The sequence below is a fragment of the Mesoplodon mirus genome (genome assembly GCF_964341445.2).
Source record: "Mesoplodon mirus genome assembly, chromosome: 14".
Lineage (NCBI taxonomy): Eukaryota > Metazoa > Chordata > Mammalia > Artiodactyla > Ziphiidae > Mesoplodon > Mesoplodon mirus.
The window spans coordinates 11,128,659-11,272,837 of record NC_138990.1 but is presented as its reverse complement, the minus strand read 5'-3'; the positions used below and the strand labels follow the sequence as shown (position 1 = coordinate 11,272,837).

The following is a 144,179-nucleotide window of genomic DNA, read 5'->3' as shown; positions in this document are numbered from 1 at the left end:
CCAGAAATCCACTCCTAGTTTATATATACTCAAGATAACTGAAAGCAGGTCCGCACAAAAAACCTAAGCACAAATGTTCATAGCAGCATTATTCGTAACAACTAAAACACTGAAACAATCCAAATGTGCATTAACTGATAAATGCATAGACAAAATGTGGTATATCTGTACAATAAAATAGTATTCAGCCATAAGAAGGAATAAGGTACTGATACACGCTACAACATAGATGAGCCTTGAAAACATTACACTAAGTGAAAGAAGGCCACATATTGGATGATTCTTTTTATATAAAATGTCCAGAAGAGGAAAATCTATAGAGACAAAATAGATTAGTGGCTGCCTAAAGCTGGGAGGGATGAGGGGAAATGGGGAATGACTGCTAAAGGAATAGGACTTCCTTTTAGGGTGCTGAAAATGTTCTAAAACTGATTATGGTGATGGCTGCCCACATCTGTGTACACTAAAAACTATTAAGTTGTATACTTTAAGTGGGTGAATTGTATGATATGTGAATCATAGAGCAATGAAGCTGTTACAAAAAAATGAAGGAAAGATGGGGCTTCCCTGGTGGCGCAGTGGTTGGGAGTCCGCCTGCCAATGCAGGGACACGGGTTCGTGCTCCGGTCCGGGAAGATCCCACATGCCGCGGAGCGGCTGGGCCCGTGAGCCATGGCTGCTGAGCCTGCGCGTCCGGAGCCTGTGCTCCACAATGGGAGAGGCCACAACAGTGAGAGGCCCGCATACCGCAAAAAAAAAAAAAAAAAAAGAAGGAAAGTGTAGGAGAAGGTTACTGTGCCCTGACACTGTTCCCGTGCCAAACGCTGCCCCCAGGCAGGTACTGACACATGCTTGCCACCACTTGCAGAAGAGAAAATGGAGGTTCTGAGAAGTTGAAATGACCCATCCAAAGCCTGCTAAGTGGCAGACAAAGGATGTGAACTAGGTTTATCTAAGTCTAGAGCACATGCTGAGTCCCCTGACTCAGTCTCCTAGAACCAGCGCCCTCAAACTGCGTCCCCTGGAAAGGGACTGAGGGGGTCAGAGCAGCAGCCTCCGTCTACCCTAATAGCATGTCTGTTTGCATGGAACAAGCAAGGAATTCCTCACCCTGAAAGATGGAAAGCCCAGAAAGGCAACGTAGTTTGGGGGAAGGTTCCTACTGCCATGAATGGTTGATCTCTGATGAGTAGGTAAAAGGAGTTAAGGACAACCGCACCACCCAACATCACTCTTAATTTTGTGAAGCACATTCACAGTCTTATTTCACGTGATCTTCAGTAAACATCATGATATCCTTGTACGACAGAGGAGCAACGGAGACTCAAGCTCAAGAGGTCCAGGGGCTTAAGGTCAAGCAGCTAGTTCCTGACGGAGCAGGGCTAGATCGGAGTCTCCTCTGCAAACATTGTTTTTGTGTCCAGGGGCTTAAGGTCAAGCAGCTAGTTCCTGACGGAGCAGGGCTAGATCGGAGTTCCCTCTGCAAACATTGCTTTTGTGCCAGGCACTGTGGCAGATACTGGGACATGTGCAGCTGGCATCACTCCCTGGAGGGTGATGCACATGGGCGGCCATGGATGGGAAGAAGGCTGGGCCATCCTTGTCCAACAGCCAGCTTGCTGTTCTTTCCACCCCTGTGTTAGCTGAAGTCAGGAAGACTCCTGACCGCTAAGATACTTTCATGGTCTCACCTAAGCTGTCCTGGATGCCCATCAGAAGCAATGCCATGAACAGAACCATCAGAAAAGAAGTTACGCCAATCAGGAGGCAGCCTTGCATGCTGGTGAGGATTCAGGCTCTGGAGTCAGCCTGCCTGGGCTGCCATCCTGGCTCTGGGACTGACTGCTGTGTGACCAGGGGCAGGCTGAGCAACTTCTCTGTGCCTCAGCTTCCTCGTTATAACATGGAAATCATAGTACCGTTCCCCTCATAGGCGCATGTGAGGATTTAAGGAGTTAATACAAGGGAAGCATTTAGAGCAGTGCCCGATGCATAGTCAGTGCTTTATAAATGTTAAGGATTATTATAGGAAATGATTTTAATGCCACGTAGCTCTATAGCTCTTGACCCTCACAAAGTTCACATACACGCAAAGAATCTTATTTGTGCCCTGTGGTCGTCCTGAGAGATATGATAAGTGTTCCAATCTCCCTTTGATAGCTGAGGAGCTGAGTCTAAGGGACAAGACGTTTAGCTAGTAAAGGACAGGACTGGGCCCAGAAGCCTAAGTCCAGGTCTCTTTCCACATCACACGGTCTCCAGGGAAAACACGCTGTGCCAGGCGAGCCCTTATCTTCAGAGCAGGCAGCTGGCTGGAGCTGGGAGGGAAGTCCACGTTCCTGGCACAGGGCACTGCCAGCCGGGCCAGCGGCTGAACCTTGACCTAGTCTCCCCACGCTCTGCTGAGCAAACACATCAGATCAGGCAGCCGGAGCACCTCGGGATTAACCCATCCTCCTCCCCCTGCGGCAAGCGGCCAGGATGTCCCCCCAGGGAGTTGGGGGAAGTTTTCTGGAAGCTTCTTGTGTGTCGTTTCCCATCACTTAGGACCCAACCTTTCTCCTCAACCAAAGTGCAGCTGGGAGGACGGGGACCACAGGCATTTTTCTGGAAAGCCCATTTCCGCCCAGGGGTCTCCTTACCTGTGAGGTTACCGGCAGCCCCCGATGGTACAACCACCTCCACGGGGGTCGGTGTGTGCAAGTCTAAGGCTGGTGCACACCGGAAATAAGCGAAGAAGTGGTGGGCCATTTGCACGAGGACCCGGGACCAGTTGATTGAATTCAGACTCATCAGATTGTGCTCCTTGACGAAGGCCACGTCGGCAAACACGGCCTTGATGGGCTCGTCCAGCTCATCGCTGTTCCCCTCCACTGTCAGAGGAGAGAGGAGAGGGAGTTATCATAAGAACTCCCCGGGGGCCAGCATGTGCCCATAAGGTCAGCATGTGCTCCTAGGCTGAGCCCATCCTGCTGGGACCTTCACTCAAACCATGTCTCATATCCTTGGGGTCACATTTCCAATGTTTCTACCATCATCTAAAACTAGATAGAAAATGTCAGCTTTCTGGGATATTGGGGGAAGAATTCCTCTTTGTATTCCATGCCCACTTCCCCAGTCTCTGGGGGTGGTTTATCGGATCGTGAGACGGTGAGAGGCTGAGCTTTACTTCACGGTCCTCCATCAGGGGCTGGAGGGAAAGACTCGCTCTTCCCACGTGGGTTCCCAGGCCAAGCTGCACTCCTCAGCCCAGCCCAACCAGCCATCAAGCCAATATTGTTCTCTTATCTGAAACCTGGGTCTGTTTCTGCACTGGGTCCAGACTTGGAGGACAGTGGGGGAAGATCATCAGGGGAAATGCCAGAGTAGGCACGGAGGTTATTTCTTTATTTTTTAAAATAAATTTGTTTATTTATTTATTTATTGATGGCGGAGTTGGGTCTTTGTGGCTGCGCGCGGGCTTTCTCTAGTTGTGGAGAGCAGACTCTTCATTGTGGTGCACGGGCTTCTCATCGCAGCGGCTTCTCTTGCTGCGGAGCACGGGCTCTAGGCGCTCGGGCTTGTGGCACGCGGGCTCAGTAGTTGTGGCTCGCGGGCTCTAGAGCACAGTGTCAGTAGTTGTGGTGCACGGGCTTAGTTGCTCCATGGCATGTGGGATCTTCCAGGACCAGGGCTCGAAGCCACGTCCCCTGCACTGGCAGGCGGATTCTTAACCACTGCGCCACCAGGGAAGCCCGGCACTGAGGTTACTATTCATTCCACCCTTCGTCGTGTAGCAGTCATGAAGCTGCAGGACTGACTCCAGGTCCATGTACAGGGGGGTATTTGCCGGGGTGCCAGGAAAAGATTCCCTGTGTTTAAGAGAGAGCCACAGGAAGAGAGACCTGGTTACCTTCAGGAACCACCATATGCCACAAGAGGAATGAGGCTGAATGGAAGATGGAGCAGAGAACCTGGCTCCCTGACGGCAGTGAACCAGCCAGTCGGGAGCCTATCCCACCTCTAGACTTCCTCTAGACATGAGCTCAAAAATATCCCTGTTCAAGCCAGTCTCAGTTAGATTTTCTGTTACTTCCAACCAAAAACATCCCAAGTAATATATAACTAGTGTTTGCTGATTATCCTGTGCTTAAGAAGAACGAAGTATACAATGTATATGGAAATTCATGACTCTAGAAAATATCTGTGTCCAACACACAACAATCCAGGTGGCCCATCTCTACCCCGAGCTCACCAGCCCAATGGAAAACACATGCCCACCGTTAGCTCCCGAACTAACACACGTCCTCATGGAAACCAAATCAGAAGATTCCAGAAAGGAAAGGAAGAACTTGAACAGTCCTGTTTTGGAAACAAAAACTAATTCCTTTAAAGGTTCCTGCCTTATTTTCTTGAAGCGCAGAACATGTATGAAACAGAAATGCCCTTTGGCTCTCAGGCAATAGCACATTTATGACATACTGTATTCATCACCATCCACGTGTCTGCCACTATTTTTCTTTTCTTTCTTTCTTCTTTTTAAAATTTTTTGGCCATGCCACACAGCATGCAGGATCTTAGTTCCACAACCAGGGTCGAACCCACGCCACCTGTGCTGGAAGCACGGAGTCTTAACCACTGGACCACCAGGGAAGTCCCTGCCACTATTTTTCAAATGTGCACCATTCTCCACCCCGTGGTCAGGAAAGGTGCTTCTATACATGCCCTTAGGTCAAAGCCTTCCGATATCTGTGTACAAGGAGAGAAGGGCGTAGGTGCAGAACAGAGGTACAAAAAGCTGTTCTCTGCTTTGATTCTAGGTAAAGACAGTCCTAGATTCATAAATAGCAATTCTGGTGCTTAGGGTGTAACAGGGACACTCAGGAACCTGAATCTTGTACATTAAAATCTTGCCATGACTGCAGAAAAATGCAGCCAGATATGGGTAATTCATTACTAAGGCTCAGGTGTAAGATTTTTGCCAACACCCGCCTTAGCTAAACCATAAACTTTTCAGTGGAATGCGTATGTGCTTGCTAAAGAAAAGAGTAGAAGGGACTTTTTGTTTGCCCTTGAACAAATGGACAAAGAATATTCATGCTACTCCCATGGGTAAGGTTCGTTCTCACTGTTCTTTTGGTCCTTGACAAAATTGGTGTTATATAAAAACATCATCTACGGGATTATAACAGGAGGCCAGGCCAGTTATAGAAGGAAGGTTTTCTGTCACCACATTTGGTGTCCTGCCAGGTGAGTGACCAAACCAAGCCAGGCCACCTGGACAGCTTGCCCAAGGCCACAGTGCACAAAACCTCACCAAGACCCCTATTGCTCATATTCCAACCCCTTCCTTGGGGCTACCTGGGGTGTAGTAGGGTGTCAGAGGTAGAAATTAGAAATAAAAAGTATGGCTCCACTCAAACTCATCCTGCCTTCCTACACTCTTGAAATCCGTAATGATTAAATGCACTCAGAACAGATGGCCAGACATTAAGGAGATGGCTTTTTGCCTCTCTGTAAACACAAAACGTTACGATTCATGATGTGGCTCAGGAAGGGGGGTCGCTAGCGATGGGTCCCACTGAGTAGCTTCTTATCTTAAATACTTAAACCTGCTAACCAAGTGCATAGCTTAGTTGATTCAACGCTGCAAGGGAGGGCATGAGCTGCCAACATGCAATGGCACATTGTCTTAAAAATAATTATTAAACGTGTTTTTGCCATCTGGACTTCAGTGCCCTGGGACAGAACCCAAGTCACTTGGCTCAGGCTATGACTCTGGGGAGCTGCCTGTAGATATGGCACCAGCAGGGTGGACGTGCAGGGAAGTGGCCTTCTTTGGGGTATGGTTTTCAACCTGCACTTCCTCGGTTGTCCTGTCAGTATTGGTTTATGCACCTGTCACGTCCAGTAGTTTCTGAGACTGTGTAGCCACGAGCTTGCTCAGAGCTAAGGCAAGGCATACACCAACCTCTAAATATGACTGATGAAGGAAGGGAAGGAGGCAGAAAGGGGAGGAGGAAGGATGGTCAGCTAGTCAATTGGCTAGTTTTGTTCCAGCCCATCTCCCAAAACAGACCACTCGAGGCAAAGCCATGCTGGCCCCGGAGCCTCTGTTCCAGCACCCACCTCCAAACACGTGGACATTCTCTCTCAGCACGGTCGTCATCTGGAGCTCCTGAATCTTTGTGCAGCGACCTTTGGGCAGCAGAACGATGAGGTCCACGTTCTCTGCCCCCCGAACACTCTCGATGGCTGCACTCCCTGTGTCCCCAGAAGTTCCTGGATGGGGAGAAGGAGGAGCCCTCCTCTTTAGGACGAGGGAGATGGAAAAGGGAAGAAATGGCCCCTAAAGCACTGTCGCCAAGTGAGGCAATATCCTGGAGGGTAGGAGCCCAGTACTTCATCTGGGGTCCTTGAACCTCCAAGGCATCCACAGATAGAAATCAGGGCATCTGTGAGCGTGGCGCCATATCTTCTGTGTATTTTATGTATGTAAAATATTTTTCTAAGAAGGTTCCACAGCCTCCACCAGACTGTCAAAAGGGTCTGTGGCACAAGAAAAGTTTAAGAACCCTGCTCTATAAATTAGGAGGTTGGGATTACCATATACACATTATTATACATAAAATAGATAACCAACAAGGACCTACTGTATAGCACAGGGAACTGTACTCAGTATTTTGTAATAACCTATAAGGGAAAAGAATCTGAAAAACAATAGATAGATAGATAAATAGATAGATAGATAGATAGATAGATAGATAGATAGATAGTTAATGTATAACTGAATCACTGTGCTGTACACACACGTACACACACACACACACACAGAGTACTGTAAATCAACCATACTTCAATTTAAGAAAAAGAACCCTGCTCTAGAAGAACCAGTAACACACTCCCCAAGAGACATCAGTGGAGGGCATCCTGGGGGTGGACACTGGCAAGCTGGGGCACTATAGGGCTCCAGGGCGCACGGCCATGATGCACACCTACAACCACGGTGATGTGCTTTTTCCTCTTCTCCAGGAAGTACTGAAGGAACTGTGCTGCGCAGCACAGGGGCAGGTCCTTAAACGCATAGGTGACCCCATGCCACAGCTCCAGCACGTTCAGCCCATTCCTCAGTCTGGATAGATGGACCACCTCTTTGTGTCGGAATCTGCTGAAGGCTCGGTCGATCAGATCTGCGAGGGGAGAGAGGGGAGGTTGGACAGTGATTAAAGGCCATTCTCTTGTCCCTCAAGTTCACTCTCAGTCTCTTTACACTTTTACACTGGAAGTTTCTGTCTCTTGTTACCAGATAAAAAGACCAGAAGTTTTTATCATAAAGGATACTGGGTATGAATATAATTGTTTAATCCTAGGGAAAATGTCTGAAAAGGCATGAACTAAACTGTTCATGGATTCCTCATAGTGATGGCCCCAGAGACCAGAATTGGAGCTGTAAGACTTTCATTTTTTACTTTATACATTTCTTCATTATTTGGATTTCTTGTGTGCATGTATTCCAATGAGATTCAATTAAACAATTGCATAAGAAGCAAATCAAATGTCTCATCTTGGGCTTCTCTGGTGGCTCAGTGGTTGGGAGTCCGCCTGCCGATGCAGGGGACATAGGTTTGTGCCCCGGTCCAGGAAGATCCTACACGCCGCGGATCGGCTAGGCCCGTGAGCCATGGCCGCTGAGCCTGCGCGTCTGGAACCTGTGCTCCACAACAGGAGAGGCCACAACAGTGAGAGGCCCACATACCGCAAAAAAAATTAAAAAATAAAAAAATGTCTCATCTCTTCTAATTTTCCTTCCTAAAGACAGAGACTTATTTGTCTGTTTTTGCATTACTTAATCTCACACCTGTGATGCCAGAACCTTGAGATGGTTTACTTAGAATCCTACCTAAGGCTAAGGTCATCTAGAGTAGTGTTTCTCAAGCTTTAATTAGCGAACTAATCACCTAGGATCTTAAAATGCAGGTTTGGGATCGGTAGGTCAGAGAAGTCTGAGAATTCTGATATGTACCCAGGCAACACCGTCAATGCTGGTCATCGAGCTACATTTTGGGTCCTCTTCTTCTCAGCCCCAAACTCTCACCATTACATCTGGTCCACGGACCAGGAGCACCAGTATCATCTGGACATTTGATAGGAATGTAGAATTCTCAGGCCCACCCTAGACCTACTGAATCAGAATCTGCATTTTAAAGGTATTCCCACAGAGAATCTGTAGGCACATAACAGTCTGAAATGAGCTGGTCCAGAACACTCTCAAAGTCCCTTCTGGAATTACCATTAAAGGAGATAAAACAGCAATCTGAGGGTCTGGGTGTTTCATACGCAGGAAGGAAATACCCCACATTCAAGCATCTCAGGACGATAGCGAAATCCCTTGAAAGGGTTTTTAAAAAATAAGCAAAAAAAAAATCTCCGCAGATCACTTTGACGTTCATCTCACTGGAGGTGGGAGCTGGAATGAATTAACCCTTTGGGGATATTTCCAATTCTGGGATTCCAGAGTCTGGAAAAAACTCCAAAGTTTCGGAAATATGGCTAGGGACCTCCTAGGGGTTAAATGATGGATGTGCAACTCCATGGTGGGCTGAGCTGGCAGAAGAGTGAGATGGGAGCGTAGAAAGGCAGGGTCTGCTCACCATTTAAGTCATCCCTTGGAATGAGCTCGGGGCCAATGAAGAGGCTACACAGCTCCTTCACCAGGCTGGGGTAGGAGACCACACTCCACTGACGCAGGGTCTCTCTGTCCAGCTGAGGCAGCTCCTCGGGCATGTAGAGACCCCCATCCGGAGCATAGCCAGAGAAAAGGGCCCCTTCAAAGTCAACCCGTGGGGCCATCCCCCGAGTACTGATGTACCACATGATCCTGGAGGCCTGCAGAGGGAACAGTCCCAGAGACACTTGATCTCCAAGCTCAGTACCTCATGGGACGATGCTGAAGTACACCCAGTCCCTTCGGCTAGCTCCTGGGCCATCATCCAGACTGGGAGGCTGGAGCTCTGTGAAATCTCAGGCCAGCTTCACCTGAGACTGCACAAATCCTGACCTCTCCAATCAAAATGAGGTAATTCTACTGACCTACTACCATGGGAGAGGGGGTACTGGAGCATTCTGGGAAAGGAGAACATTTGGTCCTTACTGATGAGGAAGAAGTCCTTGGGGTGGGGAAAAGGAATAACAACAATAAGGCAAGTGCCATTTTGATACCCTCTCGATAAGGAGAGGATGACACACTTGATTATACTCTCTTTTGAGAGATGTATCTACTTCTGCTAAAAAAATAATCATCAGGGCTTCCCTGGTGGCACCGTGGTTGAGAGTCCGCCTGACAATGCAGGCGACGCGGGTTCGGGCCCCGGTCCGGGAAGATCCCACATGCTGCGGAGTGGCTGGGCCTGTGAGCCATGGCCACTGAGCCTGCGCGTCCGGAGCCTGTGCTCCGCAACGGGAGAGGCCACAACAGTGAGAGGCCCGCGTACCGCAAAAATCATCATCATCATCATCATCATCACCTTCAATGGATTTTTAGCAATGCTGCCTGTAACCTAATGGTTCTCCACTCTGGTAGTCTGTTGCAATCAGCTTGGGAATGTTTAAAAAAATACCCCTACCTGGGACTCTACCTGGATCAATTAAGCTGAAATCTCTACATGAGGCTCCTCGGGTGGGTCTCATATGCAGCAAGGAGGATGCATAGGGTGGCCAACCCATCCCAGTTTGCCCGGGACTTTCCTAGTTTTAAAACTGAAAGTCCCAAGTCCCAGGAAACCCCTCAGTCCCAGGAAAACTAGTACGATTAGTCATCCCAGGTGACAACCAGTGTCCTACCTCTCAGCCTGATCCTAAAATAGTCAGAAGTGCTGATAGATGCTACTCTTGCTACCATCTGGCCCAGCTAACTGGTCCTGTCTGGATACAGAACTCTGATTAGCATGGAAGGGGATAGGGTCCAAGGGCACCCCAGGCCTAACTCTGGTCACACTTCACATCAGTTAGGTTCCCAGGAGCCAAGCACCATGTCAAGCAGCTAGGCTTGAGCTCTGAACACCTTCCTCTGGATCATGGCTGTGAATTCAGATTATAAATCCCCACAACACCTCTGGGGATGAATTTGACTAGACAAGCTCTCAGTACCAGCTTGGACTTATTTCTGTGCCTGGGCCAGCGGGGAACCCCTGCCCTCTGGGGACAAAGCCACCTGAAGCCTTCCACCTATGAGAAAGGGAATGAGCCAGCATGGACCTGGAGGAATTCTGGTTCCCTAGACTGTGACTCTGACACATATGAGTCCAGAGCAAGTCCTACCTGGGCTGCCCTGTGCCACTCCCAAGCCTACAAACACGAATGCATCCAACTTTGAGAAGCAGAGACCAGTGGAATTGTCCAAATCATGAATCTTTTGAAAGTGAAAGTGGACATTATTAATAATTATGCTGGGACAATGGGGATAAGCCAGAACCGTCTCAGGCAAACTGGGACATATCACCTTGTATAGGGGTGCACGGCACAGAAATGAAATCAGGCAACTCCAAAAGCCAACTGCAGGGAGTCAGCAAAGAAGGCCCAGTGTCTCACAAACCAGAACAGTGTGGGAGGGCACAGGGCTAGCAGTGCCTTCAAGCAAAAGAGTAATTTCTGTAACTCTGTGGCAAGGGTTAAAGCCAATGCCTACTACCCAAGACCCCGGAGTAACGGGAGGGCGATCGTGCCTGGCCACTTCCCGGGGTCAGATTAAAAGAAAGAAGACAACTGGGCTGCCAAAGAAGCTGTGGCAAGCATGAAGGCAGTCAGAGCTACAGAGAAGGCGAAAGAAAATATCTGCGGAATGCACGTTCCTGGGGCGCTGGTCTCTGTTCCCGGCTCCACCTGGCCCAGGAACAAAGGAGAGGGCCTGAGGCCGGGCTCTGCACGTGTCAATGGGAAGAAGTGGACTGATAAGCACAGGAAGGGCCGCCGCCGCTGTTCTATCCAAAGACCCCAAGGGGCAGCCTTCTGAGGCCAGCACGGCAAAGCTACATGCGCTATACACCACTGGGTTCAGTGTAAGGTAAACTGGAGAGAGAAGCCCAGATGTAGAAGCCGCTGCCACAGGACCGTGGAGAAGCTGACGAAAAACACCAGGCACTCTGGTTGGACTGCTGTATGGGGGCTCCAAGCATCCGACGGGGACTGAACTAAGTGACCTCTGGCGCATGATTTTATAATTTGCCCCTGTGACTCCGCTGGGCCCTATTCCAGAGTGGAGACAGGTCAGAAAAATTCTGACCAATAATCTGGATGAAAAGCAAGGGAAACAAGAGAGCGCCGCAAGACAAGGAAACATTTCAAGAAGGGCTCCTCCGGGAGGCGAAGAGATTTCTGAGCAGGGGTGAGGCCATGGGGAAGATTTAAACCCCTGCGGCCGAACCCCTGGCAGTCGATCGCTGACCTCAGACTGCGGCCCCTGGGGTGGAGGCCCCGGCAGGCCCACGGCAGGCGCCGGCCTCTCCAAGGTCACTGGGCACCGGTCCTCCGGCTGACCTGGTCTTGGGCCAAGACGGTTTTGATAAGGTCTTAGGGATAAGGCTCCACTCCCAGCCTCTGAAAACCTCGCAGACTTCTCAGTGTCGGGGCTCTCCGAGAATTGCAGAATTCCTGCCAAAGGTGCAAAGCATCGGGAACCCTCAACCCTGCCAGGTTCCTCTAAGTCGCAGCGCCCGAACTAGAGATTGAAGAAAGGGGTTAGGGAGGCCGATCCAGCCACGCTGAAATGCGGGTTGAGCGAAAGTTCCAGAGCTCAAAAGTCTCGCTACCGATTACCCCGGAGAGGGCGCCGCGATCGCCGGAAGAGAACCCGGAGAGGGGGCCCGGGGCCGGCGCGCGCCTGCTGGAGGTTCGGCCGCTGGGGCGCCCGCTCGCGTGAGGGCGGAACCCCAATCCCCGCCCCGGAATCGGCTGGTTGGGCGGGAGAGTGGGAGGGCTGCGGGGTCCGGGCCGGGCGCGTTTACCTGGTGCCAGGCTCTGGGAGTGGCGGGGCGCGGCCCGGGAGGCGGATCGGGCGCGGCGGGAGTGCCCAGTTCCGGACGTGCGCGCGGGACGCGGGGGCAGCGGCCGAGCTTCCGGTCGGAGGATGAGCCGGGCCACCTGGCAGGGAGGCTAAGGGCGGAAGAAAGCGGCGTGGGAAGAGGTGGAGGAGGGAGCGACAGGGAATGATAACGAGAGGGAAACCATTTATTCCTCACTTAGTATGCTTTTCTGACACTTTGCTAAGCGCTTTATTCACAGTCTCTTAAATCTTCCTTGCAGCCCCGGAAGCACCACATCGTCGCACGTTTCAGGGTAGAGAACTGAGCGCAAGATGCAAAGAAGAAAGACCCTTATCGTCTCTGGGCTTCATGCTTCCCACCTACGAAGACTGGAAGGCTGACAAACTGTTTCTCAAACTAGGGCTAGTGAGTCAGGAATTCAGAATCCACAGGGATACATGACATCGTTTTGAAGGAAAACACTTTTTATTAAGCACAGATATATTCTAGGGTAAAACGCCTCCCCAATTTATTTTAAAGAAAAAAAGCAAGGCGTGAAAAAATGTCTTCCAGATATAGCCAAATGCCCTTGGAGTCACGTCCCTGCTCCTGGGACCTGACCCACTTAGATGGCAAAATTTGTGGAACTGGATGTGACAGATGCCGGATAAGGTTTAGACTTGCCTCTAGGCCGGGCTTGGTCATTGTAGGTGGTCCCACTGGGCGTCATGGGGATGGAGGGAATGGCCGCCCTCTGGTGTTGCTGTTACTTCTGCTATCTTCCTTCTATTTATGACATTCTCCTAAACCTGTGGTCTCTGCTTACTCAAGTTACCTGCCCTCCAAACTTTGGCCCACACATGGTGTCCACATCCATAGAAGTCCACGCACCTGCGGTTGACTGACTCCAGTCTGAGTGGGTCTCAAATTCCTGAAAGAGAAAGTCTGATTGGTCACTGCTCAGCTTATAGATTGTTGTAATGGAATTCACACAGCGGCCAGAGGGGCCATTCCCAGAGAGGAATATAGGTCAGGCAGGGACCTGAAAAGAGTTTCCATCCCCTGCATTAAGTGTACTTAATAACTCAAAGGCCAGGGAAACTGAGACCCATGGTAAAAATGCCATAAGATGCCGCAGAGTTTCTTACAATGCTCATAACGAACCAAGCATCTTCTATTGCTGGACGCTTCTTATATGTATGGTTATTTTTTTTGGCCACACCGGGGCATGTGGGATCTTAGTTCCCCGACCAGCGATCAAACCCACCTCCCCAGCACTGGAAGGGTGGAGTCTTAACCACTGGACCACCAGGGAAGTCCCTGTATGGTTCTTATATGTATTAGTTATGCACCCTTTTCTATCGTACTAAATAACTTCCTCCATTTCTGAATTTATTTGGATTAGCAGTAATTGCGCCTAATTAATAAGAATGAGAGATGCCTTTTAATGTTCTGATAACTGGTTTTACTCAATAACTTTTGAGAAACTTGTAGAATACATTTGAGAAGAGTACAAACAGTTCTGCAGTTAATGTTACTTTGTGTTGCTCTTTTTTAATTTTCTTCATAGCATTTATTGCTCTCAGACTCATGTGCTTGTTGGCTGTTTTTCTCTCCTCTCTATTCTAATGGAAGCTCTATGAGAGCATGGACCTTATTTGTTGTATCCACCACTCTCTCCCCTAGAACAGTTACTGGCCACACTCAGTACATGCTTATTGAATGAATGAATAAAATGCATAGAAAACAAAATTGACTTGTTTAAAATATCAGCCACCTGGATGTCACTGGTAACTCATTTAGCAAAGGCCAGCCTACAGAAGTTGATTGGATACTAGTGTGAAATTCCATCACACTAGTGGTGGCTGTGTTAAACATCCCTGGAAAACAATGGTCAGCAAGAAAGTTTCAAGCTTCAGCATGAGAACGCACTTTTGCAGTTGCATACATTGAGAATTAGACAATCCGCATAGACTGAAGTGATCTTAAATGCAGAAGGGAATCTGCAGGCTGTCTAACTTTCTTATTCCTCTAGGTGAGCCAAGCAACCATTTCCCATGGCCCAAACCCGAATGTAGACCCTATTCTAAGAACCTTTTGATGGTGTTAGTTCAGTGGTTCTCACACTCCAAGGTATATAAACATCATTTAGGCCTATGCTTCTCAAACTTTAATATACCAAAGCTTCACCTGAGGATTTTGTTAAATATGGATTTTAATTCAGGAGATCCGGGGTGGGGCGTGAGATTCTGCATTTTTAACATGTTTCAAGGCGAGACCAATATTGTTGGTCTGAGAACCCCACTTTGAGTAGCAAGGACCTAAGAAGTTTGTTTTAAATTCAGATTCCTGGGTGCCATCTCTAAGATTCTGATTCAGAAAGTCAGTGGCAGGGACCCAGGAATCTTTATTTTTAACAAGTGCCCCAGGTGACTCTGATTCAAGTGATCTGTTGGCATATTTAGAGAAATTTTGCATTTGACCGTTGTAATTAAAAAAAACCTCAAGAAGAACAAGGAGGGCTTCCCTGGTGGCGCAGTGGTTAAGAATCTGCCTGCCAGTGCAGGGGACTCGGGTTCGATCCCTGGTCCGGGAAGATCCCACATGCCCACGGAGCAACTAAGCCTGCACGCCCCAACTACTGAGCATGTGCTCTAGAGCCTGCGAGCCACAACTACTGAGCCCAAGTGCTGCAGCTACTGAAGCCTGTGTGCCTAGAGCCCATGCTCCTCAAGAGAAGCCACTGCAATGAGAAGCCCGCACACCACAACGAAGAGTAGCTAGCCCCCGCTCGCCACAACTAGAGAAAAGCCCGCGCGCAGCAATGAAGACCCAACACAGCCAAAAATAAATAAATAAATAAATAAATAAAAGAACAATGAGCTAACAAGCTGCCTTGAATAAAGGCAAAAATGGCAGCTAGGGAAATAGGAAAAGGGTTTGGGGGGATAGAGAGGAAGCTTTTTATGGGGACTCTCTCACGGGTGGTAAGGAAGATTTACTCAGTGTAATGCTCACAATACAGTGCTTCCAAATGGCCTTTGCTTGGACACCTAAAAATGTGCAACACAGAAGTTCATGAAGGGGTTAGTGAAATCATGAGCTCTTAGTATAGAGCATGACATCCTTCATGACAATGAGCCTGGATTCATACTTCAGGAAATAATTGGAGCAACAGCTCCTTTTTAGAGGCAATTAGAAATATAAGAGCGTTAACATTTAACTTCATCCCCTATACTCTCCTCCTCGCTCTGTCTGCTCGGGCCACAGTGGTGCCCACCTCTTCCTCCATGTGACAAACATGGCACCACTTCAGGTCTTTGCAACTGCTTTGTCCTCTGCCCAGAATGCTCTTCCTCTTGGCACAGTCAGGCTTTTGCTCCAAGATCTCCTAACGTGAAAGGGCTTCCATAACCACTCGGTCTAAAACGGTGCGTAGTTATCCTTCTACGCTGCTTTACCCTTCTCCATAAACTTATCACCACCAGATACCCTAGAGGGTCACTGGTTTCTCCTCACCATAATGGAAGCTCCCAGGAAAATAGGGAATAGTTCCGTGCCATTCTCTGATTTATCCCCAGTGCTCAGACAGTGCCTGACATATAGTAAATGCCCCATAAAGTATTTGCTTAAGGAGGAAGGAAGACATTACTACAGCCATGGAGATGCTTTTCCGTCTCTCTACCCTGACACCTTCCCTTCCTCCTGGTCCCAAGGTTCTTACCAGCACCCTGACCGGGAATGAGAACAATCAGTTAACTCTTTTTAATAACTAATGCTGCTCTGAGTGTGGTTACTCTATTTTGTCTTTCTCAACAAATTATAGAAAGACAAAAGAGTAAGGCCAACATATAATAATTTATTACTTCAGGTGAGTTACAAAGCGACAAGTGACCATCAAGCTGACACAGGTATTGTACACAGCATGTGGATGACACAGGTCAGGGTCACAGAGAACAAGCCTGAGACAACATGGGACATGAGTCAGGCAGGACAGTCATAGATCAAGCCGAGGCTGGGAGGAGATGTTGACTGTCTAGGACAGGGGTCAGCAAACTATAGCCCATGGGCTAAATCTGGCCCACTGCCTGTTCTTCTGGATACAGTTTTACTGGAACCCAGCTGTGCCCATTCATCTGAGTACCGCCTATGGCTGCTTTTGCACTAAGACAATGGAGTGGAGAAGCTGCACCATAGACCCTATGGCCCATGTCAACTGAAAAAAAAAGGCACAGAAGTTGAGAACTGTGTTTTATTCAGTGGACTGGCTGAAGACTTAAGCCCGGGAGGCAGCCTCTCAGATAGCTCTGAGGGACTGCTCTGAAGAGGTAAGGGAGAAGCCTGGATATATAGGAGTTTTTGCAACAAAGACCAGGTAGTCGGAACATTAAGAGATTACTATTAATTAAAGGAAACCAGATATCTCAAGTTAATGAATTGAGCACTTTTCTATGTATGGGAAGATGTAAGAGTCTGGGCTCATTGAAATAATTCCCTCTATGTGCACCGCAGCTGTCCAGGGCCAGTATCTTGCTTTTCTCCATCCTGAGTCCCCTCAGGGTATACAGTCGGTGGAGGCTGCAGTGGCCAATGGCTTGATGGCCCCAACATCTTTTGTTTACTGATACAACAGGTGACATTTTTCCCCCACACCCGCAAAGCCTAATATGTTTACTATCTGGCCCTTTACAGAAAACCCATGTCCACCCTGGTCTAGCAGCTTCTTCCTAAGTAGAATGACAGGCAGAGAGTGAAGGTGGGAAGTATTTGTCTGAATACCCTGTGGGAGACTCGGAACTTGTTGACCATCTATCTCACAACAGGACTCCACAAGCAGAGTCAGGAAAACACCTGCCAAGGGAAGGAGGGAAAGCACCAGGGCCAGGAAACAATGCGAGTCACACAGGGGCACAGAGGGAAGGGAAACAGTTTAAAACACAGGAAACATTTAAAAAAACCTATGACACTCAGCTGAGCTACCTGAAAGGATGGAGCAGGAATGCTGGAGGTGTATCCCAAGCTGTAGGAGGGGAGGGGAGAACAGTCCGTTTCCCCTGGTGCAGAAATGGAGCAAGTTAGCCAGGGCTTGGGGACGGAGGCACACTAGGTCCCTGGGGGCAGACCTTAGAGACATCACAGCATCTTCAGGAATCAGATACGATTCTATAAATCACTCCTGCATCTGTCAGTCATTGGACACGGCTACCCCGGGGGGAGGTATGACCTTGGACGAGGCTGATACAATCACCGTCTACAATTGTACCGTCAGCTGATACGATCTCCAAAGAAGGCTGTGGGCTGAAGGTCTTCTCCCAGCCGTTCCCAGCCGCTGGGGAAGAAGCTTTTTCTTCCTGAAGGAGGATGTGAGCAGAACATCACAGTATCCTCCGCATTTAGAAAAAGATTTAAGAGGAGTGGAGCTCTCATTCTCTGGAGCTGACGTTATTAAAGTGATGAACACGTACTCTGCCATTCACTCATTTTTATTCCATAAGATATATATATATATATATGATGTATGATTAAAGATATTTTATATATAGTGGACACCTAAAAAAGTACCAGGCTCTGGGCCAGGCTCCAGGCTCTGCCCTTCAGGATCCCATAGTCTGCAGAGCAGAGGGACAGGGACAGACAGAAAGACACACACAGCCCAACCGAGAAGTGCTGCAGGGGAAGCAAGCACAGGCCTGGCTCAGCACACACAGTTGGGGCTCAGGAGATGCAGCTACGGCTTCACAGAGGAGGAGGCCCCTGGTCTAGCCTGGGCGAGTCGGGTTTACAGCTTTAGGTGGAACAGAAGTGGGTTTCTTTCTACCCATTCACGCCATGCAGAAAGTTGAGTAATACAGAGCGTGTGGCTCCCTTCTCTCGCGCCCGGTACTGCCAACCTGAGTTCCAACTCTCTGGTTCCTGATTCCAGCATAAACCAGGGTGTTTACATTCCTTGCCACTAGATGGCAGTATTCGGTCAAGAGGACTGGCTACCGTGGCTTATTGCTGTCAGCCCCAGTTCCAATTTTGGTTGATGCGGGGAAGGGGGGCACGGGGAGGGGTCCTGCGAATGGCAATAGGGTTTTCCATTTTTTTTTACTTTAATTCATAAAATTGTATATGACATATATATCCATGCGCCTAAAGGATTGAAAAATCAAGCAAACACTAGAATATTGGTGTCCATGGTAGACTGGAAATTACTGCCTGATGTTTTCCTAGAAAATTGGCAAAACTAGAATTTTGCCATGAGAATTATTTTTTCTTACTGTGTCCCCCCTACCTCCTGGCCAGGTACCTGGTGTACAGATTGGTGATGTTATACTTAAATTCTTTTCATGATCCCCAGCTGGGACCACCTTCTATCACTTTTGAGTGTCCCACCCACTCTCCACCCAGTGAGGAGAGGTTGGACTTTCTGTGGCAGGTGATATGGGGTACGTCTGGGGCATTCCCTGACAGCAAGACGACAGAGGTGTGCCCAGCTGCACACCTGAAAACCACCAAATAAGCCTCATGATCCTAATCTTCCATGATAATGAGTCATTGATAATATCTAAAGCTAAAAAAGGAATGAGAGGGGGACCTTCAAGGTGGCGGAGGAGTGAGACGTGGAGATCACCTTCCTCCCCACAAATACATCAAAAATACATCTACATGTGGAACAACTCCTACAGAACACCTACTGAATGCTGGCAGAAGACCTCAGACTTCCCAAAAGGCAAGAAATTCCCCGTGTACATGGCTGTGTGGCTGACAGGGTGCCGGTGCTCCAGCTGGGTGTCAGGACTGAGCCTCTGAGCTGGGAGAGCCAAGTTCAGGACATTGATCCATTGGAGACCTACCGGCCCCACGTAGAATCTATCGGCAAGAGCTCTCCCAGAGATCTCCATCTCAGTGCTAAGACCCAGCTCCACTCAACAACCAGCAAGCTCCAGTGCTGGACACCCCATGCCAAACAACTAGTAAGACAGGAACACAACCCCTCTCATTAGCAGAGAGGCTGCCTAAAATCATAATAAGGTCACAGACACCCCAAAACACACCACTGGACATGGTCCTGCCCACCAGAAAGACAAGATCTAGTCTCATCCACCAAAACACAGGCACCAGTCCCCTCCACCAGGAAGCCTACACAACCCACTGAACCAACATTAGCCACTGGGGGCAGACACCAAAAACAACGGGAACTACGAACCTGCAGCCTGCAAAAAGGAGACCCCAAACACAAAATGAGAAGACAAAGAAATACACAGCAGATGAAGGAGCAAGATAAAAAACCCTCAGACCAAATAAATATAGAGGAGATAGGCAGTCTACCTGAAAAAGAATTCAGAGTAATGATAGTAAAGATGATCCAAAATCTTGAAATAGCATGGAGAAAATAAAAGAAACATTTAACAAGGAACTAGAAGAACTAAAGAGCAAACAAACAATGATGAACAACACAATAAATGATATTTAAAATTCTCTAGAAGGAATCAATAGCAGGATACCTGAGACAGAAGAATGGATAAGTGACCTGGAAGATAAGATAGTGGAAATAACTACTGCAGAGCAGAATAAAGAAAAAACAATGAAAAGAATTGAGGACAGCATCAGAGATCTCTGGAACAACATTAAACACACCAACATTCTAATTATAGGGGTCCCAGAAGAAGAAGAGAAAAAGAAAGGGACTGAGAAAATATTTGAAGAGACTATAGTTGAAAACTTCCCTAATATGGGAAAGGAAATAGTCAATCAAGTCCAGGAAGCACAGAGAGTCCCATACAGGATAAATCCAAGGAGAAACATGCCGAGACACATATTAATCAAACTATCAAAAATTAAAATCAAAGAAAAAATATTAAAAGCAGCAAGGGAAAAGCAACAAATAACATACAAGGGAATCCCCATAAGGTTAAGAGCTTTCAGCAGAAACTCTGCAAGCCAGAAGGGAGTGGCAGGACATATTTAAAGTGATGAAAGGGGAAAACTTACAACCAAGATTACTCTACCCAGCAAGGATCTCATTCAGATTCGACAGAGAAATTAAAACCTTTACAGATAAGCAAAAGCTAAGAGAATTCAGCACCACCAAACCAGCTTTACAACAAACACTAAAGGAACTTCTCTAGGAAGGAAACACAAGAGAAGAGGAAGACCTACAATAACAAAGCCAAAACAATTAAGAAAATGGTAATAGGAACATACATATTGATAATTACCTTAAATGTAAATGGATTAAATGCTCCCACCAAAAGACATAAACTGGCTTAATGGATACAAACACAAGACCTATACATATGCCGTCTACAAGAGACCCACTTCAGACCTAGGGACACATACAGACTGAAAGTGAGGGGATGGAAAAATATGTTCCATGCAAACAGAAATCAAAAGAAAGCTGGAGTAGCAATTCTCATATCAGACAAAATAGACTTAAAATAAAGACTATTACAAGAGACAAAGAAGGACACTACATAATGATCAAGGAATCAATCCAAGAAGAATATATAACAATTGTAAATATTTATGCACCCAACATAGGAGCACCTCAATACATAAGGCAAATGCTAACAGCCATAAAAGGGGAAATCAACAGTAACACAGTCATAATAGGGGACTTTAACACCCCACTTTCACCAGTGGACAGATCATCCAAAATGAAAATAAATAAGGAAACACAAGCTTTAAATGATACATTAAACAAGGTGGACTTAATTGATATTTATAGGACATTCCATCCAAAACCAACAGAATACACTTTCTTCTCAAGTGCTCATGGAACACTCTCCAGGATACATCATATCTTGGGTCACAAATCAAGTCTTGGTAAATTTAAGAAAATTGAAATTGTATCAAGTATCTTTTCCGACCACAATGCTATGAGACTAGATATCAATTACAGGACAAAGTCTATAAAAAATACAAACAAACGGAGGCTAAACAATACACTACGAAATAACCAAGAGATCACTGAAAATATCAAAGAGGAGATAAAAAAATACCTAGAGACAATTGACAATGAAAACAAAATGACCCAAAACCTATAGGATGCAGCAAAAGCAGTTCTAAGAGGGAAGTTTATAGCAATACAATCCCACCAAACAAGAAAAATCTCACATAAACAACCTAAACTTACACCTAATGCAATTAAAGAAAGAAGAACAAAAAAAACCCCAAAGTTGGCAGAAGGAAAGAAATCATAAAGATCAGATAAGAAATAAATGAAAAAGAAATGAAGGAAATGATAGCAAAAATCAATAAAACTAGAATCTGGTTCTTTGAGAAGATAAACAAAATTGATAAACCCTTAGCCAGACTCATCAAGAAAAAAGGGAGAAGACTCAAATCAATAGAATTAGAAACAAAAAAGGAGAAGTAACAACTGACACTGCAGAAATACAAAGAATCATGAGAGATTATTACAAGCAACTACGCCAATAAAATGGACAACCTGGAAGAAATGGACAAATTCTTAGAAAAGCACAACCTTCTGAGACTGAACCACGAAGAAATAGAAAATATAAACAGACCAATCACAAGCACCGAAATTGAAACTGTGATTAAAAATCTTCCAACAAACAAAAGCCAAGGACCAGATGGCTTCACAGGCGAATTCTATCAAACATTTAGGGAAGAGGTAACACCTATCCTTCTCAAACTCTTCCAAAATATAGCAGAGGGAGGAACACTCCCAAACTCATTCTACGAGGCCACCATCACCCTGATACCAAAACCAGACAACGATGTCACAAAAAAAGAAAACAACAGGCCAGTATCTCTGATGAACATAGATGCAAAAATCCTCAACAGAATACTAGCAGACAGAATCCAACAGCACATTAAAAGGATCATACACCATGATCAAGTGGGATTTATCCAGGAATGCAAGGATTCTTCAGTACATGCAAATCAATCAATGTGATAAACCACATTAACAAATTGAAGGAGAAAAACCATATGATCACCTCAGTAGATGCAAAAAAAGTTTTCGACAGAATTCATCACCCATTTATGTTAAAAATCCTCCAGAAAGTAGGCATAGAGGGAACTTACCTCAACATAATAAAGGCCATATATGACAAACCCACAGCCAACATCGCCCTCAGTGGTGAAAAACTGAAACCATTTCCACTAAGATCAGGAACAAGACAAGGTTTCCCACTCTCACCACTATTATTCAACATAGTTTTGGAAGTTTTAGCCACAGCAATCAGAGAAGAAAAAGAAATAAAAGGAATCCAAATCAGAAAAGAAGAGGTAAAGCTGTCACTGTTTGCAGATGACATGATACTATACATAAAGAATCATAAAGATGCTACCAGAAAACTACTAGAGTTAATCAGTGAATTTGGTGAAGTAGCAGGATACAAAATTAATGCACAGAAATCTCCTGCATTCCTATACACTAATGATGAAAAATCTGAAAGAGAAATTAAGGAAACACTTCCATTTACCATTGCAACAAAAAGAATAAAATACCTACGAATAAACCTGCCTAAGGAGACAAAAAACCTGTATGCAGAAAACTATAAGACACTGATGAAAGAAATTCAAGATGATACAAACAGATGGAGAGATATACCATGTTCTTGGATTGGAAGAATCAACACTGTGAAAATGACTATACTACCCAAAGTGATCTACAGATTCAGTGCAATCCCTATCAAACTGCCAATGGCGTTTTTCACAGAACTAGAACAAAAAATTGCAAAATTTGTATGGAAACACAAAAGACCTCGAATAGCCAAAGCAATCTTTTTTTTGTGTGTGGTACTCAGGCCTCTCACTGTTGTGGCCCCTCCCGTTGCAGAGCACAGGCTCTGGACACACAGGCTCAGCGGCCATGGCTCACAGGCCCAGCCGCTCCGCGGCATGTGGGATCTTCCCGGACCGAGGCACGAACCCGTGTCCCCTGCATTGGCAGGCGGACTCTCAACCACTGCGCCACCAGGGAAGGCCAGCCAAAGCAATCTTGAGAAAGAAAAACAGAGCTGGAGGAATCAGGCTCCTGGACTTCAGATTGTACTACAAAACTACAATAATCAAGACATTATGGTACTGGCACAAAAACAGAAACATAGATCAATGGAACAGGATAGAAAACCCAGAGATAAACCCATGCACATATGGTCACCTTATCTTTGATGAAGGAGGCAAGAATATATAATGGAGAAAAGACAGCCTCTTCAGTAAGTGGTGCTGGGAAAACTGGACAGCTATATGTAAAAGAATGAAATTAGAACACTCCCTAACACCATACACAAAAAATAAACTCAAAATGGATTAAAGACCTAAATGTAAGGCCAGACACTATCAAACTCTTAGAGGAAAACATAGGCAGAACACTCTATGACATAAATCACAGAAAGATCCTTTTTGACCCACCATCTAGAGAAATGGAAATAAAAACAAAAATAAACAAATGGGACCTAATGAAACAAAATCTTTTGCACTCACTCTTTCTTCGGGTCCTCAGTCTTTTTTCTTTTAAAATTGAAATATGGAGCTAAACATACTATGAGATGTTAGAAAATTCAACTAATTAGATGAAGCTCATCCACATTATGAGGAGGCTCTCCCTTGCTCAAAGTCCACTGATTTTAATGTTAATCTCCTCTAAAAATACCTTCATAGCAACATATAGACTGGTATTGTACCAAATATCAGGGTACTGTGGCCTAGCCAAGTCGACCCACAAAATTAATAGTCACAACCACTTTGGAACAACAATTTGGCAGTTTCTCACAAAGCTAAAAATACACCTACATATATGATCTAAACATTCCACTCCTAGATATCCTTCCAAAATAAATGAAAGCCTATGTCTACACAAAGACTTGAACAGAAATGTTCATGGTAGTTTTCTTGTCACACTCAAAACCTGGAAATGACCTGTCACTGATGAATAAATAAACTAGATTATATCCATACATGAAATACTACTCAGCAATAGCAGTAATAAACCATTGAAAACATGGATGAATCACAAGATAATTATTCTAAGTGAAATGTCAGACAAAAAAAAGAGTATATATGATATGATTTCATTTATATAAAATTTTAGAAATCTCAAACTAATCCATCGTGACAGATAGGAGATCAGAGGTTACTCAGGGATAAGGGCACTTAGGCGGTAAGGTGTGGGAGGGAAGAATTATAGTGGGGCATAAGGACACTTTAGACTGTGATGAATAGGTTTACTACCTTGATTGTGGTGATGGTTTTAGGGGCTCATACATACATCAAACTTACCAAATAGTACATTTAAAACTGTTAAAATAATCTCCTAGTATAAAATAGTTCAGCAAGGTTGATTTCCATCAACCTAATTAATTAATTAAAATAATAAATTCTCTCTATCAGGAGTAATCAATGAGGAAATATGATAGCACCTATAATATCAGCAAAACCTATAAAATATCTAGGAATTAACTTTGTAAAACACATGACACCTATGTGGGGAAATTTTTGAACCCTATTGAAAGAATGTAAGAGGATGTGCACTTGGGAATTCCCTGGTGGTCCAGTGGTTAGGACTCGGTGCTTTCACTGCCAGGGCCTGGGTTCAATCCCTGGTCAAGGAACTAAGATCCCACAAGCCACACAGTGCAGCCAAAAAAAAAAAAAAGACGTGTGCTTGATGAGATGACTTGATGTTATAAAGATGACACTTCTCTCTAGATTGATATAGACATAGATACAAAAAGTACATGATTTATCATACAGGCCCAGAACTGCAAGTAGGAGAAAACACAACACCATCTGAACAAGGTTGGAGCTTTGTTAGCAAGGAAGTGGGTGGAGATGGATGTTAGGAATCCACCCAAAGTGTCTGCTGCATCGATAAGCATGGCAGGGCTTCCCTGGTGGCGCAGTGGTTGAGAGTCCGCCTGCCAATGCAGGGTACACGGGTTCGTGCCCCGGTCTGGGAGAATCCCACATGCCGCAGAGCGGCTGGGCCCGTGAGCCATGGCCGCTGAGCCTGCGTGTCCGGAGCCTGTGCTCCGCAACGGGAGAGGCCGCAGCAGTGAGAGGCCCGCGTACCGCAAAAAAAAAAAAAAAAAAAAAGTTTTGCTGAAACCCATTGGGGAGCTCGGGCATTTTGAGCATTGGCTGTTCCAGACTCGTTGTATGACACCCTGAAACAAACACTGCACTTGTCTTCACCGCAACCCGGTGTCAGTAGATTAGCTTTACTGCACACAGCACGTGGACCCAAGTTTTGGTTCAGTAACAATTTCTTACGCTCACTGAAGAGATTGAGAGCGGAGAGTGGAGGCCAGGACCCTCCCCAAGACTCACGGAAGATGACTGGCAGCCATAAACCGTACGTGACAGTTTGAGTCTGTGAATGGTTCGAAGTACACTGTGAGGCAGTCTTATTACACCCACTTGAGTGCCAGGGGGGTCTCCGGATGCCAGGATCAAGGCCAAGGTGTGTGATTGCTGATAGACTTGAATGGAGAGAATAGTAGGCAACTCAAGGGTCAAGAAGGGGTCTTTCCAAAGGGGATGGAGAAGGTGGGAAAGGGAGCCCCTTGGAGAGATCCCAGCGTGCTCTGGGGATCCAGCAACCGTATTCCACCTCATCCACAGAGCCTTGCCCAGTAGTGCCATGGGTTATGCTTTACTAATGAAGTACAGAAGTTTGTTGACAATTTCCTTTTTTCTCCTCTCTCTCACTCTCTCTTGTGTAACATGGATTCAAACTTCTTTCCCTGTTATGTGACACCCATCACTTTCTCCTGATGCGCACTCCGGAGGGTGGGGAAAAGGGGTGGCTTAGCTAGAAACAGGGCAGGGTGGTGTGGGCCACTTGTGGGCAGACTCAGAAAACAAGGTTGAAAACCACTTGCCACCTTAGAGGCTCAGTGCTGGGGAGCAGGGCAGGGGCCTGGCACTCAGCACAGCACCAAGAGCTCCAGCCCAGTGAGGCTCAGTGGCTGAGAAGCGACGGTGACTGGGGTGCACCCAGACTCTGAGAGCAAAGAAGCCCACTCCCTCCCCAGGCAGCTCCTGCCTGGGCTCAGCCTGGGCCTGAGTGAGCTAATAGGAAAGGCCAGGGGTCTCTGATGCTGCAGCAGAGGGCTTCTGAGACAGAATTACAACCTCATTCATTCATTCTATAAAGAGTTATTTAGCACCTGCAATGTGCAAGACATTGATTTCTCTGCTTCTCTGGTCTAGTAACCAAACTTACTAGTAATGAACTAAAAGAGCAATTTCCAAATTCTGAGTACAAATACTTCATTAAAATACAAACCTCGCTTTGCATGTAGGATGAAAACGTGAAGGGAGTCTTTCCTGGCATAGTGGAGACAGTTTGAGGATTGCTCTCAGAAGGTCTGCTTTCTCTGCTGTGTGGTCTCAGACAAGATGCTTTCCCTCTCTGAGTCTCAGTTTTCTCTCTGGTGAAATGGGAGTTGCAGTGTACACCATGTCTGCCCAAAAGGTGGTTGGGAATAAGTAAGTCTTGATAAGCTATGCTGTGCAGGATAAAATTCGGCATTTTATCCTAGCCTTTGGAAACTTGGAGTTCCTTTGAATCAGTCTCCCCAGCTATAATGAAAAACATCAACCAAAACCAGGGTCAAGAGTCTGTCCACTGGGCCTATTGGGGAAAGGAGTCACTTGACTAGTCGAATCTTGATCCACACCTCTTGGTGGAAAAAAAACAAAAAACAGTTTGAATCCCACTTATCATGGCTAATCCTGCCCTTTCTCAGGACACCAGGGTTTCCTTGGAGAGCTTTGTACTTACCTTGGAAAACAGTTCCCAAAAGAGCTATTTTCAGCAAAGACAGCCAAAGAAGGCTGACAGACCTCAATGCCCTGAGTTACAGAGAAGTCGTTCTGTCAAATATTTAGTTGAAATTTAACCAAATTGTCAAAAACTTGGTCAAAGGAGGGATTTGGGTCAGAGCTGGACTTGTGATTTAAAATGCACCCCCCTGGACTTCCCTGGTGGCGCAGTGGTTAAGAATCCGCCTGCCAATGCAAGGGACACGGGTTCGATCCCTAGTCGGGGAAGATCCCACATTCCTCGGAGCAACTAAGCCCGTGTGCCACAACTACTGAGTCTGTGCTCTAGAGTCCACAAGCCACAACTACTGAAGCCTGTGCGCCTAGAGCCCGTGCCCCGCAACAAGAGAAACCACCGCAATGAGAAGCCCGTGCACCCCAACGAGTAGCCCCCTGTCGCGGCAACTAGAGAAAAGCCCACGCACAGCAACGAACACCCAACACAGCTAAAAATAAATAATTAATTAATTTTTTAAAAAAATGCACGCACACGCACACACCCACCCACATACACACACCTATCAGCAGATGGAGGGACTGGTCTCACTCCTGCTTTCAATGGACGATGTGCATTTTGTGAGCTCTGCCTGCGTCATGGAACGCTGTTTTTTCTGCACTACTTTCTAAGGTTAGTGGGCTTTAGAGTTTCTATGAAATGCTTATAAGGATATTGCTAAACAGACTCCAGGCCCTTTCTCACAGAGCTCTATTTACCCTCTCATCTTCACTCTGTGCAAGGCATTGTTCCCCTGTGTAACAAGGATCTTACCAGGACTCAAATGCTAGAAAGAGTTGTTTGCAGACAAAATTTGCAGCACTTGTTTTGTTCTTATCTGTTCACTCAGCCATTCAACAAGCATGTCCTGAGTGTCTTCTACCCTCAGCAACTTTGCAAAGCTCCAAAGATGCACATAAAAATACAGTCCCTGCCCTCAAGAAACTTACAAGTAATAAACAAAACAGAAATAAAAATGTCATTACAAACCCAAAAGCTTCATGTCTGATTTTATCATTGTACCTCTAATTTAATATTATGATTACTGTTTCCTAAAAGTTGAAATCCTCCCAATCATAGATCCATAGACTGAAAGTAAGCAGTAGAAATTTTACCGTTTTGTGTTTTGAGAGAACTTTACTGCTGAGTCAAAATCCCACAATATTCAAAATTTTAATAATTCAACCAGAGTTTGAAGTATGAGGGGAGAGATGATAGTTCAGGGAGCCCCAAGATTTCCTCTTTAGCCTCAGACTGAACGGAGCCTTGGGTATCCTGGTACCTGTTGGTGGTGCTGAGAAATAGCTCGGGGTTACTTCTTGGAACCTACCGCTCTTTGAGATCTTGGCAGGCTCAAAAACTCTACAGGGCATTTGATGGGATACCATTTATTATGAAGCAGTTTAGAGAGTTTACACATTTGTGGGAAACATCCTGATGAAGGTGTGACAGTGGCTTCTCCTAAGTGGAGTCACTCCTAGGTCCAGTATTAATAAGGAGATCAGAATGGTTTTGACATTAATGGATCCATCTTCTCTGACTTCCAGACACATTTCCTACGCATTTGGTGAGTATAAATCCCTGTGGATCATGATGTGCCTGGGAAATATCATCAAATCTGACTTCCCATCTTGCACTGATGTCATTGATAGGGATGGGTCCAGACTCATCCATGTCATTGTCAGGGATGGCTCCATGGGTTTGAATCCTGGCTTCTCTATTCTCCCCTGGGAGAGCTTGAATAAGTTTCTTTACTCCTCTCTGCCTCAGAGCATTCGTCTCTAAAATAGGTTTTAATGTACTGTGTAAATGGGATAATTCATATAAACGTGCTTCGTAACAGTGAGTGTTCAGTATTAGCCATGTGTAGCTGTAACAGCCAAGGACACGCTGGAGGAACCGGCTGACCCTGCAGCAGTGCAGCTGTGAGTCTAGGAAGACGCCGGCTGTGGTCTAGATCTGGGAGTGACTGGGCATCAGCTGTTCTCATCGCCACGGGCGGGAACCAGGACCTCCTTCTCTACAGAGGGAAAGACTGAGCTGAGTATTTCTCACATGGCAATGACTGTCTCATTTTACTCAGTTGATCAGTCAATCGATTGACTGGTTGTTAATCAGACAATAAATAAAAACAAATAAAAATAAGTAAAAAGTACCTTTCCACTACTCTCTCCCTTCCCACTGCTTTCTTCAGAGGTCACCACTGTGAACTGTCTGGGATGGACAATTCATTCCAGACTTTCTCGACACACATGTGGGTGCATGTACATGTATAACCAAGGTTATTAGGATTCTAAAATTTAAGTGAAATCATCTTATACACTTTTTCTATAACTACCTTTTATTACCTTAACAATACATCTTTGAAAATATTTCCAGAACAGAATTTATTCACTCTTGTTCATGGCTACACAGGAATTCAATCACAGATGGACCATAATCTACGTAATCAATTCTGTACTGGTGGATATTTTGATTATCCTCTCCCCATCCCCTTTTCTGGGGAGGGAGGATTATATTAAATAACACTACAGAGAGAATATCAATGTGGAGGCTACTCCTTCAAGAACCAAATAAGTTCAGATTTCTGGGTTAAGGATATTCCAGGCCACAGACCCTTGAAGTGAGAAGGGACTACATTTTAAAGTTTAATCAGGATTTACTAAGCCCATAATACATATATGAAACCAGGGAACACTATCAGGTAGGGGAGCCTGACACAGCGGTCAAGTGACAATGCAGCCTGAATGAACTCTGCTAAAGACCTTTCATCTGGCTTTGGCTGTTTCTGTTAAGTTGTTGACATAGATGCTGGGTTTTGCCCTCGGAATTTTAAAGGCACCATGGACATGTGGCTATGAACAAACAATCTAGTAGGAATTGAAGAAGGGTGGGGAGGAGAGAAGAAAGCATGGCACCCAGGTACACAAATAGCCATCTTTACATTATTACAGCCATTGCTTCTTTCATCAAACATTTACTGACCCTGACTCTGTGCCAGAGACCATGAAAGCCCGTTAGCAGAGACAAGGATGTATACTTGAACCCTGCTACTGAGCACCTTGTCATCAGAGGGAAAAGAAGACATAAAACTAGGAGAGGTTGTAAGATAGAGTGGTACAAACAGTAAGAGAGGCATAGTGACTAGAGTTCAGAGTGAGGAGGAAATACTTCCAGCTAGGAGGAGGGGAAAGGGAAGGGGAAAGGATGACTGTCTTCTCCCTACATCTCCCACCTGTGTGGATGGCGTTAACATCGCCATGGTAACCCAAACTGGGGCTTCCAGGAGCATCTTCAACTCCTCCCATTCCCTCCCACCCACCTTTAATGGATCCCCAAATGTTCTCAGTTACAATCACAGAATAGCTCTCCAATTCATACACTCTCACCTCCTTCCAAGTTCAGCTCCTCTCCTGTCCTGCCAGAATTTTTGCAGGAGTTTCCTAACCAATTTCTCCACCTCCATCTCTCTCTCCATCCAGCCCGTCTTTCACACTACCTAGAAAGTAATCTTCCAAAATCACAAATCTGATTATCATTCCTCTGCTTAAGAACTTCGGCTGACTTTCCATCACCTAGCATAGCAATATCTAACATTTCGTCACTAGCATATCAGCTTCCCTACTTTATCGCTGTCACATCTCCTTATGTCCTGTGCCCGGAATTTTTTTTTTTTTTTTTGCCTATGTCTCTTGGCCCCTTCCCCCCACCTCACCACTCAGCTCAATGTTTTGGGGGCTGGAGTCTACAAATAATATTTTCTGAACTCCTTTGCCAGCTGCTTTTCTGTTAGGACGTAAGGTATGGCAATCACCCAACCAGAGCGCAACTGGAAATCAGCAGGAGGAGACACTCTTCCTTCTGCAGCAGTTACTTGAAGTTCTCATGGTTGCTGCTGTGGCAGCAGGAGTGCAGTGGCTCTAGATTCCAGCAGGCTGGTCAAGATGGATCCAGAACTGAAGGTACCACAAACCTCCAACATTGTAGAACCAGGTGTAGACCCCTGGGTTCCAGCCCAGAGGCATCAGCAGCTTCGAATTCCCTTTTGCTCTTCCAGCTCTTCCATCACCTTGGTAACCAATCACCCATATTCAATTCCTGCATTTGAAATACCTAGGGTAATATCTGTTCTCCATCCTGGACTCCTGTACTATTAGTTATATACTATTTTTCTCTAAATGCCTCCTTAAAAAAAGCAACCTGACCTTATCCAAGGCAATAATATTCATGAGGTCATAAGTTGATGTATATTTTTCTAACACATGTTCGACTAAGTGCAAAACTATTAATATGTAAATTGTCCATCTATATCCCATCTAAAATCATCTCTTGTACTGATATATACCCCATTTTGGGAAACTATAGGCTAGGGAATACAGACCAGCCTCCCCATCACCATCTGGTTGTGGCCTCCCTCTCCAGCTCCCATCTCCGGTTCCCCTACACAGACTCTTCCATCCTCCCCTCTATCCTTCCTCCCCAAATGACATGCCTTTCTTCAACAACAGTATATTTTTTTGTTCTCTATTCATGAAACTATCCTGATTCCTTCCCTGACCAGAAAATCCCTTCTTGGGACTTCTCTGCTGACACAGTGGTTAAGACACTGTGCTCCCAATACAGGGGGCCTGGGTTCAATCCCTGGTCAGGCAACGCAATCCCTCATGCATGTCACAACTAAGGAGCCCACCTGCCGTAACTAAGACCCAGTGCAACCAAATAAAAATAAATAAATAAATAAATATTTTTTAAAAATTACTTCTTACTCTTAATTCAATCATCCCCTACATTTTGAAGTATTACTTAAACTTCATGCTATTCAAAGGGCAGCTTTGACTCTCTTCACGCTCCTTACTAGACAGGGAGTTCCTTTGTAGATTCAAAATATAACCCCTGCAGGAACTTCACACAGTAGGTCAGAGTATTGCTTGTTGAGTCAATAGTCAAGAAGAAGATGAATTATCTGATGCCTGTGGCTTTGGTGGGATCCGAGGCTGGGGAAAGTCTACCCTGGAAGAGGGAACAGAATGATGCATCCAATCACCATGAAGCACCAGGTGAGTGCTTACAGAGTGGCCCAAATTGGATATTCCAGTAAATCCAATACAGGAAGAACAGCAGATACTAGCTTTAAGGAATTAGAATTCAATAAAATATGCTTTGCACGGCACCTCTACTGGACAAGGGCTCAGAAGCCACTTCAGGACCTTTCATTTCTTCAAGATCAGTCTTCATGCACGTGGACTGTCCAGTTATTTGACCTAGAGTAACAGGACATTTCTAAGCCAACAGTAACCCAACCATCAATGACTCAAGAGGTCAATAGCACCTGGACTATTGTCTTGTCAACATTTTCTAGACCCGTGCTCCATGGAGAGTGTAATGCTAAGCTCTGGTTTAGAATTTTCATCAGAATAACCAAGATATACCTTTAAAAATTATAATTATAATTTAAAAATTATAATCTGGAAAAAACAAAAGTCAAAACCATAAGCTTTGGGTCCAGCAGACGGGGTTCAAGCAACTTCCTATTTGGGTAGCCATTACTAACCTCTTCTTACCTTAGTTTTCTCTCCTGAAAAATGGGGATAATAATGCTTACCTTAGAGTATTGCTTTGAGAATTCAGGAAGAATTTTCAGAGAAAGCACCTACTTAGTAGTCAATTAGTGGAAGCTACATTTTATCACTTTTAATGTAATAGAATTCATGGAATCAAATAGAAGTGACGATTGGGGATGTCAATCTAGAGCAACAGAACCCCCAGGAGGGCTATATGGAGAGGGACTGTGGAGCTGAGCCTTGAGGGATGTCAGTGGAGTGACCATTCTGGCTCTAAAGGGCTGATGATTCACGACTCTAAGGCAGAGAGAATGCAGGGCTGCAGGGTCGGGGTCGCTAGCTGGCCAAGGGTTGCTGGAGAGAGATTTCTCTTGGAAGTGCCAGGCTGACTTTGAAGCCAACTGGAAGCCTCCAACCCTCAGAGGGCAAGGAACATAAGGACACAGGGACACAGGACAAGCAAACATCATTAGCTTTTACAGCCGACACAGGAGACTTATGGACCAGCCTTGCAGATAAGTTTTGAGTTCTTCCTTGATTACATCAGCCCTCAAGTTAGTGCCACTACCTGCCACGTAATCCACAGGATTTTCTACTCTACCGTGTCACAGTAAAGGAGAACTCACTGGGGGGCCCAAAGGAAATCACAGGAAAGTCTCACTTTACACAATAGGGATATTCCTAAAAGTTACGGTGAAAAGGGAAATTTTGTTGAATACGTTTTTCAGTATAGTCTGTGTAAGTGTGATTCCCTTTACAGGGCAAACCACAGCCCACAATTCTTACTTGGCATATTTGTCCTTTTGTCCCCCCGTGGCTTCTTCAAGGAGGCAGACCTCTAAAAGGCCAAGGACATTGAGTGGTTTTAAGGCAGATCCCATTCTAGGTACCGGACAGTTTTTATAGGGGGGATTCTTGAAGGAATTTACAATGATTGAAGAGACAGAATAAGCATATGAAAAGCAAGGCTTAAGAATGTCTTTTAAAAGTTTTCGTCAAAGGATGTATGTCCTGAAATTCCACCGAAAATATTTTTTTAATATTTATTTATTTATTTGGTTGCACCAGGTCTTAGCTGCAGCAAGTGGGCTCCTTAGTTACAGCTCACAGGCTCCTTAGTTGTGGCTCCAGGGCTCCTTTAGTTGCAGCTCGCCGGCTTCTTAGCTGCAGCATGTGGGCTCCTTAGCCGCGGCATGCAGCCTCCTTAGTTGTGGCGTGCGAACTCTTAGTTGCAGCATACATGTGGGATCTAGTTCCCTGTCCAGGGATCGAACCCAGGCTCCCTGCATTGGGAGCGCAGAGTCTTATGCACTGCACCACCAGGGAAGTCCCCCCACCAAAAAGATTTGAAACAGCACATGATAAAAACACAGGACTTGCAGGACTGATGACACAGCCAGCGAAGCTGATACAAATTCTTCCCTCAGGACACATCAAATGTGCAGCTTGAACCATAACGCCTTTTCTGATGTACAGCTGAGGTCTCAGGAAAGAAAGAAAAATCCCCAGATGCCAGGAGCACCATAGGAATTGTAAGTCAGAGAAGTAAGCAGTGAGCTGAGGCTGGGGCACCTGGAGACATTACCACTGGCCCAGGGAGATGGGAAGGAAGCTTGTCCCCAAGTCAGGAGATAAACATAGAAGTTGGCCCTGGGCTGGAGATACCTCTGGACACCTGACACAAGCAGATGCAAAGCGCTCTGATCCCCTCTGACTTCACTTTCCTGAAGGACTTGGATTGACACAGGGCTTTCACAAGGCAGAGAATGTCAGGACCATTTAATGGATAAGGAAGTGGAGGCCCAGTGAGGTTGAATGATTTGTCCAGGGTCACACGTCTGTTAGCGAGAAGAGCTGGGCCCAAACTCAAGTCCTTCCCCTCCTGCAGCCCTGCCTCTAGTGAGGTACATGGCATCTCCTGAAACACCCAGGAAGTGGGGAAACTGGCACTGCAGACATCCTGGGATCAGATCCAAGTGCAGAGGTGCCTGGCCTCAAATAAATAGCAGTCATATCCTGGCTACCAAGAGGCTGTCACCCCTCCCACACCTCCACGTTGCTCATCTGAGTAGGAAAAGTGAGGAGAGGGGATGTCTGGGGCTTGGAGGGGGCTGGAGTCTGCCAGTGGACAAAAATCAGAAGCTGGGCCCATGAAGTGGGATTCTTTCTTTCTTGAAAGCCACTTGAACTTTGTCATGGCAATTAGGCTTATCTCTTCTTGTGTTTACTTAGCTTGTGGGCGGGAGATGTCATTACCCTCTTTTAATTTTATGGAAAAGTACGTACAAGTGTTAAATTTTGAAATGGCCACTAATTTCTGTGACTTCAAGACTCTCTCTCTCTCTCTCTCTCTCTCTCTCTCTCTCACACACACACACACACACACACACACACACACACACACACACCACACAGTCTAGCCAAGAGGAGGCTGCCCCTTTGCCATGGGAGCTGTCAGGTCTCCAGCGGCTGTGCTAGCCCCGTGACCAGCCTCTAAGTTGGTCACGCCAGGCACTGCCTGGACGGAGAGGCAGGGAGGGCGGGGCAGGCAGCAGGGTCTGCAGGGAGTCAGTTCACAGGTGCTGCTCTTCCTCAGACACCAGAAAAGCGTCCAGGCTTCCTGAGAGGCCTCTGGGATTGGTGCTGTCCTGCCCTATGGAGAAACTTTTATGATGCTCTGTCCGCCTATCCACCTTAGAGCCCAATGAGCAGCATGGTGGGTCGTGTCCTTTGACGTCCATGGTCAAGGGGAGAGGGTCTGGATGTGGAATTTATATGCCAGGCATCCCTTTACCCACAGAGGGGCGCTGGGCAGGAAGTGGCTGCATGAGAGAGTGTGGTGTGTCCAGGGCACTGCCAGTAAATCCTCCCAAATAGAGCACCTGATGGCGGGGAGGGATTGGGGGGTATCTCAGGTATAACTTGAATTTAGCCCAGGCCTCAACCAGCGTACAGTCATTAGGCACACACACTCAGCTATTAGCCAGTGGGTTACCCTACGTAACCCAGATGCCAGCAGGGATTAGATGGTACTCTGGGATTTGGACAAACTTAGTTTGAATTCCTCTAAAGCCCAACCTAGGATTTAGGGGGATCCCTGGGGAAAATGCACCCCATGGCCACTCGGCTTCCTGGTACTGTTTTCAGTGTGCTGTCTTGGCTCCATTACATCAACCCAGAAATGAAACTCAGCCCATCGTTTTCCTCTTGCCCATCTCTTGATTCACGGGTTATGCTTTACTGAAGCATGGAAGTAGTTGGGAAGAGAACTGAAGAAAGATGGATGGGGATTCACTTGGCAGTTTCAAATTCAACACCAGCCTTCCTAGAAGCCTGCCTGCCTCCCTGCCCCTGGGGATGCCTCAGTGACTGGGTCACCCCACACCCTCTTGCTGGCCCCTCTCCTTTCTGCCTGCTGCACTGTTCTCTCTCCTCCCCCATCATCCAGGAGGGAGAAAGAAGAGGCAACTGATGTCTCTCTCTCAGTCTCCTGCCCAGAACAGCCCCGCTGCTTCAGCAGCTCAGTCTCACTGAACACAGACCCCGGGCTCCGTCACCACCCCCTCCCTTATCCTGTCATTTTCTCTCTCTCTTACACACACACACACACACACACACACACACACACACTAATCTCCTGGCTGCCCAGCCCTAGTGATTCAGTGGTTTGAGGGGCCATTCCAGTCTGACTACGCTGTATCTCTCGTTTTTGTTTAACGAGAAACACCGTGGCCTCGTTATCTGCTGGCAGTTTTTATTTGCTGACTCATCATTAATTGGACATCTACTACGTGCCAGTATTGGGAATACCAAGGCAGAAGTACAGTGGACAAAAAGGCAGAGAGAAAGTATCCCAGTAGGAATGACAGTATAGGTACTTGCAAAGTGTTCTCTGAGCCCAGAGGATTCATGGAGGAGGCTACCAGGGGGAGAAGAACAGAGGGGCAGGGGGAGCCCCGTGAAAGCCAACACAGAGGCATGAGCGCCCCGACAGGTTCAGGGGGTCCAACAGGTCCTACCTTCTTCCTTCCCCTATCTTGTCCCTGCCTAATGAATTGTATTTTAATCTCCACACACCTGGTTTAAAGGTACCCTTTCACACTTCCAAAAGGAGATTTTTTTTTTTTTGGTTGTTTTGGGTCTTCCTTGCTGCTCACGGGCTTTCTCTAGTTGCAGCGAGCGGGCTTCTCATTGCAGTGGCTTCTCTTGTATCGGAACACAGGCTCTAGACACGCAGACTTCAGTAGCTGTGGCACGCGGGCTCAGTAGTTGTGGCTCGCAGGCTCTGTAGTTGTGGCTCACGGGCCCTAGAGCACAGGTTCAGTAGTTGTGGCGCCCGGGCTTAGTTGCTCCGTGGCATATGGGATCTTCCCGGACCAGGGCTCAAACCCACGTCCCCTGCATTGGCAGGCGGATTCTTAACCACTGCTCACCAGGAAAGTCCCCAAAAGGAGATTGATTTGGACTGTGGAGGAGCCTGTGAGGAATTCCCAGAATACAAAGCAGCTCTAGGGACTGATAACTTGGTAAAAATTAACTTAGTGTGATGATAAAGATGAGAAGAGATCATAAGGTAACTAAGGTGAGATTTTGAGATTAAAGGGATTCTTTGGTATTTTTCTGAGTCACTAAGTCTAGATCCACACATACACATACACATCTCCACGTATATATGTACACATAGGCACATATATGCGTGTGTAGGTATGTATGCATACACATACACGCACACACACATTTCATGGGAGAGCAACACCTTAAAGGCTGCGGGGTCATCGGGCTTTGCACCTGATTGGCACTCATCAAGATTTGCTGAATTGGAGCAAATCACTGCTGTGCCCAACCTGGTTTTTTCTAATCGTTGACCATTGCTCTCAGGAGTTAATGTTTGAACCTGGCCATAAAGGAGTCGACAGCGGCTGACCTGTGGCCTACATCTGACGGGGAAGGAGCCCCCTATAAATCAGCCCACGCTGGCAGCCCTGCCAGCAGAGCTGTTGCCTTGGCTGTGAAGGGAGCTTCGTCGCCACCATGAACTTCTCCGGCAAGTACCAACTGCAGAGCCAGGAAAACTTTGAGGCCTTCATGAAGGCAGTCGGTGAGTGCTGGGCCAAGGCTGGGGGCCATGGCCATGACGGTCTGGTCCTACACGTGGTGGCCCTTTGGGGTCCTGACGTCTGGATGGGAGGAGCGGTCCAAGCTTTACACAGACCAGGGGTCCTGTTCTGTTACTTTCGAAGCGCATGCTATTCCTCCCTGCACAAGGCTACGCCTTAGGCAAGTGGAAAGAGCACTGAACTAGGGTCTGATCTGGATTGAAGCCACCTCTGTGTGACCCTGTTCATTCACTCGTTCATTCATTTATTCATTCTTTTTTTATATATATAAATTTATTTGTTTATTTATTTATTTTTGACTGTGTTGGGTCTTCATTTCTGTGCAAGGGCTTTCTCCAGTTGCGGCAAGCGGGGACCACTCTTCATCGCGGTGCACGGGCCTCTCACTGTCGAGGCCTCTCCCGTTGCGGAGCACAGGCTCCAGACGCGCAGTCTCAGTAGTTGTGGCTCACGGGCCTAGTTGCTCCGAAGCATGTGGGATCCTCCCAGACGAGGGCTCGAACCCGTGTCCCCTGCATTGGCAGGCAGGTCCTCAACCACGGTGCCACCAGGGAAGCCCCATTTATTCATTCTTCTAACAAACTTTGATTCAAGGCCAACCGCACGCTGAGATGAGTGCTGTGCTGGGCAGATACCATGGCGACAGGTAACAATGAGCCACGTTTCCAAGGTCACAATTTAGAGAAAAAGAGAAGAAATAAATGCAATCAAGCATGCGCTAACGTGTCCTGAGTGCTGACTCAGCATCAGGGCCCATGCTAAGCCCTAGACAGGCAACATCCTGTTAATGCCTCACCAAAAAACTCTGAGTTGGATACTATTATTTTTCCCATTTTATAATTGAGGCAATTGAGCCCTTGAAAGGTGAAGTAATCCCAACCGGGGTCACACAGGTAGTAATCCCAAACTGAGCTGGGATTTGAAGCCGGCACTAGTTCCCAGAGACACATTTTAAATCCCTTCCCCCCACCCCACCGGGTCACTTACAGGAGGATGTGGTGGTCCTGGGAGGGCATCAAGGGAAGCCTTGGGAGGAAGCCTTAGCTGAGCCTTGGAAGATGAGCAGGTGTCCCCTGCGGGGCTGGGGGAGGGGAGTGTCCTCCAGGGGGAGGGAGCAAAGGGGCGGGGGACAAGGAAGGATGCTGAGAGGAGAGGGTGGGGAAGACAGCAAAGACAAAGAGGGGAGGAGCTTCGGGGAAGCTGAGAGCTAGGACCTTCTCCTGTAGGGCACGTCATGCCACCTCTCTGTGTCCTGCATTCCTCACCTGGGCAACAGGACCCTCCCCACCGCTGTCAATGCACCTGGTTTTCATGAAGCTCAATTCATGTAACAACACAGACATGCTCTGAAATTCGTAAAGCTCTGTCCCCGGGCAAGGGACTCCTGGTCCATCTTCCTCAAGAGCCTCAATGGCAGAGGTGGAGGTAAGGATAGGGGGACATGGGTTTGCCAGGCACAGTCCTGGTGTGTGCCTGCCGTTCTGGCATAATTATACAGAGCTCCCTTCCACTCTCGGGGGGACCTGGCTTGGGAGACAAGCTGGATGGTCCCCTGAATGTAGAGGACAAAATGCTTTACACCCAAAAGAGCAAAGTCTGAAGGCTTTAAAGTAGGAATGAGGAGGGAGAGCAAGTGAGAAGCAGGTGCTCAGCCTAGAAAAGCTTCCCCTGGGCAGAGGGGTGTTTTTTTTTTTTATAAACCAACTGGCAAGATAGCAGGTTCATGGGATCAGGCCACTGACCTTCCCTTTCAGAGGTCAAAACCCACATTGCTCACAGGACTCCAGAAAGTGCTGGGGCCTCCGGGAAAACATGGCGTCTCCCCTCCCCCTCCACATCACGGAGTTTCTCTTGTGACCTTGCAGCTCCCACCTCTGCCCACCTCTAAACTTCCAGTGCTTTCCACCAGGTATGCCTGATGACCTCATCCAGAAGGGGAAGGACATCAAGGGGGTGTCCGAAATCGTGCATAACGGGAACCACTTCAAGTTCACCATCGTCACCGGCTCCAAAGTGATCCAGAACGAGTTCACCTTGGGGGAGGAGTGCGAGATGGAATTCCTGACTGGGGAGAAAGTCAAGGTAGGAGGTGCCCCCTCGAGCCACCCTCTGCTTCCAGAACGTTCCCTGGAGCCTGGTCCCAGGCTTCCTCCCTCAAGGCTCCCACCTCACAATTCCCACTGCTGATACCCTATCTCTGAACCCACTGCCGGGGTGAGAGGCAGAGAGACAAAGACAGCTCTTAGGGAAGCTCCCAGCTTCCTGCGACCCTCTGGAGGAGCTCTGGCCCAAGAGTCCAAGCTCTTCCATATAGAGGGTATGGGGAACCAGGCCCAGAGCAGGAGTCTAAGACTCAGAATCTCCCAGGCCCAGCAACATGCAAGTGGCAGTCTGTGCAAAACCCCTAACAGAGCCCTGCGGTCATCCGTGAGCCAAAGGAAATGGCTTTGCTGAGCCTAGAGCTGGTGGTCGTGGGTAGAGACTTCCTGAAGGAGGTGCCTGCGACACCAAAGAACCAAAGCAGGCCTTCAGACCAAGCCTTGCGGGTTGGTCAATGAGCCCCTAGACTTTGCTACCTCATCTGTGAAATGGGCACAGTCACCCTTCCCAGAGCCAAGGCAGCGGGCAGGGCGGTGTCACCTCCGCTGGGCTGTGGCTAAGGTGTGCGATGAGAGCTGGGTGTGGGATGTGTGAGTGGTGGGCAGGCGGTGGCAGGGAGATCCAGGCAGGGGGTGCCCCCCACAAAGGGCCTCTGTTCCTCCACCTGAAACCCCACACACCCCAGCACCGCCAGTCCCAAGTGGCCACCTTTACTCCTGTCCCCCAGCGTCCCCTGACCCCAGACAACGCTGTGCATCGGTCTCTGCACAACTGTTGGTCTTGTTTGTAACCTCTTCTGATGGCTCTTGATTTCTGCTTCTCTAGATATAACATTACAGGTCAGGAAAGCTATGATAAATTTTAGGAGGGAAATTCTCTTATACGGCCCACGGTAAGGGGCAGGCTGTCATGGGTTTTACCACAGGCCTTTTACAACTGTCCGTTTTGGAGGCAAATTTTAACGTTGGCCAGTGTCTTCTGTTCCATGATGGCTTTCTGTTACCTCTTCCTGGATGCGTGAAAAGGAGACCACAAGAAGAAAGATAAAGGTGCTAGAAGGAATAACATAATATAATACAAAGCAAAAATATGTGTTCTTCCAGCTGACCAGGATTTTGAATCTTGCCACTCCCTCCCTCCATTGGCTTGGAGAATTGCGACTTGAGTCAATTTTATTTGTGTTCGATTTGAGACAGCTTAGGGGTCTTATGGTGACTCCTAGGTCACATCCCATAGATGAAAAGTCTGACAAAAGAAGCCCTGCCATTTTCTTCAGTTCTTACATGCACCTCACTTCTGTTCAGAGCCAGAGAACAGGGTTTGGTTGCTGCAGCAGAGACCTATGCAGGGGAGCCAACCTCATTAGCGAGAGGTTTACTCCCTCCCAGACGCTTCCTCCCAAGGCTGTTCCTTCTGTCCTATGCAGACGGTGGTTCAGCTGGAAGGCGACAATAAACTGGTGACAACTCTCAAAGGCATCAAGTCCGTGACTGAATTCAACGGTGACACAGTCACCAGCGTAAGTTGACACTCTGAGCTTGTCGCTCCTTGTACTTGGGGCCAGGGGTCCATCTCTGCTACCACTTACTGAGCATCCACTGTGCCCAGGCAGCTTTCACACATGATCTCGAATCTTCCCACCAACACTGAATTTTCTGAATGGAGAAACTGAGGCAATCATGCCGCCAGGAAATGGGAGCGCTAGGGCTCCTCTGAGCTGGATCTGTCTCACAGGGCAGCAGTCCACGGTGACACACTGCATCACCCTGGGAGAAGCCAACCCCCGTTGTAGACGGGGGAGCTTTGTACATTTCTTACCGGCTGGCAGTGGATGCTCACAAGGCATCTTGTTCTAATAAAACCAGTGCAGTGTATTAGGGCAGCTTTCCAACAGAGAAGTATGGTGTCTTAAGGAAGGGGCACACTTTTCTAATTCACCACAAGCCCCCCACGTGCTGCTGGTGGCCCCAGCTGGTGCTTCCCTGCCTCTCCCGGTTCCTTCAGGCTGTCCTTCCACCACCACTTTCGTGGTCAGCGTCGACCACTCCTACCTCCCCCACTTCCTTCCTTCCTCACTGCCATCCCCTGTCTCCTCTCCTCTTCCTTCCCCAACACCCAAAGAGGATGGGATAGGAGAGGCGCTTAGTAGGAGACACAGGGTCGTGCAAAGCCACCAGCACAGGTCACACTTCTTAGACTCTGCTGGGATGTAGACACAAGCCTCGCTCACAGGCTGGAGGACAGAAATCCATTCATTCCCACCTGTGGTCCTCTGATTCATGGAGCAACCCTTCCCATGGATGCAGCACCCACGCTCAAGGAAGGCTTGGTTTGGCAGAAAGCTGGGCTGTTTCATTGCTTTTTCTATTTTATGACGTTGCGGTAATTGTCAGCCATAACCCTTCTCTTCTGCGTCACTAACCAATGAACACAGAGGCCTCCATCTGCCTTGCAAGCCCAGGGCACTCAGTAAATGCCTTTGCCCTTTTGGCATTTATAAGGAGAATCATATTCTTGGCAATTTCATGGCAGCGTATAGATCTGGCACTCCGGTTTGTGTGTGCCACCTCGCCCTTGGTGCCTGGCTGTCGGCCACGTCCTATCTCCCATATGGGAGTGAACAGTACAGTGTCTCTCCTGCAGTTATAGTACAGTGTCCCCCCAGCTCTTCCTTGCCCCCAGGTTGTATTTTGGCGAGTAACAGAGGCAGAACACTGCTCAAGGGGTCTGTCATCACCCTGTTCAAGGGGAGAAATCCCTCAACTAGGGAGAGAGTGTGGGTCAACCGTGAAATTTGCGGTCCCCAGCACATTCACAGCAGAGGAGAGAGGCACCTGCAGGGCAGTGGGAGATAAGCTGTCCTGGACTCAGTCCTGGACTCAGTCCTGGCCAATGTCTTTGATATGCTCCATTACCCCTATTCCTCTCCTCTCCTGTGAGGGAGGCAGGATGGGGGACTTAACAGACAGGTTGACCTGTCCAAGGTCATCCAGCTAATGAGTTGTAAAACTAGGGTTCAAACCTAGATCTTTCCGTTCCATTTCATTGCTGTTGAAACTAAAGGGCTGCCTTTTCACCCTGATGACATCACCCCACACCATTGCCATAGTCTTGTTCAAGAGAATCAGCAGGAGGGAAGGGCTGGGGGAGAAAGGAGCAGCCCTCAAAAACTTACGGATCCAATGAACCTAATATTTTTATAGGCTCCACAGCTTTGGGAAGGAAATTATGCACTACCTAGTAAGTTCCAGGTTGGATGCCCAGGTGTTTCCCCATACACTTGTCCTCGGTGCTCAACACGTGTTTGGTCCATAGTAGGTGCTCAATGAAACTTTGAGAAATTGGATCAGATTGGACTGGTTTGGATGGTCTTGCTCTAACAGTCATTGATGTAGAAAGGAATTCAGTAAAAGACAGGACAACTCTCCACGTGAGGAAGTAAAGTGACCAAGACTCGGCATGGGATTTTAGAAGAGATTGCCAACCCTTCCTCTGGTCCTGTAGGAAACAGAGGTGTCTTTGAATTACTACATATGTTAGCATACTGGGGGCTTAACTATCATTTACAATTCAACATCAGATGAATGTTTCATGATGTCTTTTCTGGCTTTCAGACCATGACACTGGGTGACATTGTCTTCAAGAGAATCAGCAAGAGAATTTAGAAAGTCTGCATTTCCTATTCTTTTAGTCTATACAATTAATGTAATAAAGTGAACTCTGTTTTAAAAAAAATGTCTTTTCCTCTTGATGGCTTTTCATTGATGTGGTTATTGAGCGCCGATCACCTCTATGTTTGTAAATCTTGATCACCTGCACATTCCATCCTACGGAGTCAGGTCTGATTCTCACCCTGAAAGCAGACCCCGGGCTGCCCACTCAGGTGACCCTGTAAGGGACACATGATGTGGCTGGATCTGTAGAGCAGCCCTGGAATGAGCTATCCCAGTCAGCCACATGGCAAGGAGCTGGAACAAGAGGGGCTGTGTGCTGGGTCACTCCCATGGGGACAGAGAGAGCAGGAACACTGGGCAGGCAAAGGGAATCTATGCTCACAGCAGCCCCACCCACCAGGGGACATGAACAAAAAGATTGGGCACTGGCCCACCCAGGGACAATTCTCCCTCCTAGAGGAGGGCTGAGTGAGAAGCTGCAAGAAGCAGAGAGAGGAATCTCAGGTAGAAATTCCCTCCATGCTGCGGGCAGAAGCAGAATATGGGAGAAGAGGGATTTCTCCAAACGGCACCTTGTACCAGGCTCTGGTAGCTGTTATGGGTTGAGTTGCATCTCTCCAAAACTCACATGTCAAAGTCCTAACCCTCACTACCTCAGATTGTGACCTTATTCAGACATAGTCATTGCAGATGTAATTAGTTAAGTTAAAATGAGCTCATACTGGAGTAGGGTGGGCCCCTAGTCCAATATGGCTGGTGTCCTTATAAAAAGGAGAAATGTTTGAATACATACATCCACAGGGAGTCTGCCATGTGGAGACAAGTTATGCAACCACAAGCCGAGGAACTAGCAGAAGCTAGGAGAGAGACCTGGACCAGATCCTTCCCTCCTCTTGCAGAAGGAGCATAGCTTTGGTCACCTTGATCTTAGACTTCTGGCCTCCAAAACTCTGAGATAATAAATGTCTGTTGTTTGAGCCACCCAGTCTGTAGTACTTGGTTACGACATCCTTAGCAAATGAACACAGAGCTCATTTCCCATACCCAGAGAGCTACCAAGCTCGGGCATTTCTACCTTATATCTTTCAGCTCTCAGAACGGTGCCTAGACCACAGAAAGCTCTCAAGAAAGATGCCTTAGTGAATGACTGAATCTGTCACCTTTCCCACCTTCCCTCTTTTGGAGGTGAAACCCCGATACTTGTTACTTGCATTGTTTCACAGGTCACTATGGCATCTCCCTGCCTCTCTCTCTCACCTGCAAATCTCCACCCCACAAATTATCATCTTCCCTAAAAACAGCACTGATCATAATGCACCCTAGTTCATTGCCTTACACATAAGAGTCAAACTCCTCAACCTGCCTTCAAGGCTCTGTAACAGGGGTCAGTAAACTTCTTCTGTAAAAAGCCAGAAGGAAAATATTTTCAGTTTTGTGGACCACCCAGGCTCTGCCACAACTCCCTAATTCTGCTGTTGCAGCACTGAAGCAGCCACAGGCAATACCCAAACAGGTGGGCATGGCTGTGTTCCCATGAAACTTTATTTATGAACACTGAAATTTAAATTTCATGTCATTTGCCTATGTCATAAAATATTGTTCTTCTTTTGATTTTTTTCAACCATTTAAACATGGAAAACCATTCTTAGCTCGCACACCATATAGAAACAGGTGGGGACTTCCCTGGCGGTCCAGTGGTTAAGACTCCGCGCTTTCACTGCAGGGGGCGCGGGTTCAATCCCTGGTCAGGGAACTAAGATTCCTGCATGCTGTGCAGCGCAGCCAAAAAAAAAAAAATGTGGCAGCTGAATCTGACTCATGGACCATAGGTTGCTGAACTTTGCTCCATTATGTCCTGTCCCACCTTATCTAGCTTTACACCCTTCCTATAATATACACTCCAATCGAGTTAAACAACTTCTCATTCCTCTCATAATTTAAGTGCCACCTCCTCCAAGAAGGCTTCCTAAACTGCACAGCTGAAAGTACTCTTTCCCTCTCTCTGGCTTTTTATCTGCACCAGTCTATTGGATGAAGTTCTTCCTTCCTTGCTCTATAGTTTTCCCCATATGTGAGCCCTCCTTCTTTCATGTGGAGCAGGATCCTGGGGGAAAAAATGGGAGACAATTATTTCAGGAACTAGGGTAGACTTAAGGAAAGTGCTTCAGAGCTTCAGTAAGAACTCAGAGTTGGAAGATACAGGGGAAAATACAACTAATAGGAGACTACAATATGCCATGCACAAAATAAATTCCAGATGAACTAAAGAGCTAAATGAATAAATAGGAAATATTAGAAACAGATATGCTGATAGATAAATAACTTGAAGTATAGAAGACCTTCTTAAACAAGGTGCAACATCCACGAAAGGAAAGATTAATTCATTTTACTATCTTACAAATTTTAAATTTGATATGAAAAAAAGACACAGTTTCCAAAAAGAAGCAATAATGTGGGAGAATATATTTGTGGCTTACAAAACAGAGGTTAATAGACAGAATATAAAAACCTCCCCAAATCAATAAAAAGACCAACAAGTCAATGGAAAAGTGGGTTGAGGACATATACAGGGAATTCACAATATGAAATATGATTAGTCTCACTGTTAATCACAGAGGAGGGATGTAAGATGAGATATCATTTTACAAATCAAACTAGTAAAACATAAAAAGATTGACCACATCCAGTGTTTGCAAGGATGTGATGAATGGCTTTCCCACCAGTTGGTGGAGATATAAACTGGTGCAGCCCATTTGGAGCACCACTTAGCAGTATCTGTTAATATTTTCAATGTGAATTTCCTAGCACCTAACGATGCCACTGTTGTACATCGCCCTAGAGTTGTGTTTAAACACATGCACAAAGAAGCATATAAAAAATGCAACAGGGCCTCCCTGGTGGCGCAGTGGTTGAGAGTCCGCCTGCCGGTGCAGGGGATACGGGTTCGTGCCCCGGTCTGGGAGGATCCCATATGCCGCGGAGCGGCTGGGCCCGTGAGCCATGGCCGCTGGGCCTGCGCGTCCGGAGCCTGTGCTCCGCGGCGGGAGAGGCCACAACAGTGAGAGGCCCGCATACCGCAAAAAAGAAAAAAAAAAAAAAATGCAACAGCCAAAAACTGGAAACAAATGCCCATCAGTAGAAAAAGGATTAGATAAACTGTGCTATGGCCACACTCTGAAATAACCTTTGGTAGATTAAATGGACGAGTAGATCTATATGCACTGTTATAGGACTATCTCTAAGACCAAACATTAAAAAAAAAAAGTAAGTTTCAGAACAATATCAACAGTACAATATCATGTAAATTTTATTAAAATATGAAACAAAATTATCTATTTATATAGATATACAGATATGTCTATGACCATGGATGGCTGGAACACCAGATAACAGCCATGACTTCTGTGGCAGGAATAGGAATTGGGTGGGAAGTCAAGATAGCTTTTTGCATTATTTATATTGTTTGAATCTTTTACAAGGAACTAATTTTGTGGAACTACTTTTTTTAAATGAGCAATGACTTTTTAAAAAGCAGATGATTTCAAGTAAAAGTAGTGGGCTTGAAGGCACGGTTCTAGTTAACTAATCCTTGATTTTGGACCTCGGTTTTCTCATCTGTAAAATGGGCAATACAACACCTTCTCTCATAGCTTTTGTAAGGATCCCTTGAAATGATGCCAGTACCATGCAAATAAAACATGTCATCATTGCCACTTGGATTCCTAGGGAACTGCGGTTGGGTTTGACATTTAGACTTTTAGTAGCAGAAGCTCTGTTACTGCCCAGAGAAATTAACCTCTGTGAACAGATGAAGCACAGAGAGGAAACAAGCTTTGCTTAGGACCATGCAGCTGATAAATGGTGCAGCTGAGGTTCTTTGACTCTTAAGGCACAGGAGGCAGAAAGTAGTAGAAATAAGGTCTTCTCCTCAGCAAAGCCTCTAGGGATCTGACAAACATCCCAAAGTCTCCTCCTAACTGGAAACAACTCTGGATTTAGGAGGGGATTGTTTGTATGTTTTTGCCTGAAAAGGAGAATTCATTTTAAATGCTGAATTTGGATTTCGTACAGGTGCCTAGAGAAATCTGGGCCCGAAGCCTGCTTTAAATAACTTGAATAAACGGCTGTTGGTGGTATCAGCTATTTTTAATTTGACCACTAGTCTCTTCTGACCCCTCCCTCTTCCCTCCGCCTGTCCTGTGGGCATCCCACTACCAGAGACGGCTCTTCCCCTGTGACAGCGGATTGATTTGTAAAGAGTCAGTTTTGGTGTCTATATCCACACAAAAGTAGACATTTCTGTTGTTGTTGTTTCAACTGATTGTCATTAGAATAAAGAAAGTGATTGGGGGGGGTTGAATATAACAGCTCATACTCAATCTTCAGACCATTTTTTCTATATATACTAGAGGCATGTTGACCATCCTATGATTTTCTAGTATTTCTTACCAGTAAAACACAGAGATGTGGAATTACGTGTATCTTCTCCACAACCTAGACTCATTCAGCCAGATCAGGACTGGGCAATGCTAAGCTCTGAGGAGACAGTCATTCCTGGGAGACTTGATGTCTAGCAGGGAGACCAACCCATAATCCACACGGCGACAGTATGATCCGTGCCGTGATGCTGATGTGTACAATCACCAGACCCTGTCTGCCTCAGAAAATGTCTCAGTGGAAGTGACATTTCAGCCGACTCTCAAAGCATCTGAGTGTGTTTGCTTGGCAGGGAGGTGTGGTATAGATAGAGGCTTGGCAAGAGATAAGGCTGAGAAGGACACAGAGTCTCTGTCGTGAATATTCTGGTAAGGAGTTCAGACTTGACCCTGGAGACCATAGGGAATCACTGAAGTGTTTTCAGCTGCTAGAGGAACATGATACTAAATGCACTGTAGAAAAATTATTCTGGCCATGGTGTCGAGGATCAAAGAGAGGGCCATGGCTGAATACAGAGAGACCGTGAAGAGACAGTGGCAATAGTCCAGGCAAGAGATGTTGGGGACCTGAACCAAGGCAGTGCCTGTGAGGATGGAGCAGGGTGGAAAGGTTCACGAACATTTAGGAATTAGAGTCAATGGGATGTAGTGACTAGGTGTGAGAAGTAAATTGGAAAGATATATGTCAGGGAAATACTGTGTGACATCACTTCTATGCGGAATCTGCAAAACACAACAAGCTAGTGACTATAACAAAAAAGAAGCAGACTCACAGAGAGAACAATCTAGTGATTACCAGTGGGGACGAGGCAGAGGGGAGGAGCAATATAGGAGTGGGGAAGTAGAAGGTACAAACTGTTATGTATAGGATGAGCGACTAGGATATACTTCACAACATGGAGAATACAGTCGGTATTTTGCAATTACTATAAATGGAGTATAACTTTAAAAAATTACTCCCTATAGGGCTTCCCTGGCGGTGCAGTGGTTGAGAGTCCGCCTGCCGATGCAGGGGACATGGGTTCGTGCCCCGGTCCGGGAGGATCCCACATGCCACGGAGCAGCTGGGCCAGTGAGCCATGGCCGCTGGGCCTGCGCGTCCAGAGCCTGTGCTCCACAACGGGAGAGGCCACAATAGTGAGAGGCCCGCCTATCGCAAAAAAAAAAAAAAAAAAAAAAAACCATAAAAAAATAAAAAATAAAAATTACTCCCTATATAGTGAATCCCTATATTGTACACCTGTACTTATATAATATTGTACATCGACTATACTTGAATTTTTTTAAAAAAGAAAGATACATGTCAGGGATGTATCAGCAGGAAATAAGCCTCACTCAAAAGGGTTCTCTTGATGAGAATTTAATGAAAGCACCATACACAAAGGTGTGGTTTGAATAAGGGGAGCCTATGGGGTAGGTGAGGCACCCAGGGACCAGCAACCACAGAAAACCATTACCACCCATGGGCCTGAAGCGGCAACCTGGAGGACAGCATTACTGGAGCTCAGTGAGAGCTGGGACCCTTTGAGAACCACCCAACAGGCGCTGGTGAGGCAGGGAGGGGGCAGGGAAGAGGGAACGTGGTGGGGAATAACACCCACCTCTCTCTCCTTCTACCATCCCATCTCCTGCCAGTGCCTCCCACTGGCTGAACAAGAAAGCAGAAGTCAGCCCTTCTGGGCGCAGAGCCGGGCAGAGAAGGGTGGAGAAGGAATGTAGGCAAGGGAAGATGAAGACAAAGTAGCACAATGGGAATTCCTTTAGCTGCGAATCAAAGGAGCCCACTTAGGCCCTCCCTGGTGGCGCAGTGGTTAAGAATCTGCCTGCCAAGGCAGGGGACACAGGTTCAAGCCCTGGTCCGGGAAGATCCCACGTGCCACGGAGCAACTAAGCCCGTGTGCCACAACTACTGAGCCTGCACTCTAGAGCCCGTGAGCCATAACTACTGAGCCCACGTGCCACAACTGCTGAAGCCCGCGCACCTAGAGACCGAGCTCTGCAACAAGAGAAGCCACCACGAGAAGCCCGTGCACCGCAACGAAGAGTAGCCCCCTCTCGCCGCAAGTAGAGAAAGCCTGCGCACAGCCATGAAGACCCATCGCAGCCAATAAATAAATTAATTAAAATTTAAAAAAGAAAAAGAAACCCACTTAAACTGGCTTAGGCCAAAATTAAAGGTGGGAGGGGGTAGTTCACTGACTCATGTAACTGTCAAGCAGGAGTGGATCCAAAGCCTTACAAGAATGTCGTCAACACTTCTCTCTCTCCTTGTCAACTCTTTTTTCTCCCTCGATGCCAGCTATGTTCTCCCAGAACTTTCCAGGCAGCAGTAAGTCTGACTACCAGCATCTCTAGGGTCACAAACCGAGAGCTTTTATTCCCAGAGAAGGCCTGGTACTCCTTCTCCAGTTCAGAAGGGCCCCAGCAAGGGGCCGACTGCCTGGCATGTGTCGCATGGGGTACTGGAGGCAGCTAGGACCAGCTCCTGACTCAACATACAGCTGGGGAGCTTGATACTGGCCATGGTGAGAATACTTACACTGAGAAAAATCAGCAAATGTTACCAACCAGGGCTCTTCTTAACTTTGTTGCTGAATGTTTACCAGCAAACCATTGTGGGTCGGGAAATGCTGCACCATCGTAGGTTCAAGCTGGGTGAATGAGGAAGAGAAAGAAGGCCAGTTGGACATGGCTATCAATGTGATGGACGGGAAGGAAGGTTCATTCTCCTGGTGCCTGGAGATCAGGATGCCAGTCCCAAGTCTTCTGCTCAGAGGCTTGCTGCTGTGTCTGCATGACTGGTCTGAGGGCTTGATAACAAGACTGCTGTGTTAGGCAGAATGATGGCCTGCAAAGATGTCCACATGCTACCCCCCAGACCGGTGACACATGGCAAAAGGGATTTTGCGGATGTGATTAAGGTGAAGACCTTGAAATGGGAAGATTATCCTGGATTATCCCAGTGGACCCAATGGAACCACAAGTATCCTTGTCAGTAAAGAGGAAGGCAGGAGGGTCAGAGGAGGAGTGGTGTGTTGTTGACTGGGGGCCACAAACCAAGGAATGTGGCCATTCTAGAAGAAGCTTTTAGAATCTGGAAAAGACAAGAAACAGATTCTTCCCCAAGGGCCTCCATACAGATTCCCTTCTGCATCCTTGAGAAGTAAGCCCTGAGCAATCTTCCCAAGCAGTGGTTCTATCTGGCCTTTAATACACATGTCTGTCAATATACTGGTGAGGCAGTGAACAAGTGGCTTAGTCTGAAGGGTAGTAATCAGAGTCTTAGACTTGTTTGTGAGGCCCTGTGGGAGAGGTTTCAGAATGCAGAGTTCACCCCAGTTGAAGTAAAGATTTCTTTAATGGTCTTTCTAAGTATCTGTTCTGCTAGTTATGTAGCAAACCCCATATTTATAGATTGACAACACTACAAATTAATGTGTTCTTCTAGAGTTAAACCGATTACCATGATGTAAATAAATATTCCCACTGTGGCTAATGCCGGGCTATCAACGTGATGCTGATAGATGCAGAGGTGGGAAGAAGTATATGCAGTTGGCTGTCTCAAGCTGGTCCAGCATACCACTGCTTGTCTCTACCCTTCACCTCCACTTTCTTAGTAGGAGAAGGGACACCCTAATAGAAGCATGGTTGGAATGCTCATGGACCACTTACGATGGGCCAGGCACTGTTCTAAGAGCCTTCCATTTAAAAAATGTAATTCTTTTTAAAATTTTTATTTATTTTTTTTTTATTGTTGGCTGTGTTGGGTTTTTGTTGCTGCGCGTGGACTTTCTCTAGTTGCGGCGAGCAGGGGCTACGCTTCATTGTGGTGCGCGGGCTTCTCACTGCAGTGGCTTCTCTTGTTGCGGAGCACAGGCTCTAGGCACACGGGCTTCAGTAGTTGTGGCACGTGGGCTCAGTAGTTGTGGCTCACGGGCTCTAGAGCACAGGCTCAGTAGCTGTGGCACACGGGCTTAGTTGCTTCGCAGCATGTGGGATCTTCCTGGACCAGGGCTTAAACCCGTGTTGCCTGAACTGGCAGGTGGATTCTTAACCACTGTACCACCAGGGAAGCCCAAAAATGTAATTCCTATAGCAACACTATGTGATAAGTAGAAATAAGGAAACTGAGACATGGATGAGATAACCAGTCCAAGGTCATCTAATATCAGGAGAGCTGATATGAACTTAATTTGTGTCAGTGTCCATAATCTTGAGAACTACACTGAAGTATTCTCTAAAACTGCACTGTCTAATACAGTAATCACTAACCACATTGGCTATTATAATTGACATGAAATAATTAAAAGTTCAGTTTTTCACTCATATTAGACACATTTCAAGTTCTCCATTGTCACATGATGCTAGTGGCTACTGTATTGGCCACAGATAGAACACATTTCCATCATGACAGAGGGTTCTATGAATAGACTGTCAGAAAGAAAGAAGCCACACACATTTGCTTGGAAATACAGAAAATTTAATGGCCTCTGTGGACTGCAATAACATAAAAACTCGAGATACACAGTTTCATGTCTCTTCTGCTCTGATCTAAGCAAATTCATTCACTTATCCGTTCATTCATTCAATACACATTAACTGACCACCTACTATGTCCCAGGACCTGTGCTAGGTTCTGGGGATAGAAAGATGAATAAAGGAACAAAGCTCCTGCCCTCCAGAGGCTCACAATCTGATGGTCGAGGCAGACACGTGAAAAGGCAATTATAAGGCCACAAGGGGAGTGTGATGACGGGAGATTCAAGGATAATATGACAGACTCCGACAGGCAGCCAGCTGAATCTAAGGCTTTCAGGGAAGACTTCACAGAAGGGGTGGTTTCCAAAGTGGGTGTTGAATGATGAATATGAGTTGGCAGGTTTCGGGTATCTTAGAGAGAATGTTTCAAAACTCAGAGAGGCACAGGAGAACATGGGCCACCCGGGGCCCCGTGACTGAGTGGACCTGACTCATGTCTCAGATGTGGTAGATACTCAGCAAGTGACTAGAATGGAAGTCAGATGTTCTCCTCAGGGGTGGAAGGAGGGCAGTGCTGAGGAGGAACAGGTGTCGGGGTGGAGAGAAAGGAATGAGAAAGAGCTTCATTTTGGACATGCCAAGTTTGATGTGCCTGCAAAATCTTCAAGAGGGTATGCGGGGCTGGTGCTCAAGAGCAAGGTCAAGGGATACAGGTTTAAGGACATCAGCCTCAAGGCAGTGATTAAACGAAGGGCCTGGCTGAGCTCACGGGGGAGGGTGTGCAGAGAGAGATGAAGACAAACTGAGAGTGACCCGAATGAACAAAAGCAGCTCCAGGAAATGCCAGCCTATGAGAGGCAAGAGAGAAACGGAGCCAGGGGAGAAACCTCATTACAGGATCATCACAAGGATGTGGTGCCCGGAAATCAAGGGCTGTGATGCCAACTGAGGCAGAGAAGCCAAATAACACGAGGGCTGAAAAGTCCCCCCAAGAGTCAACCGTGGGAAGAGCCACATCCATGGACTCAGGAAGCCAGGCTGCAGTGGGTTCAGGAAGAAATGGAAAGTAAAGAAAGGCAGATAATAACTGTGGGAGACGAAGCCTTTTTTAACAATACTCAGCCTTGAAGATTATGATCAGAGTGTCCGCAGCACGTCTATTAACTGCTTTGAAGAAGCCCGTAGACAGAGAAATGTGAAGAATCCAGGGTGAGAAGTAATAAACGGGAAGCAAGGCCCCAAGGACCTAGGAGGGGATGGGGTCCAAAGCACAGGTGGAGCGTTTGGCTTTGGAGGAGAGGGGCTCTCATTCCACTGGTGTGAGACGGAAGCGGGAAGGATGAGCACAGACACAACATGTGTGAACGTGGGAAGAGGAAATTGAGGAATCCCATCTCCTGGCCTCGAAGCAGGAGAAGAGGTTCTGCTGAAAGCAGAGGACTTGCTCGAGGACGGGAGTGAAGACCTGAAATAACCACTGGGCGAAGGGAGAGCCAGTGAGAAGCACAGGGAGCACGCCTGGGCTGCACCCCAAGGCCCGCTGAGGTTGGAGAGGCGGCCATGGAGGCGCCTGAGCTGAGAGGTGCCATTTTCCTGGCTGTGCTCAGACCTCCAAGTGCAACAGAGGAAAAACAAGGCAGCTGAATTCATCCAGGCCTGGACTCTGCCGAGTAGGAAGCGGGGATGGGCAAAAAGGAAAAGAGGCTGATGCCCTGGTTATCTGGAAGGATGTGAAGACAGGAGGAGGGTGACACACTGGAGAAAATACGATGCCATCTAGTAATCAGGGGTGGAGGAAGAAGAGAAGTGAACAGATGGGAAGCAATGACCAGAGAGATAAACATCAAAAATGAAGAAATTGGGAATTCCCTGGCGGTCCGGTGGTTAAGACTCCGCCCTTCCACTGCGCGGGGGCACAGGTTCGATCCCTGGTCGGGGAACTAGGATCCCGCATGCCACAGAGGGCGGCCAAAAAATGGAGAAATTATGGGTGATGACAGTGTCCAGAGTGTAACTAAGAGAGGGTTTTAATGGAGGAAATGGAAAGACACCTGGAATTGAGTAAATGAAGAATCTGTAAAACAAGTGGCTTAGATGGTGTGTGAAAGTGGACTTCGAAGACACCAACTGTGAGGAAGAGGGGATGGAAAAGAAGACCATGAATGTGGGGGAATGACCAGCGGTGTGGCAGATGACAGTGACAAAGAAGGGAAGAGGTTTGGGGGAAGGTTTCATATGAGGATAGAAGAGAAACCATTTGAACGGGCACAGTTAGGTCCCTGGCAGAGGGCTGGTGCCATCCTTACATGAGCTTAGAAGAACTGTCAGTCTCCCTGTGAAAGTTCTGAAGAAGCAGGTGTCCTCAATGAAGAGCCAAGTGCCAGGTACCAGTATTCTGCAAAGAGGTGGTGCCTTTGCAGAGTTTTTGGACAAAGTTTTTGGCACATTGGCAGAGCTGATGGTCAGGTTACAAGGGAGGCAGTGGATCATTCTGAGGACGAAAGGGTGGGGATGGAGGAACTGACACTTTAGGCACAGATGACAAATATGGGGCCTGATGGGATCACCTGACCTCAAGATGTTAGCTAGAGCCCTGGGGTCAAGGGTGGCCCCAGAGAGTATAGAAGACTTGGTGACACTCTCAAATGGGGGGCTTTTGTCCAGGATCCCCCAAAACATCCGTGAGAAGTTTGGGATCCCAGAAGATAACAGGACAATGGGACAACTAGATTGGTTGATTCCCAAGACCCACCCTCTTGGGTGGAAACCCGAGCAGCCTCCCAGGAGATGAGGGCAAGTTGGTCACACTCCCATAGAGGTCCTCACCTAGGTGTGCAGAGTCCAGACTAGACATTCCTTCTGGTAAGGAAAGCAGAGGACCCAGGGAATGGACAATGAAAGAAATCAAGCAAGGGAAGGCATAATTATTCATTACTAAAAAACAGAGATTTACTGGGGGCCGGTGATGAAGTCTAAGCTGGTAAAGACCACCCAGGCACATGGGACAAAATAAAAGACGTAAAGGCCAATCCCGCTGGACCCATGATCATCAGGTATGTGGGTTTCCAAGTTTCTCCCTCAACTTCACCCTGAAGAGACATCTTCAATCCTAGGAGGCCAATGGCCAGAAAAATCTCAGCTATTATCCAAGTAGCCTCACGTCACGGGAATCACAAGGCTTGGCAGGGAGGGTGTGGAAAGGAAACACTCCCTCTCTGTGTTCTAGAAGTAGTTTCAGAATAATGCTGGGAACCCAGACTTTAAACTGAGGCCTCAAGTGGTTTGGGCAAAGCCCTCCTTCTGCATACGTGCCCTTCTGAAGAAGCTTCAGTTCTCTGCGTAGGACCTAAAAGGCCCACAGACAGTCTCTTCTTCAGCAAATCCTGAATATTCCAGAGACACCTGCACAGATAGGTGAGCGGCCACCTGAGACTCCAGGTACCTGCCACCCTTAGCTCAGATGTCATCTCCTCCATGACACCCTCACCACTACACACACACACATACACACACCCACACACCAGACGCATGCCCTCCACTGTACCCCTCTCCATAGAATTTATTATCACACTGTGCTTTAATTGTTTACATTTTGCCTCTCCAGCTACATTTGGAGCTTCTTTATCCCTATAAATATTTATCCCGATAAATATTTGTAGGAGGAGTTGGACTGGTCTCGGATAGAGTTAAATTGAATTGAACTGAGTCGAAACGAACCGAAATGACCCTGGGAAAAAAGAGTAGGACATTCCCGCAGCAACAAGGCTGAGCCTTATGCTGATTTCCTCATCAAGGGTCTCCCCAGAAACCCACCACCTCCAGCATGTCTCCCCAGTTCCCCAGCCACGGCGCCCCTCTCCCACCAGGCAGGTCCTCATTGCTTCTTGTGGAACAGAGCCGGCGCCGGCTCATTGCTGGGTTCAGCCAAGACCTGCATGGGCTGGTTGTTCAGGGCGGCCTCGCGCATCTTGTGGTACATGAACTCGTTCTGGCGGAACATGCGCAGCTCCATCTCCGTCTGTATCCGCATGGCCTGTGGGACGCGGATACACCGAAAACAGTGATGACAAACCCCCAGGATGTGTTGGTTTCTGACCTACCTTGGCCCTTTTGGAAATGACAGACTACGGGGTAAGTGGCTCCCAGCCACTGAGATTCAACTGTGCCTCCTCAGAGGACACACACACACACACTCATACACCGCGAGTCTAATGTCCTGGCAGTGGACTCCATTTGTTAGGAAGAGGGAGTCAGACCCCTAAGAGAGTAGCTTGAGGGAATGCTCTCAGCAGAGAATGTTTGTTCTTAGGAGCTGCTAGGTGGGGACCTGGGTTGGAACCCTGGTTCCTGAACTTAAGTCCCATCAACAGTGTGGGACATCAGGCAAGTGACTTAATCCCTTCAGCCCTCAGTTTCCTCATACACGAAATGGGTGAGATTCCCTTGTACTTTACAACGGCCGGGAAGATGACAGCATGTGACACATAGAAAAACCCTCATTCTCCCATATGTTAATTCAAGAAATATTTATCAAGGGCCAGGCTTCATTGAGGGGCTGAGGTTAGAGCAGTGAATACAGTGACAAACACTTGTATTTGACAAGCTTGATGTACTGACGTACATTCTATGACACCAAAGTCTGTCCTCTTTCCCTGTACTGCTGCCTGAGGACAGTCCTTTGAACCTGACACTTTCAAATAAATCAGCCCTCGAAGCACAAAGCCAACCAGCAGCTATGAAGAGCATGCCACTCACCAGACACTGTTCTGAGTGCTTTTCACACATCAATTCCTTGAACCTTTGCCACAACCTTACCCTTTTTTCTCCATTTTTCTGATGAGAAGACTGAGGCCCACACGCTCAATATTTGTAGCCACACAGCTGGAAAGTGGTAAAACTGGAATTGGATCCCAGCAGTCGATCCCAGAGCCTGTGCTCCCTGACGCTACTCCATGTGGCACGTGTTCTAATGTACATGCTACACACACACGCACACCATTAGGTTTTCTCAGCCCAGGCTTGGAGCATCCCAGCGTTCAAGCCTCAGTTTTGCCATCCACTCGCTTTGTGGCTAAGGACAGGTTACTCTCCTTCTCTGGGCCTCAGTTTTCTCAGACGTAAAACAAGGGGAGTGGACTAAGCATTTCTGAATTCCCTTCTGGTCTAGCAGGCAATCTAGGGTCTTTCCAAAAGCAGAGTCTAGCACTCAGCTTTCATCTTCAGAGAGCCCAGAATTGCCCCAAGAAGCCACTTGCCTCTAAGTCCTTGGTGATGGGGTGGGAGGGTCCGTGTGTCACCAGGAGAATAGCGTAGGCTTTGCAGATCATGCTGTGCCCCACCTCAATGTGGCCAGCATGCCAGTTGGTCAGCCCTGCCCGCATGATGGCCATGCCCAGCTGGGCATTGTTGGGGTGATACAGCTTCCTGCAGGAGCAGAGAAAGTAATGATAACACATATTCCCAACCTACCTTTTATCGGCACAACAATTGACAACGTATAAAGGGACCTCACTGATTAAGTCCATATACTCTCCCATCAGCGCTATGAGGCATCAGGCATCAAGGGAGACTAAGGCACACAGAGATGCAGTGAGACGCCAGACACCCCACGCGGTGAGGCTGCAAGAGCTGAGACTCCGACCTAGGCTACTGAGCCAAGTCCTAATGGGGAAACGGGGTCAGGATTGTACTTGGAACTTGAGTACAAGGAGCTGGGAGCCGTCAGGGGCTCCCAGCCCTCTCCTTTAAAAGGGCTAGGAGGGCTTTCCTGGTGGCACAGTGGTTGAGAGTCCGCCTGCCGATGCAGGGGACACGGGTTCGTGCCCCGGTCTGGGAAGATCCCACATGCCATGGAGCGGCTGGGCCCGTGAGCCATGGCCGCTGGGCCTGCGCGTCCGGAGCCTGTGCTCCACGGCGGGAGAGGCTGCAACAGTGAGGGGCCCACGTACCGCAAAAAAAATAATAAAATAAATAAATTAAATAAATAAATAAATAAATAAAAGGGCTAGGAAGTTCAGGGGAAAAAAATAATTTGAATGTCCTTCTTGGGACAGAGTTGTATCTTCACCTCCTTGGCACTCTCTTAACAGGACTTCCTTTTTGCATGGTGTACAGTTTTCCCAGATTTTGTTTATGAGTAACATCCACTCAAAAAAATGCAACTTTCTTATGCCAACGTATTCATTTGGCCAGAAATACAAATTCACATGCCAGTGTGGACACATAAGGCAAGAGAGGACATTAGCAGAGGGAAGGCAAAGGAGTTGCCTTTTACAATTTATAAACAAGAATGGCTGACACTTTTTTTTTTTTTTTTTTTTTTTGCACCTTGCTGTGCAGCATGTGGGATCTTGGTTCCCAAACCAGGGATTGAACCCATGCCCCCCCTGCAGTGGAAGTGAGCAGTCTCAACCACTGGACCACCAGGGAAGTTGCTCTTTTTTTTCTTTTTTTTTTAAAATAAAATCTAAAGCTGACAAGATTGCCTCTGTTGATTGTTAGGGGGGAAAAACTTTTCTAAGCACTTAAAATCAAGCCAGATTTAGCCTTAAGGAAACCACAAGCAGAAGAAGTCTCCCGTATGATAGACAAGCTGGAGAATTTGGGAAAGACCAGGGATGACAAATAGATTTCATCTCAGGTATCAAATCTGATTATTTGGACATTATTGCTCAGAACACCATGATTAAAAGACTCAGTTATAAAGAGGACAGTGATCAATTACTGATGCCTGCTGTGGGCGCAAGGAGGGAGAGGTAGCAATATGTATGCCATCTCTTTGCCATCCGTGGAATAGACACATTTCCAGGAGACTATCTGAGACCCAGGATCGTCACCTACATATAGCCATCCACCATCCTCCTGGCGTAGTGTGAGGCCTCCTCAAAGGCCTGCAGGTAGGAGAGGACCTCGGAAACGGTGCTCAGCATCCGCAGCGTGTAGATGTTGGTGTCAGCAAACACCGGCTCCTGCTTCTGTAGGCACTCCCGGCATAATTTCACAACCTAGGAGACACAGGCCCTGTCTGTGATCACTGCACCAGAGCACATGCTTAATTCACATATGGGAGCATCACGATGGCATTGGACACTCGCTCTTCGAAGCCTGAGTAAATTGCCAGCAGAGAAGGGAAAGCACCAGTTTGTGATCTGAATAGCAAAATGGCCCTGTTTGGCTAAGATGTAGGGGTGGCAAGGGTAACAGTGGGAGACACAGCTGACATGGAAGAATAAGGACTTATCATAGAAGTCAGCAGGGAGTTATGAAAGCCACGTCCATACATATATATGTACTTCTCACAGCAACGCAGTGAGATAGGCGCCACTAATATGCCCATTCTCCCAGACGAGGAAACTGAAGCACAGAGGCGCAAGTGCTTTGCCAAAGTTACACAGAACGTGAGCAATGGAGCAAGCATTCAAGTCAAGCAGCGGAGCTTTATCTGAACCATCATTCCCAGGATTCTGCATCCTGGCTGTGCTTTGGAGTCATCTGGAGAGCTTTTTAAAATCCCGATGTCTGAGTCCTACCCCAGACCAATTGAAACTGAATACCCGGGGGAGGGACCCTGGCATCCTTCCCATCTGCCCCTGGGTGGCCCTTATGCACAGTGAGGCTGGACAGTCATGCCCTGCTCGAAGTGTACAGGATGGATGGGCAGAGAGAGAGGCCAGGCAAGCCATCAGGAGGAGGCCACATTGGTCCTGGTGAGGAAGAAGATGGGCCCGACCACAAGCGGCTTTATCGTCAGGCTTTTCCGACTGATTCACGTGTAGACGTATCTTCAGTTACGCCCTGCAAAGTCAGATGGTCTCTAGATTTCAGTGGGTCACAGTCCTCCCCTCCTTCCCGTGCCACTCTCGGGAGAAACGTCACACAATTCTTCCCATTTCAAATGCGTGGAAACCAGTTTTCCCTGAGACTCTCCCAGAGGCCCATGAGGCAGCCGGGTAGGGGCGTGGCGAACTGTGAGCTGGCAAACAATCCATCCTGAAGACAATCCTCATAAGCCCACGGGCAGCGTCCAGCCCTACACCCGACCCTACCAAGCTTGAGCAGAGAAGAGGACCAACGAAGAAAGGACAGAGGAATGGAATCAGGAGCTCCAGCTCCTACCTCGAGCCTCTGCCATAGATTTTCCACACTGTACAGCAACCCCTTGTTCATGGGACTCTCTCCCCGCAACCTGACAGAACTCCTGGGAGGCAAGGAGCGTGTCGTGTGTTGGTGACCCCAGTGAGGGCTCAAAAATGGGCAAAGCATGAGTGAGGAAAGGAGGCGGATGAAGATCAGAGACAAGTAGATAGAAATGAACAGAAATTAATCTCCCACCTCGCCATGCCCTAGTGCCATCCGAACCTAGCTACCAAATTGTTTAGAGAGCTTGGGGAAAAAATGCTGATTCATGGTCCCTGTGTTCTGTTGCAGACTAGACGAATCACACCTTAGGGGGTGAGACACAGGAATCTGTATGTCCAACAAGCTGCCTGAGTGAATTCAGTGCAGGCACATGCTCTGCAGGTCAGTGTTGGCAGTGGGTCTCAACTTTAGGTGTTTGTTGAAATCCCTTGGGAGTTTTAAAAATCTTGACATCTGGGTCCCACTCCTAGAGATTCTGGAGGAATTGTCCTGAGCATCAGGATTTTTTCAATGATTCTAGTGTACAGCCAGTTGAGAACTCCTGGTGTTTCTAGAGCCAGGGTTGAATGCACAGTTAGTAGATCTGTAAACTGTAGCCAGGACGCGAGAAAGCAAGACACCCACTGCCATTTCCATTCCTCCATGCCCGATATCACAGGCACCCCCAGCCCCAGGACGTTTGTCAGGCTGCCTGTGCTCTCCTCAAACCCAGTTTCAGTGAGTTGAACAGTCACTGAGACACACCCCTAAAAGGTTCTAAATGCTTACGGGCAAGAAGAGTCATGGTCTCAGCCAAGGGACATCTTCCAGAAAAACAACCTGCTTGGTAGCCTCCCCGTCTTCACCCCTCCATCACCGCCATTTCCCTCCTTTACTAGAGAATCTTTCTGCCCTCCTCCCCATCCCCACTCCCTATAAAAATGAATTCTTGGGCTTCCCTGGTGGCGCAGTGGTTGAGAGTCTGCCTGCTGATGCAGGGGACACGGGTTCGTGCCCCGGTCCGGGAAGATCCCACATGCCACGGAGCGGCTGGGCCCGTGAGCCATGGCCGCTGAGCCTGCAGGTCCGGAGCCTGTGCTCCGCAACGGGAGAGGCCACAACAGTGAGAGGCCTGCGTACCGCAAAAAAAAAAAAAAAAAAAAAGGGAATTCTTACCTCGTGGTACAAACCCTCAGAGCGAGCCTTGTCAATTTTTTCCAGCGTATCCTTGGAGAACTGTATCATCTCCTTCACCACCTCCTGAGAGGGCTGGGAAAGGGAGGGACATTCAGTTGGAGACCCCTTTGTGAGGCAACCCACTGCATCTCTGAACAGCTGCCACCTTTGACATTCACTGTAGTACAGGATTAATGCCTTCTTCATTGAATGCTTCAGTTCTGTAAATGCTGCTCAGGGTCCCTATAGCTCAGGACTTCCCTGGTGGTCCAGTCGTTGAGGACAGAGGCCGGGGACTTGACCAAAAAATATCATACTCCAGTTTGCCATTGGAGCTCTTTAAAGAGGGCCCTGTGGCTATGGGCTGTCAACCCTTCCAAGTGTCTCTGCATCCAGTCCATATTTCCTTGTCTAGACCAAAAGGATATCCATGAGAGAACTTGTCAGCTGTGAAATCTAGACCTACCAGGCTCCCTATGTTTGCCTAAGCAGTCTAGTGATCTTGTAAAAAAAAAAAAAATGAGGTTTTGATATTTGAGGTACCATAATTAAGAAGCCAGTTCCCACGAAGGCACAATAATTTTGAAGAAAACGTGCCAAATTTCTCAAAGACCAAAGGAAAAGTTTGCTTGCTGTGTGTATCCATATCAGAAGCTCTTTTCTGGGGGGACTTCCCTGGCGGTTCAGTGGTTAAGACTCCTCGTTTCCACTGCAGGGGGCACAGGTTCGATCCCTGGTCAGGGAACTAAGATCCCGCGTACCATGTGGCAAAAAAACCCCAAAAAACTCAACAGCAAAAAATAAATAAATAAAAAGAGAAGTTCTCTTCTGAAAAAAGATTTTTTTTTTGCTTGGGCAAATCTAATATAACTTTTTTCCAAAATAAAAATACCTTTATTATTTATTCTGACTGTAAAATTAACATATGCAAACTGTAAAAAATTAAAACATATGAAAAAGTGTGGAGAGAAAAGTAGAAATCCCCAGAACCCACACAAAGACGGACACAGCATGTTGAGTATTTTCCAATGAGTATACAGAGGAAAAATATTTAAACTATTTAACAACTGGTACAGGAAAGGCACTGACCGATCAAAGGCACAGACACATCAACAAAGAGTATGTCTATATGACAGTATCAGTGTGTTCTGGCTGAATTGCAGTCCTGCACATACACACATGCATGAGTGTGTATATGTCAATAGCATCAATCTTTTTCTAACTGGAATAATAACATATTTCTGTCTATTGCCTGCTTTTTTTTTCACTCAGTAGATTGTGGATATTTTCCCATATAAATATAAAAATACCTATATTGCCTTTTTAGTAACTAGAGTTTTCCACTGTACAAAACTAGAATAATTTAATCAGTTCTCTGGTCATCCAATTTTTTCACCACAAAGAATTGGGATCAACAGCTGTGTTTATATCTGCTGCTCACATTATTTTGTGAGGTCACCGTCACTAAACTACCAAAAAGTTACAGGAGAATGGGCATCTGTTCCCTTAAAAATACAGCCCCCTAATACATGGAGATCAAGGGTCTTCCCTCAGGCTCCCAGCTGTCTTGAGCCAGTTCCACAGTGTCCATCTTGTAATAGGAGAAACCGAACCCAGGACAGCTTGCTTCAGGGTCAAGATCACTTAAGGAAGTGGGATTATATTTATTCTTCTCCCCACCTCACCTACTTTGGCTTCTGCAGAGTTCTTGATTATCCCTAAAATTCTGACTACCTTCATTTCCATATCCTTCTGTATCTGGGCCTCCCTGCAATTCTTCTGTATTTGTTTCTGTACTTGTCTCACAGCCTGACTCCAACATTTGATGCATCCATCAATGCTCTGACTTCTTCTGGCAGGTCTCACTCCTGACTTAACTTTCGCCTTGACCTTTGATTTGGCTGCCTTCCTGCCTGATGACCCGAATGTTGGCTTCCCGCCCAAGTGCTACTCAGCACTCTGTCAGTTAGCAGACCATGCCTTGGTCCCAAGACCAGTCATTTCAGTGTGTGTCTGCTTTCCTTAGCCCATTTGAATCAAGCACATTAGTGAGAGGAGTCCATATCTTGCCTGGTTGTGCAGAGTTCTGTGACTGGTGATTCGGAGGTGTGTCACCCATCCATCAAACGTACATCTTTAGTTTCACCTATAGTTTGTTGCCCAAGTGTTGGCTCATAAAATCGCATCTAGTTTATGAGCACTAGTCTCCAATCCACTGTAAGTGCCATTGTCTTTAAAACTCAAAATTCTTAGTGAATCTTCTGGAGTAATCAATATCTTGCAGGGTAAATTCAGGGAATACCAAGCTGTTAGGTGTTCATAAAAGCCTTGCTCAATGTGATGTTGTAAGGAAGAGTGTTACTTTAAGCTCTGGAAGGGAATCAAATTTTTGCAAGGAGGCAACTACCAAGGTTCTCAAGACAACCTGGCTGAAAGGTTGTTAACTGACACAGGCAACATGTGATAAAGCTATTCTGAGAAGGGAAATGGGCTGCTCCACTTGGATCCCTTTTTGGAGCAAAGGCAGGAAAACCTGATCTGCAGCTAGGATGTAAGGAACCCCACAGAGAGAGGCTCCCCTCTCCAGGAGCACCACGATTAATAGAAAACAGGGAGGAAGAGAAAGGAGCCAGAGGAGGAACCAAAAGAGGAGGAGGGGAGGGAAAGAGGGGCATTAGCTCCCCAACCTTGAGAAACTGGAACATTCCTATTGTGAAAACCATAGCTGAAGGCTGGAGAGAGAGAGAGAGAGAGAGAGAACCAAACAGCCTAAACAAGGAGGGTCCAAAGCTACAATCGAGGGAAATTGGTGTTATGTTCTCATTTTTAAAATATTTGGGTTTTATTTTTATCCAGGTCTATACGTGTATGTTTTTATTATATTTATTTAGTTATTTAAAATATATACATAGGAGTCAGAAACAATTTTGATGCCAATTTAAGGTCTGAAGATAAGTCACAAAGGCTGGTGTATAGAAAGGAGCTTATCAGGCTGGGATAAAGCATTATTTAAATAAAGAAAGAAAAGCAACTGTGGTGACATCATATATAGAAAAGCTTGAAGGAACTGTTAATAAGTTAGTCCAATGCTCCACTTTACAGATGAGGAAACTGAGACCCACAAGGAAGAGACTTGCCCAAGCTCAGACATTCAGGGTCACAGCCAGAACTAGAACACAGGCCTCCTAATTCTCCAGTATTCTTTCCACTACAATATAATGGCTTTTTATTATGCCTTCAGATGCACTTGCTTTTAAAAAGTTATACTCAAATTTTTTTTCTGCTTACTTGTTTTGGTTGAGTCATTTTTATTTTGAGTTATTTCTTTATTTTAACAGAGAAACCCAATGTGATATAAAAATAATAGACAGCTTTTGCTTTGAATCCAGGTCGGTTCAAGCAGAAATCATCGATGTTTTTATATCAAGAGAGATGTCAGCTCTGCTAATTCAGACTGAAAGACGTGGGCAGACAGTCACCAGCTAGTAAGCATACCTAAAGTGAAGAGACAGGAACTAACAGCCACACATCACCTATTTGACTATTGGAATTGCCAGGTAAATATTGAAAATTTTAGAGAAAGGACTACACAGTTGTTTCACTTAATTTCTGAAGGGAGAAAAGAGGGTCTGGCCTCTTTAAAAAAATAGGTAGTGGTGGAAGCAAGTTATGAAAAAAATACTCAGGGCCAGGCACCAGGAGGGAAGGCTGGCTGGCTTGCTGATAAGACACATGTTATCCTGCAGGTTCTGGAAGGTCAGGGTGAGGGAGGACACAGTAGCTTATTCTTTTCTGTAGCTCCTGTGGTACTGTGTTCAGTGCCCCACACATACGTGTCAATAGACATTTCCTGGAAAACAGAACCTTTGATTCTGTGAAAATGGGGTCGTTCCTATAAGGAACACATTCCTGACGGTTTTGTATCCTGCCTGGGAGGGATGACTCTCAACTTCCCCACACTAGGCATTGTTGATCCATTGGTTACAGATTCCTCCTCCTACTTCTGTCTGTTTAGAGACTGACTCTGCTTGCATACCCATGTGGGGTGAGTGAATCTGTGTGAGTGCATGTGTCCCTTTTAATTTAAATAATTTAATAAATTTAATTTTCATTTTCATAAACGGTAGCATACACAGTGTTATGGGTTGAATTTCATCCCCCCAAAATTAAATTCCTATGTTGCAGTCTTAACCCCCAGTACCTCAGAATCTGACCTTATTTAGAAATAGGGTCATTGCAGATGTAATTTGTTAAGATGAGGTCATACTCAAGTAGGGTGGGCCCTTAATCCAACAGCACCGGTGTTCTTAAAAAAACAATGCCAGGTGAAGAGAAAGAGACACATGAGGAGAAGACCATGTGAAAAGGCCCAGGGCCAGCTACAAGCCAAAGAAAGAGACATAGGACAGATCCTTGTTTCACAGCCCTCAAAAGGAACCAGCCCTGCCAAGACCTTGATTTCAGATTTTAGCCTCCAGAACTGAGAAACCATACATTTCTATTGTAAGCCCCCCAGTTTGGGGTACTGTGTTATGGCAGCCATAGGAAATGAATTCATATGTCAACGTTCAGCCCCTTAACTCTTTTCCCTTAAGAAACAGAGCTCAACTATTTACAATTACCAAGACATGGAAACAACCTAAATGTCCATCGTCAGATGAATGGATAAAGAACATGTGGTACATACATACAATGGAATATTACTCAGGCATAAAAAAGAATGAAATAATGCGATTTGCAGCAACATGGATGGACCTAGAGATTATCATACTAAGTGAAGTAAGTCAGAAAGAGAAAGACAAATACCATATGATACCACTTATATGTGGAATCTAAAATGTGACACAAAGGAACTTATCTATGAAACAGAAACAGACTCACAGACATAGAGTAGAGACTTGTGGTTGCCAAGGGGAAGGGGGAGGGGGGAGGGAAGTATTGGGAGTTTGAGACTAGCAGATGCAAATTATTACATGTAGAATGATAAACAACAAGGTCCTACTGTATAGCACAGGGAACTATATTCAATATCCTGTAATAAATCATCATGGAAAAGAATATGAAGAAGAATGTATATATGTATGTATAACTAAGTCACTTTGCTGTACACCAGAAACTAACACAACACTGTAAATCAACTATACTTCAATTTTTTTAAATAATAAATGAAAAAAAAAAGAAATAGAGCTCATTCCATGTCTGTACACAAAGATCTACCTCATTAGTTTATTTTCTTAACTTAAATATTTCCTATTGGTGGTTATTTAGCTTTTTTCCAATATTTTGTTGTTCCCAACAATGCCATAATGTACTATCTCTTTACACATATATTCCTGTGCACATATGCAAGTACATATGCAGTGTAAATTCTTAGAACTGCTTGGCCAAAGGGTAAAAAATATTATATACTAAGAATAAAAATAAGTTAGTGGCAAAAGAAGCCTTGAATAGCCAGAAAATGAAAGAGAGGTGAATCAAGTGGGGAAATAGAGTTATTTGGACGGTAGCATTGACACCACTGTGTAATGAAGTCATTGAGAGGGGTCCCACCCTCTGAACCTAGAAGTCAGTTTTGCTTGTAGCCTTTGCTCTAACCAGAGACAAGTTTCTGCCCACACTTAGGATGCAGAAGTTAAGTTAATTCAGAAGTATATTTGTATCTTAAATGCTCTGGTGAACTGTGAATTATATAGAAGTGCTGGGTTAGCCTCCCCGAGGAGAATGGCTCCCGGTTAAAAACCTATGTGTGAGTTTTCAGACCTGACCATAGGCAATTCCAAAGGCTCTCCCTGGCAGGCCTCATGGGTGGGGGGAAAGCTGCCCTCGCCACAAGGGATTTGGTGCAGGGCCAGAGCACCGCAGTCTGTGAAGGGAGACGCAGCCAGGGACTCAGGTCCCCCAGCAGGTCATGCTCTTCGCATATTTGCGTTCCTGACCCAGATGCCTTCATTCCTAAGTCTCTCTCTCTCTCTCTCTCTCTCTCTCTCTCTCTCTCTCTCTCTCTTTTAATTGAAGTATAGCTGATTATCTGAGGTCTTGAGGTCTTCTTCAGGAGCCTCTACGAAGGCCTGCTTATTGTGAAGGGGGCGCTGGGGGACATCCCCCTTGGTAAGACTTCCAGTGCTCAGTGGCGTCACCGTCAATTAGGCAACAGTTACTCAGGAATTAAGCATATTAAGCAATCTAAACATTGCCCAGTCTCCCCATTGCCCATTTCCATGGGACTAGGAATATCTTTGCGACAACCCGAAAACAGATCTCTCTGCCTATCTGGTCTCTCTATATGGAATTCTCAGCATCACTTAAGCTGCAAAGGGGCAAGAAGAGGAACTTAAATGTACTGAGTGTCTACTCTCTCTGCCCCTCCTCTTACGTATATCATCTTGCTTCGTCCTCATAACAACCCCTTGTCATCGGTGCCATCAATTCCTATTTTACAAATGGGAAAACAGAGTAACTTCCCCAAACTCAAACACCTGGCAAGCAGTGGTACCAGGACGCTAGCTGGGACCCATCTGCAGTGTTCTGTTCACTGCCCATAAGGGCAGCGGCACCTTGGTTCGCTGTGGAATCTGCCCTTGCCCGGCTCCTGGGGAAGAGGCCCAGAAGCACCCCAGTGGTGGGGCTGCCTGTACCTTCGGGTCGTCTTTCACGCCCAGGAAGAGGTCGTCTTTCAGCCCTTTCTGGCAGTGCTCACACGTGCAGTCAAAGTAGTACTGCTTCTTCAGCTGCTTCTTGCGTTCTTCGCTGGTGTTAAGGAAGTCGATATAGGACACGGTCAGCTCCTCCCCTTCCGAGATCTTGCCCAGGGCCCGGAGCTCAATTCTGGAGCAGATAAAGGAGGAGAGGCCATCAGATCCGGGGTGGGACACAGGCTCTTCAAGGTTTCGGGAAGTTGAGTCTCAAAGACAACGACCTCCACTAACACTGAGAAAACTCCATCCCCCCCGTCCCCAAAGGGGGAGATGTGATGTAAAGGACAGTTTTCTGCATAGTTCTGCTCTACTCATTATAACAATCAAATCTGCTCCATTCAGCTAACTGCTCTGGAATCAGCTCAAAGAGACTCCCAGTAGAGGTCTGGGCTCCATCATAAAAGCACACAAAGCTTCCACGCCTGCAATTCTCCCAGTGCATTTAGCTACTGATTGTCTGTAACAAAGGAATGGAGAAATAATAAGGCAAAAACTCCAAACAAGAGAAGACTTGATAGTCATTTCTGGTTAGTTTGGAGACTGCTTCTCTCAGAAACACGCACATTCAGTTACCCAGAAGCTTGGCCCATTCTGTGTCTAATTATAAGCCCCCTCTTACCTTAACCTTTGGTCCAATGGTTCAGACCTAATTTATGTGAGGAGACTTATGCCTGGAGATCTCTGAGGCAAATAAAGGCTAGCTCTTTATTAGCCCACTGCGTTGTTCACTTTTGTGTTTACTGGGGGACATGGCTTTGGGGTTGAAGGTGGCTAGCAAGAGCAGATGACATTGCAACCCCCTTCCAGCCTAGACCTGACCCTCCAATTACCTACAGCACTACACACCTCGCCATGTAATAGATACAGAATGTACTGAAGACAAAATCCCACTGCACAACGGACACCCAGCTAAGCCAAACTAGCTGAGACCAGCCTGTGGGCCTCTCAGCCATGAATCTTCCACCCAGGAGGCCAGAAGCTACAGAAAGAGTGGTGAGCCCGGCAAGCTGGATCCTAAGCTATGCTCCTGTATCCCCCCAACATCAGGGGGCCTCCCTGCCCAGAGGGAACCCATCACCCAGAGAGTGAGGGGCAGGATGCAGAGGGCTGGGAAAGCATCGACAGAGAAGTCCATGGTCATTTCCTTTACCTCCCAGAGAGGCTGATTCAGATGCCACGTGAAAGGCAGGAGAAGATTCCAGCACCAGAGAAAGGTCTCAGTCAGAGGGAGCCCCTTCCACGTGCTCGGAGGTGACAGCCAAGCAAGGAACAGCAGTGACTTGCATGTCCAGGCCCCTGAGGTGACCACTTAAGGTTAAAGAACCTTCTCTCAAAGTGGGGTACACTTTATACCCCTTTAAACAACTCTACAGAGCCTGGCAAAATCTGAGTGCGTGTTCATCATTTGTTCCTTCTTTCCTTTCTTCTCCACCCCAATTTCTGGCTGTTACTGCAGGGATAAAAGGCAAGAAGGAGAGGAGGGCAAGGTGATTCTGCTCACAGCTCTGCTTAGAATCCTAATATGTCCCAGCTACAGGGGACCGACCTCCTCATTTCACAAATGAGGATGCTGACACCAGAGAGGTGAACTGCCCCCAAGGTCCACAGCACTTCGGCGCCAGGGTCAAGATTAGAACTCAAGAGCTTAACCACATCGTACTGGCCTTGCCTGATAGTCTTCAGTCTGCCTTCCAGGTCTTCAATGCACAGGAAATGGGACGCACCAATACCCTTGAGATTAGGACTCTACTGATGTCCTAGATAGTTGCATAGGGGCAAGTCCTGGGCCACTGTTGAATGTGACCTCTGGTATTGGTCCTGGTGGGATAAGTAAGCAATTCTGCTCCCACTAGCCCTTTCACAGAGGCAGCTCACTATATTGACATGTCCTCATTCAACAGTAAATCAGTGGCCAGTTGAGTTGGCCAGTAGCTTTGCTTCGCACCAAGGTTAATCCAATTCTTACAAGGTCTCAGAGTATCTCAAATTATTTCAATGATATTAGAGAGTTTTCAAAACCAAATTAATGTAAAGTCACTTAGGTATACGGAATGCACATTTATATGCCCCATTTTACCTAACTTGGAACTGGGAATCAGGGGAGGAATAGTGACCACCATTCTGTTTTAGATCCCAGACCTCTTCCATCTCTAACGCTCTGCAGTTCTACAGTCCAGCCAATTGATCCACAAGTAGGCAACTTAAGTATTTCTTGTCGAGGTCAGGAGCAGAGTCCAGGGCCACAGACACTTAGAATTAGGAAGGTCCCTAGACACGCTCTCATCTTGACCTTTGCTCTACAAATGCAGAACCAAACACCCAGGAGATGCTGTGAATCATCCAAAGTCCCTTGCAATGTACATCAACACAGACTCAGATGCACCGACCACTCCTACCCCTGCCCTCCCAAAGCCTGAACTTCCACATAGCATTTTGTTGTTAATCCAAAGATCATTTCAAGTACTTTCAAGCCCACCTTGAGAAAAAGGCCCACTAGGGCTGTGGAGTTGTCATTAAGAAAAGTCCAAAGTAAAATCTAACCTAAACCACTAATTCATAGTTGGCCAGAAGCAACAAGGAGAATACTATGAATACATATTTATCAAAAACATCACAGCTATGGGTACCATTTTCAGAACCAGTCTGAGTGAGAAGTTGGAAGTTATAAACGAACACAGAGTCCTTTAGTAGGTCAGTAATATCAACAGTCCTCATTTCATGATAAGCAGGGTTTAAAGGGACAGTGTGGGTTTTTGCTAAGATGATGTGGACGGGAAAGGACCTTCACGCTTTGAGGGTGGAGGAGAGAGAGAACTGAGGAGTGAAAGAGAGGGAAGCATAGGCACAGCAGGTAGTGGGTGAGTGAGGAACAAAATGATTAATATAAATGCATTGAACACGCAGCATCCAGCAAAGACAAGCTTCTGGGGAGCAGAAGGACATTACGGGCAGACAGCGGCCAAGGAGTCTCGGGAAGGGGCGGCCCCAGCAAACCAGGCAAGTGAGGGAGATGGGTCAGAGCAGCGGGGATGTTTCCAAAGACTGACCCACCTCATCTGGGTGTGAAACATGGATTTCACTGCCTCATGACTGAAAAACAAAACAGACACCCAAATGGAAATCATTACCATTGGCTTATCCCGTATGGCTAGCAAGGGTGCACAGCACTCCAGGTTATGCCATCAAAGCTCTGGTCATCACAACCATCTCTATCCCAGCCCCTCCTAGCTGGGCTCCCTTGACAAGATGCAGCCTGCTATAGTGGAAAGTGCACTGGATTTGGAAGGAGAAGTTCTGGGTTCAAAGGGATTCAGTCCTGGACAAGTTGCTTCACTTCCCTGGGCCTCAGTATTCTCATCTGTAACCTGGTAATGAGACCGTCATGAGACAATGCATAGTTCATGCCCCAGTCTGGGAAGATCCCACATGCCGCGGAGCGGCTGGGCCCGTGAGCCATGGCTGCTGAGCCTGCGCGTCCGGAGCCTGTGCTCCGCAACGGGAGAGGCCACAGCAGGGAGAGGTCCGCGTACCGCAAAAAAAAAAAAAAAAAGAAAAAAAAAGGTAACTACATGAGACAATGCATTTAAAAGTAGAGTGCTACAGTATTTTTCAATGGCAGGGCACAAAAAGTATGTGAACCATTCATGAAAGATGCTCCAGGTTGCCCAGTCCTGTTTGAGCGCCAAATCATGGGCAAATTGGGCTTGGAGTACCCCTTCAGAGCCTTGGGGTTTTCTGAGTGGTACACCAATAAGGGCTTCACCTTAGAGTCCCCAGCTGTGTGGCCACCAAGAAGCAGCATCAAGCGATCTCTGGATGATTCAAACCCTGGCTCAGCTTTCTCTTCTACTGAAATAAACCTTCCTTCAGGCATTCTTTTCCAAAAAAATAAAATAAAAGTAGAGTGCTAAGAAAACACATGGGAGGCTATTATTATCCCACTAACAAGCATCTTGGACAAATAAGGGTGGCCTCTTTGAATGTCTATTTTGGGAACAGTTTGAACTGTGTCTGGAGACCCATCACACAGGTAGTATGCAGAAATTACTGGGGTTAGAACTGGGCTCCTAACACCACGTCCAGTGTTCTTTCCACGATGGCAGGCAGCTAGACAGTGACTGCAGTCACCACTTGCGCAACATCCAAGAAGCTCGGGTACAATGTGGCTGCTCGAAATTAGTGGATGCATGGAAGCCAGAGCGGGCACTGGTGATGATCTGAAGAAAGGGCTCCCAGGTTCTCGTGGCTGCTACATGTGGTGACAAGAAGAGCTCTGGGTCACCACCACTTAGGGGAGTGGTGTCCAGAAAGAACAGCCCCACATGTGAATTTGATCTCCTCTGCCAACCAGGGTAATTCCAGACACCAGCTCCTCTGGGAGGAGGACTCCATGAGGCCCAGGCTAGTGACCCCAAGAGGCTTACAAAGGGAAATACAAATGCTGGGGAAAGATAATCATCTGGGTCCAAAATGAACTGTCCTGTCTTGAGTGACTTTCTCAAGTGCTTAAAAGCCTACTGTCATGCAGGCCCTTGCTTCCAGAAATAGGAAGGAAAAGGGAAATCGGAGCCCTCGCTCTGTTGGAGCTTAAGCTTGATTCTTGGCTGAGAACCAGAAACCATTATCTTTGGGGGGAAGCCTGCTCATTGTTGATGGCGGCTTAGAGTCAACTTGCACCTGTCATAAGAGCTCGTCTCTAAGAGCAAAAGAAATATTGGTTAGGCTTCTTTCCCCCAAAGCCCCCCAGCCTGAGCCATGGACAACGAGGGGCTCATCCTGTTTGCTGACTCTTCTCCATTTGCTCCCCACCCCAAATTCCATTCTCTGCCCTCCTGTCCCCTGATCTGTGCCTTCCAGGGGGGCAGGGCTGACCTCTGAGGGCTTCATCACCCAGGTTCCTTGGCCCTCTAGCTTCCGGTTGGGGTTTGGCCAATGGGAGGAGATCAGAAGATGGGAGGAGAAAGAGGTTGGGGTATTTAGTCTCTTGGCTCTCCCTCTGCCTCACCACGGTTCTAGCAGTGGCTGGTTTCTCTACAGGTACAGCCAAGCTGTTGGAGCGGGGGTGGGGGGTGGAGAAAGGGCCCCCTCCCATGGCTACAGCTCTCACCAGCTGCAAGAACAATACTCCCTCCATTGCCCCTCCAGGTCAAAAGGTGGTAATGGTTTCATTCTGTCACTAGACCCTGAACATTTCACCATTCTTTGTCAATTTCTTCGACTCTACCCACACTTCTGTCAATTGTCCTTTTACTAAATTCTCTTAGGGTAACCCCTGCGTGTGCCTTCTGATTTCTGCTGGGAACTTGACTACTCCTGCCAAGCGCCTTCTCAGTTGATGATGTTCTGCAATGACCTCTAGATAGAAAATCTCAGGCTTCAAGTTCTAAACCATGTAGTAGTTAGAGGTTTATCTAACATATCTAGGCAACCTCAAGAAACCTACAGAGACTCCAAATTTACTTATGTGGAATTCTTTGCCATCTTCCTCATTATGTTTCTCCTATTCACAATTATTCTAGAATAAAATTTCTATTTTCTGTCCATTTGAAATCCATGCTAGCTCAGGTTCAACAGGTTACTTTTGGTTTAAATCAAGCGTACAGACAATACCGTAAGGTCTCCCCATCCCCATGATACCAACCCAAGTTGAAGACATACTCACTTGCCGTTGTTAAATATGACCGTGCAGTTGGGCCAGCAGTCATGGTTCACCAGGCCCAGGTTGGGGAAGATGCCCACACCCACTGCCTGCAGGCCTCTCTGGTCACTGAGCGTGAAACCATTGCAGTTAATCTACCCAGGGGAAAAGATGAGAGTCAGCTAACATAGACTTGGCACAGAACACCCTCCAGCTGTTGAAAGTGTTTTAAAAAATAGAAAACCTGGTCTCATCCTGGAAATGCTTAGAGAGTCTGGAAACAAAACAGTCAGTCTCCTGTTCTCTGTGTGACTCCAAATGGCCCTCAAGATTAGTACCGTGGGAGAGTCTCATATTTGCTAAAATGCACCACCACCTTGAAAGTTTTGGGTAGCTGTATTCTACAAAGGCCCAAAATGGGAATTCCCTGGTGGTCCAGTGGTTAGGACTTGGTGCTCTCACTGCCGGGGCCCCAGGTTCAATCCCTTGTCGGGGAATTAAGGCCCCACAAGCCGTGTGGCACAGCCAAAAAGTAAAATAAAATTAAAAAATAAAAATAAAAAGGCCCAAGATGGAAATGTTGGTCCTGAGAAGTTTCTCCTTTTTCCTGTATCTGGGTCTCACGAGTCTTCCCCAGTGTCTATCTTGGTTTCCCTCTCTGTGCTCTTCTCTGCTTTGTGTGTGTGTGTGTCTCCCTTGCTACCTTTGACTACTTTCAACTCCTATAACTATTCATAAAATAAAATTAACATCTGTTTTTGATTACTTTGTGTCTGGTGGATACCTTGTACTCCCTGTCTACAATTTTAAAATCTGATGAGTGCAACATTTATCTCTGAATGCCAGGCAAATCAAATTGGTTACTGCTTATACGGCACCTGATTTCTATTTCCTTTAAAAAAGTTATTTTTTATAGAAATAGATTCCAAATGTCTGCTCTCAGGGTATAAAAAATGTATAAGAATAAATATTACCTAGGATACATTAATATCTGCACACAAATTTCTGCCAAATGTAAAAATCATATATATAAATACATGCTATCCATAATATTTATAACACAATATACATTATAGATATATACTGATCTGTATAGCACATAGCTATTTGTTATTGATACTGGAGGATAGTCACTTTCTCCATCAATCTTATTGGTCATTCAGCAAGTACATGAAGTTAAGCCCGTCAGTACCACTAATAAGCTGTGTTACCTTGGGCAAATTTCTTTCTTCTCTTATTTTCCCATCTGTAGGTTGAATAAGTTAGACTAGATGATCTTTATGGGTCCTTTCAGCTCTACACCTTGGTGATTACACCATCCTTGGCTGTAGTCCCCAGACCACCTTAGAGATACTCAAGATAGTCTATGACACCCATTCACACCAAGGCTGTGGAGCATAGAAACTCCATATGTGAGAGTAGAAACTCTGGCATCAGACAGACTGCTTCTAGACCTTCCTTGGACACCAGCTCACTGTGTAACCTTTGGCAGTCCTGTAACCTCTCTGGCCCTAGGCTTTCTTTTCTATAAAATAGGAATGTTAAAACCACGGACTTCATCTTGTTTTGTAAAGACTGCATAAAATAATATCTGGAAGGCTAGGATGGTTAATTTTCTGTCAACTTGGCTGGGCTGTGGTGACCAGATATTTGGTTAAACATTATTCTGTATGTTTCTGTGAAGTGTTTTTTTGGATGAGATAAACATTTGAATTGGTAGACTTTGAGTAAAGCAGATTACCCTGCACAATGGAGATGGGCCTCATACAATCAGTTGAAGGCCTTCATAGAACAGAGACTGACTGCCCCTGAGCAAGAAGGAATCCTGCCTGTGGACTGCCTTTGAACTTGAAGCGCAATTCTTCTTTGGGTCTTCAGCCTGATGGCCTACCAGCAGCCCCCACAATCACAAGAGCCAGTTCATTAAAATAAATCTCCTTCCCTCTCTCTCTCTCCATATATAATATATATATGCTATCCATAATATAATGCACAGAGTATAATATACTATATATATATATGCACATACATGCACACACACGAAGTACATCCTTGTGGTTCTATTTCTCTGGAGAACTCTCGCTGTTACAGAAGCACTGGCACATGGTGAGAGATGCTGAGTGTGATCATGCTACAGTTATCCCAATAACCCCCTCCTCAGCCCACTCACCAGCACCCCACAAGGGGCCGGGCCTGCCAGGTGGGAGACGTGCCCCCATAGCCCACGGCCTGAGACTGCTGAGCCCCTGGGCTCCCACCCTGTCCTCCCGGACCCTCATGGTTTCAAGAGGCCTGGATAGGTTGCTCAAGGCAGTGCCCTCCAGAAAGCCCCTACTCTCCTCTCCCTGGTTCCCCACGATCAGCACATCAGATGTGGGAAAAGGAAGAGTCTTACTTCCAAAGGGACTGGTGGGCAAGAAGGGATAGTGACTGGGTCTTCGTTTTCAATGTGGAGAAGAGAAAATATAGGAAGTGCAGATGAACGAGAAGGTAAATCACCATCAAAATCTACCGCTCAGGGCTTCCCTGGTGGCGCAGTGGTTGAGAGTCCGCCTGCCGAGGCAGGGGACACAGGTTCGTGCCCCGGTCCGGGAAGATCCCACATGCCGCGGAGCGGCTGGGTCCGTGAGCCGTGGCCGCTGAGCCTGCGCGTCCGGAGCCTGTGCTCCGCAACGGGAGAGGCCACAACAGTGAGAGGCCCGTGTACCGCAAAAAAAAAAAAATCTACCGCTCAGAGCTAATGAGTAGTTTACGCCTGGGGTGCTGAGTTCAGCCACGGCAGGCAGGACCTCAGAGTAAAGGAAGACCAGAGAGAGAACTGGGTGAAAGTTCGTCATGTGAGGCCTCTGTCCCCGCTCCGGCGCTTCTCTTGGCCTCCCCTTCCACTCCGACCGGGCAGCATCTGGAAGGTCCTTCGTCGGACAATCCCAGGCGCCAGCCCAGCCCCAAGGCCACTGTGGGAGAAACCTTACCACGCCGAAGATCCGCGAGATGTACTGCATGCTGAACTGCTGGCTCTGCGGCGGCCAGTACTGCAGGAAAGTGTCCACGTCCCCCCGCAGCTCTTTCTGCTCCTCCTCCCCGAAGTGTTCCACGTGGTTCTGCAGGTCGTCCACGGGGACCAAGCAGCCCTCGGTGAGCCCGCCGCCCTCTCTCTCCACCCGCCACATGACGCGCGCCGCCAGCCTGCGCAGAGGGGCGGGGTTAGAGAGGCCTCGCTGCGCTCATTCATTCAACAAACGCTTGCTGAGTGTCTAGCGCACGCCCGGCCCAGTGTCGGGCCCAAGACACCGTTTTGAACTAGACGGATGGAATTTCTTGTAGCATGAAGCTTCTTAGAGTAGGGGAGACCTAAGATGAAAAGATAATCTAAACTACTGTTAAGTGCTATGACCCAAATCAAACAGGGTGACCTGATAGGGAGCGGCTGGGGAAGGGGAAACCAAGGTGATCGGGGGAGGCTTGACAAGGCACCCCCTGGCTGCCAGCGGAGTGAACAAGCGCCCGCCCTGTGCAGATGGGGAAAGAGCAGCGACTACAAAGGAACAGGGAAAGAGATTAGACACAGGAAGGTGCTGGAGCTAGGGAGCCAGGAGAGGAAATCACATAAAGGTGGAGAGGTGGGCAGAAGCCGGGTCACGTGGGTCTGGGTAATCATGGGAGGGGTCTGGGGACACAGTGAGGTGCGGCAGCCTGGGTCTCTCCTGACTGTGCGGCTAAGATGAGTACTGGAGAAGGAGTCTGACGACTCCACTTCTTGCTGTGTGACCCTGGGCAAGTCACTTGACCTCCCTGAAGCTCTCCAGTGGCAAGTAAAGTGAGGGTAATATGTATCCCCTGCCGTGCTAACCTGCAGAGTGTTGGTTCACACACTGGCCCCCATCCACAGAGGGCAGGAAGAGAGGCAGACTGCTCCAGATTGGTGGGTGGCTGTTTGAATCAGCAGGGGACTTACTTAGGAGGCTTGTCTTGGGTGGCCACAGATAAAAAGATCTTGGCCCCTGCCAGCCAAATCTTAGAGTTTATAAAGAGGCCTTCACTGGGTTCAGTCCTACCTTCCAGATGATTTCAACACCTCACTACTATCTCAATGCCACGTTCTTGGGCAGCTTCTGGGAGGCGGGGAAGGCAAGCGAGCACATTCCAAGAACAGGGGAAGGGATGAAGAGCCTCTGATTACCTGGGTCCAGCTTGCAGGTCAACCGGAAGTCATGTCCTCTCCATGACCTCCTCCAACACAGAGGTGTTTAGGAGACAAAGTGAGGTAGTGGATGTCCACATCATGTGTGAACTTATTCACATTCTTAATGATTAGATAGAGAGAAGGCAGAGAAGACAATCTAGGAGGGGAAACAGTATAAGCAAAAGCCCTGAGGCAGCCCCAAACGTGCATATGCAGGGAGCCGAGGCGAGGAAGGCCTGATCGGCAAGGAGCAGAGAGGAGGAGAAGGGGGGGTGTTAACGTGGGACAAGAGGGAGGGCCCTAGAAAGCACAGAACTTTGTTTTTGGGGGAGGTGTTTTTTGTTTGTTTGTTTGTTTTTTTTACATCTTTGTTAGATTATAATTGCTTTACAATGTTGTGTTAGTTTCTGCTGTACAACAAAGTGAATCAGCTATATGTATACCTATATCCCCTCCCTCTTGGGCTTCCCTCCCACCCTCCCCATTCCACCCCTCTAGGTCGTCACAAAGCTGATCTCCCCGTGCTATACAGCATAGAAAGTACAGAACTTTGAGTATGACACAGAGGGCCTTACTTCACTCTGAGGGCAGAGAAGGCCCACTTGTTAACTGTTAGGCAGCCCATGCCCACAAGATAAAGCCTGTGACCAAGGGACACTTTGGTGACTCTCTGCCACTCATTAATTTTTTGACACAGTCAGATCAATTTTTAAAAATTAAACATCGGGGGACTTCCCTGGTGGCGCAGTGGTTGAGAATCTGCCTGCCAATTCAGGGGACATGGGTTCGAGTCCTGGTCCAGGAAGATCCCACATGCCGTGGAGCAACTAAGCCCGTGCGCCACAACTACTGAGCCTGCGCTCTAGAGTCCATGAGCCACAACTGCTGAGCCCACGAGCCACAACTACTGAAGCCCATGAGCCTAGAGCCTGTGCTCCGCAATGAGAGAAGCCACCGCAATGAGAAGCCCGCACACCACAGCCAAGAGTAGCCCCCGCTCGCCGTGACTAGAGAAAGCCCGCACATAGCAACAAAGACCCAACACGGCCAAAAATAAATAAACAAATAAAATTAAATTTAAAAAAAATTAAACACTGGGGAGCCGCACAGAACAAGTCTGCCGCTCCAGTGGAGATCCCCTCATAGATGGGCTTCCCAGACCAAGGGAGAGCACGGAAGAAGTGACCATATCCTGTCTCTTTGGGACTCTTTCCTGATTTGCACTCATCCCAACTTGCTTGGACCTGGGCATGCTGTCCCTGCCACCATCCCCCGCCTGACATTTGGGAATCCCAGTCCCCACCCTGGGGCCCAGCTCTGACCTGATGTTCTCATTGGGCACCTTCCCGTATCTCTTGATGGCCGAACACTCATTCTTGTGGTTCAGCCAAGCATCCTTCTGGCAGGTGCGGTCACAGTAATGGGCAAACTTGCACTGCCCGCAGCGATGGAGCTTCTCCTGCCTCTTGAAGCAGGTGTGGCACACAACATTCACAAGGCTGGAAATGGAGGGAGAAAACCTGTAATTGGGGGACACCACACTGGCTTTGGGGACACTGGCGTTCGGGTACTGGCTGTCCTTGTCTTTCTAAGCTTCAGATTCTCATTTTTCAAAATGAGGGGCTTGGGTTTCCAAAGATCCCCTCTAGCTACAGCTATGCTTTTGGCAGATATTTTTCAGTGAAACCAATGTAGGGAACTTTATTGTGCTCTTCGTATAAGCCCTTCAATTTCATTCAGCAAGAGGTCGTAGATTTACAACCTTTATGCGTTAGCCACCAGGCATACCACAAGTTGCTGGATGAACACTTGAACTTGGGATCACCATGCAGCATAAGCACCACTATAATAGAGGGGGGCACAGGGTATTCCTGGATCACAATGGAGGAGATCCTGGAGGAACCAAGGAAGTCTTCTAAGCTAAGGGAGTGGGTGGAAATTCCTCCCAGTCCTCTTGCCAAAAGTCACATGTCATTGGCACCGTGGCCCGGGAGAGGGCATACAGTGTGACATATTCTTCTCACTGTTGAAATGGAATGTCCCTTTCCCCAAAGAATAAAAATATCGTAACTACTTACAATATGATGGGACATGAAACATGACATGTTTTACACAAAATGAAGTCTACACGTTATGATGTATGTCATAGTTCTGCGTGTTTTGCAGGAGTAAAGTAAAGGCTACTGATGTCACAGATGTTATCTGATGTATTCTCCTGGCTCAGAGAGAGAGTGGAAGTGATGGGTGGCCAACCCCACAAACTGCTGTGTCCCCATCTGCTGTGATGCTAGTAATTTGTTACTAGTCAGAAAGTACTCAAGGGCATGAAAGGTTAGTGCTTATTTATAACTTACAGTAGATTCAAGGTTATTCCCATAATAATGTCTTCTTCTCTCCCTTGCATTCCCTTAAGCTCTCCCAACGAGAGAGGAAGAGTGGAATTAGCCTGGCATACTTACAGTTGCACAGAGTCCGCAGCACATCATAACTATGCCGCTACTGCTACTTTGACCAGGAGAAGGCTGGGGACAGAGACCCAGGATGCTCCAATATAGATTTCACCCCAGTCTGGGTGATGGAGAGACCTTTACAATCATGCATATTATCCCTTATCAGGCCTTGACTCGGTGCAACTATCAGTTCAATAATATCTCACCTTCATATTGTCTCATGAGCGTCTTTACAATCACTTTGCTATAATAAACGTTTAATTACTTTTCATGAAAAGAAAACGTGATCAATCTGAAATGATTTTTCTCCTAGTGAACACATAGTGGGTTCCAAATGTTAACCACCAAATTATTTTCTACAGGCTCACACACCTGTTTAAATCTCATTCCACAATTTTTCTAGGACTTGGAGTCCATTTTTGAAAGCTGGTGAAATCCAGGAAGTATTATGAGCTATCTCCTAACTTAGATCTCCTTGAGATGAGGCTGACCGTTCTCTCCATCACCCCACCTGCCAGTAAGGCTTAGCCACGAGGCTGGAACTAGGAAGAAGGAAGAGGGTGTGTCTGATGCAGAGAGGGGCTCCTCAAGCTTTAGTGCGCGTGCACACCATCAGAGATCATGTGGTTCTAATTCAACAGGTCTGGGGTGGGGCCTGAGATTCTGCATTTCTAACAAGCTCCAAGGTGATACTGATGCTGCAACTTTAAGTAGCATGAATGTAGATATGAGAGATAACCTAAATTCTACCCTTTCTTGGGGGCAGGAGGGGGGCAGCATGTATGGAAGTGTCAGGTAGGCAGGAAGCGGAAGTTTATATGAAAAAAAAAAAGCTTGTCTTTCTGGTCTCCATCTCTTTTTGTTGGTGGTGGGATGGGTATTACAGAAAGTCAGACCTGGAGTAGGTCAGAGTTGAGTTCAGCCCCTGATTCCAGTATCTACTGACTGTGTGACCTCAAGCAAGTACCCTAACCTCTCTGAGCCTTCGTTTCCTTATGTGAAAATGAGAATAGCAACACTTAGATCTTGATATCATTTAGACAAATGACTATTACCTTTCTTTAATTTTTTAAGAATTATTTATTTATTTTTGGCTGCGTTGGATCTTCGTTGCTGCACCCAGGCTTTCTCTCATTGCTGTGAGCAGGGGCTACTCTGTTGGGGTGTGTGGGCTTCTCGCTGCGGTGGTTTCTCTTGTTGCGGAGCATGGGCTCTAAGCACGCGGGCTCAGTAGTTGTGGCTCACGGGCTCTAGAGCACAGGCTCAGTAGTTGTGGCGCACGGGCTTAGTTGCTGTGCCGCATGTGGGATCTTCCCGGACCGGGGATCGAACCCACGTCCCCTGCACTGGCAGGTGAACTCTTAACCACTGCACCACCAGGGAAGTCCCACTATTACTTTTTAATGAAACATACTTGGTATCTTGAGTATCTTAAAAAACTCAAGCAAGAAGAAAATTACAAAGAAGTTCCAAAATTCTCCCACTCTCAGAGTGATTCAAGGATTAAATGAAACAACGTGTAAAGTAGCAGCGAAGAGCCTGGCACAGAACGAGTCCTCAGCAGATGTCAGAGGTTGGGCCAGGTGATCTCTGAGCACCTGCTCTCCTCCAGCACCCACTAATTCCCAGGCAGCCGCCATAGAGGAGGACTTCCTAAATGGAAGAGGACCTATAAGTAGGGGGCCAAGGGTACTTCCATGATAGAAATACCAGCCCTTCTTTACTTCCCCACCATGAGAGCATCTAAAAGATGTGATGTCTTAGAGGGAAGTGATAAGTGAAATAAGACAGAGAAAGACAAATACTATATGATATCACGAAAGACAAATACTATATGATATCACTTATGTGTGGAATCTAAAAAAACACAACCAACTAGTGAATATAACAAAAAAGAAGCAGATTCACAGATATAGAGGACAAACTAGTGGTTACCAGTGTGGAGAGGGAAGGGAGCGGGGCAATATAAGGGTGGGGGAGTAAGAGATACAAACTATTAGGTATAAAGTAAGCTACAAGGATATATTGTACAACCCAGGGAATATAGCCAATATTTTATCATAACTAAAAAGGGAGTATAAACTTAAAAAATTGTGACTCATTATATTGCACACCTGTAACTTGTATAATATCATACATCAACTATACCTCAATTAAAGTTCTAAGACCACTTTTTAATTTATTTATTTTATTGAAGTATAGTTGATTTACAACGTTTCAGGTATAGAGCAAAGTGATTCAGTTATACATACATATATATAATATATATTCTTTTTCAGATTCCTTACCATTATAGGTTATTACAAGATATTGAATATAGTTCCCTGTGCTGTATAGTAGGTCCTTGTTGTTCATCTGTTTTATATATAGTAGGTGTGTCTGTTAATCCTAAATTCCCAGTTTATCCCTCCCCCACTTAAAACCACTTTTTAGATTACAGGAGAAAGAGTGCTTCTTCCAGCCAGCTTAGCTGGTGACCTTCACCAAACCTCGTTTCTCCTCCTTAGTCTCATTTTTCCAGTCCCCACAAGAGTCCCATTTACACAATGCTTTGCAATTGAAAGAGATGTTTTTTAGGAATTCTCTTGTGCTAAACCTTCACAACAACCCTTTAGAGTACAGGTCATCACTATCCTCACAGGGATAGTATTCTCATAGGGGTCCCTGAGGGCTGACACTGCTCCCAGCACAGAAGGCAGAGGAAGCCACCAAGCCTACCTGCTTTGCCTGCAGCCCTGAGTGTGCCCTGCCGCAGCCAGTGGTCACCACTCACTTTTTGCTCTGCAGCCCTGGGCTATGTCATCTGTCAGAGTCAAGTGGGATGGAAAGGCAGCTGTTGCTCAGCTCCTTGTATGGAAATAACCGGTTACTGGACAGATAAATGCAAATAGAAGGTGCCTGCAAGGTGAATGAGACCTCCAAGGGCACAGCCAGAGAGAACTGGACCAGCAGTGCTGGCTTCCTGGGCTGCTTAAAAACTCTCACCCTGCAAAGTGGTCTCCCCTCAAAAATCGAGGGGGAGGGCACATGTCTTAAAGAACATCACATCCCTCAAGTACCCAGAGAACTTTACAATATTTTAAATTCCGTCTTTCTTCCTTGTTCCTTCCCATCTTTCTTCTTTTACAAGTATTTATTGGGCATCATTTGCAACAATGTGGATGGACCTAGAGGGTATTATGCTTAGTGCAGTAAGTCAGAGAGAGAAAGACAAATACTGTTTGTTATCACTTATATGTGGAATCTAAAAAATAAAGTAGATGGATGAGTATAACAATACAGAAACAGACTCACAGATATAGAGAACAAGCTAGTGGTTACCGGTGGGGAGAGGGAAAGTAGGAGGGGCAGGATAGGGGTATGGGATTAAGAGGTACAAACTACTATGTATAAAATAAATGTATAAAAACTATAAAGAAATAAGCCATAAGGGTACAACACAGGGAAATATAGACTATTTTGTAATAGCTTTAAATGGAGTATAATCTATAAAAATATTGAATCAATATGTTGTACACCTGAAACTAATATAATATAGTAAATCAACTATACTTCAATTTTTTAAATTTTTTGTTTTTATTCATATTCTTTTTAAACTATACTTCAATTTTAAAATGTAAATTAAAAATTTTTAAGTTTATTAAAAAATATTTATTGAGCTTCTATTATGTGCTGTGCATTGAGCTAGGTGACAGAGGGCCTTAAAGATAAAGAAGATACAAACTTTGCCTTCAAGCAGTCCCAAGGCTGGGCTGGGGCATAAACACATATAAGCAAGGTGAGGCATGCCATCCAGGAGTGCTGGGAACCTGCTGCAGGGTTCAAGGTGAGGGAGGGAGGAATCTGGGAAGGTGATCACCGAGGTGGGGGGAGGCACTGTTCTGACCCTCTAAAAATGAGTTGAGTTGTACTCAGGAGGTCAAATTCTTCCACCATGGAGAGGCACTGGCACTAATCAAAGGCTTCCATGGGGGGAGGAGTCGGGGCAGGCACATATAGGAGAGAGGAGGAGCTGTTTGACCAGATCATAGGATGCACCGTATGGGGAAAAAGTGTTGGAAAAATGACCGGACTGTGGGGGACCTGGAATGCAACTCTCAGTAGCAAGTCCTTATTCTGCAGCAGAGGGAAGCCACTGGAGGCTTCTGCAGAGAGGAGAAACACGGCCACATAGGGAAAAACACTTTCTTTTCCCTATGGCATCTACCTAATGTCCTTTTCAAATGGTCCACGTCAACACTTAAGGGGCATCACTGGATTCACATTTGCATGATTATGTACCTTAGCAGAAGAAGTTAGGTGGTACTGCATCCCTAGGTCAGACCTAGGGATTACCTATTTATTTTTAACATCTCTTTCATTAAAATAGCACTTCTCAAGATTTTCTCTGCCGCAACTCCCAGGACAAGGCTCACACGCCCCACTCAGACCTGGATGCATCTCCCACATTCTACCTGAGACCAAACCCCTCTTCCCAGGCTCAGAACACATCTGAAGGTGCCATTGTTATGGGGACAACATGGCATTTGACCTAATCTATGTTTAAAAGGCTATTATCCCCAAACTTCTGCATTGAAGGATTAGTTAACAAAATTTAGCAACACAGCTCACAACGGGTCATATGACATTTCAACACGTCTGACCTCCACAGCTAAATTAAAGCACCAAATTAAAAGCATATTTCTAAATCTACTGTGGTTATCCTTAAAATCAAGTGCCAATGTTTAAGGCTGTAACCTGAATACTTTCACAGTTACTCATTTTCTGAACTATCTGTTCAGGAATTTCTCTAATCCCTTTATTAAATTATTTCCATTTATAGCATCATTTATCCCCCACCACCTACCCACCAGTTGTTACCAGATTAAAGGCTACACTTGGCGTTTGTGCATATGCCATGGTTAATTCTCGTGTTCCCACAGCCCCACATAGAATTACATGGGCTGAAAGCCCAACTCTCTCCACGGGACCTGAAGAAGCTCATAGTTGGTTTGATTTTCAAAAGCCCAGCTGACAGTAATTTCTTTTAAAATACCTTTATTTTTCTCATGTTCTCATCTTTATTTTTCCCTACTCAGATAGACAGATAGATAGATATTCTCATATTCTCTTGGGCACTTTCAACTCTTTAAACAGAATCATTTAGGAGCTAGTCAAGAACTTAAAAAAAATCCACTATCTTTGCCACTTCTTAACATCTTTTGTGATAAATTGGATTAATAGGAAATTTATATTATTGGTTGTGGTAGGCTGGAAAATAGCCCCCCAAAAATGTCAATGTCCTAATCCTGGAAACTGTGAATTACCTTACATGGCAAAAGGAACTTTGCAGATATAATTAAAATTAAGGACCTTGAGATGGGGAGATAATCCTGAATCATCTGGGTGGCCTAACATAATCACAAGGGTCCTAATAAGAAGGAGGCAGGAGGTCGGAGGAGGAGAAGAGGCTATGTAGCTGCTTTGAAGATAAAACCCAGGGGTGCAGTCATTCTGTAGAAGCTAGAAAAGTCTAGGAAGCGTAGTCCTGTGGACGCATTTCAGATCTCTGACCTCCAGAATTGTACGATAATAAATTTGTGTTGTTTAAGCCACTAAATTTGTAGTAATTTTTACACCAACAGTAGGAAACTAATACATTGGTTTGTTATTATAAACACTTTTTTTCCTGTATAATCACATGTATATTTCTATTTCTTACCTATGAGTTTTTGGATTTAACCATTCTCAAGCCCCAGAACCAGGTGTTTATTCTTCTGAAATTGATGGGTGTGTATTCTTTCTTTTATTATGGCTAAATAATATTAATTGGACTGACAAGAACAAAAGAAAATTAAGTAGGCAATGCTGGGCCCACTTGTGTGTCAGGGGATGGGAGGCAGTGAGAAATGATGACGGACAAGATCCTGGGAGATTCATACCTGCCCTATGACTCACTCCTGTGACCTGGGGAAAGCCTCACTAAGCGTCATCTGTAAGAGAGGATTGTATGAATTCAATGGGTCTCAAACTTCTCGGTTGAGGATCATTTTGAAAGAGATAACTTTCTCCCCAGAAATAAAAAGCATGCACGCACATCCACATAAACTTTGATCCTCCAATTATAGGTGTTTCCTTAGCTAAGGATCCATGGACTCAGGTTAGGAACCAGTAGGCTAGATATACTCTAAATTCAAGACATCTGGGGCTGTTAAAAAAAGAATAATCAAATAGTATTTTTGGCTTCTAGAGATGCCCACAAGCACATTTCCTATGCCATATCTTGTATTTGATGCTAAAATAAAATAATAATCAGAACAAGCTTTATTCCTATATTAGCTTAGCACCCTTCTCTTCCTGCACTGGAGTCCTTTGCATGTACTGAAGAAATGGTGCAACCCAGAAATCTCAGGCTGGAAGAGATCCTCAGGGTCATATGACTCAATTCCCCTCTATGGCCCGACTCTTCGTGCACCTCATCTCTGTCAGGTTGTCACCAGGAAATATACAACCTTGAAAATAGCCCTTTCCATCTCCAGACTGTGCCAACAGCCCTGTTCTACCTATCAGGCAATAGAAGCTCAGTGTCAAAGGCCTAAAAGCTTGCAGGTGGCCCAGAAAAGGACTGGGACTGATAACACCTCTTAATAGTTCCAAATTTTTTTTAAACAAAAACAAAACTGCAAACTGGAATTTAATAACAATTTCAAAAGCAGCGTTATGAAAGTCCATTCAGAAGTGGTAAGCAAAACTACACTTTGACATGTTGTGAGTTGGTGTCTCTAAAGGTAAGGATATCTAAGACCTTCTTAAATGGCTTGAGCTCTGGCTAGGACTTTTTCTCTCTCCCATTGTGACCTGAAATATGACTCTGTATCTTCTGCTCAAGGTGTCCATTTCTTACTCTTCTGTCAATTAAAAAAGAAAAAGTTCAGGGCTTCCCTGGTGGCATAGTGGTTGAGAGTCCGCCTGCCGATGCAGGGGACACGAGTTCGTGCCCCGGTCCGGGAGGATCCCACATGCCGCGGAGCAGCTGGGCCTGTGAGCCATGGCCGCTGAGCCTGCGCGTCTGGAGCCTGTGCTCCGCAACGGGAGAGGCCACAACAGTGAGAGGCCCGTGTACCGCAAAAAAAAAAAAAAAAGAAAGAAAGAAAAAGTTCATAACCCTCTTTCTTGCAAATAACAGTTTGCTATTGGTAGATGGCTATTAGGAGAAGTATTTCAATGTTACTGTAAAACATGCTTCAACTTCATGCCCCTAGTGAATTCTCTGGAATCTATTCCAGGCTGACCATGTACCTTTTGGTTGTGGGTATTGTTTGAAGATGATGGTGATGATGTGATTTTATTCATATTGTAATAAATTGTGCCCCATGGACCTTACTTAGTCTGTGGGTCAACTGGGTTAACCAACTGATTGCTTTTACAGTTTGGAAAAGATGGAGGTTGTACTTCAGAGGGCTGGAAGGGTCCTTCCAAGACCAAGCACAGAAAAGATAAGGATCCAATCTCCTTGCTGAGGCTTGAGTCACACTTAAGACTAAAACCATTTATCTTCTCATTCCATTGGATGTAAAATGAACTAAATAAGCTAAAAAAGGAAAATGAAAGATGCAATGACAATAAGTAACTGGAATAAAAGTAAACTAAAAGAAAAAAAAGAAACTTAAAGCTTAGACATCATTTTAAAAGATACATGTAAAATGAGAAAAATGGATAGTTTTAAATATAAAAGACATGAAAAATTAAAGAAAGTCAAAACTAATTGAAGACTATAAAAGAATTGAAATCCAATGAGCTGGGGACTTCCCTAGTGGTGCAGTGGCTAAGATTGCACACTCCCAATGCAGGGGACCTGGCATCAATCCCTGGTCAGGGAACTAGATCCCACATGACACAACTAAGAGTTTGAATGCCACAACTAAAGACACCACCTGCCGCTACTAAGACCCAGTGCTGCCAAACAAATACATAAATATTAAAAAAAAGAAAAGAAATCCAATGACTAAGAAACCAAAATGATGCAAAAGAATTCAGAAAATTTAGAAGTCTTGAACATTAAGAAGTAATAAACAAATGAGCTACACATAATTTTAAAATGAGGGCATCAATATAAAATAGACAAATCACAAAAGAAGAAATGTAACGACCAATAAACTTTTTTTTTTTTTTTTGCTGCACTGTGTAGCTTTCAGGATCTTAGTTCCCCAACCAGGGATTGAACCTGAGCCCCCAGGAGTAGTAACTCAGAGTCCTAACCACTGGACCTCCAGGGAATTCCCCAATAAACATATTTTTAAGGACCTTTCATCTCCCTAATAATAATAAAAAACTTCAAAACAAAATAATGCTAAAATAAGTTTTAAACGTTAAGGTGGAAAATACAAAAGTAAAAGATAGCTTTCCATGTTGGCCAGAGTTGGGAAGGAGAGGCCAATGCTCTACTACTCATGGAGAAAACTGGTTTGATCCCTTTTGGTGGGGTGATTTGGAGACCTATATTAAGAGCCTTAAAAATGTCTTTAGAATCCAAAATATATATTTCTAGTTCATCTTTAATAACTAATCAGATACATAAGGAAAGGTCTACTAGGAAAAGTAGGAAAGAACTTTGATGTCCAAAATATAACACTTGTCAAATTGATGGACAACAGTCAAAAAAGGGAATATTATACAGTCACTAAAAATGCTTTGAAAGGATAATAAAGTTTTGGAAAGTTGCTCACAATATATCGTGAAGTAAAGAAGACAAGTTGCACAATACTTCCACTTTCGTGTAAAGAAAAAATGTATATGTTAATTACATTGAATCTAAGATATCGTCAATTATTAAATGCACTACTTTTTTTTACCATTAAGAAACAACAGCATCAAAATGCTCCCAATTAAATCATAATGAGCCATAGATTTTAGGATACCTCATGATTTCAGAGATGTTAAAATGAAATATGTATTCTAGAATTGAGAAAATACTATGTTGTGTCACATTCCTTTCATTGTAAAATAACCTCCCCCAAATATTTTAATATCTTGAATTTAGGGAAGCGTTTTATGATCAAGGTATACATTTAATACAGTGTTTCTCCCACCACCACCCTCCACCTACAAATCGCTGGGATCAAGAAAATATTTTATATGCATCATATTTGCATAAAAGAATTGTAAGAAGCCAATTATACCTCAATTTTTAAAGAAAAAAAAAGTTGTAATGATATATACCAGAAGGTTAACAGTAGTTTTCTGTAAATGCTAAGGTTGCAGAGAATTTTTATTTTCTTACTTTGGTTTTCCTATATTTTCTAAAATAACTTTTTTAAAAATCTATACAAGAGAGCATAATGAATTTCCAGATTAGTCCCGCCTCATGCAGAAATAAGCAGGATCAGTCGGGCTAAGGAATCATGGAGCTCCTATTCTTTGTCCTCCCTAGAACTGGGAACCCTCAAAGTACAGAGCTAGAAGGACAGAGAGAAACCTTGAACAGCCCCTTCACCACCCCTGGGGTCTCATCCATTTTGAAAGACCAAATCCATGAAAAACAACTCCTTGGTAAATTGACCTTACCCACCTACTTCGCCTTCATCCCTTTCCAGCACCCAACCCAAAATACCTAAAAGGGATGGCAAATAGGCTTTCTTTTAAATACCAGTTTTTGTTGATTAGCAGTGGCTCCCTGGAGTACCCTGCTAGAAAGAACTCTGAGGCCAAGTTGGAGTTCAGGAGAAAGGAGTTGCCTGATTGATTAGCCATGTCTGCCAGGGATCATGGTAGCCCAACTGCTACACATTTGCCAGGTCTGAATGGATTATCTCTCTTGTATTCTTGCTCCTTTATGTTTAAGCAGACCAGCTGTTTTTCCAACAAGAAAAATTAAAGAGATCCTAACCAGACTAAGGACTATATTATAAAGGCCTGGATTGCTGCTCTTAATGCTAAGCCCAGTCTATTCTAGCAAAGATGCAATTCAACTTGCAAGTCAGCATGACACAGTGCAGCTTTATATTTTATTTTATTATTATTTTATTTATTTATTTATTTATTTTTTTGCGGTACGCTGGCCTCTCACTCTTGTGGCCTCTCCCGTTGAGGAGCACAGGCTCCGGACACGCAGGCTCAGCGGTCATGGCTCACGGGCCCAGCCGCTCCACGGCATGTGCGATCTTCCCGGACCGGGGCACGAACCCGTGTCCCCTGCATCGACAGGCGGACTGTCAACCACTGCGCCACCAGGGAAGCCCATCAGCATTATATTTTAAAGCTGAATATCGCATATATTATGAACCAGTAATTCCACTCCTAGGATACTCACCTCATGTATCTGTTCACCAAGAGATACAAACAAAAATGTCCATAGCAAACAGTTATTACTTCAAATGAATGATGAATTCTTTACAGTAAGAAAAACAGGTAAACAACCTAAATGTCCAGTTATAAAGGAGTGGTCAAAAAGCATGCAGCCGTTAAATACTATGTTTATGAAGAGAGTATAGTAACACAGAAGGTACTTAAATCATTAAATGAAAAGCCATGATAGTTTATAAGATCCCAGCTAATAGTACAAATGAAATCTATGTTTTCAAATAAGCTGGAAGGAAATAGACAACAATGTTAATGTTAGCTTCGTGTGAAGATACATTTTTTGGGGGCTTCCCTGGTGGCGCAGTGGTTGAGAGTCCGCCTGCCAATGCACAGGACACGGGTTCGTGCCCCGGTCCGGGAAGATCCCACATGCCACGGAGCGGCTGGGCCCGTGAGACATGGCCGCTGAGCCTGCTCGTCCGGAACCTGGGCTCCGCAACGGGAGAGGCCACAGCAGTGAGAGGCCCGCGTACCGCAAAAAAAAAAAGATACATTTTTTTTCTTCCTAAGTTTTACTCTTGTAATGGAAGGAAAACCTGCTCAATTCCAAACGCTCTTGAAAACGAAAGGTGATTGGCTATCTTGGCTTTGAGGGAATTGGAGACACCCACAGAGGTGTTCCATAAAAGGCAAGGTGGCAACTCAGCAATAGTAACAAGATGATTGTTCAGAGTTCCTGTGTTTCTAGCTTTTTATGTCTTAATTCTGAATCCGACTGACTCCTCAACTGCCCCCAACACACACACACAAGTAAATAAAGACACGCTCCCCTTGAAGAGGTATTACTGTCATCTCAGCCCCCCTAAATTCTTCAGCTGTAGCTAGCCGTATACTCTGTTCACTGCCTTTTCCCTGAAGGTCTTGATAAGCTGGAAGAAATGAGAATTTGGATGTTACTCAAATTATCTCTGACAAGCCGTGCCTATTCTCAGGATGGTCATACAATGAGCCAATCACAAAACCTAGATTATCAAAGGCCATCTTAATTCAGACCACTTCAACGTCAGGCAGGTCACCCCAGTTCTGGGGCTCAGAGAATACGGTCATAATTTTATCACAGTGCAGGGTTTTGTTTTGTTGTGTTAATAAAGAAAGGTTTCGTACTACTTTAAAAGTTTGGTGGTCACGTATGGACAGGATTGTGGGGAAATGGGGATGTAAGTTAATAGAGCCACTTTGGAGATCCTATTAAAATGGAAAACAGCATACCCTATGGCATGGTGATTCCTCTTCTAGCCATTTATCCTAGAGAATAATCACACATGTATACAAGTGGACGAAGTCAAGGATTTTGATCACAGAAATGTTTGTTTTTATGAAAAATTGGAAACCACCAAATGTCTCTCAACAGGGGAATAGATTTTCAAAAGTTCATATATTCATAGGGTAGAAAAGCCACAGCAGTTAAAATCCACAGCAGTCCATATAGCATATGTATCAACATGGATAGATCTACATGTGGGCAGGAAAAACACAGATCTTTGAGGATTTAAAAGAAGTGGCTATAGACTTATAATTCCCATAAGGATATATATCAAAACATGTTGTTGGGTGAAAAGAGCAAGTTCCAGAATGACATCTAAAGTATGATACCATTGGGAGTTCTCTGATGGCCTAGTGGTTAGCATCCCAGGCTTTCACTGCCATGGCCCGGGTTCAAGCCCAGGTCGGGGACCTGAGGTCCCCCAAGCTACCTGGCGCAGCCAGAAAAAAAAAAGAAGTATGACACCATTTCTGTTAAAAAGAAAAAACAGACAAACTACAGCTATACTTCTTGATAAGTACGGATAAACATAGGCAGGCAGGTACATAGATAGATAGATACATAGATAGATAGAGATATATGTAATAGTACAAGAACATTCTAGAAGGAAACACATTAAAATCATAACAAGGGTTACCTCTGAAGAAAGACAGAGGGGACTGGGACATGGGGTGATAAAGCTGAAAGGGGATTCCAGTTCATTGGAGATATTCTAATTTTTAAAGGTAAGTGGATTCCAGAGTTACTTGTGTATTTACAATTACTTTTTTAAAGTCTCAGCAATTACTTAATCCTCTAATATATTTATTACACCTCAGAAGCTAAAAACATGGAGCCTTCCATACAAGAACATTTCCTAGGGCAACACACCCACCTCTCCACTCCCTGTCCCTCCACCCTCTCCACACACGGCACTCCCACTCAACCAAGTTCACTGGTGTTCTGAGAGCGTGCCCCAAAGCCTTTGCTCGCCTTTGCAACCCTCCTGAGCACAAGAGCAAATCCCATTGGCCATGACTCTTTGCAGAAACAGTCATGCCAGCAAACACTTAGCTGTCCGAGTGCCCTGCATTATCAATGGTCACATGGACTGTATCCCTTTCCCTGCTGATTTTGAGAGTAAAGTATTCGAGAATGTGGCACCGGCCAAACCAATGGGAGAAAAGAAGACAACAACCCACATTCCGTACCTGTCAAAGACCACTGCGGAATAAGCCCGCTCGGCAAAGATGACGTCAGCAGCCCAGAACTCCTTAGTGGCCTTCAGACCCCTGCCTTTGCCCTCAGAAGTGAAGACCTCCACGTTCTCCATTCCCCCTATTGTCATCTCAGAACCTTCGGGCAGCTCAGCAGATATCTAACACTGAGCCAAGTCCCTTGTCCTCGCTGCTATTTCAGCACCTTCAGCATCCCAACAGCAAGACTATAAATGGACAGGCACCTCCCCTTCCCTATCCCCTCTCAGCCACTGGGCCCTCACTCCCCCCTGCCTCTTTTCCTGGAGACAGGGATGGGCCAGAGGACAGTGACCTGGGAAGGGTCCCATTCACCGCCCAGCAAAACTGACAAAGTTGAAAATGACCATGGGCTGGTGTGCTTCTCAAATTGGGCCTGAAAACTTTTGAAAAGTTCCTTTGCAAGTAGTTAAGTCCTGGATTGCAGTCATGCTCAGCTGTAGTTGGAATAGGCAGCACTTGGTCAGTAGGGTATTTTTAGCAGCCAGATGCCTCTGTCAATCCAAAGCAGACAGCTGAAATGGTCCAAGAGAAGAGGCGAGGTGATGCCTGCTGCTCTGGGACCCTTCAGCTGTCAGGCTTGGACTTTCTCAAGTGAGATGGGCCCCTTGTTTCCGTACTCCCTCCCCCACGGGCAGATTGTTGGCAGAAAGCAGCCGATGCTAAATTGACCCCTTTGCCGTGTATATAACAGTACTATTTAGGTTCCAAGGGACATCCCTCTTCTCCAGTATTACCTGGGGCTCCCACAACATCCCCACCTGGGGCACGGAGGTCTGAGTGTTCCCTGATGATGTATTACTCAGGTTGTATTATGAGAGGAGGTAGGCCTTGAAAATGAAAACCCTCGTGTCTATCATTCTATCAAATCTCCCTTAAATGGGTGTCTGCTGCCAGAAAAATACCAATACCTTCTTCTTTCCCAGGAATGAGGACATTGGAAGGATTATTCTAAAATCTCTGTTGAACTAAATGCTACTCATCTTGATCTCCAGGCAGCTCTCACTGATGTTGAAGAGAAAGACATTTCCAGATCTGGAGCTATGGCTTATCTTCAAGGTAATATTTTTAGTTTCAGGGATGCCTCTGTTTACAGATGTCTGTGCTCCGGGTTTCTGTGAGTGTAGTAGTTTACAAGCACTGGCTTCTGAGTCACATAGATCTGTGTTTGACTTTTGAGCCTACTAGGACAACTTTGAGATAGTACCTGTAAAACAAGAGTGATAATTTCAACCTCACTGGTAAATGAGATAATATATACAAAGGACATAGCACAGCACTTGGTACTTAGTACAGAACTTATTAAATGATAGCAAATTTATTTTATTTATTCTGTCACGTTACCTTCCCCAAACCATCAAGATATGCTAGAAATTCTAATGTGTCTTTAACCAAATTGCATCTCCTGAAACTTCTTTGACTCTTGGAAGCAGGTGCAGAATCCTCTGTCAGACCATGTATCCCAATTTTTAGGTCATAACACATAGCCCCTGGAACCAGAGAATAACTCAGTGACTTCTGATGTATCCAAAAGACCAAAACACATTAAGACCTTTAAAACTGGGTGCCCCCAAAAGTAAGCATCACATGCTCTCAGGGAAAAAAAATGATTAAAAAGGAGTTCTTTAGGTTAGTTTCAAATGAATGCCTGCATCCACATTGCCTGGCAACAGCCAGAGTCCACCCTTGGGAGCTAACAGCTCAGCCTGGCAGGGATGGTGGTGTTCTTCTCTAGACATTTATACCCCTGGAACAGGTTCAGCCCAAGCCAAGGTCAAGGAAGAAATCTACCTGCCCCAAGTCAGAAAGAGAGAGGGAGCATCAAACCCAGTGCTTTAGCTTCAACTGAGTCTCAACCTTAGCAGAACAACAAGAATTATTTTATTAAAGTTTGGTAGACAGAGTAATGGTTCCCCAAAAATATCCAGGTCCTACTCCCCAGACCTGTGAATATGTTACTTTACATAGCAAAAGGGACTTTGCAAATGTGATTAAATTAAGTATCTTGAGAGAGGGAGATTATCCCTGGGTTGCATTGTCCAAGAGGACCCAATGGAATCACAAGAATCCTTATAAGAGGAGGTTAGGGGGATCAGAGTCAGGTGGGGATGTAACAGTGGAAGCAAGAGGGTCAGAGTCAGAGAGACAGTTGAAGATGCTATACTGTTGGCTTTGAAATTGGAGGAAGGGGCTATGAGCAGAGAAATGCTGGCACCCTCTAGAAACTAGAAAAGGCAGGGGTACAGCTGCTCCCTCAAGAGCCCTCAAAGGAAGCATGGCCCCGACGACACCTTGATTTAAGCCCAGTGAATCCCATTTCTGGCTCCTGACCAGCAAACTTTAAGATAGTAAATTTGTTATTTTATGCCACTAAGTAACTTGTTACAGCAGCAATAGGAAACTAACACTTAAAGTATTATACTTAGTTTATCATTATAGTAAGTATTATATAAAATCCCTTTTGCTGGGCTTCCCTGGTGGTGCAGTGGTTGAGAGTCCGCCTGCCGATGCAGGGGACACAGGTTCCTGCCCTGGTCCAGGAGGATCCCACATGCCGTGGAGCAGCTGGGCCCGTGAGCCATGGCCACTGAGCCTGCTCGTCCAGAGCCTGTGCTCCGCAACGGGAGAGGCCACAACAGTGAGAGGCCCGCGTACCGCAAAAAAAATAATAATAATAATAGTAGTTCTTAAACTTAAAAAACATAAATTACTAACTCCTATAGTCTGAACGTTTGTGTCCCCCACCAAATTCATATGTAGAAATCCTTACCCCAAAGGTGATGGTATTAATAGGTGGAATATTTGGGGGTACTTAAATCATGAAGGTGGAGCCCTCATGAATGAGATTACATAGCGCCTTATAGAAGAGCCTCCAGAGAGATGCCCTAGGCCCTTCTCTTCTGCCATGTGAGGACACATGGAGAATCCTGTGACCTGGAAGGGAACCTTCAGCCAAACATGCTGACACCCTGATCTAAGACTTCAAGCTTCCAGGAATGTGAGAAATAAATTTCTGTTGTTTACAAACTACCCAGTCTTTGCTATTTTGTTATTGCAGGTCAAATGGACTAAGACACTGGTCTAACCTAATAAGGGAGAAATAAAAATGAAAGTTAAATTATAATAAAAGTATATATATATTCCTTGTAAATTAAATATGTCAATGTGCTCACCAGACACATGCTTGAATACAACTACACTAGAAAACATGATAAAGTAGTCAGATGTTTGCACCTCTAAGTAGAATCACTATGGTAGTGAGAGCTAAAGATGTAGATTGATTTGGGGAACACAAATACCACAAAAGGCATTGTTGTCTGTGACATGATTTTCTGAAATGGTGAATGACTCCTAGTAAGTTCTGAATGAAAGAAAGTATAATCTTTCTTCAGTTAACAAGAAGTTGTCTTCCTGGAAAATTTACTGTATATTAAAACTTTACAAAAACTGCTCTAAGAGAGTTCTAGACTCAGATAATTATAAACAAGATTTTGAAAGCAGCTCTTTTGCCCCTTTCCTGTTTGCCCATTTCTGTTCCCCTCTAACCTTGAAAGAACCTAATTATAGGAATGAGATCACTAGGCAATTTAACCTAACTCCTGACACATTCTCCTGAATGCACACCATGCTTTGTCTAATCTGTTGATCTTTTTCCTAGATAAAAAGATGTAAAAATGAAGAATTAAACAGTTAACAAATGACTAGCTCTCTACCCCCAACAGCCCCCTTAAGCAATCCTGCAGATAGATCACGCAGGCAAGATCACATCTGAAGAAAGAGTCAGCCAGTCTACCTAATGGAGAATGATGCAGAACCCAACCTCCTGCCTCGATGATTCACTGAGATTCTTCCCCTTTTTCCCCTTTAAAAACTGTCGCAGCTGAGCAGAATCTTCAAAGTTGGCCTCTGGCCGTGAGTCCAACTTTTCCCCAGATTGCCATCTTTTCTGATTAAAGTATCCTTCCTTTCTACTGACACTTGCCTCTCAAATTATTAGCTTTTGAGCGGCGAGCAGCCGAACCTGAGTTTGGTAACAATTTTACATAAGTGAAATACACAACTGGATATCTGAAGTTGTATAGGACGGGCAGAGAAACTTTAACATACAGGGCTGTCCCTTGTTTCCCAGACATCCAGCACCTCTGGCCAGGACCAGTGAGACAGGGGATATCGGCTCTAGTTATCAGGCTGGTGATAGGGAAGGGAGCACAGGGCCCTGCTATATTACATATTAACACAAATCTTATGTAAATGTTTTTTGCTCACCTGCCTCCCTCCAGTTCTTTTTTCCCCCCACTGGGATGCAAACCTCACTTGCTGGCCGTAGCCCTGCCCACAATACATGAGTAGCACCTCTCAATCATCATGACAACCAAAAGTTACCCCCACGTTTCTAAGATGCCCCCTAACTAGTGGAACTGCCTCCATCGAGAATTGCTGGTCTTCGTCATGAGGAAAAGCACATCTAGAGTTTTGAAAGGCTTTCTTATTGCTCTACTGGGGCTGTTTAGCCAGAGAAGGAAAGATTCAGGAAGGACATGAGAACTTTCTTCAGTGTCATGCATCACCGTATGGAAGAAGCAGTAGATTCATTCTGCATTTCCTGAGAGAGCAAACTAGGAGGCCAGAGTGGACATAACCATTTGGCAATATGGTTTAGCAGTTAAGGTCGTAAACTTGAGCTTCACAGACCCTCACAAGCATGTTTCTGTTGAGCCCTTTTCTGCTCCAAAAAGATAGGAACTTTTTCCACTGTTAATGATTTTAATAACCATCCAGTCTCTTTCTTTGGTGTATCTGGATAACGAAGGGTGGTGAGAAAAGAAGAAAAATGAGACTGTTCAAGTCAAAGGACCCCTGGTCCAGGAGAGTGGTCTGAGCTGGGAGATTCCAGACAAGGGGTGACAAGAGTGACCATTATGGCCCCATTTACCTCTATTTTAGCTGAACTTCCCTCCCCACTCAGGCCACACACACATGCCAAGGACATTAATTACTATGGCTACTGAGTACTCCCATACCCTAAAGAAGGTGGGGGGCAACTGTTGGCAGCATGTGTTAAGCAAGGGTAATGCTGGATCCCCAGTCTTGAACCTTAAGGGCAGAAGGTTAGACTTCCGTGGCAGTCCAGTGGTTAAGAATCCGTTCTTCGGGCTTCCCTGGTGGCACAGTGGTTGAGAGTCCGCCTGCCGATGCAGGGGAAACAGGTTCGTGCCCCGGTCTGGGAAGATCCCACATGCCGCAGAGCGGCTGGGCCCATGAGCCATGGCCACTGAGCCTGCACGTCCGGAGCCTGTGCTCTGCAACGGGAGAGGCCACAACAGTGAGAGGCCCGCGTACCGCAAAAAAAAAAAAAAAGAATCCGTGCTTCCACTGTAGGGGCATGGGTTCAATCCCTGGTCAGGGAATTAAGTGCAGCCAAAAAAAAAAAAGGTAGAAAGAGGTGCTGTGGAGAGGACAGGACTTGAGGGCTGTTTGGAGTTATTAGCGTAACATCACAAGACTAGACATGGCTTTCAAGTAGCCCTTACTATAAGCTCCACTGGTTAACTTTCATCTTGGGTAGAATCTGTTCCCAGATTTCACATTGCAGCCCTAAAATCTTTAACCATATTATGTATTTGTATTATTGTCCTGGATCTTCAAGCAAATAATCTCAGAGGTCTTAAGAGAATGATTGTGTTCCCTTCAGTTGGATATGCTGCAGTTCAGGGAATATGTACAAATAAGTGTGAAGGTGGAGAAATGAAACCTCGAGTAACCACTTTGAATCATTGAGACAGTTTGTGCGCCTGTGATAATACCGCACTGGCTGATCTACCACAACCTGGAAAAACTCCAATCATCCCTTCTGATGAAAGACTCACTGTCTGAGTCACACATCTGCAGGGACCACCATCTGGTGGCAAATCAAGGGAGCTGCAAGATTTAAAGTCTTTTTCTAAGGCCTTTTTCAGTAAGAGAACAGCCCTTTATCATTGGATTCGACCTTCCTTCATACCCGAGCTAAGATTCATTTAGGCCAGGGATCAACAAGTTTCCTTTGGGCCTGTGAACTAAGAACAGTTTGTACCTTCTTTAATGGTTGGGGGGAAAAGTCAAAAGACTATTTTGTGCCACATGAAAATTATATGAAGTTCAAATTAAATTGTATAAGAAAACAGCCGTACTCGCTTGTTTACATATTTTCTATGGCTGCTTTCACACTACAACAGCAGAGTTGAATATTTGCAATGAAGACCATATGGCCCACAAAGTCAAAAACATTTACTGTCTGGCGTTTTACAGAAGAAGTTTGCCAATCCTGCTTTAGACCAATAACAGCTAATGCCTAGCAGTGTTACATAAGCCAGGGGCTGCTCACTGCTTTCAAGTGTGTTCACTGGCTGACTTAGTCACTCATTGCATAATCACAGGCTCAGAGAAGTTCTTGTGCACACCTGGCACTCACATTCCAGAACGACAGGAGCAGGCTCCCTCCTGAATAGTCCATGATGTCCTGTATAATTACATCATTGACAAAACTGTACACTCTCTCTGGTCCCTGTGTTCTTACTCAAGCAGCACAGTTGCTTCCATCGTATGTCCGTTGGCTCTTAGAAATCCTTAGCTCCTGACTGCTTTCCTCCCAAGAATTCCTAAATTCACCCATTCCACATGCATGTATAAGCACACGTACCAGATACTATACTCAATGCCCCGATACAAAGATGATTAAAATGTAGGCCCTGTATCTAAGACATTGACCATTTAGAGAGGCTTATGGGAAAGCATATAGAGATGGTGAGAGAGATGTAGGAGGCGAAGGGGAAAGGGTACTCAAGGCAGCCTGAGGAATCAGGGAAGGCTTCAGAGAAGTAGCAGCCAGGGATAAGTGCGGAGGTGGAGAACCAGAACTGGAGGAGACCATTTCAAGCCCAAGGACACAGCAGCAGGAGCAGAGATGTGGAGGTGAAGAAACAGCATGACATGGGCAGAAAATTACAATCGGCCAGGTGTTCTGGGAGCTACAGAAGCACATGTACTGTACTTCTTTATCATTCTGGCACCAGACTATGACCCTTGATGTCCCAGCTTTTCATATACGTTTGAGAGATAGTCTAACAGCAAGAATTAATGTTTGAATGCTTGAAATTGTGCTTTATTTGCACTACCTCATAGGTTTTCACAGCACCCTTTGAGGTGGGTATTATTGAGCCCTCCTAGTTAAAAAGCAGCAGCATCTCCTAAGTATAAACCCCAGAGAAACTCTCAGGTGTGTGCACAAGGAGACTGCCCAAGAAGCTTAAAGCAGCACTGTCTGTAAAAGCAAAAATGGGAAATAGGCTCATAGTCTTATGAAAGGAGAACGGATAGCTCATGTGCATCCATTCAGTGGATGTTATAGAGATGTGAAAGGGAATGAATTAGAACCTCACATCGCAGCAGAGGTTAACATCAAAAAACAATGGTGAGGGGCTTCCCTGGTGGCGCAGTGGTTGAGAGTCCGCCTGCCGATGCAGGGGACGCGGGTTCATGACCGGGTCCGGGAAGATCCCACATGCCGCGGAGCGGCTTGGCCCGTGAGCCATGGCCGCTGAGCCTGCGCATCCGGAGCCTGTGCTCTGCAACGGGAGAGGCCACAACTGTGAGAGGCCTGCGTACCGCAAAAAAAAACAAAACAAAACAAAAAACAGTGGTGAGTGAAAAAAGAAAACTGTAGGGGAATAAACAGCAGGCATAATAACATTTATATGAAGTTTTAAATCATGTAAAGCAATACTTCATGTTAGTTAGGGATACACATGTATGTAGTAAAAATATACATATAAAGAAAGGCATGGGCTTCCCTGGTGGCACAGTGGTTAAGAATCCACCTGCCAATGTAGGGGACACAGGTTCAAGCCCTGCTCAGGGAAGATCCCACATGCCGCAGAGCAACTAAGCCTGTGCGCCACAACTACTGAGCCTGCACTCTAGAGTCCACGAGCCACAACTACTGAGTCCACGCGCCACATCTACTGAAGGCCGAGCGCTCTAGAGCCTGTGCTCCGCAGCAAGAGAAGCCCGCGCACCGCAATGAAGAGTAGCCCCGCTCGCCGCAACTAGAGACAGCCTGCGCACAGCAACGAAGACCCAACACAGCCAAAAATAATAAATAAATAAAAATAAATAATTTTTTTAAAAGGCATGAGAATGAGAAATACTGAATTCATGATAGTACTTACTCCTAAGGGGAGGAAGAGTTCTTTAGGAAGTAGGGAGACGGTGTTTCAGGAAGAAGTAGCAGATACAATAAACTGAGTTATGCAGTAGCTTGGTATTTAGGGGAATCAATAAAGGTTTAATGTTGCTGAATCATCAAGTGAATGCAGGGTGGGGAGGTGAGAACAGTAGGAAGATAATGATATCAGGCAGGTGCACAGAGGTCCAGGAATAGCAGTCATGTTTGACTTTCTCCACTAGAATTCGGGGAGCCAGGATGACTTCCAGATGGAACCCTTTGGCAGTATGGAGAGTAGATTGGAGGGGTGAAATGAGAGGAAGGATACGTTAGGCAGCTATTGCCATGGCACTAACAAAAGATGATAAGAACCTGAAATCGGTCAACAGTACTGTGACAGGAAAGGAGAGCATACCCAAGAGAAACTTTTGCACAGTGCACCCAGGGACATGCCCATCAACAGGAGAATGGGTGGAATGTGGTACAGCAATGAAATGAATAAATAACACCTATATGCAACAGCTTGGATGAACCTCAAAGTGTCCAGTGAAACAAGTTCCAGAATACTTCTAGAGAAAGACATAAATCTTTTGAGATTCAGAAACAATCTCAACTTTTTTTCATCACACTTATATATGATAAAGATATATACATATGGGGATTCCCCTGGTGGTCCAGTGGGTAAGACTCCATGCTCCCAAGGCAGGGGACCAGGGTTCGATTTCTGGTGGAGGAACTAGATCCCGCATGCATGCCGCAACTAATAGATCTCGCGTGCTGCAACTAAGACCCGGCGCAGCCAAAATAAATAAATAGGTATATTTTAAAGATACGTATATACATATGAAAGGAAATGATGACTACAAACCATGGTAATGATTTCTTTGGGAGACAGAGAACGAAAGGATGAATGTGTGTGTGTGTGTGTATATATAAGCATATACTGAGGAAGCCAGAAGGAGAGAGAAAAACATCACTTATGGAGCAATGATGACAACGTATCATAACCAAGGATTTTGCTCAGTCTACTCTGTGTATTAAAAAAGAAAGAAAAACAGATAAAGCAGGAAAGCATGTATTTTTCAGATATTTTGGAGGTAGAATCCGTAGATTTCCTGACTTTTTTTCTTAGTGGTTTGAGATTCACTCTCCCAAGGTGAGCGGCCCCACGAGCTTTTCCTTCCTTCCAACGGAGAGACCAGGGTCAGTCGAAGAACGGCGGGTGCGAGCCAGTTTAGAACAGAGGCCCGGAAGTAGCGGACGAAGGGGGCGGGGTAAACAGGAAGGCGGGGCTAAACGGGGCTTTCTGGGAGCGGGACTGCTGGGCAACCGCAGTAGCGCGCCTCGCCGCTATGGCGGCGCTGCTGTCCAGTTAGCCGCCGGTGGTGGCAGCAACTTCCCCTCCGGAAGTCCGGTCTCCGCCTCCTGCTCCCACCCCGCTTGCTCGGCGGCGGAGGCAGCGGTTGTCCCTGCCTCTCCGCCTACTCCACCTCGGCCTACCCACCGGCCGGCGGCGTTGGCGGGGAGGGGGACAGTAGTTGTAGACGGCCGCCCCTGCCTCAGAGAAGGTGAGTTCCCGCCCCGGCAGCGGGGGCGGCCCAGGCGTTCAGCCCCTCGACCCCACGGCCAGGGAGAGGCCGGGCGGGCCCGGGGAGTACGCTCCCCTCTCCACCCGCCACCCCCGGAAACGGGCGCCCGTGCCCCACGCGGATCGCTGCTGGGGAAGCTGAGGTTGGAGCGGGAGAGAGGCGACCAGGCCGAGGCCGTGGATCTGAAGGAAGGGGATGATGAGGCCACTCGGAGATCGAGGGGACAGAGACGGGGAGAGAAAAGGCCCCAGACGTGGAAGGGCGTAGACCTGCGCAGGGTGAAATCAACATCCTGGAAAGTAGCGACCTCACTCACACTTGGGGAGAAGTGGAGTTCGGAGTTTGGGGAGAGTAGGAAGTAAACAGGCGAGCTGAAAGGTGCCGGGCCCTAGAGGAGACAAGGGGGTGAGGCTTTTGAGGGACCACTTTGTAGAGTTTGCCCGGGTTTTTGAGGGTAACGCCGTGTAAAACAAGCCTCTAAGATTTACAGCCCTATCTTGACAGTGGTCTGAGTTTTAATATGTACCTGCCAGCGTCAAAGCTAATAAAGCAGGACATTGGGGCGGCGAAAACAGCTTTTATTCAGCAACTACTGACAGTAGGAAAAGAGCTGAGCTCCATTCCGATTTGCGCAGAGGTGTCTGGGGAGAAGATGTAGGAATGGGGCAAGGTGGAGCTCAAGTAGAGGCAGGGACGTGCAGAATTACAAAGGGTTGGGTGGTGTCCTTGCAGGCGAGCTGTGTCAGTTTGCTGGCAGTTAGGGAAGTGAGGATTCTGTTTTCCCACAGGGACTGGGAGACAGAGGCCCTGTCCTTCCTGATGATTAACACTGCAAAGGAATGGCTTCCAGATCCTTGAGAAAGACACTCCTAAGTTGTAGGAGGTACACACATACATCTCAGAGGGACGGAGCAAGGGTTCACAATCGTAATCCCTTTTTAGTAAGTACTAAAGAGAGGCCAGGGACCTGTCATCAGGTGTTGGCTAGAACAAACAGTAAATGTCTTTTGACAGCCCCAAGTTTTTCCAGATCTGAGCTCAAAATGGGGCTGGTTCATCCGAGGGCCGTAGCCACAGGCTGCTGGAGGCCAAGTTCAAGTTTGGTCAAGTCTTTGTGCAGAAGTTTGGAAGCAGTGTATCTGCCTAGAGTTTTCACCAGCACATTTTCCCTAACACAAAGAGCTATTTCTTGATCATCTCAATCTAAGAGATGTTTGAGTTTCTACAATTACTGTATACCTGCAAACAAACTGCTGGTTCCAAACCCTGAGTTTAGGCTTTAAGGAAGTTTTGGAAAGGATTTTAGACGGTGGAGCTTGATCTCACTGCAGAAGATCTAGTAAAACATTATGTCATCTTCATTTCCATAATTAATTTTTAGTATCTGCAGTGTTGCCTTATGTTGCCTTTTGTCTTCAGAGAGGAAGATGGTGGAAGCCAGAACATTGTTGGATAATTTAATTTCCTTTTTCCTGAGGGACAACAGTAAATATAGTAACTTCATTAAAATAATTTTTATTTTCATCCTCTTCCACAGTATACTCTATTTTTGTGTGGTAGTCGATCATCTTTTATACCTTTCACTTGGAGGAATGGTGAACAGTAAAGTATTATAAATTTCTTAAAACATTTTGTAAGAATCTTTATATAAATTCCATTCACTAAAACTGGAAATTAGAATTTCATTGCAACCAAATGATGTTCCATTAAGTCCCTTAGTGAAGACAACCTTTGGAAGACTAGATTTAGTGTCTTCAATCAACCTGGGTTAGTGTGATTGTTAGGATATTAAATAAAATCTCTTGAATTTTCTGCTTTCATACCAGATTTCCTGCCTTTCACTAACAAGTAAGCCTGAGCAGTTTATAGGTGTCAAGACTACAGTTCATTTTAGCTCCCATGGCCACATCACAGGAAGATTTGGAAACAGTTTCTTATGGAAAAAAAAAAAAAAAAAAACAGCTTTCTGCCAGACTTGGTTTTTTGCAATGACTTTGAATATGTGCAATTACGAAACACTTTAAATCAGTTCACACGATGCTAGCAGTTACTTTTCTATACTGCTTCAAGGTGGTATGAGAATACTGGAATAGGAGTCTTGACTGTTAAGTTCTAATGCTAATTTCTTAACTAGCTGTATGACCCTAAGTCCCAAACTTCCTGGACTTGAGTTTTGTCATCTGTGGGGAGAGGAGTTGGACTAGCCCAACTGAGTGGTTCTCAAATCAGGGGTGCTTTTGCCCCACCCCCTCCTCAGAAGACATTTAACAGTGTTTGGAGCCTTTTTTTTTCCCCCTTGGTTTTTGCCACTGGACAAGAAAGGGCTTGGTGATTACAGGTGCTACTGGCATCTACTTGGTATAGGCCAGAGATGCCGCAAACAACCTAAAATGCACAGGCCACCAACACAAACAACAAAGGATTATCCTACTGAAAATGTCAGTAGTGTCGAGGTTGAAGTCTGCACTAACCAAACTGAGCTCCTTGTCAGCTCTAAAATTGTGAACCGATTTTGCTGTTCCATAATGATATTCTTTCCATGGCTTGGCTGTGTACTAGAACAGCAATTCATAAAACATGAAACTTTGACCTCTAATGGCCATCAAATGACATTCAAAGACTAATGAAGTCTGTTGAGTTATGCTTGAGACCACTAGGATTTGAAAAACAAAATACAACTTGTTACCTAAAAATTACCTCTTGTCGCTTTAAGTAAATATCCTTAATTAACTTTTCAGTTAACTGCTACTTAACACATGGTAAATATTTGATATACTGTTTAAAACACTAGTAGGAGTAAGACCCAAGGTATTTTTAGTTTAAATATTTATAAAAGCCTAACGTAATTACCAATATAATAGTACATGAACAATAAGAGAAAAAAAATTTGCTTAGTACTTGGCCAGTATCTTTTTTTTTTTCTTAAAAGACTTTATTAGGAGATTCCTCCAAAAGGTATCAAAGAATTGTCATGCTTCCAGTTATTAAAATTCCACTCTCACTTTCAAGATCCTGATACTATTAAAACTGCTGATCCATTTTCACCTATAGCTGTAACACTCTTATAAGAGCTCCTCTATATCGGGCTTGATAACAAACAAAGGTCAGTAAGGATTAAAAATTAGCAAGCAGGGAATATATAGACAGTGTAAGATTATAAATAGGAAATTGAGAAATTAAACTCAATCCCAAAAACCCAAAGAAATACCACATGACCAGACTTCTATGAAAAGAAGTATACATTGCATTTATGGTCAAGGGAAAGATTTTCCAGGACACTTTGTAATTCATTGAGTCAAGTTTCTCAGATATTTTTGCTAGTTAAAAATGTTCTACTGAGTAATAATATTCCTAAGAAATCAGTAAAAACAAAACCACAGCAAACAGTTCTTGCTTATCTGCTTTTCAGGAAAAAAAATTAGACTCATTTTAAGAATGAAGAACATTTCTGAATTCTTACTGAATCATAAATCCATTTACATAGCAATTGCCAAAAATGTGCCTTTGTTTTCTTGACAGTAAGCAGAGATTCGAGTCAAATGACAGAAAATCTAGCTAACAGCCCTTCTTACAGTTACTCAGAAAACAGTTAGAGCTCCTACTATGGACCAGGTACTGTGTGTTAGGACAAGAGCATTCACAGACCCATTCATGTTTACTGATCTTTTAGAAGGACTGGCATGTGTTTGATGGCATTCTGAGATAGGATGTCTGCCATGGGTCCAAGTAACACTAATTTCACAAGCAAGAGCCGTGAGCTAGCTAGCCGTAGATTACTTATAATTATTGATGTTCAAAGGTTTAGTTCAAGTTAAGACATATATTTTCTGTTAAGTACATAACTAGTGCCCGTAATTAATGATTTTGTTAATTTCTTTGTATTTTGTCATTGGAGATATGCCATAGCAAATCCTCAGTTACTTTTATGGTTGTAGTGTTAGTGTAAAATAGCAAGAGCTTGGCAAACTCATAGGTCACATACTAATCTCATTTCCTGAAAAGGCAAGGTTAATAACTAACACAGTTAAGAATATTCATGATGCTAACAGGTACAGGCTGCATCTCTCAAAACTTCTTAAATGGGATTTGACCCTCAAGGTCAAAACAAAAATAAAACAGCATACTTTGGTTAATGGTTTCTTTGGGGCTTTTTTGTTTTTTTTGGCCGCACCACTTGGCATGCAGAATCTTATTAGTTCCCCAACCAGGGATCGAACCTGTGCCCCCTGCAGTGGAAACGCGGAGTGCTAACCACTGGACCACCAGGGAAGTCCCAGCATACTTTGGTTAAGATAACAGAATCAGTTACCTCGTCTCCCAAAACTTAGTGCTGTGTTCTACTTAGTCTTTCCTAAGATTATAATGGTATTAAAAGATTGCAAATCTCAAGAGCCAGGAACAAGGCAAGGATATCCATCCTCACCACTTCTTTTCCGTATTGTACTAGAGGCCCTAACCAGTATAGTCAGACAAGAAAAAGAAAAACATTTACAGATAGGAGAGGAAGAAATCACACTGTCTTTATTTGCAGATGCTATGATCATCTATGTAGAAAACCCCGAGGAATTTTGGGAAATGCTACTAGAATAAGTAGTGAATTTATCAAGGACATGAAATACAAGGTCAGTATACAAATCCAGTAGTATTTCTAAATGTTAACAAGCAATTAGACATTGAGATTTTTTTAAAAATACTATTTACTATTGCATCAAAAACCAAAATACTTTTGGATAACTTTAACAAAGTACAGTGAATGCTACATAACATTGCTGAGAGAAAGAAGATGCAGATAGTGGGGGAAATAGTCTTTTAATGCTTCTTAGTGAACCAAATTTAAAAGTATAGGACCATGCTATTAATTTGGTATATTTATTAAAGAGGAAGAATTTATTAAAGGGAACCTAATTACACCTAAAACTTAGCAAATTAACATTCCTAATTTTGCTCAAACATTTTTTTCTTCAGTGATTAAAGATATTTAAATATTTTTAAAACCTTTATGCTGTATTATGTTTTATTTATTTATTTATTTATTTATTTTTTGCGGTATGCGGGCCTCTCACTGTTGTGGCCTCTCCCGTTGCGGAGCACAGGCTCCGGATGCGCAGGCCCAGCGGCCATGGCTCACGGGCCCAGACGCTCCGCGGCATATGGGATCCTCCCAGACCGGGGCACGAACCCGTATCCCCTGCATCGGCAGGCGGACTCTCAACCACTGCGCCACCAGGGAGGCCCTGTATTATGTTTTAATACCATGTCACAACACAAATCAAATAATGTGCTTTGGGCATGAAAAATTTTAGTAAATTTTTCACTCAAATTGAGTTGATTTGCTCGTTCAACCTATTAAACCTATTGAGGCATATTAAAAATATTTCATACAATGCAAAAGTTAAATTCAGGTTTTGCTATTTCTAAAAGGGTGGTTGGAATGTAACAAATTCTCTCTGACAGGTCTATAATTAGGAAAAGTGGAGTGGTTCTTAGTATTTTATTAAGATATGAAGCATTTTTTAGACAGTTTTGAATTACGAGTAATTCATACTATTCATGTGTTTCATATTTAACTCAGTAGTTCACGTGCAGTGTTTTTATTACTTTAGCTTTTGCAATGGCTTTAGCTACTAATATTGAAATAAAAAAGACCAAACCTTGTACAGCTATTGAATAACAACGTGCATAGTTTCATTTCTCCAAAATAAAAGATTCCATTTTCTTTCTCTTTCCACTCTGATATCTTTCCTGGAAGTAAATGGCATTGTGAGTGTTGGTCTATAACTAGGCTTGTGGTGTACAAATAGGAATGTCAAGTTTTCAGAATTTTGCTAGATTTTTTCCAAAAATTTTAGAAGGTACAACTGAAAAAATACTCCAGATTAGTTTCAGAAGAGACAAACTATTTCTTGCTTGAGACCTAATACCAGCTTGTAAATAGCCTGCGTGCTTCTGCTTGACATTCCATATTCTTTTAGACATATATGTAGCAGACATTAACACAGAACATAAACTGAAATCTTTATAAAGAGTTGGTTTAAAATCAGAGCAATCAGAAAAGATAATAAGGATCAAGTTGAACTTTCAGCTTTCATTAAAAAAAAACAAACAAAAAAAACAAAGTCCCTCTGAAACATGAGTTAACTTGAGATACAAAGAATAGGTACTCCTGTCAGGCACTCCTGACCTGTTTACCCATAACCTTTTCTACTTTTTTCTACTTTTCTGTAGTTACTAGAATAATTGGTTGGAAAAACATTTCATTCTATCAGTTAAGTAGATGAAATCCTGAATAACAATAAAAAACAGCTCAGCTGTACAGCACTCAGTATGTGCCATGCAATCCTCTAAGCACTTTACATGTATTAATTTCCTTAAGACACACAATAACTCTGAGGTGTATGTTATATCCTGTTAGAGGCTGAGAAACTTGACCAAGGTCATATAACTAATAAATGCCAGAACTGACTCCAGAGTCCCTATGTCTGGCTCCTAGAAGCAGTGAGATAATTAACATAGTATGACAACCAGTAGTTCTGCATAGGTGACTTGAGCTTTGTTAGATGGGTGATCTTTCTAGAAACAAAGCCAACACTTAAAAATCCAGTCTAACAAATTAAGGTAGAATTTTTTTTTCAAAACATGCATTATAGATCTCTAAGCTCCTCTTATACACTTTACTGAGGTATACTTACAATGAACGGCCCTTATTTAAAGTGTACAGTTCAATGAGTATTTGACAGGTGTATACTCCCATGAAACCACCTTCATAAATAAAATGCCAAATGTTTCCACCAATCCCAACAGTTTCCTCCTGCCCCTTTACAGTCCATCCCTCCCTCCACCCCTGTCCCTGGCAACCACTAATCTGCTTTCTATCACTATAGATTAGTTTGCATTTCTAGAACTTTTTATAAGTAGACTCATAGTAGGTACTCTTTTGTGTCTTACTCAACATGATGATTTTGTGATTCATCCATGTTGTATGTCTTGCTATTTTGTTCATTTTTTACAGCTGAATAATTCTGTTGTATGGATATACCACATTTTGTTTACCCATTCCCTTGTTGATAGACATTAGGGTTGTTTCAGTTTGGGGCTATTACAAATAAAGCTTCTGTGAATATTCATGTACAGTTCTTTGCATGGACATATGTTTTCAGTTCTCTTGGGCAAATACATATGAGTGAAATGACTGGATCATATAGTACGTATTTAACTTTTAAAGAAATTGTCAGATTGTAAAGTTGTACCATTTTAAGTTCTAACTAGTAGTGTATGGGAGTTCCAGCTGTTCAGCGTCCTTTCCAACACTTGGTATTTTCAGTCCTTTTAAGTTAGTCTTTCTAATGATGGTGTAATATTATCTCGTGGTTTTAATTTGCATTTATTTGGCTGTTTATATTTTTTTTTCTGAAGTGTCTGTTCAAATCGTTTACCCATTTTTAACTGAGTTTGTCTTATTATTGAGTCATACAGTTCTTTATTTATTCTAGATATAAGTCCTTTGTCTGATGTATGAAATAAGAATGCATTCCACCATTTTGTGGCTAACTTTTCATTTTTTTTAATGGAAAGCTGTGTAAAGCCCTGGAGATCAGAAAATATTTCAGGTTTTGTAAAAGCAGAGAAGTGGATTCCAGAATGTGGAGAAGTTTTACATCAGTTGGAAAGGCAGCCAAGCATATCAGTTAATAACAGATTCTGGAGCCAGACTGCTCCTCTCATTTATTAACTGCAATCACAGACATGTTCCTTAACTTTTCTATGCCTCAGTTTCCTCATCTATTAACTATGTACGTAGTTATATAATAGTACTTACCCCATAGGCTTCTTAGGAGGATAAAATTAGTTACTATTCTTAAGTGCTGAAATAGTACCTGGTACATGGTAAGGGCAATGCTGGGTAAGTGTTACAGAACAAATTATTAATAGGTGACTTGTAAATGTAATACTTTGAAGTGACCATAAAAGGCAATTTCAGGTTTACTAAAAGTACAAGTGATGCCATGCCTGATTTTCTTTTGTGAACCATCTGGTAGGTCAGAGGAATGTTGTGGGATCATATTCTTCAGTGAGGACACTCAGTTTTCTGTGAGATTTTGGGGTATCCAGCAGTGTGCCAGGAGGTACTTGAAGTTTAAATGGCACATTTTATTTAAAGATTAAATTGAAGCTTTTACATAAAATGGATGTTTTAAGGCTAGAATTCAAGAAGTTCACGAGTTTTTAAGGTTAATCATGAAACTTGAAATACATCTTTCTGTGATTGATCTCTAGGCTGTATACTCCCTAGACCTCCAGGCAATAAGAGTTCACTTGTCTGACTGTATAGAATGCTTTGGTCAAAATGATTGAGATTGAGAACGATTGCTGTAGAAAGAATAGTTACAATTTAGGAAGACATGTCATGTGTTTTTCAAATATTAATAAAATGGAAAAATAAGACATTTATATAGTACAAATAGATTTGAATAATCAGACTCATAAGAAGGAAGATGGTGGGGAGCGGAGTGGAGAAGCGTAGAGTGTTCACGTAAAGGTGCTGAATTTAATTTTGGAATAAACTCAGATTCTATGAAATTTTTAATGTCTTTCTTATTGGGAATGAATAGATCAATCCTAGATGAAGGAAAAGGGTGAATTCTTTGTAGCGTGCCATAATTATCTTACTGTCTTCCTACTTAAAGTTTTCGCCAGTAACATGGATGAACACATAGACTGAATGCATATAAAAACTATGTGTGGGAAAAGTAGCAAATGTCAAGATTAAAACAATTTGAATTTTAAAGATCGTCAGAGGTAGGAATGGTGGCCTAAACCCATTACAAGATGAAGTGTAAAGTCCTGCATTTAGAGAAATTAGTCAATTACATTAAGTACCAGATGGGAGAAGAAAGCCAACGTGGGGAGAGAAATGCTACCTCTGGGATTTTAGCAATTACAAAGGTCAGTAGAAGTCAGTAACATGTCTGCTATAAGACACGAAGTACTAGGGCTGGATGCCCCAGATCATTTCCATAAAGTCCAGAGTTCTACTGGTGCCCTAATAACTTCTCCTTCAGAATGGTATTTTCTGGACTAAAAAATATATTACCATAGTAAATATCAGAGGCTTACTAAATGTTTTTATACTAAAATTGTCATTCTAATAAGCAAAAAGCCAGTACTTTAGCCTTGCAAGCACTTAGGAAATTAAGATTTGAGATGGTATATGAAATGATATCCAGTTGAAGATTGAAAATATTACCCTAAATGTCTTACCTCTCTTTATTTTATTCATAGATACCATGTTGAATGAGCAAAGACTGAACTTTTTACAGATACCTTTTGTAAAAGACTTATAAGGAATAGTACCATAATTTGAATCGCAGTGGATTTCACATTATGAGGTAGGTTGAAAATAAAGAGCTTCTAAATTGTTAGTATTTTTTATACGGAAGCTGGTACTTTGACTTGAAAGCAAGCAAAACTCTAAAAGTGTTAGTTCAGACTAAATATATTAAAACGCATGAGTGCTATCTTCAAATTCAGAGGTATAAATTTTGGATCACTTTCTCTAAAATAAACAATATTATTTATTTTTCAAGGTAAAATACATACTCAAAAAGTTAGCTTTACTTTCAGATTTACAGGAAGCAAAATAAGAAATTGAAGATGTATTTTATGAGTTTTCAGATGATTGATCTATGTTGATGTAATTCTAAACTTTGAATTATTTAATTGTTATAACAAGACTGTGCTTGGTTTCAGGTGAATGGGAGTGGAGTATTGGACAAAAAATAGATTTTTAAATCTCTGCATCATGGTTTTTAGCTCCTCAGTTGTTGTACAGTCTCACTATTTGGGGAAAGTTCATGCTAAAAAACTGAAGCAATTAATGGGTGAATATGATCAAATTTCTCCACCAAGTTCTCAACCTGATAAAGGTAAGGTTCCATTCACCTCTTCATTCATCTCTGCACCATCTGTGATCTTTTGGGATTGGCTTCTTTCACTCTGCATGTCTTCAAGGTTCATCCACGTTGTACCATTTATTAGTATTTCATTCCTTTTTATTGCTGAATAATATTCCATTGTGTGAATTGCCACATTTTATTTATCCATTCATCAGTTGATGATCACTGAGTCATTTCTGCTTTTAGCTGTTAGGAATAGTGCTGCTGTGTATATTTTTGTACAAGTTTTTGTGTGGACATAGATTTTCAGTCCTCTTGCATTGAAACCTAAGAGTGAAATTGCTAGGGTTATGTGGTAACTCTACGTTTGACACTTTGAGGAACTGCCAAACTGTTTTCCAAAGTAGCTGCACATTTTATATTTGCACCAAGAATGAATGAAGTTTCCAGTTTTTCCTCCTTTTTGTCAACACTTATTATTATGTCTTTTTTTTGTATTTTTTTATACAGCAGGTTCTTATGAGTTATCCATTTTATACATATTAGTGTATATATGTCAATCCCAATCTCCCAATTCATCACACCACCCCCCCACCACCACTTTCCCCCCTTGGTGTCCATACGTTTGTTCTCTACATCTGCATCTCTATTTCTGCCCTGCAAACAGGTTCATCTGTACCATTTTTCTAGGTTCCACATATATGCGTTAATATATAATATTTGTTTTTCTCTTTCTGAATTACCTCACTCAGTATGACAGTCTCTAGATCCATCCATGTCTCTGCAAATGACCCAATTTAGTTCCTTTTTATGGCTGAGTAATACTCCATTGTATATATGTACCACATCTTTATCCATTCGTCTGTCGATGGGCATTTAGGTTGCTTCCATGACCTGGCTTCTTGTAAGTACTGCTGCAATGAACATTGGGGTTCATGTGTGTTTTTGAATTATGATTTCCTCTGGGTATATGCCCAGAAGTGGGATTGCTGGACCATATGGTACTTCTATTTTTAGTTTTTTAGGGAACCTCCATACTGTTCTCCATAGTGGCGGTATCAATTTGCATTCCCACCAACAGTGCAAGAGGGTTCCCTTTTCTCCACACCCTCTCCAGCATTTGTTGTTTGTAGATGTTCTTATGATACCCATTCTGATGGGTGTGAGGTGATACCTCATTGTAGTTTTGATTTGCATTTATCTAATAATTAGTGATGTTGAGCAGCTTTTCATGTGCTTCTTGGCCATCTGTATGTCTTCTTTGGAGAAATATCTATTTAGGTCTTCTGCCCATTTTTTGATTGAGTTGTTTGTTTTTTTTAATATTGAGCTGCATGAGCTGTTTATATATTTTGGAGATTAATCCTTTGTCCGTTGATTCGTTGGCAAATATTTTCTCCCATTCTGAGGGTTGTCTTTTCGTCTTGTTTGCAGTTTCCTTTGCTTTGCAAAAGCTTTTAAGTTTCATTAGGTCCTATTTGTTTATTTTTGTTTTTATTTCCATTACTCTAGGAGGTGGATCAAAAAAGATCCTGCTGTGATATATGTCAAAGAGTGTTCTTCCTATGTTTTCCCCTAAGAGTTTTATAGTGTCCGGTCTTACATTTAGGTCTCTAATCCATTCTGAGTTTATTTTTGTGTATGGTGTTAAGGAGTGTTCTAATCTTTCTTTTACATGTAGCTAGCTGTCCAGTTTTCTCAGCACCACTTATTGAAGAGACTTTCTTTTCTCCATTGTATATCCTTGCCTCCTTTGTCATAGATTAGTTGACCATAGGTGCATGGGTTTATCTCTAGGCTTTCTATCCTGTTCCATTGATCTATATTTCTGTTTTTGTGTCAGTACCATATTGTCTTGATTACTGTAGCTTTGTAGTATAGTCTGAAGTCAGGGAGTTTGATTCCTCCAGCTCCGTTTTTTTCCCTCAAGACTGCTTTGGCTATTCAGGATCTTTTGTGTCTCCATACAAATTTTAAGATTTTTTGTTCTAGTTCTGTAAAAAGTGCCATTCGTAATTTGATAGGGATTGCATTGAACCTGTAGATTGCTTTGGGTAGTATAGTCATTTTCACAATATTGATTCTTCCAATCCAAGAACATTGTATATCTCTCCATCTGTTGGTATCATCTTTAATTTCTTTCATCAGTGTCTTATAGTTTTCTGCATACAGGTCTTTTGTCTCCCTAGGTAGGTTTATTCCTAGGTATTTTATTCTTTTTGTTGCAGTGGTATATGGGAGTGTTTCCTTAATTTCTCTTTCTGATCTTTTGTTGTTAGTGTATAGGAATGCAAGAGATTTCTGTGCATTAATTTTCTATCCTGCAACTTTACCAAATTCATTGATTAGCTCTAGTAGTCTTCTGGTGGCGTCTTTAGGATGCTCTATGTATAGTGTCATGTCATCTGCAGGAAGTGACAGTTTTACTTCTTCTTTTGCAATTTGTATTCCTTTTATTTCTTTTTCTTCTCTGATTGCCAATGCTAGGACCTGCAAAGCTTTGTTGAATAATAGTGGTGAGAGTGGATATCCTTGTCTTGTTCCTGATCTTAGGGGAAATGCTTTTAGTTTTTCACCATTGCGAATGACGTTGCTGTGGGTTTGTCATATATGGCCTTTATTATGTTGAGGTAGGTTCCCTCTATGCCCACTCTCTGGAGAGTTTTTATCATAAGTGGGTGTTGAATTTTGTCAAAAGCTTTTTCTGATCTATTGAGATGATCATATGGTTTTTCTTCTTCGATTTGTTAATATGGTGTATCACATGGATTGATTTGCGTATATTGAAGAATCCTTGCATCCTTGGGATAAATCCCACTTGATCATGGTGTATGATCCTTTTAATGTGTTGTTGGATTCTGTTTGCTAGTATTTTGTTGATGATTTTTGCATCTATATTCATCAGTGATATTAGTCTGTAATTTTCTTTTTTGGTAGTATCTTTGTCTGGTTTTGGTATCAGGGTGATGGTGGCCTCATAGAATGAATTTGGGAGTTTTCCTTCCTCTGCAATTTTTTGGGACAGTTTGAGAAGGATGGATGTTAGCTCTTTCTAAATGTTTGATAGAATTCACCTGTGAAGGGCTTCCCTGGTGGCGCAGTGGTTGAGAGTCCGCCTGCTGATGCAGGGGACATGAGTTCATGCCCTGGTCCGGGACGATCCCACATGCTGCGGAGCGGCTGGGTCCGTGAGCCATGGCCACTGAGCCTGCGCATCCGGAGCCTGTGCTCCACAATGGGAGAGGCCACAACAGTGAGACGCCCACGTTCCGCAAAAAAAAAAAAAAGAGTTCACCTGTGAAGCTATCTGGTCCTGTACTTTCGTTTGTTGGAAGATTTTTAATCACAGTTTCAATTTCATTACTTGTGATTGGTCTGTTCATATTTTCTATTTCTTCCTGGTTCAGTTTTGGAAGGTTATACCTTTCTAAGAATGTGTCTGTTTCTTCTGGGTTGTCCATTTTATTGGCATAGAGTTGCTTGTAGTAGTCTCTCAAGATGCTTTGTATTTCTACAGTGTCTGTTGTAACTTCACCTTTTTCATTTCTAATTTCATTGATTTGAGTCCTCTCCCTTTTTCTTGATGAGTCTGGCTAATGGTTTATCAATTATGTTTATCTTCTGAAAGAACCAGCTTTTAGTTTTATTGATCTTTGCTATTGTTTTCTTTGTTTCTCTTTCATTTATTTCTGCTCTGATCTTTATGATTTCTTTCCTTCTGCTAACTTGGAGTTTTGTTTGCTCTTCTTTCTCTAGTTCCTTTAGGTGTAAGGTTAGTTTATTTACTTGAGATTTTTCTTGTTTCTTGAGGTAGGCTTGTATAGCTATAAAGTTCCCTCTTAGAGCTCCTTTTGCTGCATCCCATATGTTTTGGATCATCATGTTTTCATTGTCATTTGTCTCTAGGTAGTTTTTTATTTCCTCTTTGATTTCTTCAGTGATCTCTTGGTTATTTAGTAACGTATTGTTTAGCCTCCATGTGTTTGTGTTTTTTACATTTTTTCCCCTGTAATTGATTTCTAATCTCATAGCGTTGTGGTCAGAAAAGATGCTTGATAGGATTTCAGTTTTCTTAAATTTACTGAGGTTTGATTTGTGACCCAAGATGTGATCTATCCTGGAGAATGATCTGTGAGCACTTGAGAAGAAAGTGTAATCTGCTGTTTTTGAATGGAATGTCCTATAAATATCAATTAAATCTCTCTGGTCTATTGTGTCATTTAAAGCTTGTGTTTCCTTATTAATTTTCTGTTTGGATGATCTGTCCATTGGTGTAAGTGAGGGGTTAAAGTCTCCCATTATTATTGTGTTACTGTCGATTTCCTCTTTTATAGCTGTTAGCAGTTGCCTTATGTATTGAGGTGCTCCTATGTTGGGTGCATATATATTTATAATTGTTATATCTTCTTCTTGGATTGATGCCTTGGTCATTATGTAGTGTCCTTCCTTGTCTCTTGTAAAATTCTTTATTTTAAAGTCTATTTTATCTGATATGAGTATTGCTGTTCCAGCTTTCTTTTCATTTCCATTTGCATGGAAAATCTTTTTCCATCCCCTCTTTCAGTCTGTATGTGTCCCTAGGTCTGAAGTGGGTCTCATGTAGACAGCATATATATGGGTCCTTTTTTTGTATCCATTCAGCGAGCCTGTGTCTTTTTGTTGGAGCATTTAATACATTCACGTTTAAGGTAATTATCAATATGTATGTTCCTATTACCATTTTCTTAATTGTTATGGGTTTATTTTTGTAGGTTCTTTTCTTCTCTTGTGTTTCTCACTTAGAGAAGTTCCTTTAGCATTTGTTGTAGAGCTGGTTTGGTGGTGCTGAATTCTCTTAGCTTTTGCTTGTCTGTAAAGCTTTTGATTTCTCCATCAAATCTGAATGAGATCCTTGCCAGTTAGAGTAATCTTGGTTGTAGGTTCTTCCCTTTCATCACTTTAAGTATATCATGCCACTTCCTTCTGGCTTGTAGAGTTTCTGCTGAGAAATCAGCTGTTAACCTTATGGGAGTTCCCTTGTATGTTATTTGTCATTTTTCCCTTGTTGCTTTCAGTAATTTTTCTTTGTCTTTAATTTTTGTCAATTTGATTACTATGTGTCTCGGCATGTTTCTCCTTGGGTTTATCCTGCTGGAACTCTCTGCGCTTCCTGGACTTGGGTGGCTATTTCCTTTCCCATGTTAGGAAAGTCTTTGACTATAATCCCTTCAAATATTTTCTCGGGTCCTTTCTCTCTCTCTCTTCTCCTTCTGGGACCCCTATAATGTGAATGTTGGTGAGTTTAATGTTGTCCCAGAGATCTCTTAGGCTGTCTTCATTTCTTTGCATTCTTCTTTCTTTATTCTGTTCCATGGCAGTGAATTCCACCATTCTGTCTTCCAGGTCACTTATCCATTTTTCTGCCTCAGTTATTCTGCTATTGATTCCTTCTAGTGTATTTTTCATTTCAGTTTTTGTATTGTTCATCTCTGTTTGTTTGTTCTTTAATTCTTCTAGGTCTTTGTTCTTTAATTATTCTAGGTCTTTGTTAAACATTTCTTGCATCTTCTCGATCTTTGCTTCCATTCTTTTTCCGAGGTCCTAGATCATCTTCACTATCATTATTCTGAATTCTTTTTCTGAAAGGTTGCGCATCTCCACTTCATTTAGTTGTTTTTCTGGGGTTTTACCTTGTTCCTTCATCTGGTACAATGTCCTCTGCCTTTTCATTTTGTCTATCTTTCTGTGAATGTGGTTTTCCTTCCACAGGCTGCAGAATCGTAGTTTTTCTTGCTTCTGCTCTCTGCCCTCTGGTGGATGAGGCTATAAGCTTATAGGATAGATGATTGCTACAGGGGCTCTTTCTTGATCTGTGTCTCAACAAGTGGCACCTATCTGTCTTTTTGATTATAGCCATCCTAGTGGCTATGAAGTGAAATCTTTTTATTATAAAACATATTTAAACATATAAGGAGAGAAAGCAGTATTATGAATGCTCATGTACCCACCATCCAGTTTTAACAATTATCAACATCTTTTTAATCTTATTAGTGACTTTTAACAGTTTTATTGAGGTATAGTTGACATACAGTAAACGGTATGTATTCCAGGTATACAGTTTGATAGGTCTTGAAAGGTGTATATACCCATGAAATGATCACCACAATTAAGATAGTAAACATATCCATACCCACAAAAGTGCCATTTATAATCGCTCCCTCCTACTTTTTCCTGCCTCATCCCCAAGCAACCACTGTGTTACTACAGATTAGTTTGCATTTTTAAGAGTTTTATATATATGGAATCATATATTATGTACTCTTTGGTCAGGCTTCTTTCATTCAGCATGATTATTTTGAGATTCATCTATTTCAAGTGTATCAATAATCTATTCCTTTTTATCATTGATTCCATTCTATAGATATACCACTATTTGATTTATGCATTCACCTGTTGATCAATATTTGGGTTTTTTTTCCTTTCCAGGGCTATTACAAATAACACTGCTATGAACATTCATGTATAAGTCTTTATGTGGACATATACTTCCTTTTCTTTTGGATAAATATCTAGGAGTGGAATAACTGTATCGTATGTTAGGTGTATGTTTAACTTCCTCAGAAACTACCAGACTGTTTTCCAAGTAATTGTATCCTTTTACATCCCTACCAGCGATGTATGAGAATTTCAATTGTTCCACATGCTCACCAGTCTCTTTAATTTCAGTCATTCTAGTGAGTGTGAGGTAGTACCTTTTTGTGGTTTTAACTGACATTTGCTTGATGATGAATGACATTGAGCATCTTTCATTTGTTTATTGTCCATTTGTATATATTCTTTTCTGAAGTGTCTGTTCAAATTTTTTACCCATATTTAATCAATTATTTGTTACATTATTTTGCTCTAGTCAGAATTTTTATACTGTTTGAGTAGAATAAGAGCTAAATTTTCTGACTCACCAAATTAGGCTTCATTTAGACTTTCTTTTTAATCTCAAATTGCCAGTAAAGCTAGCTCATCATTAGTGACTCTAGATTGCTTTCAGACTTGTTCTGTTAATGGAAAGAAATGTTTGATTCTACATGGGTTACACTGCCTCCTAATTTTTGGAAATAAAGTATAACACAAAAATATCTAGTGCATTATCATCTCATAGTGAGTACTTTTTCTGCTAGATTTGTAATGCAGGATTTGAGGTGAGGGGAGAGAAAGAGAAATAGTAGTAGTACTACCCCCACCCCCCAAAAGAAATTTAAACAAGCAAACAAAGACTAGCATTATCTGCTTTAAATTTCTTTTGAAACTTTTCCCTACATAAATCCTAGCCCCTCTCAGCTGTCACCTCCATTTCCTTCCTTAACCCTCCCACCAGTGCTTTAATAATAGAGAACAAACCAGAAGGCATTCTAGAATGCTTTTTTCACCAATCAGAAGTCATGGAATGAAATCCAAGACCCTGTTCTGAAGATACGGAACTCTTTTCCCTCGTCTTTCCCCATGCCCTATACCTATGATTAGTTTTGTCTCATAGCTGAATTTCTAATTTCCAGCATTCCCAAGCCATTTTACAAACATCCTTTTATTATTAAGTCTTACAATACTCTAGTCAGGTGAGTATATTTGTTCATTTTATTTTGTTTGAGTAAACAGAAGATTTTAAAGATCAAATTACTTCTCTATGGTTTATTACTTTTCTTAGATAGCAGTATACAAAAAATTGACTAATCTGAACTTTAGAAATCGTTTGAACATTCAGATCAGGCCAGTCACCATGGATGTGTAAGTCGTTGTATCCCTATATTCCTTAACGTTTTTAGCCCCACAAAAGAATTCTATATGTCAGCTCCTTTCTACCCTCTTCATCCCACTTCTGAGAAAGATAAAATTATTTGTGAGTGACCTAGGCAATATTTGACCTTTGTGATGCTCCTTTTTGGCAGTTAATGTCATGATGTTTAACTTTCATGCCAAAGTAGGTTTTAATTTGTTTGGGCTTCTTTATTTTGTTTTTTGAGACTCTTTTCAAGAGTAAAAGAAATATTCAGCATAAAATAATATAGTAAGAAGAATTTTCTCCCATCTTCTCTACAGAGAATCCCTTGTCAACCTAATGAAGCATTCAAAGAAGACATCTGACTCTTTTCAAGATGAACTTGAGGATTATATCAAAGTGCAGAAAGCCAGAGGCTTAGAGCCAAAGACGTGTTTCAGAAAGATGAGAGAGGATTATTTGGAAACCTGTGGATACAAAGAAGAGGTTGATTCTAGACCCAGGTGTAGAATGTTTGATCAAAGACTCCCTTATGAACCCATCCAGACCTACCGAAGACCATGCAATATTTCACAAGCAGTGGAGAAGCGGTTACCTCAGTGGCTACCAGCTCATGACAGCAGGCTGAGACTAGACTCCCTGGGCTACTGTCAATTCACCAGGGACTATTTCTCAGGAAAACCAGTAGCCCTGAACTTTAGTCAACAAGAGTATAACTGTAGCTCATACAGTGTAGAATCTGGAGTTTACAGGCACCTCTCCTTAGAAAACAGTACCAGTGCCCATCAAACTAGTTATAAACAGATACATCAGAAGAGAAAAAGGCACCCAGAGGAAGGCTGGGAAAAACCAGAAGAGGAGAGGCCCAAGCATAAGAGGAAGAAAGCTTATGAGGAAATAGATTTAGACAAACACAAGAGTGTCCAAAGAAACAAAACAGAGGTGGAAACAGTCAGAGTCAGTACAGAAAAGCATAAGAACCGAAAGGAGAAAAAAAGCCGAGATGTAGCCTCTAAGAAAGAGGAACGTAAGCGTAGAAGAGAGAAAAAGGAACAAGGGAAAGAAAGGACAGAAGAGGAGATGCTTTGGGACCAGTCTATACTTGGATTTTGAAGCTCTTGCATTGGTTCTCCTGAGGTTAAACTGAAAAAATAGTTGAGGAGCTTGGTTTTATGATGTCCACGTTCATATCGCTCTTTTCATGTGAACAGGTACAAAGGCTAAGTGAACAGAAAACAGTGTACTTGCTGTCCAACATGGAAATTACTTTTCCTCCTTCTAAAATCATTACTACATTTTTCTTATACATAATGTAATTTCCCTTAATGAGGTAAATAAAATGCTTTATTCATCAAATTGCTATGATGGTGGAAGTGTTTTTCCCTTGGGAGGTCATTTATTTTAAATTGGAGGATTAATAGGCTTTACAGAATCTATTTCTTGATTGGGTTTTAGTTTGGGGTGGGTGTTTTTATATTCGTTTTCTCTGTGAAGCAGTTTAGATTGATTTTTTTTTCCTTTGTTAGATCTAACTTGCAGTATATTTTCTAGATTGGAAAGTGGAAAATGACATACATTATAATAAGCTTAAGTTACATACAGTTTTAAATGTTTCAAGAAGTCTTGATACAAAATCAGTTTATATTCTGGAAATGTTTATAATATAATAAAGTTCTAATTTCTACAATTTTTTTGTTTTCTAATTTCTACATTTTTGAACACACAGTGATGTGTTCCTATTCAACGAAGATTTTCTTCTAGAAGAGCAATAACTGAGCATATATAAACCCACTTTTTAGGGCAGAAATCTGAACGACCACAATTTTTCCAAATAGTTGAAATTGGGGAATTTATAAGAAAATGTCATTAGAGGAACTTCCTTGGCAGTCCCGTGGTTAAGAATCTGAGCTTCCACTGCAGGGGGCACAGGTTCCATCCCTGGTCAGGGAACTAAGATCCCCCATGATGCGTGATGTGGCAAAAAAAAAAAAAAAAAAAAAAGCCATTGGAATATTCTTTCCTGACCAGTGTTTTCATTCTGATAATCCACTTTTTTACAATAAGCATATCAAGTGTTTGAGCACTGCTATTTTGCTGTAGAAAGAGTGGTGGCCTGGGAATCTGAATCCCAGGATTCTAGACTCAACTATGCCATCAAGGTGTTATGTGACTTTGGGGAATTCACTTTATTTTCCTCATTATCAAATATACCTAGAAGGACTGGCCTCTAAAATGCCTTGGATAACAACAAGATGCTGTGATATGAAAACTCTCTTTGCATTCTACAGTGTTGTGCTTACATGTTTATTGTAATATTAACTTTAAAATTATTTTGCTTAAATTATTTTTAATCATATATATTCCCTTCCCCTACTCAACCCTCTGCATGCAACCAGTCTCCCCACCCTTGCTAGGCTGCTGCCTTACTCAGCTCTGACCCCTCTCTGGGTCCCCACCTTGCCTAGCTTCCTACCTCAGTGGGTCCCAAATAGCAAAGAAGAAAGAAAGGAGGGCTTCCCCAGTGGCGCAGTGGTTAAGAATCCGCCTGCCAATGCAGGGGACATGGGTTCAAGCCCTGGTCCGGGAATATCCCACATGCCACAGAGCAACTAAGCCCGTGCGCCGCAACTACTGAGCCTGCGCTCTGGAGCCGGTGAGCCACAACTACTGAGCCCGCATGCCACAACTACCGAAGCCTGCGCACCTAGAGCCCGTGCTCCGCAACAAGAGAAGCCACCGCAATGAGAAGCCCACACACCGCAACGAAGAGTAGCCCCTGCTCGCCGCAACTAGAGAAAGCCCGCGCACGGCAACAAAGACCCAACGCAGCCAATAAATAAATAAATAAATAAATAAATAAAAATAAAATAGACAAAAAAAAAAAAAAAAAAAAGGAAGGAAGGGGAGGAAGGTGAGAGGGCAGGTGACCCATTTTATTTTAAACTAATGACCACAAACCTCCAACCCATCAGGTTTCCCTGGTAAATTTCCCATCCTCAGAGATGTCTTATATTTTCCCCTCTCTCCTCAAACCTCCCCCTCCCTGGTACCTGCCATACAGGGCCCCCTTTCTCTCAGCTGATGACCTCACCTTACACTCCAGTGAGAAAAACAGAAACCTTCAGAGGGGGGACTTATTCATTGTCCTACCACTGGATCTATAAACTTCCCTCAAATATTCTGTTCTCTGTCTTCTCTACAATAATAGTGTCCCTTAATAAAGACAAATCCCTCGCCTCATGCACTGAATCCTACACGCTTTTACCTTTTCAAGGACTTCATCTCTCTCCTGCACCTTGAATCTCTCCTCTACTGGATTATTCCTTTATATGCAAACAAGCTTCTGTTTCCCCTCTTCAAAAAACAAAGCAAACAGACAGAAAAGCAAAACTCCCTTGACACCCTACATCCTCTTTCAGCTATCTCCTTTCTCTTCCACATCAAACTTGTCTACAACAGCTGTCTATACTCACACCTCTCATTCTCACCTCCTATTCTAGTTTCTGTTCCTACCATTCCTCTGAGACTGCTCTTGTCAAAGTCTCCAATGACTTCCATGTTGTCAAATCCAATGGATATTTTTTATTTGTATTCAGTTCAGCCTCTCTGCAGCTTCCATTTGGTCAGTCAGTCCCTCTTCCTTGAAACATTCCTCTCTCAGCTTCCATAGCACCACACCCTCTTCCTTGAAACATTCTCAGCTTCCATAGCACCACACCCTCTTCCTTGAAACATTCCTCTCTCAGCTTGCATAGCACCACATTCCCCTGATTTTCCCTACCTCCATAGCTGCTGCTCCTTATGGGCTCATTTACTGGTTCCTCTTCCACCCACCTCTAAATGCATCATGTATATTACATCAGGAGTCAATCCCAGACCACCACTCTTTCTAATCGCACATCCTAAGTGATCTCATCCAGGCTCATGGCTTTAAATTTACCTGTATGTTGATTTGTGGACTGAATGTTTGTGTCATCCCCCAAATTCATATGTTGACATCTAATCCCCAATGTAATGGTATATGGAGCAGGTACCTCCCTACATTTGGGAGGTAATTAGGTCATGAGGCTGGAGCCCTCACTAATGGGCTTAGTGCCCTTATAAGAAGAGGTCAGAGAGGTAGCTGAGCCACCCAGTCTACAGCAACGTGTTACAGCAGCCCAAACTAAGACAGTTGATGACCTCTAAATTTCTATTTCTAGACTAGATTCTCCCCCTGAGTTCTAGACTCATAACCAACTACATTTGTTGTTATTTCCACCTAGAACACCAAAAGGGCACTTAACATCCCTCATCACCAGTCATTCTTCCCTCAGTCTTCCTCATCTCTGCAAATAACAGCACCATCTTGATTGTTCAAGCCAAAAATCACTGAAAGCACACTTGACTCTCTCCTACATCAGAGCCATCAGTGATCCCTCCTGGTTATATCACCAAATTATCTCTCCTATTGTCCAATTCTCCCCATCTTCATTGCCACCACCCTGACCCAAACCATCATTTATCTCTGGTATTATTTTGGTTTTATTTGTACCAAACAGGACTAATAGGTCTGAGAGAAGCTGAAAACTGGGAGAAGTCATCAGAGGCTCTGAGTTGGTGAGCACAAAACCAGCAACAGGAGTACTGAGAGACCAAATGTATCATGGTCATCTAGCACTGAGGATTTCAAAAATATCCAGCAAATATTTCCTTCCAGAAAGACAAAGCCTTACCTGAAAAGAAAACTGCTAGGCTAAGAAACCTAATAGATCAGGGAAGTAACACCAGAGGTAAGGGAAAGAGAAGGTACCAGTAGTAGGGAGAAGGGGAAGGTCCCCGATGAAGAACCCAGAAAATTCTGCAACAGCAAAATACATCTGAGGTGAGAATACCACCTTGCCAAGCAAGACCCGTAGGCCTGTAGGAAATAGAGCAGAAAAACTTTTCTGAACCAAGCTTAGCTCTGAAAGGCAGAGAAGTAGCCATATTTTGAGCCCTTCACTGTAACAAGAGGGAGCCCTCAAGCCGTGATGCTGGGAAAGGTACCCTAGGCCATTCTCTCTCCACAAAAATGTGTTCACAGTAGTCCAGGTCACCACATTTCATTTAAACTTTGGAAAGGAGGAGGAGAATATGATCTAGCCACACAAAGTGTTACAAAAGAAAATTGGACTAAAATACTTTGACAAGACACCAGAAAAATGCAGACACAAAGCAGATGAAAACTCTAATCTGACCCTTCAAACAAGGCTGCAAGAGATCAAGAAAGCAATTAAAACTTTAAGAAAAGCACATAAAGTGGAAAAAGAACTCTGAAATAAAATGGCCAGACAACTATGCAACTGAAAAAGACAACAATTAATTCCAAGAAAAATACAATATAATGCAGTAAAGAAAAAGTAATTGTATTTTTTAGTCAAAAATATTCATTGAGCATCAAATTTGAGCCAGACATGGTTACTAAAAAATGACCTTGACAGACCCAGGAAAAAATTAGTAAAAGAAAAAAAAGTCATTTTAGAAATAAAAGGAATACAAGAGAGTATAGACACCATAGAAAGAACAGGGAAATAAACGGTAAGAAAGAGAGTAATGAAGATAATCCAACAAAAGTAAATTTACACCTTGCAAGAAGGCGATAAAGATAAAAGATGAGCAAAGGAGATCCAAATATACTGGGAGTCTCTAAAGAAGAAGAATCAATGAAGCAGCACAAACATTTAAAACTCTATATTTGTTTATTAATGACAACAATATGTATACACATTTGCAAAACAGTTGACTGTTGACTTTGGGCAACGCATGGAGTGTTCTGAATTCTCAGGCTCCAAGACAGTTGAACTTTCAACTCTGACAACTTTGGCTTTGAATTTCAGTTGGGCACTTACAAGCTGTGCGTGGTAGATTCTTTGTCGGGGAAAAGGACAGCGATAATTTCCCCTCCCTGTAGCCACCCCTTGTTTCCCATCCGATAAGGCTGGGCTTGGCTATGTGACCTGCTTTGGCCAATGGGAGAACAGCAAATAAGATGCGAGCTGGATTTGGAAAGTGCCTGTGCTTGCCCTCATGCTGCTTTCGGAACTCAGCCACCTCGTACAAGCCCTACTGAATAATGAGAAACTTGTGGCTATGTCTGCACCACCCAGCTGCCATTGAACTCTCTTCCTCCTCCCCAGATACAAGGCACCTTGGCCACCCAGCCCGCACTGAGCCAGCCCAACCAACTCACAAAATTGTGAGAAATAAATGTTTGCTGTTTTAAATCATAAGTTTTGTGGCGGTTTATAATGCAGCAAAAACTATATACTGCATGACTTTAGGTGAGTTTCTTAATCTGAGTCTCAGTTTTTTCACCTGTGATGTGGAGATAAAACAATTACCCATGGAGGGCTCTTTTGAGGATTAAATGAGGAAATATATGTGAAGTTCCTGGCGAACCGACCTCTGCAGGCTGGAAGGGTGGCCGTCCTCAGGCTGGGGTATACAGTTTTAGTGCTTTGTAAGCAGTCCTCAAATCTAGAGTGCCAGAGGGAGCCTGTGAAAGCACTGGAAGGATGAGGCCGCAGAGGCCAAGCTACCAGGTGCATGCCTCAGGCCACAGCACTAGCCATTGGGGGTGGGGGGGGAGTGCAGTCTAGGCTATTCCCTGCCACTATCACCGCCCGCCACCCCATTCCAGCGCCCCCACCACCACCAGCAATGGATTCAGGGGCACTCAGTGACTTAGCTGGCTCCTCTGGGAACGTAAAGTATGGACCTCTACGGACAAGAAACAAGCCAAAGGGCTTCCCTGGTGGCGCAGTGGTTAAGAATCCGCCTGCCAATGCAGGGGACACGGGTTTGATCCCTGGTCCGGGAAGATCCCACATGCCACAGAGCAACTAAGCCCGTACACCACAACTACTGAGCCTGCGCTCTAGAGCTCATGAGCCACAACTACTGAGCCCGTGTGCCACAACTACTGAACCCACGTGCCTCGAGCCCGTGCTCTGCAAGAAGAGAAGCCTGCGCACTGCAAGGAAGAGTAGCACCCACTCACTGCAACTAGAGAAAGGCTGCGTGCTGCAACGAAGACCCAACGCAGCCAAAAAATAATAATTAATTAATTAATTTAATTTTTTTAAAAAAACAAAGAAACAAGCCAAAGAAAAGGACAACCCTCCCAGGCAGGATGGATGTCCAAATCAAAGAAATGTATCACAGATTGCCTGAAGACCAGAGTCCCTAATAACAGTGGACACCGACTGGGCCCTGGGTCCTGGCAGAAATTGAACATCCTTGTATACCTCATGCTCACAGCCACCACAGAGGGAACTGCCATTACCCCCACCATGTTACATGGAAGAAACGGAAGAAAGCTGAGGCTCAGAGAGATTAATGTGTCCAGGGTTACTCTGGAGCCCAGGCCCATCTCCTTCCAGGACTGAGGTTTGAAACACCTCCCCCCAATCCTCGCCCCCCATTTAGGGAGCTGGAGTCCAGGAGGAGCTGTGCTGGGTCGGGGTACCTGGCAGATACGTGCTGCCTTCCCCAAGGGGCCAAGGGTGAGGAACTGGGTTTACCACAGACTTTGAAAGGAAGGAAGGAGTCGCTGGCCCCACGGTGTATGAGACAATATGCAGAGGACGATGGGCAGAGTCCTGGAGGGACTTGGCAAGTGAGGTGTAACCTTGGTCTCATAGGAAAGGGAGTAACGGGCGGTTTCTAGGCAGAAAAGACTGGATGGGCTAGAAGGTTCCCCTCCAAGCAGCAGGCTCCGCCACAAGGGGACCTCATTTCCGCATCTGGAGCAGCCTGAACCTAGCGACTGTGAGCTCCTCCCAAAGCCTGGCTTCTCGCTCCCTCCCAGGTCTCCCCTCCATTTCACTCCCCGCCCAAGGTCTCTGGCGAGGGCGGAGCGGGAAACGACCCCAAGCGGCGCCCTTCGGTGCAGCCCCGCAGCCTTGGTTTCGTCGCGCTGCTGCCTTCGCTCGCGTACCCAGGGCGCCGCGAGGCCACCTGGTCCTCCATCACTAACTCATGTCAGCGACATCGGTGCGCACACTGTCTTCTGGTGAGTGCTGACAGCTCTGCACGAAGCAACTTCGTTTCCTACTCGTACCGCCACCCAACCCCAGATTCCCTTCAGTTCTGGACAAAACTTGTGTCTCACCCCGCACTAGGATCGCCCCAGAGCGTCTCAAACGACTACGACTTTCCCCTAAGAAGGCGGCGATCGCTGCGGCGATCGCTGTGGTGGCCACGCCCCCCAGGGGCGGATAGTGCGCAGGACATGCAAATTAACTGGCGCTTCAACCCAGGGGAGACGCGCGCAAGAAAGGACGCGAAAAGTCACTGGTCAATCAAGAAGCGAACAAAGATGTCTGCGAAAGAGGCTAATGTTTTCGGTATAGTATTCACATAAGAAAGGAGGTGAGGGGACTTCCCTGGAGGTCCAGTGGTTAAGACTTCGTGCATCCACTGCAGGAGGCATGGGTTCCATCCCTGGTGGGGGAACTAAGGCCAAAAATTTAAAAAAAAAAAATGAGGTGAGATTTAGACCGAGCATGAGGTGAACTAAGGATGCATGAAAGAAGGGAGGACTTAGAGAGGGGCGGGGTCTGAGGACTCAGATGTTAATCTGTTTTTTTCAGCGTAGTATTTGACATGCTCTTTGCTTTGTATACCGTAACATTAAGTGGAGTTTTGAAGTTAAGAAATGGACTGAGATCCGCTTGTGTGCATTTTCGACTGCATTGAAGGACATGGGGTATCCATCTTTTCTAACTGGCTGTTCCTGTGTTATGTGTTTTTATTATAAACTGGCAATCTAGTAGGTAGAATATTTCTCTGAATTCTTTGAGCTGCTCTAGCAAATTAACAAAACCCCAGGAGGCAGTTGTTGAATCATATGATCTGTAACTGCATAGGTGACAACTTGAACTTGTGATTGGCATCTGAAGGGGGCGGAGACCACCAGGGAGTCTTCTGGACTGAGCCTTTAGCCTGTGGGATCTGATGCTATCTCCCAGAAGATAAGGTCAGAATGGAGTGAATTGCTTGGTGGAATTGGTGTCAGAATCCGACCCACCTTAACTTCCTTTCTCCCATTTCTCCCATTACAAACATTCTTCAAATAAAGTTCTTATCTTTGTGAACTGCCTCAAAGCTACTTGAAATGAAGCCTGACATAAATTAGTACACAAGCCCACAGATTTCACAAGTATCACAGGTGGCATTGAGCCCAGGGCTTAAAAGTTCTGGCCTTTCGCAGTGGTTAAGAATCCGCCTGCCAATGCAGGGGACACAGGTTCGATCCCTGGTCCGGGAAGACCCCACATGCCAAGAAGCAACTAAGCCCGTGCACCACAACTACTGAGCCTGTGCTCTAGAGCCCACGAGCCACAACTACTGAAGCCAGTACACCGAAAGCCCATGCTCCGCAACAGGAGAAGCCACTTCAGTGAGAAGCCCGTGTACCACAATGAAGAGTAACCCCCGCTCACCACAACTAGAGAAAGCCCATGTGCGGCAATGAAGACGCAATGCAGCCAAAAATAAGATTAATTAATTTAAAAAAAAAGTTCTGGCCTTTCATGATTCTGTGACCAGGAGAGGTTTAGAGAACAAAGTCTGTCCACAGGAATACAGAATAATAAAGAATAGCCAAATAAATAGAGACACAAACTACATCCATATGTTGAGAGATGTAATATTGGAAAGATGTCAGTTCTCAAATTAATCTAAAAGTTCAGTGACTCCCAAGCAAAATCGCAAGTGTTTTTTGGAAATTGATGGGCCAAATTTAAGATTTAAGGAAATCAAAATGTCAAGAATAATCAAAACATACTCAAATAAGGAAAAGCTAGGGAGAGGACTTGCTCTGGCAGCTATTTAAGACTTATTATGAACTATAGTAATTAAGACAGAGTGGTATTGGTGCAAAGATACAACAGAACCCAGAAGCAGAACCATGAACAGATGGACATTTGGTCAATAATTGTTAAAAGAAACAAGCCGAAGATGGAATCACCTGTGCTAAGCCCCACAGAGACTTAATACCTAACCTGATCGCAGTTTCAGCCTCTCCCAGGAGTGGAATTTTAAACCAGTCAGTCTGGAATTACCTGGTCAGCTCCAGTGAGGTAACCTGCCTAAACCCCCCTGCCTTCCTCTAAGGGACAGTGACCTTGCCTGAAATGATCCACTCTTAACTTCCTTGTCCCACCCTCCCTCTGCCTATGAAAACCTTCCATTTTGTTCAACTCCTCAGAGCCCCTTTCTATTTGCTAGAAGGGAAGCTGCCAGATTATCAAATAAAGCCAATTCGATCTTCAAATTTACTCAGTTGAATTTTGTTTTTTTAATGTAATGAAAGCAGCACTTCAGAGCAGCAAGGAAGACAGACTTCTCAATAAACTGTGTTGAGGAAATACGGTCTCTGTATGGGAAGACAAATGAAGTAGGATGCCTACCTCACAGCTTGGACAAAAATCAATTCCAGTTGAATCATACATCCATGACGCTTTTACAAGACATCCTATGAGAATATATCTTTACGATCTATGGCAATGGTTCTCAGTCAGGGACAATATTGCCCCCCAGGGGACATTGGACAATCCCTGGAGACATTTTTGGTTGTTAAAAACTGGGGGTAGATGGTTGCTGCTGGCATCTAGTCGGTAGAGACTAGGGATGCTGCCGTACATCCTACAATGCGCAGGACAACCTCTACAACTAAAAGTTACCTAACCCAAAATGTCAGTAGTGCTGAAGTGGAGAAACTCTGGTCTAGGGTTAGGAAATTACATCTTAAATATGACACAAAAAAGGTTCTAACTCTAATAGTTTAATTGCTAAGTTTGACAACATTATAATGAAGAACGTCTGTCCATCAAAAGATACTGCCAAGAGAACGAAAATGCAAGGCACAGAGTAAGAGATCTCATACAGATAGAGCCAGCAAAGGGCTCATCTGCAGAATACAGGTAAGGAAAAATGCAAACAAGGCAACAGAAGAATATTCCAGAGACCTCGACCAAATGGCCAACAGATATTAGGAAAGGTACTCAGAATCATTGTAAACATGGAAATATTGATCTTAATTGTTGTAATTAGATACAGAATTTAAGGTCAGATCATTCCAAGTGTTAGAAAGAATGTGAAGCACTCAAAAGCTTCTGGGGGAGGATTTAAATTGATAGAGCCTCTTGAAAAACATTTGGTGTTACTCTGTCTGATAAAACTGAATGTGCCATGCTGTGTAATGTGCAAAGTGGACATTCCTCTCCTGGGCCTACAGTCTATAGGAATGCAGGCTTATGTATGTCAGGAGATGTACGATGTACGTAAGAATATTCATGACAGTGTTGTTTAAAATGGCCCTGGACTGGAAACACTCACGATACCCATGAATGGATAAATGATCTGTGATCATGTATGTATGTGTGTATGTATGTATGTATTTTTTTTTCATAGAATGGAATACCATACAGCCATGAAAATGAATGCACTGTGGTGAAATTCAGAACAAAAGAAGCATATAATTCCATTTATATAAAGTTCAAACAAAATTAACCAGTCAAAACTAGCATATTTTGAGATTTATATTTAAGTAATAAACTGTAAAGAGGAAGGATGAGATTACCATAAAAATCATGCTAGTGAAGGACAAGTGCAAAAAATTAAGATTAAGAAGGAAAGGAGGGCTTCCCTGGTGGCGCAGTGGTTGGGAGTCCACCTGCCGATGCAGGGGACATGGGTTCGTGCCCCGGTCTGGGAAGATCCCACATGCCGCGGAGCGGCTGGGCCCGTGAGCCATGGCTGCTGAGCCTGCGTGTCCGGAAAAAAAAAAGAAGGAAAGGAGCCAGGCTTCTGGGATGTGGCAGTGTTTTATTTACCAACCTGAACGGTGGCTTGGTAGACATTTCCTTTGTGATAAATCATCGTGCTGTAGATTTGTTTCGTGCACATTTCTGCATGTGTGCTATATTTTACAACTTGAGAATGGCATGTTTTATTTTTAAAATGTTTCAAACTAAACTCTTCAAACAGGATAGAATAATAGGGTTTAGGTTATAGACTGTGTCCCAAGCTTAAGTGTCCCTAAATCACCTTAAGAACTGTGATTGGATTTGTTTCTCCTGAGAGCCTGGAGCTGTGAGATGATGAGGTTCTAAAACTCAAAAGCCTGAGACAAAGAGGCATGGCTTCCTGCTTCCCAGCTTCCCTGCTCGCAGGGGGCCTGGCAGAGAAGTTCCGAGCTGCAAAGAAGTTGGGATTCTTCTCCTGGAGCTGAGTAAAACCTACCCCTAGCTAGGGCTCCTTCCTTCTTTCCTTCCTTCCTTCTGAGGTTCTTGGCAGGCGAAACTCTGCTCTCGGTGGACCCACAGATCTTCTACTTACACAACCCCAAAGACTTGTAGGCTTGAGGAAGTGAGGTTCCATCTGTTTCTGGAAATTTCGCTCAGTAAACTAGTGCATGGTGGTGCCTCCAGGTAAGAGGTGAACCAGACGTGTTGCTCTTTTGCTGTCTTGTTTGGTGGCCTTGGGTGCACTAGTTGGGAGGGATGGTGGCTTGAGGTGCAAACAGGAGGAGGCTGGGTGAGAAGTACCGCCGAGGCAGGTAGGACTCCTTGGATCTGGGCTTCCCAGGGGACCTGGATACGTGGAAGTGAAGTGTGGAGAGAGGTCAGGGCCCTTCGTCACTCCTGTATTCATTCAGCAAGTGTTTATGAGGCATCTGCTTTAGGTCAAGCACAATTTGACATGATGAGGAGACAGCAGTGAATAAGGAATCTCTGCTTGCTGAGGGATTTCTTTTTTTTTTTTTTTAATTTTTTGGCGTACCGCAAGGCTTGCGGGATCTTTGTTCCCCAACCAGGGATCGAACCCAGCGCCCCCTGCAGTGGAAGAGCGGAGTCTTCACCACTTCACCGCCAGGGAAGTCCTTTGGCGAGGGTTTTGTATTCGAGGGCGGTAAGATGGAAAATAGACCAAATGTTTCAATTAAACTGTATGTCAGATGCAGCATTCAGCATCACCTGGGACTGCAGTAGAAATGCAGAATCTCAGGCCTCACCCCAGACCCACTGAACCAGAATGAGCATTTTAACAATATCCGGAAGCACTGTGTTCGGTGATGGTAAGTGCCATGGAAAAAAATAAATCAGGGAAGTGGCCTAGGGTGTCCCGGGGGGTTGGGGGAAGTGCAGTCAAAACTGTGAGAAGGTGACATTCCCACTAAGGCATGGGAAAGCAGAGTCCTCCCGTGGGATACATAGGTAAAGAGCTTTGCTGGCTCAGAGAAGTACAAAGGCCCTGAGGCTAGAGTATGCCTGCCTGTCTCTTGGGAGAACTGTGGCTGCAAAGGAGGAGCAAGGGGAGTGTCATCAGAGAGAAACCAGACACCGCAGGACAGTGAGACACCCAATAGTGGCTGGGCTTTGTAGGCACCCTTGGGGATTTGGGCTTCCTTCTGGGTGAGGGAGCAGACCTGAGGGATTTTGTGCAGAGGAGTGATATTAGCCAGGATTACGTTACATTCAAAGAATTATTCCGGCTGCTGGTTTAGAAACAGACTCAGCAAACAGGCGCTAGAAGGCCAGTTAAGAGCTGACAGCCGTGATTCAGCAGAGATGTGGCCCAGCCCTGGCAGGAGCAGCTTGTGTGGAAGTGGTCCAATCCTGGATGCATTTTTTATTTTTAACATCTTTATTAGAGTATGACTGCTTTACAATGGTGTGTTAGTTTCTGCTGTATAACAAAGTGAATCAGTTATACATATACATATGTCCCCATATCTCTTCCATCTTGCGTCTCCCTCCCTCCCACCCTCCCTATCCCACCCCTCTAGGTGGTCACAAAGCACCGAGCTGATCTCCCTGTGCTATGCGGCTGCTTCCCACTAGCTATCTATTTTACATTTGCTAGTGTATATATGACCATGCCACTCTCTCACTTTGCCACAGCTTACCCTTCCCCCTCCCCATATCCTCAAGTCCTTTCTCTAGTAGGTCTGTGCCTTTATTCCCGTCTTACCCCTAGGTTCTTCATGACCTTTTTTTTTTTCTTAGATTCCATATATATGTGTTAGCATACGGTATTTGTTTTTCTCTTTCTGACTTTCTTCACTCTGTATGACAGACTCTAGGTCCATCCAGCTCACTACAAATAACTCAATTTCATTTCTTTTTATGGCTGAGTAATATTCCATTGTATATATGTGCCACATCTTCTTTATCCATTCATCTGTTGATGGACACTTAGGTTGCAAAACTACAATGAGATATCATCTCACACCGGTCACAATGGCCTGGATGCATTTTGAAAGCAGAGCAGCCTGGACCTGCTGCTGATGGCGCTGCCCATGCGGTGTGAGGGAAGCAGGGGGCGGCGAGTGTCTCCTGGGGTTCTGGTCGGAGTCAAAGAAGAAGGGATGGGAGTTGAGGGAGACAGAGCCTGCGGGTGGTGCGAGCCCCCCAAACTCCCCACAAGTCCCCTCGGAGGAGAGTGGACTGGAATCTCCGTGGGGGGATGGCAGCTCTGAGCAGAAGGAAATGCCTTAGAGAGTTTGGTTTCAACTGGATGTGGTTTTTTTTGTTTTTTGGATTTTGGGGGGCAAATTTTGCTTCCTACCCTATAGTGTGGCCAAGTTTGTCTTCATATAGAGCATTCCAACTAAAAACAAAGCCAGAGGGACAGAGATGAGGCTGAGAAGTAGGCTGGAAAGCGATAACCTAGCAGACTGTGAAGAAAGGTAGAAGTTGATGGGGGTTGCGGGTAGAGACCAGAGGCAACGTGGATTCTATAGAGGCTGGAAAAAAAAAAGGGAGGTGGCAGTCGCGGCTGGTACTTGGAGACTGAGGAATATGTGGAGGTCGGACGTGGATGGCCTGGGGACTTCCTAAGGACTGTTTAGAGCAATAAGAAACAGAGGGGCTTGGCTGGAGGAGACATCCAGTCGTCCCTCGGCATCCATGGGAAGTGGTCCCAGGATAGCCCCACCCCCGTGCTCAAGTCCCTGTACGAAATAGCGCAGGACAATGAATACCGAGTCTGGCCTCGGTATCTGCGGCTGTGAAAACGCGCTGGCTGTAATCAGATTGACTTTAAAAAGATTTCGAAGGTTTCGCTGACTGCTTCCTGGAGAAGAACTCAAGGGTGGGTGAAAGGGGATGGAGGCTGATCTGTGGTGCCAGTGAGGAGACGGGGCTTGGACCGGGAAGGCGGCAGCTTGGAGGGAGGGCAGTGGGTAGATTCCAGAGGTGCGTAGTAGGTGACATAGGCCGGGCTTGGTGGATCTCACGGTGCCTACATGTTCTGCGTATATCCGAGCCCCATGTAGGCAGGGCCTGCTTCCCCCTGCCACTGTCCCCTCCCATCCACCTCCCAGTGGACAGGCCTGAACCTCTCCTCTCTCTCCTTACCGGCACTTGTCATGGCTGTTTTGCATATTTGGACAGGGGGGTGGGGGGGGAGGGTATTTTCTGGCCAACACACTGCACTGTAAGCTTCCTCAGGGCAGAGAACATGTCTCTTTAGTTCACATCTGTGTCCAGGGCCGAGCAGAGCGCCTGGCTCGGGGTATGTGCTCCCTGAACACACGTCATGAGCAGGCAAGAACATACAACATCACACCAATTTGCGTCTCACATCACAGGGTTTGCTGCACACAGGAAACGGAGACCCTGAGGGAATAAGGCAGGGATGTAAGTCAACAGCACAAGTGGCCAGCCTGGCTCCAGATCGCCGTCTGCCCACAGTTGTAACCTGTCCAAAGGCATCCAGACCGTAAGCGGAGGGTGCGGGAACCCAGCCCCGCACCACACCGTGCCTGGGAGGCAAGTCCTCCTGGGGGACTTTGCATTCCACCTTCCTCCCGAAGGCTGGGTGTCCAGGGCTCTCAGCCACCACCCTGAACTAACAGATCGTCACTGTCCACATTTTCTCTCTTCCTCATTCTCCCATGCTGAGGAAGTGACCGGAGGCCTCTCTGAAATTACATTTCACTTCGCCAGGATCCAGAATCAATTTGAACCCTCCACAAAAAACGGAACCTCTCTGCTGTTAAATTCGTTCTCACTTCAGATTCTATTTAGGGGAGGGTGTTTCCCTCCTGGCCAGTAGTGTTTCAGGAGCCGATCCTTCCCAAGGAGGACGGCCCTAGCCCGGCAGCCCCCGCTCTGGGCCAGCACCCTACTGTGCCCTACCGACCAGGTCTCTGGGTGTCTGCAAAACACTGCTGCTTTGTTGGCCCTAGCTTAAAACTAGGAGCACCTAAATTTGCAGAGATCTGATGTTTTTTTTAAAGAATCATGGGGAGAAAAGTGGGGGGGAAAGGGGGGGAAAGGGGGAGGAAATTCCCTGGTGGTCCAGTGGTTAGGACTCGGCACTTTCACAGCAGAGGGCCCAGGATCGATCCCTGGTTGGGGAAATAAGATCCCCGCAAGCCTCGCAGCACGGCGCGGGGGTGAATCATGGTCCACACCTGTTCTGTCACACCAAGCAGCTCTCTTAAAGATAAGGTAGAGCCTTTGTGCACTGAAACAGAAAATGCGTCTGAATACATTGTTCGGGAAGAAAAGCTAAGTTGCGAACCAGAACGTACGATCGGACCCCACGCCTGGTTGGACTGAGTTTTAGTCTGCAGTAACACAGTAATATGTCCAGTAGTTATCTCCGGAGAGTGAAGTCAGCGGAGTTTAATTTTATAGTGTATATTGCTGCTGTGACTTTTTACATTTAGCACAAACAGGTATTTATTTTAATTAACTGGAGAGATAAAAACACTAAAGTATAACAGAAAAGTTCTCAGAATAGACCACCAGCAACACATTAAGTGCTGCTGGCTGTCATTCCAGCATCCTAATGAGAACATTCATCGCTGACAGGCACGGCCCAGTTGCTCTGTACCCATCACTCTTCTAGTCCTCATAACACCTAGAAGGTTGGTACTGATGTTGGACTGGTTAAGTGAGCAGGCTGTGGACCCTCCGCCTGGGTTCAAATCTTGGCTCTTCCACCTTTTGGCTGTGTGATCTTAAGTAAGTTATTTAAACTCTAACTCAGTTTCCTCATCTTTAAAAAAAGGAATAATAATAGGTCCAGATTTTATCACAGTAAGTGGCATCTTCCTCTGTTCTTTTACCCCAGTTATGAGATTAAAGTATACCTGTGTGTGTATATATACATACATACACATTGTGTGTGTGTGTGTATGTGTGTGTGAGAGAGAGAGAGAGAGAGAAAATGTATGATGATCCCTATTCTTTCTTATTTTCTTTTTTTAAGGTACGCAGGCCTCTCACTGCTGTGGCCTCTCCCGTTGCGGAGCACAGGCTCCGGACGCGCAGGCTCAGCGGCCATGACTCACAGGCCCAGCCGCTCCGCGGTATGTGGGATCTTCCCGAACCAGGGCACGAACCCGCGTCCCCTGCATCGCCAGGCGGACTCTCAACCACTGTGCCACCAGGGAAGCGCCCCTATTATTTCTTTCTTGGCACATAAGCACAGGGACTAGCCAGTTCTGTTTCTGTAGAATTTACAAATAATTTTAGTTTAATTTATTTGCCTGATGTTCTCTCTGTTTTCTTAAAATGACTCGATTTTCTTATTTTTACTACACGTTATATTATTTATGGCAAAAACCCCACAAAGTACAATTAAGTAGAAAGACTAAAACCATCTATAATCCCCAAACTTAGCAATAACCACTGATAAATTTTAGACATTAATGATATATTTCCAGATCCTCAAATTTACACAGTGTTTTAAGACTCATTTTCTTAGTCCTTTATATTTTATGATTCTCAGTCTATGTCAAAATCATATATTTTCTTATTGAAGTATAGTTCATTTACAGTATTGTGCCAATCTCTGCTGTACAGCAAAGTGACTCAGTTTTATACATATATACATTCCTTTTTTAATATTCTTTAATATTGGTTTATCCCAAGAGATTGGATATAGTTCCCTGTGCTATACAGTAGGACCTTATTGTTTATGCATTCTAAATGTAATAGTGTGTATCTACCAATCCCAAATTCCCAGTCTATCCCTCTCCTTCCCCCCTCCCCCTTGGCAACCACAAGTCTGATCTCTATGTCTGTGAGTCTGTTTCTGTTTTGTAGATATGTTCATTTGTGCCATATTTCAGATTCCACATATAAGTGATATCATATGGTATTTGTCTTTCTCTTTCTGACCTACTTCTCTTAGTGTAATAATTTCTAGTTGCACCCATGTTGCTGCAAATGGCATTATTTTGTTCTTTGCTATGGCTGAGTAGTATTCCATTGTATATATGTACCACATTTTCTTTATCCATTCATCTGTCGATGGACATTTAGTTTGTTTCCATGTTTTGGCTATTGTGAATAGTGTTGCTATGAACATAGGTGTGCATGTATCTTTTTGAGTTACAGTTTTGTCCGGATATCTGCCCAGGACTGGGATTGCTGGATCATATGGTAACTCTATTTTTAGTTTTTTGAGGAACCTCCATACTGTTTTCCATAGTGGCTGCACCAACTTACATTCCCCCACTAACAGTGTAGGAGGGTTCCCTTTTCTTCACACCCTCTCCAGCATTTGTTGTTTGTAGATTTTTTGATGATGGCCTTTCTGACCATGTGAGGTGGTACCTCATTGTAGTTTTGATTTGCATTTCTCTAATAATTAGTGATGTTGAGCATCTTTTCATGTGCCTACTGGCCATCTGTATGTCTTCTTTGGAGAAATGTCTATTAAGGTCTTCTGCCCATTTTTCGATTGGGTTATTTGTTTCAAAACCACATATTTTCAAAATCAATGGCTACATGGTATTTACAGCACATGATTATAATATAATCTCCACTAGAAATTGGAGAACCTGATCTGTTTAAGAAGAAAGCATACATTTGTAGCAAAACAATTAACAGAAAGTTTTTTCTTCATCTTCCTTGGCAGAGTTTCATCCATAGTCAATATAATGGAAAATTCTAAGACCTGTGACTCTTTTCAACATGAACTTCAGGATTATATTAGAAAGCAAAGAGCCAGAGGATTACAACCAGAGGTTTGCATTAGAAAGAAGACAGAAGACTCTGTGTACAGAGAAAAGGACCACACTTCACACAGACCTCCAATGCTGGAGCAGAGATTCCCCTTCAGGAGGCCCCATAAGTCCCCCAGTTCCTACAAAAGGCCAAAAACGGTGGAAAGCCGCTTACCCACACTGTCCAATATTCATCACTTCCGGCAAAGACCGGAACCTGTAAATCACTCTCAGAAAAAACACGGCCATTTCTTCAATATCCGGTGGTTTCCAAGCCCACCTGTGCAAGGAAAAACCACGGGCCCCCACACAGCACAACACAGAGAAGAGGCCAGCTGCTTCTCAGAGGACCACACCGGCGTCCATCAGGCAGGAGATCAAGACGGAGGCTGGACGGGAAGGTCCAGGGAGAAGGGAGGAGGAGGACATGGCGATGAGGAGCAGGTATCGTGGAAGAGGAAGCACCACAGGGATGAAGAGGATAAAGATTCCCACAAGGAGAACAGGAGGAAGGCCAGAGCAGCGCCAGGAAGCACAGAGAAGTCCAAGTACAGAAAGAAGAGCACCCCTGATTGGGACCCCACGAAGGAGGGAAGAAGGTCCAGTAGAGGGAAGAAGCATCCTGGCAAAGAGAGCACCCACGAGTGGGACTTGTGGGATGAAGCTATCCTCGGTGGCTGTTACTGACGCTGGAGATTTGGGACCTGAATATTAAATGATTTGGATCCGTTGGAAAGGCTGGATGAAATGGTATTGAAGCAATTCAATAGCCATACTTCAAAGAAAATAAAATTAGATACCCACCTCAGACTCTGTTCAAATGTAAAAACCCAGTTGGTTTAAAGGTGTCAATTTAAAACCAAAATAGAAAAGTATTAGAAGAAAATAGAGGAAAATTGTTTTCAATCTTGGAATATGAATGGCTTTCCTGAACAAGACACGTTAGCCAGGGGCCATAAAAGAAGAAAAAAACAATAGGGCTTCCCTGGTGGCGCAGTGGTTGAGAGTCCGCCTGCCGATGCAGGGGACACGGGTTCGTGCCCCGGTCCGGGAAGATCCCACATGCCGCGGAGCGGCTGGGCCCATGAGCCATGGCCGCTGAGCCTGCGCGTCCGGAGCCTGTGCTCCGCAACGGGAGAGGCCACAACAGTGAGAGGCCCGCGTACCGCAAAAAAAAAAAAGAAGAAAATAATAATACATGTATTTGCAAAAACACTTAAACTCTGCATATAACAGAAGATTTTGTGGTACATTTTCTTAAAAACAGAAATTATAATATATGCATTGTGCATATGCATTGAGCAGCTCCAGAAAGATACACGAAACACTGGTAACTGGGCTCTGGGGGCAAGAACTGAGCTGGGGGAAGGGGGTAGACGGAGGTAGCTGGTAGACTAACTTTTCAAAGTGCACATTTCTATTTTGAATTTTGTACTATATGAGACTACTACCTTTCCAATAAATAAATATTTTAAAGGTAAGAAACAGATTGGGAAGAAATATTTGCAACAATCTCTACTAATATCTCTTGTGCCCGTGATCAAATGATTGCGTCTTAGCTCCAAGCAGCTTCTTTGCTCCGCTTTGTGAAACTGGACCCTGTAAACGTGTCTCCTTTGCCAGCCGGCTAGTTAGTCTCTGCCAGTAGAGGGCGCTGGAGGGACACCATAAACTGGGAGCTAGAGGGACTTTCTTCCTTTTCCCAGGTTTGCCAGTTTTCCTGGGCAGCAACCCTTGCCTTTGTGTGTGTGTGATCTAGTGGCAGCCCATGCCCTCTGACATATTTCTTTGTCACTGGGGGACTGTGTGACCTGAGAGATCTATGTTCTCTCTGCAGAGCTCTGAACCTCCGTCATGGGAGGCCCTCTTCCAAGTTTCTCTCCCCTGTTCACCCTCCCTTAACCGTCAAGGCTGGGCAACCTTCAGCCTGCAGGCCAGATCCAGCCCTCTGCCTGTTTCGTGTACAGCCCTTAATCAAAGAACCGTTTTCACACTGGAACCCCAAAGGAGCAAAATGTTATCCCAAAACAGTGGATCCCATTCTTCTCATTAAAGAACTTTGTTACACAGCTTGTACTCAATTATTATTATAGTTTTAATTTCATCAATACAAAGATTGTGGAAATTTGTTTTCTGTGTTGTCATATAAGTACCTACATAATATCCTTGATTGTTCCTCTTATTCCACAAAACCTAAACTATTCACCACCTGGCCCTTTACACAAAAAGCTCGCCAATCCCTACCTCAGTCTTTTTCTTTGTTTTTTCTTATTTTTTGGCCGTACCACGTGAGACCTTAGTTCCCCCACCAGGGGTCGAACTCGTGCTCCCTGCAGTAGAAGTGCGGAGTTTTAACCACTGGGCTACCAGGGAAGTCTGCCAGCTGTGGTTTTTTTATACCCCTTTTGGTTGTTAACCACCTTTTATTAGTTAAAATTTTTTTATATTTAATTTTCTCTGTTTAAATTACTGGTATGGTTTGTCTCTTGATTTGGCCCTGAATGATATAACCCTAATAGACAAATAGCTTCTACCATTTAATAAGAAAATATGAACAACCCAATAGGATAATAGGCATTTATCTATTCATTTAGTTAACAAATACTGAATTCCTGTCATTGTTCTAGGAACTGAGATAAAGCAGAGAATGAAATACAAGTGAGATACAAAGAAGGAAAGTAGGAAGGAAGGCTTTGTGGATGTATATATAATAGAGCTCATTTCTGGGATTGGGTCATGATGGGCAGGTAACCCCCTTGGATGTGGGTCCAATGGACTTTGAGAGTCTTGCAGGTTGTTGGAGTGTCCATTGCTTGCTGTTTGGTATCATCCCACATTTGTAGAACATCTGCCATCCTTAGTCCCCATCCACTAAATGCCAGTAGTTCCCTCTCCCTACCCCAAACACAGACAATCAACATAGGTCCCCATAGATCTACAAGATATGCCCCCTTCCCAGAGGTTTCTGCTCCCTCTGAGAATGCCCGGCTTAGCCTTCGAGTTCAACTGAACAAAAATTTAGAAATTGAGTCCCTGATTTCCTTTGTCCCTGAAGACAACCCAGTGAGACAAACAAAGCTGCTATCTTACCTCCATTTATGAAAGGAGGAAATCAAGACCTCAGGGGCTGGAAGAACCAAGCAACAATTCCAACCCAGATCCTCTGATACCTGACCCAGCGCTCTTCCCACCTTTGTTTCCAAATGCTACTTTAGGCAATGCACAAACACAGCATCAAACAACATTGAATGGCACAGGGAGAAGGCGGTTCACTGTTCAGTTCTCCTCCACTCCTTGTGCAAGGAGAGAGGCTCCTTTCAGTGCTAATGTGTCTTTACACCCCTCTCTCGGGCTGTTAACTTCCCCTGCTGACTTCAGCTTTTGTTTGCATCGTATGTAACAGTTACTTTCCATTTATGGCACTTGTTATTAGACTTTTTTTAAAAAAATAAATTTACTTGAGCTTTTCTTTTTAGGTCAATTTCAAGAAAATGCCATCTTGGAATACATAAATCTGGAAAAATAAAGGTGAGGGGTGAATAACCACAGGGAGGGAAACACCAGCTTAAACCACGCCTTATATGTTTCAAATACAGGCTGACATGTTGAGGGATAAGGTAAAGATTCAAATAAGGAATAATTGGGGGGGGTGTTGAAATCTGGTTATGAATATTTAGCATATCTAAAGCTGTGTCTGGAGGTTGGGAAAGTTTTTCGGCTGAATGGCTTGGGCTTTCTAGGAGGGTCTGGGCTAGTTGTGTTTCATCAGGAAGCAATAACCACTTGGCTGTTTCAGATGCACTTCACATCATCTGAGCTCTTTAACTTGAAAGGTCTTTACTAGAAAGTTCACATGTCTACATCACTGTCCCCTGCAATGTTAGGATCATTTTTTCCAGTATACAATTGAGAAAACTGGGGCTCAAAGAGTTGAGTGAATGTACCCAAGTTACCCACATGGTGAGTGGCGGGACTAGAAGGGGCCCCTGCTTTCCCAGCACCACTCTTGCCTCCCTTCCCTGCAACCACCCGCTGAGAATGATGGGTACAGAAGGATCAGGGACAGAGGGCCCAGGGCAGGTAAGTATCAGGACCGTGGATTTTAGCACGTGAGTTAATGGGTGATGTGGAGCTTGAACTGACTGCAATTGTCATTGTCTGGCAACATGTCTGTGTGAGTCAGGAGATGCAGCATCTGAAGGGCAGGAACTGGCTCTCCTACACCTTGATTTCCCCGGGCTGAGCACGGGGTTAGATGGCTCCCTCTATGTGTTTGTTGAATGAATGGCATGAGGGCCAGAAAGCTTTTCTAGATCAGCACAGCCTGCAGAGGCTGGAGAGTAAAACTGGAAACGTGGTTCAGCTTAGATGATTTACAGTCATTAATGCCTCTGTTGCATTGACTACAGCTCAGGAATGGCTACAGCTCTAAAAGCATTCACAGGCCAAAGCAGCTCAGTGGTCGATCTTGTACAAAGGTCACACTAGAGAACAATATCCCTTAA

At 44.7% G+C, this 144,179-nt stretch overlaps 4 protein-coding genes across 6 annotated transcripts in view; 2 read left to right on the top strand and 2 right to left on the bottom strand.

Moving 5' to 3' along the window:
• Positions 1–12,011, bottom strand: part of THNSL2 (threonine synthase like 2) — a 16,088-nt gene extending 4,077 nt beyond the window's left edge. The window contains exons 1-5 of the mRNA XM_082642181.1: positions 11,979–12,011; positions 8,631–8,865; positions 6,975–7,169; positions 6,109–6,261; positions 2,643–2,873 (exon numbers count right to left, since the gene is read on the bottom strand). Coding sequence (XP_082498307.1) covers positions 2,643–2,873; positions 6,109–6,261; positions 6,975–7,169; positions 8,631–8,853 — 802 coding nt within the window. The 5' untranslated portion in view covers positions 8,854–8,865; positions 11,979–12,011. The remainder of the gene's footprint in view (positions 1–2,642; positions 2,874–6,108; positions 6,262–6,974; positions 7,170–8,630; positions 8,866–11,978) is intronic.
• A 25,278-nt stretch (positions 12,012–37,289) lies between these two features.
• On the top strand, positions 37,290–43,291 carry FABP1 (fatty acid binding protein 1). Its single transcript, XM_082642013.1, has 4 exons — positions 37,290–37,437; positions 39,366–39,538; positions 40,983–41,075; positions 43,171–43,291. Exons 1-4 carry the CDS (start codon positions 37,371–37,373, stop codon positions 43,219–43,221), a joined length of 384 nt encoding a protein of 127 aa, XP_082498139.1. The 5' UTR covers positions 37,290–37,370; the 3' UTR covers positions 43,222–43,291.
• A 12,728-nt stretch (positions 43,292–56,019) lies between these two features.
• SMYD1 (SET and MYND domain containing 1) lies at positions 56,020–93,334 on the bottom strand (the record flags this gene model as incomplete). Of its 2 annotated transcripts, XM_082642182.1 has the most annotated exons (10): positions 56,020–56,178; positions 57,401–57,569; positions 58,986–59,149; positions 61,440–61,532; positions 68,075–68,264; positions 71,186–71,224; positions 73,797–73,927; positions 76,745–76,958; positions 79,278–79,454; positions 93,198–93,334. In XM_082642182.1, 10 exons carry the CDS (start codon positions 93,332–93,334, stop codon positions 56,020–56,022), a joined length of 1,473 nt encoding a protein of 490 aa, XP_082498308.1. The 2 variants fall into 2 exon arrangements, with proteins under 2 accessions (XP_082498308.1, XP_082498309.1); XM_082642183.1 differs by lacking the exon at positions 71,186–71,224.
• A 9,510-nt stretch (positions 93,335–102,844) lies between these two features.
• KRCC1 (lysine rich coiled-coil 1) lies at positions 102,845–122,033 on the top strand. 2 transcript variants are annotated; one of them, XM_082643258.1, is made up of 5 exons: positions 102,845–103,013; positions 107,566–107,656; positions 112,314–112,420; positions 112,782–112,957; positions 120,998–122,033. In XM_082643258.1, exon 5 carries the CDS (start codon positions 121,017–121,019, stop codon positions 121,788–121,790), a length of 774 nt encoding a protein of 257 aa, XP_082499384.1. In that variant the 5' UTR covers positions 102,845–103,013; positions 107,566–107,656; positions 112,314–112,420; positions 112,782–112,957; positions 120,998–121,016; the 3' UTR covers positions 121,791–122,033. The 2 variants fall into 2 exon arrangements, with proteins under 2 accessions (XP_082499384.1, XP_082499383.1); XM_082643257.1 differs by lacking the exon at positions 107,566–107,656.
• Positions 122,034–144,179: the final 22,146 nt, after the last annotated feature.

Bases quoted from the DNA above. Each gene is read 5' to 3' on its own strand.
- FABP1 (XM_082642013.1), top strand. From the start codon at position 37,371: ATGAACTTCTCCGGCAAGTACCAACTGCAGAGCCAGGAAAACTTTGAG. The intron at 37,438-39,365 runs GTGAGTGCTGGG...GCTTTCCACCAG, and splicing joins GGCCTTCATGAAGGCAGTCG to GTATGCCTGATGACCTCATC. The intron at 39,539-40,982 runs GTAGGAGGTGCC...TGTCCTATGCAG, and splicing joins TGACTGGGGAGAAAGTCAAG to ACGGTGGTTCAGCTGGAAGG.
- KRCC1 (XM_082643257.1), top strand. From the start codon at position 121,017: ATGAAGCATTCAAAGAAGACATCTGACTCTTTTCAAGATGAACTTGAG.